Here is a 111,589-nt window from a genome sequence, read left to right on the forward strand (position 1 = left end):
TAATTTTTTTTTTTCTCATGACTGGGATTGCTTTGAAAAGGAGCATTTCTTGTTCAGTAATATTCTCCTAACAACGTGTGCTTCAGCACTGATTTACATCTCTGACTGGCTGTGTAAATTGCACTGCACACAGAGGCTCAGGTGCCCCTAACACCCTGTTTTCCATTATTCTGAGTAGCCAAGCAATAAATGTGTTTTAATTGGAACCAGAAGCACATATTTGATATGACCAGCAGTCCCTTTTGCAGTGGTGCTGGGTGCCCATGGTTTGCATTTAGATCCAGGCTTCCCTGGAAGGCAGAGGTGAGCATGTGAGCTGCAGCTAAAATTAATATTTCCTTCTTCTGAACACTGAGATATTGAAGCAGAAAAATAATCTTATTCCATGCCTCACCCCTCTGACCTGCATCCTCCCCAGCTAACAAGGATGGGGGAGAGACACTCTGCTACTCATTTATTGATGCTGCTCAGAGCTCCCAAACTTCATATTGTTGCAGAAGTTGCAAAGGCTGGTTTTGATTTAAAGAAATAAAACACATTTCTGGCCCTGACAACTTTGCCAGCCCATCTTTCGCTCCTGAAGGGTTTGTGGAAAAGCCTCATCAGCCTGGTGAGAGCCCTCAGTCTGACACACAGCTTCAATGACAGCCCAGCCAAAGATCCCCTTTTTTTTAAGGGTTAAGATCAAGCATCTCCTTGTTATTTTGCAGTTTTAAACATTTTTCATCTGTATTAAATATATTTTCTCCTAAATGCTGCCAGTCAGGTGCAAGTCATGGGATTCCAGGGTGAAATGCTCTGCAGTAACATCCCAACCAACCTTCCCAAAATCCACACCTGTGACATGTGGCAACTCCTTTCTGTGTAGTGAAGAATTACCCTATCTTCAAGGAATAGCATTTTCAAGATTTGGGGCTGCACAGTTCTCCAGACCAGCACAATGTCCTCACCCTGTCATTAAGTTAATAATAAAATATCTAAAAATTTAATCCTTTGGTATTAGTTATTTCTGCTGCACTAAAACAACATAATACAGAGGAGAATCACCTCCTCCATGTAGAGGACTCAGTGGTTTAATTCACATGCCAATAATCTTCCTCAGCTGACAGACTGTTGGGTTCATACAGACACATATTATTAGTGGCATATTGCCTGCTAATAATAAAAAAAATATGTGAGAAGTGGAGCTGTAAATCATATTCATGGCTCATTACTATCTACAGTCCTACTTAAGTGTTACATGTGGTTTTCTACTCCTACTCCAAACACTTTTGGACACCTGCTTGCAACTAGAATTAGATTGAAAACTCTGAAATTGGACATTGCAATGTCCAAAACTACAACTAAACCTGTAAAACTGTATCAGATGATAAATCAGTGAAAGTCTGAAAACCCACACTAAAGCAATGATGACCATAACCAAGGGGTAGGAACTTTCTTAACTTCTCCAGCTTTGCACACTGAGCAGCAAACAAACAAATGTGCAATTCAAAATTATCCTCCCATTCCTGAGCTGCTCCTTTATCCTGGATTGTTTTTATTTTATTTCAGGGACTTGTGTATCCCTAAAATAAGCTGGGTATTTTTTCCCTTTAAAAATGCTGGAGAACTGACACAGCCCCATTTTTTCCCCACACATTACAAACAGAAATCAGAAAAAAACGCAGTATATTCAGTACTGTAAATATAACCTGAAAAATTGGTGGTGGAACAAATTAGACAAATTTAATTTCATTTTTCACATTTGCTCATTTAGCCAACAAGCAGAAATGGAACTCAAATTAGCTTATTAGAATCACTAAGACAATACATTTCTGTCCTGGAAATAGGTCATGTGTCTCACTTATGAAGAGTTATTAAATAGAAACCTTTCTCAAAAAAAAATCTCTTAACAGATTCCCTTCCCAAACATAACAAATGAACTCATAAATAGGCACAATATTCATAATACCTAAAGAATTATTGCTGTTGTGGTCTCAATGCATTCTTTTAATGCATTCCAGCTCCATTAGCATTCAGACTGCCTTACAGCTGGCAGGACAGGGCAGGAAAAAAATCACCTAACAATGGAAAAACTATACAAAATGTCATTCAGAATGTGGCATTACATGAAAATGGGGTGGGAGAGTCCAAGACTACCTGACACAAAGTTTGGGGCATGGAATTTCATCCAACATCCATGTTGGAACAGGCCAAAATTCCTATGGGCTTTACCTATGTGCCCATTTTCAGCACCTTAAGGCCAACAGGAAAAAAGAAATCATTCTCATAAAGAAAATATAATTAAAGGATTCAGGGCGCAACTCAATTATTTTTTTTCACTAAATTTTTACTGCAATAATCATAATTTTTTTGCTTTTTTCTGCCACTTTATCCCCCAAAGCAAAACTAATTTGTCCTAAAGGATCACACAGTGCTGGTTTCCAACTCTGTGGTCTGGTCTAAAAATCAAAAACAAACCCCCTCCCTGAATTCTAGTGGTTTCGTGCCAAACAAATTCTTTACAACATTGCTGTTAGGGACAGGACAAAATATTTCAGAGATGAAAATAAAGGTGTAGCCAGTGATGAGACAAAAGACAAGCACATCCCACTCCCTTCAGGAGGCACAGCAGTAGAAACCACAGCTAAACTTATCAGTACCTGATTTCTTACCCCAGAATCAAGGCACTTTATTTTAAATACACTCACTACACCCACTCACACTGAAATGTTCAAGTTCCTGCAAATCAGAAGAGGCACTCACTTGTGCAAAGCAGCCAGGATTAATGTTAAATTTACCATCTGATGATGCTTAAGGAGCACTTAGAACATCATTCTCTCTGTGTGTTCATGAGAAAATGCTGGTTTCCTTATTAATTAGAATTTAATCTGAATGAAATTTGAAGCTGTAGGAACTTTTAGGCCTAGGCATGGGATGGAATGGTCTGAGTATGTGGGGAGTAACAATTTAGGTCACACAGATCTTACCAATAAAAACTCCAGATTAACAAGGGGCTTTAGTTCTGTTTTACACCATAGGTGGTGAGCACAAAATCGTAGAAAAGATTCCTTTTTTACCTTCACCATAAACAGAATGCTTAAAACATTGCTGTTGATACAAATCAAGATATAAATCAATATATAAAAAACACCTGCAAATTGTCAGGTCCCCAAAAAGCAATCACTGAAAAGAAGGAGAAACCCTTAGAATCACAGAATCATTAAGACTGGAGAAAATCTCCAAGGCCAACTTTTGACCAAACACCACCCTGGCAATTAAACCACAGCCCTGAATGTCACATCCAGTATTTTATTAAACATTTCCAGGAATGGTGACTCCACCACTGTGGTGTTGTGAGGTCCCCAGGACGAGGTGAGAGATGAGAATTTGACTCCATGTTCTCAGAAGGCTGATATATTATATTATATTATATTATATTATATTATATTATATTATATTATATTATATTATGATAAAGGAGACATCAGAAGGCTAGACAAGAATGAATGCTAAAAACCTGTGACAGACTCAGAAAGTCCAACACAGCTGGGCTGTGATTGGCCATTAATTAAAACCAATTCACATGTTTGGATAAACATTTCTCCAAATCACATTCCAGAGCAGCAAAACATGGAGAAGCTGAGGCTTCCCATCTTCCCAGGAGAAGAAATCCTGGCAAAGGGATTTTTCAGAAAATATCATGGTGACACCCCACCTCCCTGGGCAGCCCATTCCAATGCTTGACAACCCTCTCCATGAGGAAATATTCCCTGATGTTTAACCTGAACCTCCCCTGGTGCATCTTGAGGCTGCGTGCCCTTGTCCTGGTTGTCTGGAAGAAGAGGACAGCCCACACCTTCCTTCCATGGATTTGAGCCTCATTTTTTCCAGGATGAACACCCCCCAGCCTCTCCTCATGGGATTTACTCTCTAGATCCTTCACCAGCTTTCTTGTCCTTCTCTGGACATGCTCCAGTGTCTCAAAATCCTGTTAAAATAGCAGAAATCCAACTACAGTTTTGGGTTGGTGGGCTGCATTTCTGGAGTTGATATAAGCGCATGTCTGGGGGGGAAAACACAAATAAACAAACAAAAAAACCCCAACCTACTGCTAGAAGTGTTTAAATGTGAAATTCAAAGTACTGGCAGCCAAAGCAAGAAGCAAGGAATTTACCAGAAATAGTTTGTGAAACAAGTTAAGAACCATCTGTTGGAAGCAGTCTTGTAACTCCAAGGAGTCCCTAAGGTACCCAAGAAGGCTTAGGTTTCACTGCAAGATCAATGAAGAATTAAAAGAAAATACAAGTGTAAGCAGAACTGTCCAGAAATCACCTGAAGTGAAGTTCTCCTGATGCAGCATTTCTCCTCCTTCAGTTTTGCTTCCAGGAGCATCTCCTGCTGCCAGCTGGAGCTGCTGCAGGGGTTCTGGCATCACAGGCTCTTGTCAAACACTTCTAAATTCAAGGGCCAAATAAAAGGGGGAGGAAAAATGAAAATAATAATAACCCATGTCATTTTCCCCATTTTTTTGTCCAAACGTGTGCTTTATATAACACAAGGAGCATTATCAGCTGGGGATGGTTGAAGATTCCCCACTTCCCACATCATTTAAGCTCTCATGGACCAACTAGGAGAAATTAAAAAGGCAAAATCTTGCAGCTGAGGCAAGGGGTTATTCCCATCTGATAAGACTTCTAGACATTGCTTGTGAAGTCCCCAGGATGAGGTGAGAGATGAGAATTTGACTCCATGTTCTCAGAAGGCTGATTTATTATTCTATAAGAAAGAAAAGAAAAGAAAAGAAAAGAAAAGAAAAGAAAAGAAAAGAAAAGAAAAGAAAAGAAAAGAAAAGAAAAGAAAAGAAAAGAAAAGAAAAGAAAAGAAAGATCTCATGACTGACTCCTCAGAGTGCAACACAGCTGGCCATGATTGGCCATTAAGAAAAATCAATTCACATGGACCCAAACATTCACCTGTGGGTAAACAATGTCCAAGCCACATTCCAAAGCAGCAAACACAGGAGCAGCAATCCTTGAAAACAATGTTTATTAAATATGAAAACAATAATTGTTTTCATTCCTCTCTGAGGCTTCTCAGCTTCCCAGGAGAAAATCCTGGGCAAAGAGGACTTTTCAGAAAATATCATGGTGACACACTGCAGGCTTTCCCAGAGAAACCCATAAAGAGTTATCACATGGCCACATCATGAAATGGGATGCTGCAAACCTCAATGTGCCCTGCAGCCCTCAAGGAGATACGTTTGGGGTGAAGGAAGAAGTAAAACTGCTCCTGCAGGCTCTCTCTCTTCACTTATTGAGAAGCTTGTACAGCCAATTTACACCTAAAGGGCCTAAATATATTCTATATATTCCACTTTATTACTGAAAAGGCTGTTCAAGATTTCAGCAAACAGGGTTTTTATGGGTGAGAACACAGGTCTAGACAAAAATCTCATAAAATATTATTACACTGTGTTTTATTATACAGTAAATATTTTTATTCTTTTTGAGAATGGGATAAGATGAGGTGAACTGAAGCCAGTGGTGCCAAGAAATGAGCAGTTCCACTTGAGGAAAATACCCATGCCAAGCATCACATCACAGGAGACTCCAGCAAGGGCAGAAGTAAATTGTCTCTGAGTGAGGATTTTGACAATCAAATCAGTCTGGAAAAACAGAAGCACACACAATTTAGCACACCCTGTGAAGCAGAAACCTGCTGGGCCTGCTCATGTCTAAACTTTAAGGTAACTTCAAGGTTGATCTTAATAAGAAAATATTAAATATCCCTGGTTGGACATGACAGATTGTTGAGGGTAACCCAAAATGTTACTGTGTTCCATAGTTCTTTGTGTCCAAAATTGTTACTGTCTCTTCAAAACCCTGCTGGACACAGATGCATGTGTGTATATATATATATTTATTTTTTATATGTTAAATCTATATATTTATATATTTATGAATATATAGATATTATATATAATATATAGAATATATATTATATATGAATAAATATAAATATATATTTATATATTTATGAATATATATATATTTATATAGATGACATATGCATACATATCAATTTTAAAGTGGCACTTTTATAGTGCCACTTCACAAATTTTATTTAGTTTATATACATACATATATATATGTATATTATATATGTATATATTTTATATATTTATATATGTATATATGCATTTTCCAGCAAGATCTGGCTTGAAGGAGAAAAGCTGGCAAATCTCAAACCAATCAGAAGGACAAATGCTCTATGAAACCCTGTTGCTTTGAGGACACAAAACATCTACATTCAGTAATCCAAGCTGCTTTGACAAATTTCCTGAATGCAAAGAGCTGCTGTAGTTTCTCCAGCATCTCTGGATTTCCCCATCAGAATCATAATTTTCAGTTTATTTAAATTAATCCTCTGTCAACCCACACTCATTAACTAGACCTCGCTTCACCCAGATGCTGTTGATGTAAGAAAAGTGAATTAAGTGAATCTGATGACCACACTGGTGAGCTGGAGGTGAAAACCATCCTCATACAAAAAATGCCATGGCCCCAGAGGTCTTCCTCAGCATCTTCTGCACATTCTGAATGGGGGGCCAGGAGCGGAATCTGTCTGGGACTGTGTGGCACAAAGGTCAGGATGTTTGTGCTCTTCCTCTTTGCTCCTGTTTCCAGCCCCCCTGATTTTTGGCCTCTGTGCGAAACATCCTGTAGCAGAACTGTGGTGTGGTGTTAAACAGACTTAGCAGGAGCAGCAGAGAGAGGACAGTGGATGGACCTCCGAGCTCCCACATCCCACTTCAGAGATGTACAAATCCTGGAGATGGCCGGGAAATATTGTCCCACACCAATGGAACAGGCCAGAAAGATGCAAACAAGCAATGGCCCGAATTCCTGCATTTCTCTTCACAGAGAAAAGCAAGGCACGACTTCCCAAGAATATTTCTGGGTTTCACATTCTCTGAACCTCAGAGAAAGAAAAAACAATTCTTATCTCATTTACTGCTCCTGTGTTGTTCACAAGTGGAATGCAATGTGGAAGATTGTTGACCTGAAGGGAATTGGTGATTGGATTCTGGTGTGAGTGTTTTGATTCACTGACCAATTGAATCCAGGTGTGTGTTGGGACTGTTGGGTGACAGTCACGAGATTCTGTGCAGGGGAGTGCAATTGGGTGCTTGGCAGATTCAGTTTAGATATAATGTAATATAGTGTAATACAATATAAAATCATATAGTATAATAAAGTCATTAATTTGCTTTCTGATAAGATGGAGTCCTCCTCATCATTTCTCCCGCATGCCAGGCAGAAATATCACCAATAATATCACTGATGGTATCACAGATATCATCTACATTTAGAGATGAACAGATGATCAGCCTATGGGCTCGACTTAGAGCTCCACAGATTACACGTCAATGTATTTTGTATTTTATATTTTATTTACAACAGCATGGCAACACCATTCTGGTGCATTTCATTAATCTCCTATGGCATTTGCACTTGGTAATGCTGGGCATGCTGCCATCAGTGTAGAAACATCCAGTTCACACCTGAAGCATCTTTTACTTGGTTTACTCCAAGGAAAAAACCTCACAGATACCACTCGAGCTTCCAGCTGTTCCCCTTCTCCCTTATTTCCCATTTCCCCACTGGGACCTCAAAGGGATTTATGCCTGCACAGGCAAACAGGTTTTTTTTCCTTCTCAGCATCTTTTATTTTATTTTTACATCCTTCTAAACATTTCCAAAACCAAAACAAAGCCCACTTTGCCAGCTGTGCTGGAAATTGGGCTTATGGAGGAGCCCCAGGGGGATGGGTCCATTTTTCAGCATGGGGTTACAATGGAAAGAGGAGCAGGAGCTGATCAGCTTGATGTGAGGAAAGAAGGGATGCTGGAAGGCAAGATAAAATGTGCTCAAAAGCAGAGCATCTGGCACCTTCCTGAGGAGACACAAGGCAGAAACAGGAATTAAATGTATTCTGTGTTTATCTTTACAAACACATGTATTTCAGGTAGGAAATAACTGGGGGGGAAATGGTGATTGACCTGGCATTGATATGCAAAAACATTTCTGCCTTGTCTGGTGCAGATTGGAGCATCACCACCACCAGTGCCCACATCAGGAGCAGCACAGCTTCCGAGATCCTGCTCACCCTGGGAGATTCCTGGAGCTGGCACAGGGGAAATACAAGTGCAAACACATCAACGCAGAGCACAGTTCCAACCCCAAACACGATTTGAAATTAGGGGGTTGTAGTCAGAACTTCTGGGCTGTTTTGAAATCTTTTTTCCTAAAACATGTTGAATTTTTCCTAAAACACGTTGAATACAAATGAAACAGTTTCAGTTTTAATGTCAGCACTTTTATCCTTGCAGGAATACACTATGCTGCTCTTCAAGATGGTTTTCTTATCAGCATGTGGCTGCGTATGACTCCATGGACTTCTCAACAATATCTCCCATTAAAAAGAGATATTAGCCTGAATCTAAATACTCTGATCAATTTTCTTTATGGATTTTAATCCATAATACTTTATATTTCACTGTAATTATTTGCAGGGACATTCTGGCTAGCTCAGTATACTTTCACCACTGGAGCATAATGGAAAAAATAGAATTTGAAAATCAGAAATATCAGAAATCATATCAAAAAATCAGAAATATTTTTAGTCAGTTTTATAGAAGAACAACATGGATTTCCCCAGAACACAGGTAGGGAAATGGAAATTTGTTCATAAAATGTTTTGTTAGATGTGTTAAAAATATACATATGTTAAACTAATTGGAATAAAAGAGTTTTTCCCCTCCCTCTTCTCCCCTGAAACACAGAAGGAGTTTTGCAGCAGGCACACAACTTCATGGTTGCAGTGGATACTTCAACTTATGAAGTATTGGCTATATTCCAATAAATTTCCTAAAACTTAAAGTTTTCATTGTTATTCCTTTTAATCCATAAGAAACATCTGCATTGCTCCACCCTCCCTCCCATTTCATCAAGTCTTCACTATGATTAAGCATATCATAAACCATTCTAGCAGGTTCAGGGGGTTTGTTCAGGTTTCTTTTCCAGGGATGTTTATCAGCCTCTTGGAAATTTTCCACACTGGCCAGGAGTTCCTTGGCTGGGCACCACAAGCTTGTTGCCCAGGCTGTTCCTCTTCCTAAAGCACACCAGGGAATGCTGCCTGGCTGATTGCTCTTTGTGCCTGCTTCAGGGACAGCAAACTCAGCACTGTGAGACCCTGACACAACCATCAGCTCTCCATAGGGAGAAATATTCCAGCTGGCTGCCCTTTTGAAGCATCCCCCTGACACTACAGCTTTTGGAATGTGAATATTCCAGGACTGACAACAACTCTGTTTGCTCTTTGCATTCCTGTCTTGGGTCCCCCTAACCCCAAACTGTCATAAACAGGTTTTATGAAAAATCCTTTCCTTGGGATTTTTTCTCCTGAGAAGCTGAGAGGCCTCAGAGGAAAAGAAAAAACAATAATTATCTGCTGCTGTGGAATGCAACAGGTGCATCTTTGATTGGTGCGTGTTGGTTAATTTTAATTAATAGCCAATCACAGCCCAGCTGTCTCGGACTCTCTGAGAGTCACGAGCTTTTGTTACGATTCCACTTCCTTCCTTGCTTTCATCCTTCTGATGAAATCCTTTCTCCTATTCTTTCAGTATATAGTTTTAATATATCATTTTATTTTAATATAATATATATCATAAAATAATAAATCAGCCTTCTGAAACATGGAGTCAAGATTCTCATCTCTTCCCCCATCCTGGGACCCCTGTGAACACCACCACACCAAACAAACAAAGGGAAGCAATTAAAGAGAACTTCTTTGGAGCTATCATGAGATAGAAATAAAAATCCACAGTAAAACAAACAGTGTGTGACTTCTGAGGAGCAAGAACACCTCAAAGAAACAAACTCATGCCAGAATGAGAGACAGATTCATTCATACTTTTATCAAATACACTCTGAAGTAACAGCAGTGTCAATTATCATTGGAATGATAATTTTTCTTTAGGGAAGGAGGCGTTAATGAAAACCACCTTAATCCACTGGTAATGTTTTTCAATTTCTTAGGTTCTGCTGACACCAGGTGGCACAAAGGGAAATAGTCTCAAAGCAATAAACATCTCTGGTCCTGCTGCTGATCTCATCTCACCTTCTCTGAGTCAAGATATGCAATTTCTGTTACTACAAAACCAATACACTCAAAGTTCTGTCAGAGATGCCTTGGAAGGCTTTTACAGGGTAATAACATCTGCCCGATGAACTGTTCACCCCCAAGTGCTCCAAGCTTTTGCATACAGTTGTGTTAGTGCAGAAGGGTTAATAAAAAGACATATGTATGTTCTATACAGCCAGAGGCTTTTCAACCACCCAATTCTTAACAGGAAAAAATTGACCATCATATCTCATCTGGCATTGGTCAACATTACCCAGACAAGCTAAACACAAGAGGAAAAAACACTTTTGCATGAATAGCACTAAGTGTAATCTCCCCTCCTTAAGTCACGACTGAGGCCCATTCCCCACACACCTATGTGTTGGCAATATATTTATTAAATCAATAATAATTTTGGGCCTGGAAATACAAGGAGCAGCTCTAAAATATTGTGGGTATTAGGTTAAATTCACAAAGAACGAAAACATATTCAGATACTGCTGGCTGCAAATACTAAACTGTTTATTAAATCAGAGGAGCTCTCAGAAGGGCATTTCTGAGAACACTGTGGCACTGCTCAGGATGGACTGGCAGCCAGAGAAGAGCAGACACTTCACACCAGCTGAAAAGCTGCTTGAGGAGGTCTGTGTGTCCTTTGCTGGGCAGGTACTGAAAGGAAGAAACTCCACTAGTCAGAGTAGGGGTGCTGCATGAATGAGCATCTCTGTAAATAAGAACATTTTTAATTAATTGTCCACACTAGTTTCTACACTATAACCTCAGTCACTGGGTACTTACATCAACAGTCATGCTATTTTGACTTTGATTACTGCATTTACATCATAAATAAAATACTCTGATCATTTTTCCAAACAGCTTTGTAGAAACATCAGTTATTCTGACTGTTCCATTCTTAAAATCCTATTTTTCAAACTATCATAGCCCCTAGGGCCAGTGTCTGAATGGAGATGTTGGAAAAAAACACCTGCAAAAGTTTTTTGGTGTTACAATAATTGTATTTTCTGGTTTTAGGCAGTTCATGACAATTAGCACATTTCCATTGGAGGAGTCTTCCATTGAGAGAACCTTTTTTCCTAAGAAATTCCAAGCAGAGGAACAAGATGCAGGAATTCATGTGTCCTGGCTTTTGCTGGCAGCTCTCTACAAGCAGAAAAATCCATGGATAAATATCCAATTTCGAAGCCATATGACTGCACTTGCCCAAGTGCCTTGCCCAAGTTTGGCTGGCAGCAGAGTAAGGCAGTAACATTTGTTAAACAGTACTTTTAAATGAAGTGGGCTTGGCTGGTTGGTGTTTTTTTTGAAACTAATTGTGATGCTTAAAAATAATCTGGGCACAGGAGAACAGGAAGCATCTGTCCCAAACTTTAAGCTTTTCCTTATATCACATATAATGGAAGTGGCATTCACATTCTCTAAACAGAGGGAGACATCATTCTCTCTCATAGGATTTTCCTGGAGAAGCACAGGGAGAAAACAATTCTTATCTCTACTTGCTGCTCCTGTTGTTTTTGCACATGTGGAATGTGTTAGGAAGATTGTTTACCTGAAGCGATTTGTCCATTGGATTCTGCTGAGGATTGTTTTGTTTCCTTGACCAACTGGGTCAAAGCTGTGTCCTGGCTGTCTGGAGACAGTCACAGGTTATTCTTTAGTATCCTTTTAGTATAGTATAGCAACTCTTTAATATAGTATAATGTAATGTAATACAGTCTTAATAAAGCAATTATTCAGCATTCTGACTCAATGGAGTCAGATGCCAATCATTCCCTGCATTGGGGGCACCCTGGATTTGATAAATGGTCGGATGGGAAATTATGTCATTCTTAAAGGCAAGCAAGTGTAACACTTCCATCCACCCTGCCCACTCACCATTCCTCTTCAAATGCCAGCTGTGTAGCTTGCCAAATCTTTACTTGAGCTTCATGGCATTTAAAAAACCATGTCAGGGTGCAGCTCTAAATCTCCTGTCTTGGTTGACTGGTATTTTACAATACAAGCAGCCTACAAGTTAAACAATAAAAACCACAGTGGTTACATGACGTGCAGCATTGTAACTGTGATGTGCATTTGGATCAAAAGCTCTCAGCAGTGAGTAATCCCTACAATCAGGGAGAGAGCTCTGCATCCTAGCTCTGCTGGCAGTCACAGCAGGTGCCCAGGGCAGACTGGAAGGGCAAGGCAGACCTGGGGAACAGCAAATACAAAAAGGTGCCATCCCCTCTGAAAGAAGCCATTGTAACAACCTGCAGTCTTTCATTTCCCAAAAAGCTTCCTTGGTAATTTCACAGCTTCTCAGCTCTTGTTGTTTGTTGGCAGCTTCCAAATGCTCCCCTGGATGTGACAGAAGTCCATAAGCAGCCCTGGGTGCAGTAGGTGGAGCAGCTGTGTGGCATTTTGATAGCCACCACAAAATAAATGCTCAGTTGAGTTAGAAACAGCAGATTTCAGGTCAGCAGCCTGATTTCCAACAGAAAAGTGGGGAAGTTGAAGCAGTATGTGTTTCTTGGCGTACAACTTTGTGTCCCCCACTTTGTTAAATCCACTCAGGGAGTGCAATACACAAACACCAACAGGCACTCAGCTGGCATCATTTGTTTAATAAAGTTTTTTTCTGGTTTTAAAAAAGTTTACAAGACAGATGTGTTCCACATGATAAACAACTAGAGGCTGATCTTCTCTTGTAATAACTTAATCCATGCAGAAAGACTGGACTGCCTAACCTGATGCTAGGCAGCAGCTAACAATTTACCAAAATATGCACAGATCTGCACACACTGCAATGGAAACAGGTAGCACATGACACCACGGAGTGAGAATCAATACACAAGCCTGCTCAGAGAATTTTCAGAATTCAAGTGTAAGTTTAAGGAAAAACCCTGATTTATTCTTTAAATGGAGCTTATGTACTGAGAGTGAAATGCTCTGCTACAACCTGCCCACAGCCACCCTTTGCTCAGCAGTCGTGTGAGAACGCAAACACAGAAATGTCACAAGTCCTTTTCACTACTGACACTACACATTAACAACTGGATCTGATAGCATTGCTTTGGTTGGTTCAATACAGAATGAAAGGTTTCTAATGGCTCAGCTCTGCTTTCCCATTCTCCATCCTTCTCCAAAGTGGTTGAAGAGTGTTGCTGAGGCCAGTGTTGGGTCTTTCTTCAAGAATTCAGTGTAGCTTTTGTGTAAGAAATTCTGGAAGGCAAACAAACAGGAACATTACTGTAGGTAGAGCAGAAACACTGCAGGATTCCTTCAAATTCCACAGAGAAAAGAATCTTTACTTATTGTCATAGCATGAAAACTAATGCTAGGTTATCTGTATACCACATTTTAGAGATGTTCAGCTCCTTAGAAATCCAAATGTTATTGGAAAGATTAGACTCACCCAATCATTCCAATAACACTGCAAACCCTCTAAAATGTCCTTATTTCAACACACAACCCAGAAACAGTAGGGGGAAAACCCTGCAGAGAACAGAAATCATCACCCAATGTCTGACAACCTGGGAAATTCATGGATTTAAGAAAGAAATTAAAAAAATAAGGAACTTTGTGAGCAATGAACTATGCTGAATTGTATAAATTACAGGCAGACTAAACTCTGGGGACAGGAAAATGAGAGAAAGGTTAAACTTTAACTTTGCAAAGCTGTTAATAATTAAACTGCACAGCCAGCTCAGGGCTTCAGTGTGCAGATGAGGATAATAACACTTTCTTGAGAGCTTGGACACGTTTGAAAAGTCAAAATCAGCAATGTAACTTTTTGGGAGCAGGGAGGGGGAGGGAAGATAATGAAAGCTGTGTCCTGAAGGCTTAAAGCTGACTGGAAGGGTATGATAAACACATATCTACATAGGCAGATAATCCATGACAGAGGATTCAGGTCTGTATTCAGCCTAATTCCATTCACTGATGTCTAGGCATGTCCTGGAGGTTGAGTGCCTGAAGGGAGAGATCTCCTGCTGCTGAGGCAAGTTTGGCTCTCAATGCCTGCCCCAATGTCCTTATTAGATGGTGGAGGTCTATGAGACAGCCTGTGACTAATTCATCCTGGGAAAGAGCAAAACTGAGCAGGGGCAGGTAAGAACCATAAAGGAAGTTGCAGTTCTGCAGTTCTGGAGCTGTTTTCCACCTCCATTGCTGGGGACTGTGCTGTATTTGGGCTGTTCCAGAGTGAGCTCCCTGCCAGGTCAGGACAGACAGAAATACAGCCCTGTGTATCTGAAGAACACAAGGCAGGATTCTGAGTTAAGTCACTGCTGTATTATCAGATCAAACTTTCAGATTTCCTGAGTCAACATGGCAACAGCCACAACAGGGCCAGACCCACAACTCCTGTCAAGCTGGGAAGAGGCTTTCACCCACCCCACCACTCTGGTGTGCGACTGCAGATGGGAGCAGAGGTTGTAAAATTTATAAAACCAGCAAGATTATAAAATTTCACCTTCCAGCACTTCTAATGCCCCTCTCTGCATGTGCTGCTTCAGTAAAAGAGGCAGGGGGCCAAGCATTCCAGAGGAGAGGAGAAGCCAAACCTGAGGCCTGCCTTGGATGAGCTAAGGCTCCCTTTCCGAGGACACATCTCCTTCTGCTCCACTGCTGGCACTGGGGTCATCCTTGTTTCTGGGGACATTTCTTTCTCTACTTGACTCAGAGGGCACCTTGGTTCTGGTCTTCTCTTTCCTTTGTTGCTGTTTTTCAAGTTTTGTCAGCTATTCATAAAGTAAGGAAAAAATACATTATGTAATAAAACGATTTCAGAAGTCTATTTCTAAAAAATTGTAAATGTGAGCATTTGTATAGAACTTGCAACTTAGATTCACAACACCAATACATGTATCAACAAAACAAAAAAGAAAAAAACCCCTGAAGGCAGAGATTTTCAAAAGTTTAGAAAAGACAGTGAATTATCACCATAAGATAACATCATCACCCCAAGTATAAAAGAGAAATGATTTATTTATATCCCTCAGCACAAGTAATACAAAAAATACATTTGGATTGACTAATCCAAATGTATTTTTACTAATTACATTGCAAATGACTTACAAAGTTCTGATTACCAATTACAAACACAAGACAATTGCTCAGACAAAATGAGATATTTCACTGTCACATCCAATGACATAAAAGAGCTATTTATCAGCAATTATTTGTCTAATCTCTTCCTGCTAACATCACATTGAACACAGCAGGATGGTTCAGCTATCTCTTCTTGCTAAAGCTGCAAGCTCAAGTATAAAAACCACACCATTCCTAAGCCTTACTTCCCATGCTACAAACAAATCAAAAGATTTTTGTCAGCAAAAAAATGGGCAGGGAAGAGAAAAGAGAACAACAATTTAAATTGGCTCTCCCTCATCACCCTTTGCATGATGGATGTCTTGATCCCACCTTCTCTTGGAATTTCTATTAGCTGAACACTGCTGGGACCAGGAGTGGGAGCTATATTCATTCTTTTCTGTCTCTTTTTTCTCCTAATTCCCTCTCCTCTGAGTTTTGAGCAACTTAAAATGGACAGCTTTGGAGTTTGTGAAGCTGAATGAGTTAAGCCAATGCTTTGTGAAATGTTTTGTGTTAACTGGATGTTGCTCTAAATTTTTACCAAAGCTGTCTGATTTCCTGAAGGTTGCCAGTGAAGTTTTTGTTGTTTTGACTTCTTGATAATATCCTGTTGGAATTTCTCAGGAACATGAAAAAACACTAAGCCCTTTTAAGAGGCCCATCAAGGGAGTTTTGGGCCTTACACTGCCAGGGAAAGTTTAAAATCCTGCATCCTTCCCTGTCTTCAGCCCAAGTTGTGGCCACCAGGAAGGTGTTGTCAGATGGGTAAAGCAGGCAGCCTTGAACTGTGAAGGCAAAACCCTTAAACAAGTCAATATTCCCCAAGAAAGAAATGAAACCTTGCAGAATCCTGCACACCTCGGTAATTCCTTGGTTATTTTACACCTACACACTGGGCAGCAGTTCTCACTCCAAAAACAGAGCTGCTGCTGCTGCTGCTAATTATGCATGGTTTGGCCTGGGAACTCTAAAACTGTGACGGTACAGAAAGAAAGACTAGAGACAGAAGTAGATTTTTCAGGGGCTAAAACATGACACAAGAATCCAGAAACAGAATTTGAAGAAAATGAAACCAACTTCAAACCAAGCTTCTTAAGGCAACACAGGGCACTTGTATCCACTCATTCATAGTTGGAGGACTTGTTGAGAAGGATGATGTGAGGGACAGTGTCAAAAGCTTTACTAAAATCTAGAAAAACTAAATCCACCACCTCCCCTTCCTTTACTTCCTTATTGTAGAAGAGCATTAGAGTTAGACAGGACTTTCCCTTTTGTATCCATGTTGACTTAACCTCACCTTTAAATGGCTTTCAGGAGCAACCAGCATGATCTTCCCCACAATTTTTCAGGCACTGAGGTTAGATTAACAGGCCTGTAGTTTCCTGATTCTTCCCTCCTGCCCTTTTTATAAACTGCAGTAACAATTTCACCAAGGTTAAGTGAAGCATTATACAAATAAGGTTGGTGTGGCCTTGCTGAGGCACAACAATCCTTCCCCCTTTTCTCTCAGCCTGGAAAAGTTGGCCACTGTTGTGTTTAGAGGATGAGGAAGCCTCAACACTGAATTTGGTTTTCAGCACAGCTTGTGCTGTTCCTCAGCAGAGCTAGCTCACTCTTCTGTCCACTCCAGACTTAAATTTGGGATTGAAATTCACTATTCCCTTGTTTCTGACAGAGAGGCACCTCTTCACCTGCATCCAGTCACCCACATAGCAAGAAACTTCATTAAAGGCAGGGGGGGTGATCCAGACTAATTAAAAACATTGTTAATGAGTCATGATTAAACAACAGCTTTAATGAGGAGGAGGAATAAACTGTGAAAAGCTGTTCTGCATTACACACACACAACCTTTCAAAGGCCAGAGAACTGAAGAAAACAATGCACTTATTTGTCTGTTCAGAGGCTGCAGAGGAAGGACAAGGTCCTTGTACCCAATGAAGCTGTACTGCTTCACAGGAATGCTACAAATTTGCAGAGGATACACATCATCCTTCCAGACAGACCTTAGGAGTCACTTACTTGTTTAGGATCAACAGTGGCTGCTGGGGACTCCAGTTCTATTGTTACAGGACCATCATTCTGGATGTGGACCTGCATGTAGGCACCAAACTTGCCATCTGAAAAGGGAAAAGACAAGTGCTCAGAGCCCTTGGGAGGATAACACACACCAAAGTTTTTACCAAAAGTGATACCAAAAAGAAATAAAAAAATACATAAAAGGACAGCCTATTGAACTGCACAAAGCTACTAAGAAAAAAACCAGTGTATGTGCACCCTGGTATGTAGCTTGACATTCAGAGAGGATAAATACATGGCTAAGTAGAGAAACATGCACAAAACAAACCAAGTCTACAGGTAATCAGGGTGTCCACAGTTCAGGATGAGCAGGATGGTTCTCAGCGCCAGGAGATGACATTTTAAAGGCTCTAACAGCTCCAGTCCAACTGACCACTTGATGTTTTGAAGAAACTTTATATTTAGCCAAAAGGTAAGAAAACCAGGAGCCTACTCTGAAGCATTTGATAATTGAATACTGCAGAGCAGGGGACACTGGGGTGCAGCTCAGCTCCTGTGGCATTCACATTCTCTGAAAATTCCCTTCACCCAGGATTTTTCTCCTGGGAAGCTGAGAAGCCTCAGAGAAAAGGAAAACCATTCTTATCTGATTTGCTTCTCCTGTGTTTTGCTCCTTTGGAATGTGTTTGGAGATTGTTTACCCACAGGTGATTGTTCCATTGGATTCTGGTGTGAGTTGTTTTCACTTTTTGGCCAATCAGGGCCAAGCTGTGTCAAGGGCTCTGGAAAGAGTCATGAGTTTTCATTAATATCTTTTTAGCCTTCTGTAAGTATCCTTTCTGTATTGTTTAGTATAGTTTAGCATAGTATTCTTTAATATAATACAGTACCATAAAATAATAAATTAGCCTTCTGAGAACATGGAGTCAGATTCATCATTCCTTCCTTCATTGGGGTACCCTGCAAATACAGTAAGTCCCAATGTGCTACAGCCATTTTTACATTCCTGCTGGTAACCTAGGCTGGTCTCTGAGTTACACAGAGGTAACCTACAACCCTGTGACCACAAAACCCAGTCAGAATTAATGCATCTTTCTTTAACAAAATAATAAACAAAGAATATTATCTGAAACTTTATTAGTGGGAACACAACTTTGCAAATTGCTCTCTACAATCATCCCATCCCTCTGCTGTACTTCACTTACAAAAAGGGTTGGTCTTTTCCATTTCCCATTCATGTGTATGGACCTAAAAAAAAGGTAAACTCCACAAGCCCTTTTTTTCTCAGAGGCTGATAAAGTGGTCAATTAAACCCCCAACTTTAGCAGAACACTCAAAGTACTCCCATGTCATAAGCATTTTCTATCTTGTTCTGGCACCAGAACTACTGTCAAGGAACATCTTTCTGTAACAGTTCCCTCCATTCTCCTCAGAGATTTAAGTTCCTAGTTACTCTCTTCATCCTTCACCACTTTAAGACTTCTGGACTGATCAATTCATCTTGCAACATCTTCTGCAATAAAATAGGATCCTAGAAGTATTATTAAAGTGACAAGTTCATTCTGCTGGACACCCATCTCTCCAAATTCCTTGCCTCTAAAACCCAACACACATGCCTTCCTCAGATGGAATATCTGCACCTGACATGAGTCAGAGGAGCCACATCTGAGCCATACAGACTTGAAAAAGAGGCATCATTTACTTCCAGAATATTTTTGTACATATTTCAAGCCTTATGACCTAGAAATTTCACACTGGTTTTATACTTCTAAGCTTGTCTACTTGGAAAGTTATTCTTAATTAACCTCATGTGAATACTGTTGCTCCAGATAAGAGCACTTATTCTGAAATGACAGCACTCACAAAGGGAATTAATCAGGGAGAATAATTGTGCTTTCAACTTATACCAAACCTTAATCTGAGTTAAACTCTTCCTTGTGGAACAATCCTCTCATATTTACTTAGATATTACTACTAAGGGAGTAAGACATTTCACACTCCTTGCCATGTTAATCTTTACTACCTCAGAAGAATAAATCCACATTCAAGACAGAGAGCAAAGGCCCTGCAACAGAAGGAGGAGCCTTGGTAGGTCTGATATTTGGATATTAGCTTGCAACAAGAGTGCTCAGGCCTGCAGACACCAGCTCTGCTCCCCAGAGGGGAGAGGCACGTTGAAGAACACAAGAAAGCACTGAAGAACAACAGGCAAGGACTTCTGATGCAACCTTTTATTTCCTACATGTGGGTGCCCACGTGCTGACCTGGGAACCATGGCTGTGAAGCTTCTCCAAGATTTCAATTGCCAAGTGTCCCACTGCTCTTGGTGTGGAAGAATGGTTTGTGACTCTCTTTGGGAACACTTCCCACTCAGCTCCTGGCTGGCCAGCTCCAGGGAGCAGAGAGGAGCTGCCTGCCCAGCACCTACAACTCCCAACAGCCAAATTCTCTACAGGAACCAGAAAACACAAGGCTCTCAGGAGACAGGACAAGACCTTCATTGATCTGTCTTTGCCTCATCTACACAAATTCCACTTTTAGTGATTAAATTACTTCTCCAAAATGCATTAAGCAATTTGTAGTATCAAAAGGGAAGGGCACCTACAGCAATCCAGAAAATCAAACTCTAATCTCCCAATAACTACAACTGTTGTGTGTGTGCCTGTGTGTATGTAGGGGCAATGTGAGTACAGATTTTCCAGACAGCAAAGAAGCAAAAAAAAAAAAAAAAAAACACTGGCAAAGCAATTGGCACAGCAGAAACTTCAACCTAAGAGAATCTTAACAGACTTGGGTGCAACACACCATAACTGGCACAGCTTAATAAGAAAGCAAAATCACAAACTGACAGGTAGCTCCAGTGCTGCCAGCAGTTTTAAATTCATGTGTTATCTGACACAATAGCACTCTTGGGTGTCCAAATCTGTGCTTTTAACACTGAAAGAAAAATGCAGAAGAGAAAGCTCATTTTGCAGAAAGCACTGGCAAAAAAAAAGTGCCAAAATAAGGGCACTTAATATTCATTCCAGATACACAACTGCTATTCACTGAGAGAATGAATTCAAAAAGCTGCTTTCAAAATATGAAGTGATTGAAGGGGTATCAGAAATGCATTCCTTATCAGGAACATATGGTGGAAGAACACATCAAGCTAGAAAAGCTTGAAAAATTGACATTTTTGGACATGGGGACATGTGTGCATTTCACTGTGCCTCCTTGGAAAGCACTGGAATAATTATCCTAACCTAGAGTCAATATGAAAATTAGCCTCTGAATCTTTCCTCAGCATTTTTTATTTTTTTCCTCATTAGGAAAGTAAGGCCAACCACTACCTATTAGCAGACACCATTTAAAAAATAATCTTTTCTAGAAACTTGTCTTCTGTCAAGTGTAGCAAAAAATCAAATCTGAATATGAAAATGGACAAAAAGTACTCAGAAAACCAAACAGATTGAGTGTGGACAGAGCACAAATTAAGAGGAAAGCCAGGTATTTTCTGATAAAGAGAAAACTGTTCCACACATGACACAGAGTTGAGGAAAGAGAATCTAAATCAAAACCTGTTCTCAAGCAGCACATTACACCTCCCACTGTCACAATTCCATGTAACAGGATGTGGAAGTGACAGATGGAACTGTGCTGTCCATCACACACTGGTGACACCTTAGAGCCTCACTAAACACATCTCTCAGAAAAAAATGCTTCTCTTGGGTTTATCAATTTATACAGCACAAAACATCCAACCTTTGAGGGAGCCTGACCACAGAGCTTGTTCTCAAGGCTGCAGCCTCTCTGGGGTGCTCATGTTGTGCAGCCAAAAGGAATACAACATCTACATGCCATGGAACACAACATCTACATGCCATGGAACACAACATCTACATGCCGTGGAACACAGCATCTACATGTCATCCAGAGAAAGGCTTGAACAGAGAAAGACTGGAGCAATCATCCTGACAGGCTCTAGTGAAAATATTGTTAACATCCCTTCAGCTACAGAAAATCACAGAATAAAGAAAACAACAGTCAGGAAAGGACACACACAAGGAGCGTGCACTGGTCACAGCAAGGACCTTACCAACCTTCTGTCCTTACCTTTAATAAGCTCTGGTTTGTAGGCTTTTCTTAGCTGCTCTAGGAAGTTGTTATAAAAAGACTCTGCCTGCTCTGTGGGCATTGCCATGTGATAGTCAGGCTTGTTTCCCTTCAGGATGCACTGGAGAGTGAACTGGCTCACACACAACACTTCATACTGTTTATCCATCACACTTTTGGACCAGTGCTTCCCACTTTCATCTTCGAAGACTCGCAAGTTCAAGATCTTCCGAACCCTGGGAGGAGGAGAAGATAATTAATTCCTAAATTGTCCCCTGTAGGATCAACAGGTACCACACACAATAACAGATGCATATTCAGCCTGCCTCCACATAACAAGATATCCCTCTGCCCCTTGATTCCCAGCCCTGGGAATCTCATCACATTAGGCAGAGCCTTAACCCAACAGTGTCAGGTTAATCCACACCATCATTTCAGAGTGTGGCACCAGGACAGAGTAACTGCATGTTCCACAGCAACATAAAGATGGCACAGGAAGGAAGAGAGCTCACTCTTTACTATCTGCTTTGATGTGTCACAACATTATTGAATGTGTGAACAGCTTTGGGAATTTGAATCCTCCCACCAGACCAGGAAATCACACTCAGTAGGAAATGAGATCATCCTAAACTGTGTTTAAAACTGTGGGGTTTTGTTTCCAATCATGATTCCAATCATGATTCATTATATACTCCTCCTGCTTTGTCACTTCCTAGCACTATTTCCAGACCAGGCCCCATAAGCCAGATGATGACAACACTTTTTCATCAGGATGAGAGGAGGAATCCAAGGAACAGGGCAGAACTGCAGGTGGCAGCAAAGTGGTTTGAATTTTGGGCCGATTTTCTTGAGATAAGAGGACAGAACTGACTGGCTCAACACAACAAGGGGACTTTCACAAGTGGATCCTGAAAAGCAGCAGGAAACTGCAACCCAGTCCATGTCAGGACTGCATCCAAGCAACTCTCCTGTCTTTGGTTTCTTCTTCTGGCTTCTCCACACCTGCAGCATATCAAGTACAAAGGGTTTCAAGTGCAGCCATCAGCCAGGCATTTTGCACTGCACCAGAGGTGAGGCAGTGAGTGCAAGACAAAGCTGAGACTTTGCTGTGGTCCAGCTTCAGGGTTTTACCATCCCTAAGGCACAGAACAAGAACATCCTTGCCAACTTGTGTGTGTCAACAGCAAACAGAATTAACTCTTGAATGAAGTGGATAGTTGAAAGCATCCACTGGAAGACCCCAGCAGAAGGCTTAAACCATCACCACTCCTCTGTTTTCTTCACAGAGGTGTTTGTTGTTTCATTTAAAGGATTACTAAAGTTTCCTTTAATAGGACCTGAGAAGCCTGGTTAAGCTGCTTTCTCTCACTCCCTTTGCCCAGATGCTGGCTACCTGCCCTTCCTGTGCCAGCCATCCCAACAACCTGGTGCTGAGAGCATGGCAGCCACAGATCTCCTGCCTGCAAAATTCAGGAGCAGCTTCCACATCCACCCAGGCAGGGATGGGAAGTGATGGCAGAGCATGTGTTACCCACTGAGGGAACCAATGGAGAATGTGAAAACAAAACCCCCTTCTTTTTGACATCAGTCAGCTCCATTACCTGTTTCTTTTTTACCTTTGCAAGGACTGAAATCAGCCCTAGAGCAATAACCAGTCCAAAAGAGACAGAAGAAGCCCCTGGAGAGCTCTCCCTTGCATGTGTTTGCTGGCTGAATCCCAATATTCTGTGGCCATGGAGCAGATGGCCAGAGCCAGTCCTCCAGGCTGCCAAAACTGATTCCTGTTTGCAGACAAGCAGCTGACAAGACTATCCTGCCTTTAGGAAGAACAAAACTCCTGTGCAAGCTAAAAGGAGAGTCTGATGATACTCATAAATCCCATCATTGAAGCAGGGATTTCTTTTGGACTCAAAAAGGATTTAAAAGAGTCTGCTCTTGATAAAAAACACATAGCAGAAAATGGGACCAGATTTTTCTCAATGGAACATGAAAAGAAAACTTGTATTCAAGGTAAAATCTGAAGAGGAATTAACAGGCAAACCTGAGTTTCCCAACAGGAATAGCTGATTTGTTTGGCTACTGCACAGCTATCAGCAATGCACAAATACAAGAGTACAAGGCAAAAGGAAGGGAGTGACTTACATGTGCTCCAGCTCTCTTTGTGTGTCTTCCAAAGAAATGCCCAGCAGCACACAGAGGCCTCGTCCTATTGAACTGATCTGTTCACCACCCACTGGAGAAAGCAGAGAGGGAAAAGAAAAATAAGGCTAAATGCAGTGTCTTGTTTTATGGCACAAGTTAGGACTGGTTTCAGCAGTGCAACCACTAAAGAAAACAGCATTCTAAACCCTGTTTCCTCTGTCTTAAGTTTGTAGATTTGAAAGACCACACAGAAGCATTCTTTCAAAAGTTTTCCAATGCCAGCACTTCTTTATCAGACTGGGTTACTTACTCCAGCATTTAAAAACACTGTATGAAGATTTTGATACTGCAATTGCATCAGTTGCCCCAAACAGAAAGGTGGTAAAACACTCCCCAATCCCTGAAAAATTATCCACCTGGTTGATGCCACCAAGTGCACTCAATTTCTCTACTCCACCATTCCCTTCATACTTTGCCATTATTTTGAGCAGGTGATTTCTACCTGAGTCCTTATGGATTTTTTGAAACATGACTTCCAACAACCTGCAAATTAGACCCTCCTAATCGGGAAATTTACCCCTTTTATGACATTTACAATAAAACACAAAAATAGGTAGTGTTTTCCTAAGAAATGCCTTAAACTATCTTAATGTACTTATCTTAATGTGGTTCATCCTGAGATGACTGTGGTAAGAATAAATGTGGTCTTAAAACTGAGATAAGCACCAGTTACCCAGCTGCTAAAACTGCATCCAGGCTCATGACTGGGACAAAAAGCTGCAAACATCCCACAAAAAGAAAGGAGATCAGGCCTCCAGTGAAAGCTAAAAGTGTCCGTGCACCAGTGGCTGGACCAGGGTATGAGTCCTCCAGTCCAGAAATCTGTCCTCCTAAGTACAGCAGTGTCCACCAAACCCTTCAACAGCCAGGAACTCTCCCCAGTTTCAGCTCAACAGTAGAAATTCTCCCCAGAAAAGTCACAGGAGGTGCAAACCAGTGCAACAGCAGGGATATTCCATCAGGACACACCATTCCTGAAGGAACCCAGGCGAGCAGTGCCTGGCAGGGCAGCTGGGACAGCACCACTGATACACACACGGGCAGTGCAAAAAGATGATCCGGGCTGCACTGCCAACACGCCTGCCGTGCACGGAGGTGACTGTGACTGCAGTGCCAGGAGAGGGACAGCGGGATGGCACTGCCACCACAGAAACAGCAAAGCACGGCCGTGCCAGGGCAGCCCCGCTAACGCAGCGCCCAGGCGGAGTCACGGCACCCAGGCGGTGTCACGGCCCCCAAGCAGTGCCACAGCACCCAGGAGGTGTCACAGCCAGAGGCCAGGAAGCGTTCGGACAATGCTCCCGGCACACGGTGTGACTCTCGGGGATGTCCCGTGCAGGGCTAAGAGCAGGACTCCACGATCGCTGTGGGTCCCTTCCAACTCGGAATCCTGAGTGATTCCGTGAGCACAAGCGAAGCAAGACGACTGCGACTGTGCTGCCGACACAAAGGCGCTGGAGGAAGCGATGGCAGCTGTGTGCCAGCCCACGCCCGCCAGGCAAGGGGGCACACGGAGCTCCACACACGCCCCACACACACACACACACACACACACACACACACGCACCCGCGGGGCCGGGTCCCGGGAGAGCCGCGAGCGAGCGGAGCCACGGCAACCCCACGCGGGGGGACAGGGCGAGGGGAGCCCCGCGCACCCCCACAGGCAGCCCCGCACACAGACACCCGCCCGGCCGGCCCGGCCCCCGCAGCTCCGCGCTCGGGACACACTGACCTGTGACGCTGGCCTGGGCCACCCGCTGCACGATCGCCTTCATGGCGCAGCGCAGCGCAGCGCGGCCGGCGCCGAGCGGGGACAGCGGCGGCACCCGGCAGCGGCGGCGGCGGCCGCTCCCCGCGCACAGCGCCCCCCGGCGCACGGGAGGGGCCGCTGCAGCCCCGGCACCGCCGCGACGGGGGATTCCATGGGACAGGTGCTTGCCCTTCCTCTTATTCCCTTAGTCCCCTCTTCCTTTTATTCCTCTTAATCCCCTTCCTGTAGGGATTTGGGGGTGCCTTCCAAAAAAAGGAATATGCACGTAAGCAGACTGGCATCCGCTATAGGGACACAGCAGGGTGCCCATAAAGATAAGTGGCTGGGAAAAGGAGGTGGTTGGTGGCTGTAAGGAGCTGAGGTGGGTCCGTAGGTGCACGGGCTGGGTGGGGCTTGGGTTGTAAAAGTTCCTACAGAATCAAAGGTGTGGGCTGCAAGGGCAGGGACGCTTTGCACCAGGCCAGGTTGCTCAAGGTTATCCAAAACCTGGCCTCGAGCACTTTCACAGCTGGGGAATCCAAACCCTCTCCAGGCAGCCTGTTCCAGTGCCTCACCACTCTCACAGTCAAGAATTTCACCCCAGTATCAAACCTAAATTTCCCCTCTTTTTATTTGTACCACCTCCCCCTTTGTTGTATCACCACAGTTCCTGACGAAGACACCCTCTCCCTGCAGCATCCCTGCAGCAATTGGAAGGATCTGGAAGCTGAGGTGTGTGGGCAGAGGAGATGGAGTCAGCTTTCCAAACAGCAAGATGGGAAACCTCAGATCCCCTTCTGGCCAGGGCAAGATGTGTCCTAAAAGGGCTGTAGGAAGAAACAGTGAAGGTGATGTCCATAAGGACTGGGGAAAATCCTACAGAATGAAGATTAGTTCTGGCCACGGAGTTCAGGGACAGTACCCTGCAAGGGGACAGCATGTGCAAGGATCAGGAAAACCCCTAAAGAACAAGAGCCTGGAGCAGAACATTCAGTAAGTTTTTAGCTTACAGAAACATCTCCACACTTGTAACTCATCTCTCTGAGCTTTTATTTGAAGGACCATTAAGAACTCCAGTAACCAAGACATTAAACTATATTCCTTCCCATTTACTCATCATTCCTGAAGTATCCATTTCAGAGCTGCCCAGCTGAGGAGCCACCCCAGGTACAGCCTGGATCTACCTGGGTTTGTCCTGCTGGGAAAGCACCTTCACACCAGCAAGGGCAGAGCTGCTGTTCCAGCAAAGCAAGGGACAGTTTTCCAGCAGTGCTCTGGTGCCAGGCACTGGGATGATGTTCTCACAGGTCCAGCACAACGTTCTGAGCTTCTGAACAGCTCACTTCTCAGAAGGAGGGCCGTCATCAGGAACAAAGAACGACACCACACGCCTGAGCAGCCGAGTAAGGGGAGGCTGAACCTCTTTGTAAGTTATTTCTGTTGTCACTGTCAATCCAAAAGGATATTCCTTAGTGTGTACTTCCTTGCGGGGTTGGCTTGCCTCAGGATCATTTCTATTCTCTAAGGAATAAAAAAGATGGTTAGGGCAGGGAAGACAAAAAAGAGCACAACAATAAAAATGTTTTATCCCTTTATCATGGCAGCCATGTATTCTTTTTGCTTTTCTATTGGCATTCAGTATTCTTTTTACTTTTCCTTCCATTCTGAGGCTCAGATAGCAAAGATCTGTTAACCATAGCCAGAAAAACTGATTTAATGAGGTAGATCAGATACCTGCACTAGTACTGGACAATTCTCAGTACTACAGTAGCAGTAACAACAGGATTCCCAAGCTATCCACATCAAAACTAGCCCAAGCAGCCCAGTGCCAACACCCATTAATTCCACTGTGTGACCACCCTCTCAGTAAAGAAATGCTTCCAAGCTAATTCTCCGGCAGCACAGCTTCAAACCATTCCCACAGCGCAAATAAAAGCAACAGGGTGGGAAGAGTGTAGTGACTTGAGATATAGCACAAGCTTCTCCCATCATCACGGGATGTTATCTCCCCTCAGGAGGGACAGCCGGGGGAGGGCCGGGCGGACACCCGGCTCACTCACTCGGCACCCGCACAGCCCCAAGTGCCCCGAGGGGCGGGCGGGCAACACCCAGCGTTACTTTCCCCGGCCGGGAAGCGATGGGAGCGGCACTGGGGAATCCCAGGAGATCCCCCTCAGCCATGAGAGCCCAGGAGCCGCCCGCGGCCGAGCTCTCCCTCATGCAAGCCCCGCCCCGGACATGACGCGCGCCTGAGCGGGCTCTCCCTGAGCGAAACCTCCCCAGCCCCCGGAGGTGACCGCAGGCCCCGCTGCCGGTACCGGTACCGGTGCTGCCGTTCTCCATGCGGCCGTAGTAGATGAGGGCGCCCAGCGTGGTCCAGGCGCCCAGCGAATAGACCAGCGCGGCCCGGGCGTTCCACACGGCGGCGCGCGCCGGCTTCATGGCCGCCCGCGCGGAAGCCCCGCCCACAAAACAGGCACGCGCCGAGGGGCGGGGCATGCGCAGGGGGCGGGGCTAAAGGAGCCAAGAGCCGCCCATGGCAGCGACAGCGGGATTTGGGGACAACGCTATGGAGCAGAGCTCCTACCCCGTTTTGTTCTTCATTAATACAGCTTCCCACTTGCTGGGAGACCTCTTAAGAACTCTTAAAAGAGAATTCTTAAAAGTTAGGCTAAAGCTGTCAAAATCTCTGTTGGCTAAGACACCTTTCTACTCTAATTAGGATGTGTGCAAAATGCAGAGTGAACAGAATATAGACAAACGGCAATACAAATAAATTAGAAGGGAGAAGTAAAAAACTCTCCCTGAATGTTTATTTCGTGTAACAGTTAAAATCCTTAGTTTAAAAGAGAGGAAAGGAAATGTAAATGAATTGGTCCACTTTTGTCATCAACACGATCCATGTAAATCTGCTGCTGCTGCTCAGTGTGATCAGTCACGATGCACTGGAGACGGCCAGCTTTTTCAGGTGGTCCATGAACACCTGGAGACTCACATCATCTGTCAGGATTGGAGCTCCTGATTCCTGCAGAAAAAACAAATAACAAGCCTAAAATACTGCTGCTAACACAGGGGATGAACTAAAAGCAAATCAAATGTCAACAGTCTGACCTAATTGCCTGCTAAAACCTTTTTCTCCTGCAAAAGCCAGATGCCACTCTTTGGCAACAGCACTGACATTATCCTCTCATACAATCTGAACTGCTGCAGGGAAGTCTCTTCTTCCTAAAGCACTGGGAATTCTGCTGCCCAAAGGTAAGCAAACAGGATAAAAAAGCCTAATATTCTCAGCTAAATTAGATCTACATGTATCCATATGCTAGTTGCTTTTTCCAGAATACTAAAAATGCATGACATCCAGGCTTGAAAACTCCATTCTGATCATCCAGTGCTACCATGATAAAGAACCAAAGACAAATGTAATGATGTTTGTGGCCACTTTGTGAGACAGGATGGCCACTGCACACAGATACGTGTCCATGTGTATTTACAGCATTCCCAAACACAAGCACCTCCTACACTGCTTACCTGGCCCCAGGCATAGAGGTTATTGTGGGTCTGAGAAGGATTCACTTTAGACAGGAGGAACCGGGCCTATAAAGACAAAAGAGGAGGAGTTTGGTAAAATGAGAGCCCTGTCTGCTCCCTCAGGCTTCATCCCACTCTAGATGCATGACCAGCAACGTTCCTCTGCTTTTGCAAGGTACTAATTTAACTTAAGCAGGTTTCAAGCCCAGAAATCCTTGCTCCACAAAGGTTGTCTCCCAGGGGCACTGAGTGCCCTGCTCCAGCAGGCTGTGCCCAGCTGGCAGCTCTGATTCCATGGCACAGGAAACACCAGCACTGCTCTTCTCCCCTGCCACATCTGCTCTTCCAAAAAGGGCTCAGTGTAAAAGGGTCACATCAAAAATCAACACCAAATCTTTGGTTTGGAGCATCAGTTCCTGCCCCTTCACTGCTACAGGTACACTGTACACAAGTTACAGTATACTGCAATTCCAGGAAGAGTGAAAATAAGAACAGTTTCATATCCTCATTCAGTGTCTGAGAGTGAAGATACAGATGGTCAATCATTCAGCACTACTGTCCTAGCAAGCTAACTATAGACACACAGCCAAATCATTTATTTCCCACCTTTTTACTGGGGAATAAAAACATATTCAAGTTGACTTTCCCTTTTTTTTTCCACCCTCAGATTTCATAACCATATCCTGCAAGTGATCTGCCTATTAAAAGGCAGAGTTGTAGCAAAAGCTGATAAGAAAATATGTAAGCTCTGTACTTTGAAGAGCTAAACTGTGTTGGACCACCAGAACCATCCTTTCAGAAAAGCAGAATGAGCCATTTGCTCTAGGCAACAACAGAAAGAGTTCCTCCAGAAAGTTCCTCACCTGACTGCCCCCGTGCTCAGTGTGGATGTAACGTGGCATTGGGAATCTGGTTTGCAGGATTTCCTGGGCATCATCCAGTGGGGCTTGCAGGAGGTGCTTAAAGTTTTCATATTCAGGCATGTCTTGGTATCCAGCTTTCTGCCACTGGGCAATAGTCTATTGATGGGACAGGGAGGAAATGAAAATGGAGCAGAGATGTCTACAAGCCTCCCCTTTTTACCCTGAGAATGCTACATGTGCTTCTGCTTAGGGGCAAACACACCTTCACTACAGTACCTACAACATTACTTTCTGCCCCTGAATTTAAGCACAGGCACCCCACACAAAACCTGGCAGCAATTTGTGCAGTGCCAGAGCAGTTTGTTGAAAATCTTCAATATGCTTCAGCCTGTGCCCACACAGAAATGAAACATTTACAAATCACTGACTTTTTGAATCTGGCTTGGCTTTACAGTATTTTCATGGCATCCATTGCATGCACCATATATCTGCAGCAATTCCTCTGTACAGACACAGGTCAGACACTCAGCTCTTCCCTTCTCTGAATTTTACCCACCTGCTGAGTGTCTTGCTCTGCAATAGAAGATAGAAACTCCTTAAGGGAACTCCAGAAGATTTTTAGAAAGGGGCAGTATCTAAGCATTTCCCTCAGTCATGAGAGAAGGAACAGCAGCTTTCAAAAACATCCAGTATTTAAAACTGGAAAACTGCCTGATTTCTTGAAGAGTCTCAGTACTTAAGTATGAAAACCCTGCAAGAAAAAGTCTGTCACTCCTCTGAAAATACTTGCAACTCTGTTAAAGTATGTATCATCTTGTAACTCTGCCTTGCTGCATTTCCAGTGTCTCTGGCCTTTTCCAGGCATGGTAAGGGACCCCCTTCACGGCCAAGCCAACACAACAGCTGCTATAATATCTGGTCTCTTCCAGCCAGGTCTCATAAGCTCTTGGAGATTTATATCACACCAAGATAGCTCAGCTACCTTAGAAGGCATAAAATCAGCAGGATGGCTTCTGTGGTAGTGTTGGAAACAGAAAAGATTTTAAAAAGGCAAAATAACAAAATGCTTCACAGAGAAAAACTAAGCCAGGTTCTTACTCCTGGTAAAACACCTCACAAAAGTGATTGGTTCCTTTGTTGTCTTCTTCTAGTAAATTGCTTAGGTGGGACTTTTTGGCTCCCGTCCAGTTGGCTATCCTTAAGTTTGAGGTGAAGTCCCCCAAGTTCCATGAGGTGTCTTTTTCCCTAACTAAGGAAAGAAACTTCTGGGCTTTTTTCCTTTTTAAGGAGACAAAAGATAATTTTGCCACTCCATCAACAGAGAGCACATTGGCGCTGTACTGCTACTTGGTGCAGAACATATCTTAGTGGCTCCAGTATTATTTTTACTCTGATAGTGGTGGGATTTGTATTCCAACAAGCAGCATGTAGGTGACATGGTCATTATGCTGTGTGAGCTTTGCAAGAAGTTAGTTTGTTAATATTTCATACTAGCAGCAAAGCTGGCTGCATGCATGGCAGGAGGAAGGAGCACAGAAAAAGAGAATGTGTTTCACAATACCTCACCAAGGTAGATCACTATCTGGAAGAAAGTATCCATCAGGAGGATCCTGTCAGGAAGAATACTGCTGCTGTCCAAAAGCACTGGCTGGGGAAAATAAAGAACAAAATCAGGCACCCCTAAGCTCTCAGATCTCACGATGTCAGAGAGCAATTTCTATGCCCATCCAAGTGTCATTTGATATGATTTTGAATAAATTTTTTTTTTTTAAATCTAGAGGGGCCTTTTGGCTGAAATAGTGTTACTTCAACTGACCACTCATTATTTTGAGTTGATTGACCTCTTCCTGGAAAACACAGACTCACCTCAGGAGGCCCATGGAAAGAATAGGCATAAAGGATGGGCTGGATCATAATGAGGGACTGGGTCAGGTCCTGCCTGGCAAAGTGGTGCCGGTAATAGGAAGATTCATCGGGGCTGTTATTGAAGACCTGCAGGAACGGGGAGCGGCGCAGGTGGAAGATGAACTGCAGCAGGAAGGGGAGTGAGACAACAAATGTCAGCCAAAGTGCCAAAACATCTCAACCCAATTCCAGTATTTTTGAACAGCAAATTCTTTGTGGAAAAGTCTGCCCCTTAATAACTCCTCAGACTTCTTCTATTATTGGTCTCTTGCAGTGCTGAACTACAGGACCAGTCCATTAAAAAAGCACCTGTTCCTCCCCTCCTGAATCTGATAAACAGTAACAGATGTTTTATCCATTCACACTCACCCCTGCACACTTTTCCCATGGCTGTGGGAAGTGACATTCTTACCTGAGGATACAAAGAAAATGATTCTGACAGCCTAAAGGAGTTGGGATCATCTTTGTTGTACTGTCCAAATTTCTGACACTGTTGGAAGCAAAATGGGTACTTTGGTTATCTCTTTTTTCTATTTTTTCCTTTTTTTTTCAATAGAATTTACATCTCTTTTTCTACAGGGTGTTCTGCTAATTTTTAAACAATCAAGGCATTAACCTGACAAGAACAAGTACTACAGTATTTACAGGTTATTTTTCTTTAAGTCAGTGGTTTTTCTGTCTTACTGGAATGAGAATGAAGATTTAATCTATTTATATATATATATTATTTATATACATATATATATTCATAAAGTCTAGATTTGAAATTATCCAAGAATGAAAGAAATGGTGCCTCTACAGCACTACCTTTTTTTTTTTCCATTAATTCAAGGCTATTACACCTACACTGTTCTGCACCCTATGGAACACTTCTTGCAGAACAGCAAATAAGTATTTCACCATTTCATTGAAAATAAGTATCAGTGGTTTTAGAAATTAAACTCTGAATGATCCCACAGTCATTGCAGCAAACAGTTTGCCCCTGTTTGTGCTTGTGCTCCCGTCTCTATTTGACTGGCCCTGGTTTTTTAGGGTCTGCTGTGCCATATTGTGTTAGCACCAACCCCACATGGGTGTTTGGACAAGACCAGCACTGATTTAGACAATCTGGGCTTGTGAAATTCAAAGCAAGAGACAGTAGGAGGTTGCAGAATTAATTCAGATTACTATCCTGAACTTGCCCATATCTGAATGCTGTGTCCAGCTGTGGGCTCTCCAGTGCAAGACGAACATGGAAATGGTCTAGCATATACAAACAAACTGGCCTAGCAGAGGCCACCAAGTTAGTCAGGGGTTGGAACAGCTTATGAAGAAAATGAAGCTGAAGAAGCTGGGTTTGTTTAGCCAGTGTGAGATCAGGGAGTCAACTTGCTGTCTACCTGACTGGTAACTGGGGAAATGGAAATTCTGATTGAGAGATAGAGGCAGGGAAGAGGGGAAAAAATATAAAACCAGTGACTGTGACCAGACACTGGAACAGGCTGTCAAGAGAAGTGTAAGAAATCCTACCTTTGGAGATTTCAAAACACAACTGAACAAGACTTGGAGCAAACTGCTCTAACTTTAGAACTGGTCCTACTTTAAGTAGGAGGGTTGAACCAGTGACCATCCCACCTGCATTATTCCATGTTTCACTATCCCTTATTCAATCCCTTTCAGCATGATGGGATGTTCACTTATCCCATCCTGAATTTGCTGATCACACTGGGTTCTGAGTTATTCCACGCTACAGTGACGTCACCATGATCCGAGCACAAACAAAACTGAATCACAAAAATTTCACTGAAATCACTGAAATCAAGAATGCCCCCAAGCTCAGGGTGTTGGCCTTACCAGCCTGATGAGCTGCCTGTCCAGCCAACGCAGAACATCAGGTCCCTCCTCAGACTCAGCCCTGTACACTCCCAGCCGTGCCATCAGCACCGCAGCCGACTCCTGGTCAAACGCGGCCTCGATGTGCTGGAGCTGAGTCTGTGCATCTGCCCAGCTGCAGGGTGAGCAAAGGGTTAATGCCACGTGCATCCACATGTGCCAGTGCTGCAGCAAGATGCCAGGAGTCCCAGCACAGATGGGAGCTGAAGCTGCTGCCACTCTGCAGAGCACTGGCACGGGGTACTCACTTTCTGGCTATGGTGGTGACACGAATGCGCTTCTGCGTGCTGGAGTGTTGATAGTGGGTGACAAACTGCACTGCCCCCCTGCCTCCCTGAGGGATGGGTGCATTGTGCTGCAAATGAAACACAAGCACAGACTTCAAAACATGATTTCCAGAACTCTTCCCAGCTGTAACAAGCCCCCAGAGCACATAAAGGAAATAGACACACACAAAAAAAATCTGAAATTATTTCTTCATCACAGAACATTTGGCTGCTTTGCAACCATCCACCTGCTACACAGGGGATGCCATGGCATTATCTAGACCTGTAACAAGTAAAAAAGATGATTTGAAAAAAAAAGCCAGGACTTACCTGATTTACCACTTCAAAGTAGATGGCCAGAGTTGTACTGGGATCCAGACTACAGATTTTCCATTGAGATGTCCCTCCAATTCCAAGTTCCTGCACAGAATCAAAAAGAAAGCAGCAATTTTCCTCTAGCAGCAGGAAAGGCCAGTTTATGTTAAATTCTGATCAGATGTACAAGTAATGGCAGGCCTTCTAGATTCTGCATCTTTTGAGTGTGAATGAAGTTACTGAAGGCCATCCAGTTAAAAAAAAAAAAAGCCTTAGGAAGCAGGAATTTGGTCAAAGAAAGGCTGCAATTTCCTAGGGATGTTTCCTGGAAAACTCTGACATTCTGCTTCAACTGTAGGTCTAGACACAAACTTTCCATTGCATATTTATTTCTTTATTAAAGATTTTTCCATGTCAGAAACTTACATTTTCAGACACACACGGCCCTTTAGCATTCAGGGATATGCATGGTCCAATGGCTCCTGCAATTTTCAGCTCCCTGGAGGTCTTGAACAAGGTAAAAAAAAAAAAAAAAGTTTGGTTTTTTCATGAAGTCAATCAAATAGAATACACACAGTCTAAATGTGTTGCTCAGCTTTAATGAGATGGTATTTCCCAGACCACCCACTGCTACAATTAGTGAATCTGCAGAACCACATTTTAATAATGAAGACATATTTATAGAGATAAAACAGTATAAAATGTTCCTTGTTGAGTGATGAGAGGCTGCTTTAAATAAAACAAAACCACAAAACAAACAAAAACAAAAAACCCCACACAACAACAACAAAATTACTAAGCTTCCAAATAAATATCTTCTCCCAAAGAAGCACTACATCTGACCTCAAACATGTAGACATTCCTACATCCCAAACATCCCAGAAACTGCAATCAAACTCATCTCTCACCTTCACATCCAGATTTGCACCAAAAGCCATCCGAAATTCCCCATTGTAGCCCTTGCTAAATACCCTCTGGAAGGTCTGCTTGAAGAGAGAAGTGTTGAAGGAGTCTCCCATCACCATGTGTCCTCTGGGAAAGAAAAAACAAGGGAACTGAAGCAGTTGGGATCTAGAAGCACCAAGGATACATCCCTGAACCTCTGACACATGCAAACACATGCAGTTACTGCTTTAGAGCATGCCTTTGCATAGGCAGGATTCATACCAGGGAGTGCAGATTCATGGGTGCCTCCTACAAAGCCACACGGGTTAGTGCTCCACATTTCTCAGTTTCTTCTCTCAACTCTATTTCTTGCCATTGCTTCCTTCAAAACGTTTGTGTTTCAACCCTGGAAAGCTCTTTGCTCAGGCTGCTTTCCCTGAGCAGGGCTGGAGCCACCCACACCACACCAGGGGTGGCTGCAGGAAGGTGCTGGGCCTCCCCTAAGTGCCCTGGCAAACCCAGGCCTGACCAGATGCAGCTCAGTAACACATCCACAGGGTCAAACAGTCTCTCTTCTCCTTGCTGAGCACTGAGGGGTTATTTGCAAACACCTTGCACTTGCAGTACGACATGCCATGTCCCCAAAAGCCTGGGTTAGCACACAGCCTTCCTCACAGAAATAATTTCTAGCAGTATGGGACAGAGACATTTATCCCTTAAGACATGTCACTTAAAACTGGGCCCAGGGAAGTCAAGAATCTCTGGAGAAAGCATAAGCGAGCTGTTAAGCAGAGAAAATCTGGCCCACACAAGGAAAGCATCTACCCACCAGTGAGTTTTCTAACAGCAGTGCTAATTCACATGCTGCTTTGAGACTCCAGAAATGTGGACTGGGATCAGGTGAGGCTTGCCATATAATTCCTGGCAAATTCAAACCACAGTTTAGAACAGACCGATAAAAAAAACCTTCTGCCCTGCCAGCACACCTAATTGCTTCCTGAAGTATTCTCCCCCTCCAGAAAACCCCCAAAAAGCAGGTGCCAGCTGGGTGCTGCCCTGCTGTGAACATACCCAGTGAGGTTTGCACAGCACTTCATCTCCAGCAGCCCTGTCTGGTCCAGGGCACAGGCGTAGATGTCGATGCAGTGCCCGTTGGCCGCAGAGCGGTGGGCCAGAGTCTCGTAGTGCTGGGAACACACACTGGGGTTAGGAGGCTGCAAAGGGCAACTTCTGCTGTCCCCACCTCAGGCCAGCACAAGGGACACATGGGGCAACCACCAGGGCTGTGGTAGCTAAAGAGATGTTGGCTGCAGCACACTGCTCCCTTCCAGCATGAGGGATGCATTTGGATGAGTTTATTGTCTCAAATATAAACAGTGCATAAATGACAAGGGATCATCTAGTCTGTGATGACTTGCTGGGAACCCAAAGAGAGTTAAGAGAACAGGTGCTTTCTCTAAGCTGTCAGGCACATTTCACATTTTTTCTATTTTAATGAAAGAAGACAAAGGAAGCTTTCTGGAAATAACCAGTTATAGGGAGATTTGTTCCTCTCCAGGAGGAGATACCACGATGGGGATGAACAAACTCTCCACCCACCACCAGCTAAGAAACAACACTGAAATACTTTCTTCTCTGAGAAGGCACAAGACCATGATGGAGAACTAACTAGGAGGAAGTTTTTTTACCCTTCCCTTAACCATCCTCATAATTTAGTGTACACAAAGACTCAGATTATTTCAAGGACAACCATGCAACCCACATAATGTTCTGACCCAACACTCAGTTTCAGCTTTTAAACACACCCATCAAGCCCTAGTACCTACTTTGGTGGCCTTCTTCATGAACCTTGCATTGTCCTTCTCTATGTCATGCCAGGAACGGATGGGGGTTTTCAGTTCATCTCCCACCACCATGCCTGGCCCCTGTGTTGGTGGCCCACCTGTGAACAGCATTATTCTGGCCCCTGTGTTTGGAAATGTGCCCTAAAATAAAAGCAAAGACTTAGATCAGAGAGGGGGAGGAGGGGAAAAAAAAAGGGAAACTGATTAAATAGCAACAATGCTTTCTTTAGAGAAGGGTGTGCATGTGCTCCTGCAAGGTCAGTGGGGACCTGTCCCTGCTAGAGGCCACCTCAATAAACAGTGATGCACTTCCTGACAGGCACAGCACTCAGATAAAGTTTAAACTCAAACCATATCAAGCTTCATGCCTTCAAAACAGGAAACAGGCAGTTTCTGTTCTCTTTACTTATATCTTAGATAATACTTAGATAAATCCCGTGCTTAGTATCACCCCTTGTGTGGCAACACACATAAGAATCAGAAACCTTTAAATACCTGCAAATTTTACCATTTAGATGGAACCTTCCAGCTCACTCTGCATTAGCTGGTGCTGGCACAGCTCAAATATCACCAGAGACAAATTGCAGCTCTGCACCCCACTGTAACCCAGCTGCACTCATGTGCTTACTTTGGCCTGCTCATCTCAAACAGCAGATTAGAAGTACCTCCAACAAGCCAACTGCAATGGAAAGAGCCACTCCAGTAGAACGCAGGGGTCTCTTTCCCTGGGTCACTGGCCATGGGTCCCTCTGCAGCTCTCCAAGCAGATCTGTTAAATTCATGTCAATCTTATGCACAGGCTGTAGGAACCTGCAAAAATATAAATACAGTGTTTTCCTGCTTCTAAGTCTGCAGAAGAAAAAAACTGCCTCTGTTGTTTGCCAGACACATAAATTGCACTGAGACAATAATCAGAAATAAAGAGACATGAAGCAGGTTGTTTTCTTACATGCAAACTTTCTGAGATAAGCCTCTGCAAAATAAAAAATTTGATCAAAGCAAGACATCAAGAACTGACAAGGAGGCAAAATCACATAAAGAACAGGAAAGAAGCTCAAAGGTGAGTTTGCTGAAAAGCATGAGAGCTACCAATGAAAAAGAGAAAACTGTGTTCAATGGAGGTAAATAACTGTGACATGACAAAACCATTTAAATCTTCTTTCCCCTCCTGGGAAACCCAGAGTTAGAAGCAGGACCTACAGATATAAAGGGGCATAAAGCATCTGCCCTGCTGTGTGTTGTGAAGCTTACCTGCTGGAAATAACAGGCTGCTCTGGAGTTTGAAGAGGTCTTCCCTGTTGCATGGGGACAGCTGGCCTCGAAAGCCCAAGCATATCCTGAGAACAGTAAAGAGGAAGCAGAGATGAACTATTCAAACACTAAACATATCACTTGTATTATTATTTAATATACCCTGAGGCCTGCAATAATACTGCAGCATTAAATATACTTAAATCTGTAAAATTATTCATCTTTGCACTGCCATTAGGAATGGATCATGGGTCCATTATGTGAGATACACAAACTCAATTCTGAACAAGCTTCTAAGACACTTACAAAGGCAAAAAGACAGGAGAGATACTGGGAGGGCAACAGGCTCACAGCTGAGAGCACCAAGCCCTCCTTTCTCCCAGAGAGCCCAAGAGAGCTGAGAGGTACAAGCCCCTGGCCTGAGGGATGGCAGAGCACACCTGGATTTGCTTGGCTGTCAGGTCCTTGGTGCCCCGGAACACGTAGCTCTTGGAAATCCCTTCACAGCTCAGCTCGTGAACCTGGACCATCCTGCCAAAAGTGATGAGCCCCACCAGGGCATCAGGGGGCAGCAGGCTCAGGGACATCTGCAGGGACTCCTTCAGGGCCTGCAAATCCTCCTCCTCCAAGCACGTGTCCACAACATACAGGAAGATCAGCGGCGTCTGCGGACCTCGCTGACCGGGGAAGAAATGACATTTTGTAAAGCCTCCAGCCAAGGAATAAAATGAGCCCCTTCTTAAGCACCTTGCAGACATGGTATTTATTTGCATTATCCTAAGAGTATTTTACACACATATCATTTGTCACAAATAAGACAATTCTGGGAGCTCCAGACTTGCCTGTGGTTCATTTACCTGCACTATGTATTCAATTGTTGAAAACTGAGGCATAAGCTCTGCTGGCTGATTGACTTCAGAAATGCCAGCATAGGCTGGGGGGAACTGAAAAAGAGAACAAAAAATTAGGACAAGTAAGCTGCAGGGCAAAAATGTAGGGCTCTCTCCTGCAGCACAGAGCCTGCCCTGCTGCTGATGTGGTTATTTAACTTTTTATTTACTGCCACTGCACCAATCTGATTAATTCATTACAAGAAATCCACAGTTCTTTTCCTAAGCACAGACAAGTGGCCAGCAGGATGGACTCAATCCAGTGTAAATAAAAGGTAAGGCTACAACAGCAACAATGTAGTAGCTGAAATTCTTTTAGCCATAGTTTCTGATGGCAAAAGTCTACTCAAATCTAATGAATTCCATATCTGCAGGAATATTAAATATCAGATGCAAAAAACACACTGAGATACATGGAACAAAAATGCATTTTTATCTCCTTGCTGTGCTCTGCATGCCAGTAAAACCACTGACAGCATGTCAGACTGTACACTAGCCTGGGGGTTCAGCAAGAGAAGCAGGCCAAGGGAAGGGATTTAGAGAAGCAGAATTTATGTTTCATGTCCAGGGAAGGCCATCAATAAAGTGTTCACTGAAAAGGTGGAAGTGCTCTTTCCAACTCACCTGGTTTCTCTGAAAACAGAAGTTACAAGCCCAAAGCTTGGCCCGATAGTCAACTTGGCTGCAAGGGAAAAATGAGGCACTGGTGTCACTTCAGGAACAATTTTACAGCAATTAATTCATTAATCCATGCTGGTTCACAGCACTGAAGAAGAAACAGACACTCCAGCTTGAACAGCAAGTGTTTCAGGGACCAGACTCTTGTCTATTACTAGGAAGTTCATTAGATAATCCAGCCCTGCCATTTCCAGGCTTGTCAGCACGAGGGGCCACTGCCAGCTCTCTGAAGCTCAGCCCTTGGCAGACACAGACTTGGGTCTAATCATTCTTCCACTGCACTTAGGCTCCTCTCATGTCCTATTGTTTGTGCAGCTGTAGCACACAAGTGCTCCAGCCTCAGAGCAGCAGGAGCCATCCACCCAGATCTTGTGCAAACACAGAACAAACAGGCTGTTCCCTGGCCCACAGAGTTTACTCTCCTCAGCCCAGTACAACATCCTGCTAGTGCAGGATGCCACGTTCTCCTTCCATGGCTTTGATCTCATTTCACTTCCTCTTACTGGCATTCCCTGCTTTTTCTCAGCCCAACACCACGTTCTGAGCATGGTGATCATCACATGATCTTGGCACCGAGATATTCCTCTAAAATTACTTCATTATGCTCATACTGAAGCTGACCTACAAGCAGCAGGATGTGTAGGAAGCAGGAAAACAAGTGAACATCAGAGTCCAGAGGAAAACAAGTGAACATCAGAGTCCAGAGGAAAACAAGTGAACATCAGAGTCCAGAGCACTCAAATCATTAGATTTGAGTATACCAGTATAATGGACATCTTTGTCTGTTATGAGTTTCCTCATTCACCATTAAATTATCTGGGATGCTGACAGGACTCTCTGCCTTAACAGCCTCCCCAAAGATCCTCCTGTGCCCTCTGCTCCTGTCAGCTCTAGTAACAGGCATGTTGATGTATGGATTTTAGCAAGCCCACCACACCTAAATCAAAGAGGCTGCCAGGCACAGGGCAGAGACAAAGGGCAATAAGAAAGCAGCGAAGCCCAGATGAAAATCAGGTCCCCTTCCAACATCCCCATCCGAGCATCTCCTACCAGAGAGGGTTGAGCACAGCTTTGCAGGTGGGCCTGCTGCAGAGCACTGGCTCATACTGCACGGGGGGCAGGTCCAGGCGCTCCTTCAGTGGGGTCAGCAGACAGGCCAGGGGCACAACCATCCTGGTGGCCTCCAGCCTGCTGGAGGGCCACACGTTCCAGCTGAAGCGCACCCCGTCGCGCTCCTCGTTCTGCTGGATGAACTCCAGGTACGTCGCCATGGCCCCCAGAAGCTCCTGAAGGACAGAAAAATGCACATTCAGGCAGCAGAGCCTGCAAAGGAGCTCAGCACATCAACTACAGGTGAGGGCACAAGGCACTGCAGGACAAAGCCAACACAGCACAATGCATTAATCCCATTATCAAATAAACCACGTGACTCCGTTAATCTCTTCTGTCCAGCGCTCTCATCAACGTTACAGCCAATTAAACCACCAGCAAATCCAACAAAGAAACAAGGAAAGCTGACACTCAAAGGCAGAATGCAAGAGGTTGTTTTTTTTTTTTTCTTATGATTCACTTTTAACATCTCAAAATCAGCCTCAAGGCAATCCTGCCTGACTAGGTCAGTAAAGGAAAACAGGCCAGATTTGCAACACATCCTGGAGCCTTCAGCTGAAATGCTGCAGGGAGAAAAGGAGGCCAAGTGTGACACCAAACCAGTCACAAATGTCACCAAGCTGCCAGCCTGACCTGCTTACAAAGAGAAGCAAGAACATGACAAAATATAAAAAGACACCCACTGTGCATGGCATCATTGTCCCACTGGAAGGAAGGAACTGAGAGTCCAGAGGACTTCAGAAAACATCAAGGAGGAATATCCCCAGCACAACAGAGGAGTCCTTCCCTGTGTTGTCTTACTAAACTCTTCAAAATAAGGCACAAACAAGAGCTTCCAGGCCATCACTACTTTTGACTTCTCTGAGAAAGGCAAGGACAAGCTTACCAAAAAACTTACTTGTCAAATCCAGACCACAAAAACACTACACAGCACTAGCAGCAACTCAGAGAGCCAAAAGCAGCAGCTCCTCAACCTGCTTCAGACAAGGAAACTCAGAGGTTCACCTACAGCTGCAGATGCTTCAGGATTACTTTACTCCTGGTCCTCACTGCAGGTGGGATATTCAGGAGGGCTACACACATGAAAAATCAGAAGCAACGTGTCCCCTCAGAGGAGGGGAAGTTTTGGTGTAATATTGTCTTACAGAACTCCAAATTCACTGACATTTTCCTCTATGCTATTAAGGATGTAAATCAAGCTTAGGCAGAATTGCCCCATGTTTCCATCCCCTCATTCGATGGACAAACAGAAGGGTTCACAACACAAACAGGTCTGTCAAGGTGAAAGTCAGAGCTGAGTCTGCCTGTGAAAGACCCCGCACACCAGAACAGCAATACACACATTTGACATCTCGGGCATGCAGCACAGCCACAGAGCGAATTTATTCCATGTTTCTCCAGCTGCAGCCCAGCATCACTTCCCTGCCCCAGGCAGAGCCCTGACTGCCATGCTGGGTTTGACATGAGTTGTGGCCCTAGTTTGGGGTCAGGACAGGTGTAATGGCCCAGCTGGTGCGCTTGGCATGGCTATGGGGGACACCATAGACCCCAGTAGAGCCATAGGTGCCGCTTCCATCCCCCAGACCACTGATCCCCGGCACGGCCATAGGGGACCCTCCACAGAGGGCATGCCCGACCCTAGCCCTGCTCTGTGGGATACTGCTGACCCCATGAAAGCACCGGGCCAGGGGACACCACTGACCACGCTCCACATCCCTTCAAAGGACACCACTGACCACGCTCCACATCCCTTCAGGGGACACCACTGACCACGCTCCCTCCACACCCGCCCGCAGGGGACACCACTGGCTCCCCTCACAGGGGACGACCCCTTCCCCCTCACAGGGGCCGACACTGAGCGCCTGACACCGCCAGTGTCGCTCAGGGGGCACAGACCCTCCCATTCCCGTCCCCGTTCCCGTTCCCATCCCCTCGGAGCCCCGCCGCTCCCACCTGCCCGCGCCGCTCGCGCCGCTCCCTCCCGGCACGCCCCGCGCGCCCGGCAAGGCCAGCTCAGCGGTACGCGCTGCCCGCCGCCAACATGGCGGCGGCACGCCCGCTGAGGCTCCGCCGCCATCTTAGCTGAGGGCACGCCGCACCGCCCCTCACAAGGAGGGGAGAGGCGTGCCCCTACCAAACTTAGCGTGGCGGCGGCGGCAGGGAGCTCATCTTGGCTAAAGGCGGCAGGTTCCGCCTCGGAATGGCGATGGACGGGGTGACGCTCCCAAGTGTGGGATGCGGTGCCGCGTTGCTCCCCTGGCACGGCATGAGGGAAGCAGCTCTGCCCTCACGGGGCTCGGCTGGCTTGGCAGCGCGCTGTCGTGTGCAGCCCGGAGCACAGAACTTCCTGGTGTGAAAAATGCGTATTTTATGATTGGCTTTTCGCAAATATTGAAATGAATATTATATGTGTTGTGTTAGAAAGTTACGCTGTATTATTTTTCTTAAGTAGTGTGCTAAATACAGTTTTAGGTTATAATAAAATGTTAAAATAGAAACGATGCTATGTAAGATGCTTTTTCAGAAAAGGACTCTCAGCGAGATAGCAGCCACAGGACACCTAAATCTTTCAGAGAAAGAGAATTTATTGCTCTCTTATCAGAAAAAAATTATAATTCTAACGGCTTGAAGACGCCGTTAGGATTATGAGGAAGAAGTTGATGATGACCAGACAGAATCCTGTGTTTGAATGGAATTTATGCATCATGGATGAGGTGTATGAATGCGCAACAGCCTGTTGCTTTTAAGGGTTAATCCTCTGTTAACGTGGGTCCTTTTTCGGGCTTATTTTGCCCAGAAAGAGGTACCCAGACTGTCCATAACTATTTCTATTGTCTCATATTGTCCTAATTCAAATTGTCCAAATTACTATTACTCTAATTGTATTACAATTTTTATAACCATTTTATTCCTATTAGACTTTTAAAATTTTAAAAACAAGTGATTTCCTGTTTTCTTTCTTTTAAATGCAACAGAAATCTGTGTTTGGAATGTGCAGAGTACAGTTCCAGGTCCAAAACAAAGCAAAATGAAATGCTGTCTGAGGTGAACATTAGTTCATACTAATAGTAGCATACTACTGATGTGTGTATGCTAAAGTGTGTAAAATTCAAACTACTAGTATTGCTAACATTGTCAGGTGTAGGATGAACATTCTCAGCCCAGGACTGGCTCTCCAAGTAGGAGGCAAAGCAAATTTACTTTTCTGAAGTTGTCTGATTGTTTACAGCTTCCTCCCACTGCCACATCTCAACAGCAAAGAGTCTTACCAGGACCCAGGGCTTCAAGGCCACAGTGCACCCCCTGCAAACATTAGATTCACTAAAATGTTGAGCAACTATTTTGAGTTTGTGTCCTGCTTTCAACTTTCAGAATTAATTTTCCTCCCTCGGAGCTGGTTTAGTGCTGCATTTTTTTGATTTAGGATTAGGAAGATGTTGATAACACCCTGATAATTTAGTTCTTGCTGAGCAATTCTTATGCTAAGTCAAGGATTTTTCAGGTTCTTCCTGCCAGCCAGCAAGCTGGGGCTGCACAATAATTTGAAAGGGGACAAAGGCAGGACAACTGATCCCCAGTGGCTCAAGGGATATTCCTTATTCCTTATCATATGCTGAACAATAAAACTGGGGAGAGTTGGCTGCTGGTTTGCAGCCCACTGCTCTGGCACTCCTTGGGCAATGATCAGGAGGAGGAGCAACTGTATTGTTCATCACATGATTTATATAATCCCTTTCCATTATTTTCCCTTCCTTTTCTGCCCTGTTAAACAGTGTTCATCTGAACCTACAAGCTTTTTTTTTTTTTTTTTTTTTTTTACAATTGTCTCTCCCATCCCACTGGGGAGGAAGTTAGGGAACATCTGTGTGGTGTTTACCTGTCTGCTGGGTTGAACCAAATTATTTTGGAAGAGGAGCACAACCTTAAAGCTCTGTGTCTGTGGAACAAATAACCCAAATAAAAGCTTTCCCAAAAGCATTTCCTGAAAGAAGCACAAGCTTGCTCAAAAAGTGGGAGAAAGGAGAACACCACAGGCTGCCTATACAAGCCTAAACTTGGTTTGTATTTAACAGCTGAAAGAGAAGAGAGCTTTGAGCTCTGGTTCCTGTCCTCCCCATTCCCCAGAAGACCTCTTGAAGAGTGATCAAGTGAGCAAAGTCCAATGACCAAGTTTCTCACGGTGGAAGTGAATATTTTCAACGAGAACTTGGACACCACCTCTGGAGCTTTGAGTCTCCTCCAGGCTGCAAGCTAAGCTGGGCTCAAGTGTGTCTGAGGAGGGTCCAGCCATGCATTTCTCACAGGTGAAATGACAGAAAGTCCCAGCCAAGCAGAGCAAGCGCAGGGAAAGGTGGTCTGTGTGTGGCAGAGGACAGCTCTGTTTGAGGTGTCTGTACCCTCTTTCAAAGCATCAAGTGTTTAGCAGCAATAGGAGACCCTGTTGTCTTCACTCACTACAGTTTCTTCCCAAAATCTGCTCTGCATGTGGAGGCAAAAAAGAATCCGGTATGGCTTAAGACAGAGCTTTTTCCCTGTTGGAGCCATCCCAGGAAGAGACAGGAGATGGTGCTCTAGCAGCACCAGAGGAACAACAATTACCATCACACCTCCAGTGTGTCACTTACCATCTGAGTAAAAATACAAAACCCGCAGCCAAACAACCAAACTCGGGAAAAATCTAAACAGCCACTCAGCCACGGGGAAAATGTTTTCACTACCAAAGCCTCAAGTTTGCCATTCACCTTCATGTTTTAAACTTTGGAGTGTAAAGGCTGCACATGCCAGGCAATAGCTGCCAGCTGCACACTGTCAGTTCTCAGTGCAGCCGGCTACCGTGGCCAGTGTTTGTCTTGGAATTAAAGCACAATTTTGCCCTCGATCCCGTGTGGCATCTGGGTGTGCCCACCCTCCCGCTTGCCTTTGGACAGCTGGCTACTACTAGTGAGGAAACCACTCAAAAGAGAGTTGTCAGCAGGATCAGGGCTCATGAAAACAAGGATGAGCTCTCTCCAGCTCACGAGGGATCTCATGGTCCTGCAGCAGCTGAGCCCTGACCTCGTGCATGAGGCCTGTGCAAATAAATGAGTAGATCATGCTTCCTAGTTGTCATCCATGTTTTAAGGGATAATTCAGCTTTCTACACATGTGTTTTCATATTGAGTGCTAGAGCTACTGTAGTAGCTTCCTCAAAACATTGCATTTCATACCAGTTTGGAATAGGGACAGCTTTGCCCTAAGGAGAAGATTGACACAACTCAGGACACTATTAATACTACCTTTTAGCATTTACTCCCTTTTCAGATAAGAATGTCAGGCTGATAGATCAGCCAGGTTCATGAAGAACCAGAGTGACAGAAAGATCATTCCTCTGATTCATATAGAAATAGACAGATTGCTATCTGTAAGAAACTAAATTGAAATTGCTTTTCCCTTATAGGCACTTTTCCCCAAATCTGAGAAGTCTTGTTACAGCTTCAATGCTAAGAACTTTCAGATACCATAAAGGTCATCTAAGCCAGATAAACTCAATGCCAAAATATAAAGAGCTTTAATAAACCATTTATCTACTTCCTAAAGCTGTTCACTGAGGAGAAGCTTTCTCTCCTTTTTCTTATTGCCAATGAATGTGATTATAGAGCATAAAATGACATACCTGCATGATAAAGCCCTGCTGTTTCCCTGGAAGTTATCTCCTAGCTGCAGTGGAGCACAAACATGGTGTTATCTCTGCAGCAGCAGGCTCAGGACCCCATTGTGTCAGGTCCCCTTTGAAGACAGGAAGACAAAGACAACCCAACCCCACACCTCAATGAAATTACCTTGGGTGGAATAAAGGGTGTCTGATCCAAAGCTCCTTCCAGGGAAGAGAGCAGCGTTTTTCCCTTGGCTTCTCTGTGCTGAGTGGTTAAAGGGGGCAGAGGAAGAACAAAGCTCCAGTCATTTCACTCCCACATCTCTTTCCTCAGAGCCCTTCAGCCTCTGTAGATATACATCCCTTTCACCTGGAGACAACACTGCAGCAAAAGCAGAGCCTGCTGGCAGTGCTCACCTCACTGGGACAATCACAAGCCCCTCCATGGACTTTCCAGCAGCTTATCAGTATTCATTGTTTGCTCCAGTACACACCTAACTGCTCCCACACAAGGAGCCTTTCTCTCTGCATCCATACCCACACAAGGAGCCTTTCTCTCTGCATCCATACCCTCCCTGCATGGGACAGGAACCATGGGAGGTTTTTTATTCTTTGTACAGCACCCTCATTAGCCTCTGTCCTCCATCCGTGCTGTAAGAAGGGAAATGGAAATCAAGCAAGATTTGAACACTTTCATATGTGATCCAGACTGCTTTTAGAAAGTCCAGTCTCCTGGACAGTATTGAAAATGCAGATGTAAAAGCTCTCATTACCTTTATGAGGTAAACTGATCCAAAATCTACGTTAACCCTCTGTCAGGTTACCCAGGATGCTGCTAACAGCCACAGAGGTGCTTTCCCACCAACCTCCCAACACACTGCCCAGAGGGCTTATTTTGAGCCAGACACATTTGAAAATAGCCAGATGCAACAAGCCCTGTGTTGTGCTTGACCCCCTGATTGCTCCCCAGTGCTGGGAGACCATTGTGAAGATACTGAGTAATTGTGGTGAGATTCAGCCTGGCCAGAGGCAGCTGAAGGCACAGGCAGCAAGTGGTGCAAGGGGGGCAGCCTGTGCACAACCCCTGTGCACTCCACCCTGGCTCCTAGTGTGTCATTCCAGCCCTCTGCAACTCTGGATGCTGGAATCCATAAAAATTTTCTCTGTATCATCAGGCCAGAGCAACCCTTTCTCTTGTGGAGAACATATCTTCCCAGAACACCTCTACTCAAAATTTCAGTGGAGACATCCAGGTTTGTAACACAGCTGCAGAAAACACCACCAGGAATTGGATGATGAAGGAACAAATACAGCAGGCAGCAATACAGGAAATGAAGCACAGATGTACATAGGAAAAATCAGGGGTTTAATGATAAATAAGCAGGTAAGAAAGATAATAAAGAACCATATATATATAATAAAGAACCAGTAAGTGTTTGACATATTCAGATTCTGAATATGACATATTCAGAAACTTTCCCACCTCAGATTCATAGTCTTCAATTAGATGGAATCTATCATGGGAGAAAAGTGTCAGCTTTAGAACTAAAGGATCTATCACTAGCATTAATCTGAAAGCAAAATTTGGGATCTTGTTCTTGGTACCAGTTGTTAAAAGTTTTTCTGATCAGCTGTGAGGGACTGATAAATGTTAAGACTAAAATGTCTCAGCCTTGTTTGAACTTTATTTTGAACTGTTGCTTAGAAATCTGTTTTATTAACCACCTTCATTGCCATCTCCAGTTTTGACTGAAGAACGGATCTACATTTCCACTTCAGCCTTGATCTTCAGCACTGATTCCACTTCCAGTCCACTCCCAGGAGAGCTCACACAACTGCCACATGGCTGCTTTGTCACTCCATGTCCTGAAGTTGCTTACAAATTTACAAGTCCGCTTTTAAAAAAAGCAACGTGCTTTGTCACTTTGGCTGTGAAGGATGAATCCAGTTTACAGTTTCCTTTCACTTTAAAACTCCAACCATTCTGTCATATAAATGCAGTTTGATGGAGAAATCTCACCACCTTCATGACAATCATCAAAAACCTGCAAAAGAAAGCTCTGTGTCAGCAGAGTAATTACTGCCAGTTGGATGGGATGGTGCTTGTTGTGTGTAACATGCTCACATTTTTCTGCTTTTTCCCAGTAGATCAGCATTAGTCTAACAGAGACCAAAACCTAGGAAGTTTTATGGCAGTTCTGAAGGAGAAGAGAAAAACAGATCCCACCACAAAGGGACATGCTGGCAAGTTTTACCTACAGGGAGGTAAAGGAGACTTGGGAGGAGAGACCAAAAGCTAGACAGAAATCATTTCACTTGGTATCAACACAGATCAGAAACACAGTAACGTGATTTCGAACAGGCTACACTTGACAGCATCTTCATATAAAGTCCAGTAAAGAGACAGGCTGGGAGTGGGGAACACCTGGCAGAGCAGTTGTTCAGACCAAAACCAGAACCTGTTCCTCACAGGCAGCTTTGAAGCACAGCTGGCTCAGCCCTGAGCTTGCCCTGTGCCATGTGGGCACTGCAGGCCTGTGTTCAAGAGCTGCATGCACCACTAATGATACACAGAATTAATTACTCACAGGGCAGAGTCCACAGGGTGTCCTGACCAATCCAGTGGGCTGGATGAGAGGACTGACAGCTCTGTACAGCCTCATCTGCCCATCCACGCTGCCCACTGTCCCCTCCTTGGCAGCAATGATGGTCATCTCCACTTTGCCATCATAGATCAGAGTGTTCAGAATGGTCTCAATGTCTTCCATGGACAACTCTACCTAAGAAACAATTTGTGAAATAGATGTTAGGAAAGATGTGCCAGTGAGTCCTGCAAGGAGGAAAGGAGCAAACACCATGAGTAACAAACCCACAGAGTTCTAACCTAGTCCAGAAAAAGACACCAGTCTCACTGGGAACTTTATGGAGTTGTGCAGGTGCAAAAAGAAAAGGAATTCTAATACCTCCTGAGCATTTCTGATTTGCACTAGCCTTGGTCTTACCAAAAAGAACTTCCCTGTGCACCTGAGATGTCTCCATCAGCCTGGCACAATACAGTTCCAGTTTTGCAGGAAAACAATTGTGAAAGAAAAAAAAGACAAGACTGCTAAATACTTGTCGATATACCCAGTAATGGTGGGATATTTTTCCCCTTCTTTTTTCCCCTCCCCTAAAGTCCCTTGAAGTGCATATGTAAACTTAAGAGAAATGATGAAATCTAAACCAGCTGAGACAGTTCACGAGGATGTGAATGGTAATTCTTTTACACATTTCTGAAAACCCGTGTTTTCAAAAACACATTTTTGAAAACCCACAAGCTATCCTGGTGTGCCAGGCAGTACCAATGACCCTCCCCAAAAAGCAATAAAGCCACAAAGCTCACCCCCACTACACAAGCTGTGGGGTGCTGAAACACTTATGAGACCTGCAGCAAGTTTGCAGCGGCCAGCTCCTAGAGCTCAACATGCACTGACAATTTGAACAGCAGTGAGATGAATCTGTTCTGACCTTACTGATGCCCAGCTCACAGATGTATTTCCACACCTCGTGGGATGAGGCAAATGAGCTGTTCCTCTGTATCATGGGATTCTGCTTGCTGTCTCGAGCTGCCTCTGCCTGAGAAAGAGCAAAGGTTGGTTAGAGTCAGCACCCACTGCCATGAACCTCCTTTGTGGTTCAGTTTCAGGCAGACTCAAAAACAAAACTTGTTTTCCATTTCTGGGACATGTTTAGCATTTAAAACCACTTAAACTGGTGTATGTGAGACAATGCAGTGCACAATCAAATATAATTTTATAATAAATTACATAAAATTTACACTGTAGTTCAGATTAATATGAACAAACATTTGGCATTTTGTTGACAAAAAAAACCCAAGTTTCTGCTGTACCTAGAGCCAATTAAAAAATATATTATAATGGAACAGACAAATGCTAGAATCTGCAGACATATTTAATGAACCAGGGACTAGGTTCTAGGCAGAGCTACCTACTGCCAGCCGCCTTACACCCTCTCAGAAATGAGATGTTCTGCAGAAACCACAGTGACTTTTCCTAGATTTTTTGGTCCTGGGGTCTTTGCTGCCTGGTTTGTGTCTTAGTTTAAGACAATTATAAGGGGTGGAGACTCCAAAATGCATAATCTCCTTCCACCAATAAGAGACAAAATGGAAGAAGTCAGAAGTGAAAAAATATCAAATAAAAGATAACAGACTCCGTGGTTCCAGAGCTCCACAAACAACAATCAGAAGGGGACAGGGACAAAACAAAATCTGGACAAACAATTTTTGGCCAAAAGGCTCCAATACTGCCAAAAACACTGGAAAAAACTTCCTGACAAGTTGCAGGTCTGCCCCTTCCTCAACAAACAAACGGCAGGCGGCTGCAAAATCGTGGAGAGAGCCTCTGACTCCTACTCAGCTGGAAAAGGTATTGCAAAATTCCCTCTGGAGCAGGTCTGGAATGCAAAATGCAGCTTCTTGGGTGTGAAAAATGCATATTTTATGATTGGCTTTTTGCAAATATTAAAATAAATATTATATGTGTTATGTTAGAAAGTTATGCTGTATTAATTTTCTCAAGTAGTGTGTTAAATATAGTTTTAGGTTATAACAAAATGTTAAATAGAAACTATGCTATGCAAGATACTTTTTTTAAAGAGAGGACTTGCACCAAGATAGCAGCCACAGGACACCTAAATCTTTCAGAGAAAGAGAATTTATTGCTCCATTATCAGAAGAAATGAACTTCTTCCTGCCTTGCTCAGCCCTGAAGATGCTGTCAGGATTGAGAGGAAGAAGCTGACACTGACCAGACAGAATCCTGTGTTTGAATGGAATTTATGCATCATGTGTGAGGTGTGTAAATATGCAACAGGCTGTTGCTTTTAAGGGTTAATCCTCTGTTAACATTTGTCCTTTTCCAGGCTTATTTTGCCCAGAAAGAGGTACCCAGACTGTCCATAACTCTTTGTTTCTGTTGTCTCATGTTGTCCTAAATCCTAGTTATCCAAATTATTATTACTCTAATTATATCACTATTTTTATAACCATTTTATTACTATTAAACTTTGAAAATTTTAGAAACAAGTGATTGGCATTTTTCACATCGGGTATGACTTGAAGACCTGCCCCAGACAATCCCCTCAGGCATCCAGGGAGAACAAAGGTGTTCCTCTCATGTCCATTTCTGTTTTTAAAGGGATCCTGCACCCCTCCCTTCCAGGATAAAACACACAAATTCCCCTTTCCCGGGTTGCTGGGTCTTAGGAACACACAATTTTGGGTCACCTAGGACAATTTGTCATTGGACCTTGGGGATAAAAGTCTTCCCTCCTTGTTCAGGGTGTAAAAATATCCATCCTTAAATACAACACCATCACACCTACTGTGACAAAAATAATACTCCAGTATGGATTTGTGAATCTAGCTGCAGTAATGGCCAACACTTATGGAACACCTAAGCCTTGCCTGGCACCTGGCAGGTGACTTTGGCACTCACCTTGCTCTGCAGAAACTTAAAGCACTGTTGATTTAACACCTCCACAAACTCAGACTCAAAATCCTGGTCACTGTACCAGGCCCCTCCAGTGACGGAGCGGTCGGGCTGCAGGTTGTACAGCATGTAGACCTTCTTCTTGGATGCCTGGGGGAGGGAAAGGTTCAGCTCCCAACAACATATCCCTGCTTCACAAGGATGGCACATACAAGCAGATAATCTGCAAAGGAATCTTATTACTCTTATTGTTTGACTCTCAGAGATAAAAGAGAAGATGAACCCATTTTGATTCCTAATCACTTTATAACAGACCAGATGAAGCCAGCATCTGTCACATGAACACAAAAAAGCTACTGCTTTGCTGTGTCCAACTTCTCTACCCCCAGCTGCTTTAGCAGACCCAGTGAGAACCAGGTAACTGCAGACAGACAGCAGAAAGCTGACCTGTGGACACAGAATCTGTTGCACCTCAAACCTGCACACTAAAGGCAGAGAGTCAAACACTGGTGCACAAAGAGAAAATTCATTTTGCCTCCAGCTGTCTCTGCCCTAGACCCCTGTTAAAAACATTCAAACCATGCAGCAGATGTTTGAAATTGTTTAAAAACGTCACAAAATACTCACTGCCACAGATTTAACTGCTTTAATTAATTTCTTGCTTTCCAAGTTTTTCAGTATCTTGTTGATCTCTGTTAAAGGCAGATTGCTTTTGTACCTAATGTCCCTGCTCCAAATACCTGTTCAAAAACAGAGAAGTGAACAGAAATAAATAGAAGAAACCATTTGTTTCCATGCATACCAACCAAAAATCACACCAGAACACTGCTTGGATTGCTTGCCTGCCACTCCCAGCAAAAGGGACGGAGTGGACAGAAGGGATTGGGGGGAAGCAAGCAGGTATGGGGCATTAGATTTTATATTTTTTTTTGTCTGGGCAAGCATTTATGACTTTGGACAGAGTTAGTACCATTCACAATGATAATTTAAAGTACCTTTGTTGCCTGCATCCTCTATGATTTGATAAACCAGCTTCTCTTGATTGTCAGAACCTTTCATTTTACTGTCAAAACAAGACAGACAGCAGGATTTTTTTAAAAGGTTCAAAATTTGAAAGAAGTTGGATTTGTTTTAAACAAGAATTGAAGTTTGATTTGTTTTAAACAAGAACTGTGTTCCCAACACACCTCCCAAGCAGACACAGGCTTACCTTGCATTTTGGGAATCTTTGATCCTGTACAGGAGACCTGCACTGCTCCTCAGAAGGTCCAGCTGCCCCTAGGAGAGATGGACACATTTACTTTCCTTCAAACAGCTTGTTTCAGGTGTTTTAGAAGAATATTCTGAAATTCTAAAATAAAAACCTTGTTTAATGTCAACTAAATAAAGAAAAAAGGAAAAATAATGTTTCTAACCACTGGAAATAACAACAGCCTTGAGGATATTTTGTTTTCCCCTGACAAATTTCCCCTTATCATCAGCTGTCAGAAATAACAAACAGCTCCTGACCCTTCCCACAACACCCACACAATTCCTATTATTTCTCCTGACTGTGCCATGGCTGACAAGGGACATCCAGTTCTGGTACACTTTGCTCTCACTCTCCACCAAAGCACCCATTTGCACAGAAACCCAGAAATCACAGCGGAGCTCTGGAACAATTCCAAGTTCCAGCAACAAAATTCTGCTTTTTACTAAGTGGCAATCACTGGAAAGCTGCCAACTTTGATGGGCAGTGATTTTTAGAAGCAAATTACTGGCAAAGAGATTGTTCTGCTCTGCATGCTTGTGGCCAGGCAAAGTCCTTATTTCTTATTTTGAAGAGGAAAGCAACTGGGCAAGACTAATTAATTAACATTCACTCTCATTGCCAGCTGGTCCTTTCCTGCAGTTACAGCCTTGGTTCTTACAGGTTTGGCAGGTTCCTGAGTGCCTTCAGAGCAATCCACAAGCTTGGGATTTCATGGGGGGTTCAGAGAACACCCCCACCTAGGAGAGAAGGGCTCAAATCCCTCTTTTTCTCCACAGCTAATTAACTCCCCATCCCTAATGAGCCTTGTGGTTAGGAATGTGCTGAGGAGGATGAGGAAGGTGGGCTGTCCCTACCATGGAGAGCAGCCTGTTGATGGCCACAGCTCTCTGCTGGGCTTCCATGTGAGGCATGTCATTCTGGATCACCTGGTCCGTGATGCCATGGGGGAACTGGTGGCACAGCTCAAGGATCCTGCAGGAGGAGAGAAGCAACTTTAAAACTCGTGTTCTGCTTCATCCAAACAGCACTGGGATCAGGATGGAAGAGAGCGACAGGAGAAACTCGGGGGAAAAGGATCCATCAATGGCTTCTTCAGCTCGGCACCTGTGCACCATTTCCCTTTCCAAGACCAGAAAAACTCCGGGACAGCCGAAAGTGACCTGACCCATCACCCAGTGCCCTCTAAGCACGAAACTCTCCGTGTCCCCAACCACCCTCTCCTTCAGCATCTGTCTCCTCGTTAACACTGGGGCGTCGAACCACCCCCGTCAGACCTTGAACGACGCGGCCCCGCCACGCCTGCTGCCCCCGGCCCCAGAACCCTTCGTGGCCTCCACACAGCCACCCCATGCCCGCCTGCGGGCGCCCGCAGCACCTGCTCTCGATGTCCATGGGATCCGGCACCTCCGGCTTCACCTTCACCTCCGCCATGGCGCGGCCGGCCCCGGCGCGGAGAGATGACGTCAGAGACGCGCGACGGCGGGGACGGGCGGTGTCGGTTGCGTAGCAACGGCCAATGTGGGGCGGGAGCGGCGTCCTTGGAAACGGAGCGGGAGCGGCGGGACCGGAAGGGATCCAGAGGGATTGACCGGGATCCAGAGGGATCCAGCGGGTGAGCAGGGGCTGGAGAGCTGCGATGGAGCGGAGAGAGGTGTGGGGGCCGCGCCCTGGAGCGGACAGAGGTGCCGGTGGGGCCGTCCTCATTCCATTGATGCGATCCCAAAAGGCCAGAGGGAGCCCGTGGGGTGTTAGCTGTTGGGGTTTTTGGGTTTGGATTGAAGGCAATTGAGACAGCAATTGGTGTTCGGACTCAGGTGTTTATTATTTCTTATCAGTAAAAGTCTAATTACGGTGAGTTTGGCAGCTTTTTACAAGAAGGCACAAAATGGCCAATTATTGTAGGGGTGATCACAGGGGTCCCAGGATGAGAGAAGAGATGAGGATCTGACTCCGTGTTTAGAAGGCTGGTTTATTATTTTATTATATATATTACATTAAAACTATACTAAAGGATTTCATCAGAAGGCTAGCAAGGAAAGGGAAAGAATAGAATGAATAACAAAATCCTGTGACTGACCAGAGAGAGACACAGCTGGACTGATTGACCATTAATTAGAAACAACCACGTGAGCCAATCACAGATGCACCTGTTGCATTCCACAGCAGCAGGTAATCAATGTTTACATTTTGTTCCTGAGGCCTCTAAGCTTCTCAGGAGGAAAAATCCTAAGGAAAGTTTGTCACAGACATGTTTCATGAAAAATCCTATCTCTTGTTACAAGGTCTTTTAAGACTAAACTATCCAATTAAGAGCTGACACCTAGATTATTTTACTTGTTATAAATGAATACTCCAATTAATAATTAAGGAAATTTATTAAATAATCAAAGTATAAGTTCAGAAAAAGACACAAGTGAATCAACTCTGGCCCAGGTATCAGGGTTGAGGAGACTCAGGATTTGGTCCCTATTGCACCAAAGTCCTTGTGGGTCTCTGAAATGTCATTTCAAAGGGGTCTGTTTTATATAGTCCTTTGGGCTCTGGAAGGGGCTCTTTTTTAGCGTATTTTAGCATATTATTGTAGTTTTTCGTTTTGCTGCCATGTTTACTGGAAGCGGTGGATAATTCCTGGAATCCTGTCAGGTGAAAACTTCCTGGCATGAACTTCTGATGATGCCTATCAAATGCCTCCTGCTGGGGTCTTGTCAGATGAAAAAATCCCTTGAAATATAGATCTTTGAAATATCCCTGGAGACAGTGTCCTCCTGGTGTTTGAATCTCCATTCTTTATTTGTCCGAGACTGGCTTGGTGCCCAAGATGCTATGGTTTTAATTTCCTTTAGCACAAATTATTGTATAACATAAATCACATAACTGATCTTAAAGAGCCTGCAATGTGGACTTTTCTGCCCAATTACAAAATGCCACCCAAACCCATGGAGAAGAAGGATGAAGAAGCATGAAGAAGAAACCCAGGATGACACCCTGTGCCCTCCATCTTGCTTCCATCCACAACAGACTAAAAATCCCAAACCCTAAATTTCTCACCAAGTGATCGTACACCTATACTGCTCTCTATAATTTATTTCACACTTTTGTGGATTCTGGTCTATCTTGAAGTCTAGGAAACTTTCTCCATAAGTGAGGGTCAAAGTCAGAGCTCCCCTGAGGGTCAGGGCACCCCAGAGCAGACAGAGAAATATTCCCTGTGCCCTGGGTTTCCCCAGGAGCCCGCTGTAGCTTTGGGATGCCAAGAGCATCGGGGAAGGCTGAACGCCCCCTCAGGTCAGGGACAGAGCTGATCCGCCCATGGTTGGTGGGTGGGGTCAGAGGATGGACCGGGCTGGGCTCTGTGGTGCCCAAAAATGGGGCAGGAGGCAACAGAGAGAATCTGGGGCACGGGAAGTTCCAGGCTTCCAGGGGAAAGATTCACCCTCATCCTGTAAAGGAGCACTGGGACAGATTGCCCTGAGAGGGTCCCTGAAGCACTGGAGGGTTGGTGACAGAACCAAACCCTTGTAGCCCAGATGTGTTTCCTAGCCCTGAACATCAATTCCCAAGATCTGGAGTGTATATATCTTTGTTTTGTAAAATGTCATCATATCCAAATGCAATTTTGCATTCTTGAATTACATGATGTGATAATGACTGTGTACATCAGGATAAATCAGGTTTGGCCCCTGTTTCATGGATATATTCTGGATTCACATGATAACTGGCATAAGCTTAAGAAATTGCTGGTTTTCTTTAGTATTTTCCACTTATTCAGGTGTCCATAGTGGGATGAAGCTGGTTTCACATCTGACATGCTCAGGGTGGAGATTCTTGTCCCTTACTCCTTCCTTGTGTCGCTGACATGAGGTGCTGCAGCTGTTCTAGCTCAAACACACAGAGTCACAATCACAGAATGGTTTAAAGAATCCAGTGTTCTCTCTTCAAGAGAAACTAAGACAAAATGTCATGCTAAAAGACTGTATTTCTCAGTGCATTCTTCTTTTTAGGAAAATGATTGTCTGCCTTTTTACTTTTCTGTTTTAAAGATCATTGCTGGGAAAAATGACAGCTGGCTCTGTCTCAGCTCCTCAGATCTTCCCACTTCGAATCCCACCTCCTGGGAAAGCTCAACGGGAAATAGACACAAATACTCTCATAGAAATAAAATCAGGTATGAACAAGGCTTTAACCCCACCTCAAACCTGTACTTATATGTCCATTTGAAATATTTGGCCTTTATACTTTTTTCACATTTAATCATGATTTTTGAAGTGTGCATTTAAGGAACTTAAAAAATGACTAGCAAGTTTGATGCACCAAATATACTTGCATGTAATTTTATGTGTCCAAACAATATTATATATATATATATATATATATATATATGTGTGTGTGTGCTAGCAGTCTTAATTGTTTCCAAGGCCAAAATTTTAAGCTATTGCATTTGGCAATACAACTGCAAAAACAGTTCCTGAAAGAATCATGTACCAGGCTTACTGCCAACATTGTCATTACAATTTTTGAATTGCCACCTTTTGCTGTGGCAGAAAATACCCTTTCTGTCATTGGAATGCACAAGCTGCTGCAATGTTTGCATGCAAAATAATTTCACAGATACTTTGCTGTCAGAAATATTGCTTACAATGAAATTGCTTTTGTTGGGTAACTGATATTTCATGGGAGAAACAGTTTTGATCCCAAACATCCAGTCACTTATGGACCTGTTTATTTCCTTTATGTGAGAAAAATCAAGCACACTAGTGAATACTTTGTTTTCCCAAGGTTCCCACAGTATGAGGAAGTAATTTTTCTCTTTCTTTCAGATACACCTGAGGCCTCTATTTATTACACTTTAGATGGAAGTAAACCAGAACTCAGTAGGAAACCTGGCTATGGGCCTTATAACACCTTGGAGTATAAGGGTCCTATCATGTTACCAGAGGGGAGAGTAATGGTCAAGGCTCTGGCAGTTACAAAGTGAGTTACAAATCCTGGTTTGGTTTATTTTAGTCCTGTTTTGGCAAGGGACACTCATCCCTGTGCACTCCATACCCTGCAGGTGAGAGATGAGCCTTTCCCCAGGCAGTTTGCAATCTAAATTATCCTCATGAATAGAACTGACTTGGCTTTCTCAGGTTAATTTTTATCCATTAAAATGGATATCCATGTTTTGTGTGGCTGGATAACCTCTTGGGTACTATCTCCTGGACTCTGGGTGTCCACTGATCCCAGAGGTTGTGGGTGAGAGGCTGATGTACTGTCCTGAGAGCTCCTCCTTTGGAGTGTGACCATCAGAAACACCAGAGAAACCAGGCTGGTGTTTCTGGGGTCATCCAGTGGTTCTGTGGATTATTAGAAGCTGGTCTTCCCGGGAATTTGCTTCATTTCTCCCAAGGGATCACAGAATGCTGAACCTCACAGCTTAAGAACAATGTTGGGTGAAGCAAAAATACAATACATTGAAAGAAAACTAAATTTTGCTGCACAACCAGTGAGTTTGTCCAAACTAACTTCAGGCTTAGAGAGAGGACACCTCAATTCTCTGTCTGTACTGTGTTACATTATCTTTTATTTCCAAGGGAACAGGAACTTCCACTCCACTTGGAGATTTGTGTTTGCTGTTCCCTGTTAGCAGCACCTGCAGCCAGCCTGTGCTTGTGTCTGCACTGCAATACAACAACTTTATATAACACACAAAACCTAGGCCTAGGTTTATTTTCTTGCCATCACTGCCTGGATTAACATTTGTTTCCAGATTGTTTATACTAAGATATTTTCAGAGATTCACTTTAATGACAATAAACCATGCAAGAGTGGTTTGAACATTTACAGCAATTTCAATCCACTGCTGTAATTTAATAGGTATTAAAGAATGACAGTTGTTTTATCAAATAAATATTGCTCAAGATCCTACTGCAATGATGACTGGCAAGCTTGAAAGGGATGTTCCACCTAATAAACCACATCCATGAGAGATTTTCTTGTTGCAGCACACAGGTCTGTGGCAGGTTCTTAGCTTTGTGAATATTGATTTTCAGGGACTACAGGGAGAGTTCAATTGTGACAAAGGTGTTTGTGGTAGAGTACCAGCAACCAAACTTCCTTTTCCCTGTTGAAGATGATGACAAGAATTTCCTGAAAGATATGACCATACAGGTAAGTTTTGGAAATTGTAACCCTTTGTGTATAAAATACTGTATATATGATATTATTTAGATATTAAGCTTTAACTGCCAGTTTTATTCACACATTCTATTTTCTCTGTTTGCCCATCTTTGCTGCTTTGGTCCTTTTTGTAATATTAAAATTTCAAGGGGACACTTACCCCCCCACACTCAGTAGTATTTTATGACTAATTGAGGTCAAATATTTTAAAAATACATTTATCAGTTAAGCTTTCCAAATGCTTCCATTGAAAATAAATACTTAAGCATGTACTTTTAAAATTTTAACAAATAACTATAGCAAGAGAGGATTAGAGCAAAAGCAAAAGTTTTATTTGAAATTCAAATGGAATTACATTTTAGAATAAGGAAGGTGGAACATTTACTACAAAACCTAAGAAGAATAGACTGAATGTGGAAATCAAGCCTGCCTGGGATGAAACATCCCAAGACCTTCAAGGTACAGTATCACTTCATAAAACTGAGATAGTCTTCTGTTCTAGCAGAAAATAGCATAGGGTTTTCCTCTTGCATAACTTGTAAAATGTGGGTAATTTCAAAACCCCCTCAGAAGACAGAACATTCTCTGGAAATTCCAGTTTGGATTGCTCAACACTGCAAATAGAGAACAAAATTTACCTTCCGTACATTTCACATGACTTCTTAAAACATATTAAAATGTCATTCATTTCTCAGCAACACAACAAGGCCCTGTCTGTACTTCTCTTTTTGCCAGAAGATGCTGTTAAATTGATGAGATTGCAAGTCCTTTACAGAGTTTCTTTACTGATGTTTGCTTGCAGTAAGATTCCAAAATAAATACACTGAGCAGAAATGAAAGCTTCACCCAGATTTTCTCTGTAGATAAAGTCTCTTATTCCATGGCAACAACAATGGGACTGTTTTAGAGCAGGTAATTGTATTAATGTTGATTCATTAATTTACTCTTAGGAGCTGGGGTTTTTTTAGCATGCAGGAAGGAAGAAAACTGTAAATAAATTAAAACACATAAGTCAGCTCTGTCAGAGAGGTGTGGGGTTTCTTCTAGTTTCATTTCCTGTAATTCCATGCAGCTTATTTGAACCCAAAATGTGGAGGCCAAATATATTTTTAATTATGCTAAAGTAGAGTATGTAACATTCCAGTTCAGATATGTATTAACTGAAGCATGAAGTGGGTGACAGTGGAATAACAGGATTGTCATTTTAATCTTGGAATCAGACAGAAAACCTTCTCACAGATACCCTCAAGGAGCTCAGCTCCTTGCCAGTGGTTTGGGAGCCACAGAGCTCAGAGAGGAATCCACCTCAGCACAACCAATGGAGTCATTGCAGGTGAGCAGAGGGGTAAGCTGAAGAAAACTTTGCAAGATTGTCATCAGGTCTAAAAAAAGGAGGAGGTGAAGATTTGTGATCTCTCTCAGCTATTAATGCCTTTGCCTGGATTCTACAGTCCTGGTTTAAATGGAATGGTAATGATGCACTGGAACAGGAAAGCCCAAAGCAGGACACAGTTGTCAGCATGGACAAAAACAGGCAAAGGAAATCGACACTGACTGCATTCCTACTAATTCTTTTCTAATACATTCCTGAATCTGCAGTTAGCAAATACTTAACTGCTGTTTGTTGGCAAGTTAGTATTTAAAAATATTCAGTAATGCTGTGGTGGAATTACATAGCAAGGCACTGATTTATTTTTACTGGAAGGAGCCATGGGTCCTTAATTCAGCTAATGGGGGAATCAAGAATGGTAGATACTCTTCAAATCAGTGCACTTCAGTGCAGTTTATTTCAAATTGCATCAGTAGCTGACTTTTCTATCTTTCTATGCATTTTGCAAATATTTCCTTGCTAAAGCATAAAGAATTACCTCTATTTCAGTTTACAAGTTCCTCTACAGTGACTGTCCAGAAAAGCCTAGCAAGCACACACGTGTCAAGGATCCAGAGTGAAACAGATTTCCTTAAGTAAGTGGCTTCTCCTTTTAACATACTTGTCCTTTGGAAAATATCTAATCCTTCTGCAACCAAGCTGATAATACTGTGGGCTTCTATAAAAATAAGGAAGGCAAAGACAGACATTGGGTCTTAGCTGCAGAGTATCATCTAGATAGGACTTTAAACGTTCTGTTTGTTAAATGTAGTTTTCAACTGTCTGTTATCAGCTGTCTTATCATCCCTTAAAAAAAAACCTCCTAACACTCACAGGATCAGAGAATAAACTATCTTTTCAAATTGTAATACACCCTCAGTGCTGTAGGTGAGCACTGCTCACTGGAGTAGTCTCACAGAACATTAATGCTTATCAGGATTGAAAAAGTCCTGTGATCTACATCAGTGGCTCCCCATGGTGCAGCAGTGAGGGCTGACACAGACTGCTTGTCTGGAGACCTGTTCATCTCCCATCATGAGGAGGAAAGTATGAAACTCCATAGCAGCCAGACTGTCAGAACCCAGGACATCCCTCTGGCTGTTCTGGAGGGCTCAAGCCCCTGCCAGGGGCCTCAGAGTCCTTGGCACAGAGCCCAAGACCCCTGTGCCTTTGATTTTGACCCAGGGAAAAAATTACCAACTTTATATGAGGAATTACAAGCCACAGAATTTTAAGTAGAATGATAGTTAGTTTGTCACAGGGTGAAAAGTAGAATTTTGGGGGTTTTTAGAATGGGGGCTCAGGGTCCCAGGATGGAGGAATTTGGTTGTGCCTTGTCCTTTTTTCTCCTTCTTCTTGGCCTCCATCTTCTGGGTGATGGTGGCACTTTCGGATTGGTTTAGAGTAGGAACACACTGTCTAACACAGGTGATAGATATTGGGAAATTATTGTAAATAATGTACATGTAGTTCTTAGTATAAAAAGATAACACCACCCTGAAGATGGTCAGTGTGCCACAACCTGACCTGCCAGACAGACCTTGGTGGGTCAGAGAAAGAATATTATAGATAACAGCAAATAAACAACCTTGAGAACCAGAAGAATCCTGACTCCTTCTTCAGCTGCTGGGCTGGGAAAAGAGACTCTGACACATCTTGGGATCATCATGACCACAGAGACCTCTGAGACCAGACAGCTTTCTACCTTGCAAAGCTGTTTGGAGTTCAGAACTACATATCTGGATGTTGGGGCATGGTGTGGTGTTCCACCACAACTCAGAAATCAGCGGCCTAAGTCCTGTCACAGCCAATTGCAGATTATTCATTATTACGCAGCAGTGCAGTACTAAACCCAGCTCAGCCAGTTTGCTTTATTTTCAGATGTGCATATTGTTCTGCCCCTCGCCTGTCTGAGCCCTTGGCTCACTTCTGCCAGAAATGTGGATCTCCCATCCCCCCTGTGCCATTCCAGCGCTTCCCAGTCCCCGAAGGAACACAGGTCAGCAAAACATGACAGCAATGCACACATCATCCTTGCAAACATGACAGCAATGCACACATCATCCTTGCAAAGAACAGCAGCCTCTGCAAGCTACACAGTCAGTGCTGGCAAACCTGGTGCCTACTCACACTTTCATTTCAAAGTTCTGCTCTAATTGCTTTGTTCTACTCTATACCTTTAGCAGTGGATCCAATGAAATTGTCCAGCAATGAGTGAAATTGATTTTTTCAAGGGCCATGTATTCTAATATGGAAAACAAAGAAAAAGTAAATTATTTGCCTATGTCAGGAAACACTACCAGACCTGAAACTTTACATGGTGACATGTGTGGGCACCAAGTTTTTGGAGTGGTGTGTGTAACTGTCTTCTCTAAACTCTTCCCAAGACCTGATCTAACAAGTCAGTGGTGTGTTTCCCTTCCTGTATCATCAGAAAGTTTTCTGGTTTGGGAAATGCTGTAGTTTTAAGTAATGACTGAGATTCACCACCTCCTTAGATTAGGTTCATAATTAGGAGAATTTCAATTAGCTGTATGAAGTTGGTGACAGTTGAATAAAAGGATTGTAATTTCCTGGAAACAGAAAGAAAGCCTCTCACAGGTCCCCTCAAGGACCACAGCACCTTGCCAGTCCTGCTATATTTATAGTATCATTTTCATTTTATTGAAAATTACCTTAATACCTTTCTGACATTCTCTTTCCAGATATCTCAATATTTTCTCAGTATGATCCTTTGATCTTTAAGGTATCAGCATCAGTTTCTGTCAATTGCTATATTTCCAGTGACCTTGCTGCTGATGTAGACTCCAGCTAAGAAAATACTGAAATCTCATGATAACCTTAATGATCTCATTGTGGTCCTTAACATAACTGTGATATGGCTTTTCCTTCAGATGGCACCATGCCTTGAATGCAGACATCTTGTGCCAATGAATACACCCACTTGCATTATCTGTGAGGCACCAATAGCTCCACAGCTGCAGCCCCAAAACAACATCTGCATTAAGGTAATTGAGAATAAGAAAAAAATAGTTATTTAACTCCTGGCATGCATTTTTCTAGCAGATTACTTCATTACAAATACTTTGATCCAACCTGGCTTTGTATTATTACATTATGGACAGCTTTAAGAGTTAGTGGGATTTAAAACAGCTTGAATGGAAAAAGGGATTAAGGATTCCCCAGTACAACAAAGACATGGACAAACTTCCCTTGAGAAGGAAGGAGCAACAGAGGCAATGTGAGATGGGCTGATCTTAACTCCCATTTCCCTGTGCTGCTGAGGAGGGCAGGAGACAGAGAATCAGGAGGAAAATTAAGTCCAGGAAAGAAGGAGGAGTGGGGGAAGGTGTTTTTTGAGATTTGCTTTGATTCCTTATTTTCCTACTCTGATTTGACTGGTAATAAATTCAATAACTTGCCCAAGATGAGTCTGTTTTTCCCCTGACAGTGATCAGTGAGTGATCTCTCCCTGCTCTTAAACTCATGAGCCTTTCATTATATTTTCTCTTTTCTGTCCAACTGAGGGGAATAATAAAACAGCTTTGTTGGGCACCTTGTCTTCAGGCAGGGTCAGCAGACCACCAGAGGTCTTTTAAGGCACCTCACAGTACTATGGTATTATATTATTGTTAATAATTGTCTATGCACATTCTGGGCTGTCTGGTTTTTGTGAGGATAGTGACTCAGCAAACTGAAACCAGAGTATACAAAGACCTGGAGATACTGACACTGAATCTCCTGAAGAAACTAAAGCATAATTTTAAAAAAATAGTCCCCATGTGATGAGAGGCAACATGGCCTAACTAAAGTGTGAAACAGCCCAGACTTGAAGGATATCCTCTATCTGCAGGGCTGGATAACCACAGCATTTTGTAATATCAAGTCTTGGTATTTTTGTTTTCAAACACTCTGTGAAATGTGTTTTCTCTCTGTTTAAAAGGGCAAAGTCATTTGTCAGGTGTGTGGCACAGGAAATCCTCTTCACCATAAGCACTGTGCAACTTGTGAGAGCAAACTGCCTGAAGTACAACTGGTAAGGCTTCAATCACACTGGGTGAATCAAACCACAGCACAACATCCTTTATCTCTGGAAAACTGAAGTCATGTCCCTGTGTTACCAAAGCAGAGATTCTCTCCCCAGTGTCACATTTGAACCCAGTCCTCCCACAGAAGCTCCACCACAAATGTCCAATTAAACATGAGTGTCTCATGTACCTTCAAGTTTCTGACATGGAAGTCAGGATTGTGAATGCCCTTGGGAAAGCTCAGAATGCTCTTAGAAAATGGGTAGTCTTGACTCCAAGAGAGTCTTGTTTGTGTTCAGATTACTTTCAATTGCATTAGAAAAGTTGAGTATATACATCAGGAACAATATTCACACTGATTTCAGTTATTTTCTGAAAATAGAATAGGCTTTTGCATTATTTTTCATATCTCCACTTTTACATTATTTTTCTTATCTCTACTTGCTGCTTCTCCTATATGCATACAGCTAGCATGCTTGTGTTTGGCTGTGACTCTGCACAGAGGTGAGAAAAGCACTGAAATATTACCCCTGAAATTGGCCTGTTTCAACTCCCCATTTAGCTTGGCTCCTTAGCCTTAGAATTTTATTTTCAGTTCTGAAAAAAACCTGTATGAAAAACATCTGGTACATTTCACTTCTCCATGTTGTGATAAATACTAAAATGATAGAACAATAATGGTGTGCAAGTTAAAATCTTCTGATTATAATGATTAACATCCTGAGTTCTAAAACTGTCTATATCTAGAGGCAAAAGTCTCTTGTATAGCCACATGAGTGTCATTTCAAAGTGAATTTCAGTAGGATTCTGCACTTAGCTAAGATAAATGTATGTTTGGCTGCTTCACTGAATGCAGAAATGTGTGTAGATAATATGTAGCTGCATGTGTAGTTAGGCATGTGACTCGAATGTGAGACCTGTAGTAGCTGAGAAAGTTAAATGCTTACTAAGAATTATTAATAATTCTTAATCAGAAAATCTGCTAATAATAATGATGAATTAGTGATAACTAGTATTTTAATAATAGCAATAATGCTGATATTATTAATGGCTATTAAATAATTTATATTTAGAACGTATTTAGACATGTGCTTTTCTAAATTTTATTTTCCAACTGAACCCCCTAATTACATTGTTCAACTTGCAATGCAGGCCACAGATTAAAACAGGGCTAGTTTGTGTCTACACCATAACAGCAAGTAAGCAATCAAAATCATTTTCCTTGGCTTCTGTCCCCTATCCATATTCCTGACTTGTAGAGAAAATAAACTGCATAAGCCTTAAGGCAAAACCTAACAAAACATTTTAAGTGCTATTTGTCCTAACTGGGATCTGTACTTAAGCTCTGGAAGTTTCAGATGAAAAACCTGTTTTGCTTACTCATATAAGTTAATTGTAGAAAAGTTGGGTAATATATAATTTGCACAAGGCAAAAGAGTGCAAAAATATATTTATGCAGCAAATTCCAAACTGTGAGGAAACTCTTGGCCTGAACACATTCTCCCTCTCCCTGCTGTACTACTAAAAAGAGAGGTGCAAGGAAAATTGTGTGTTGGATTTGAAAATGCAAGTTTGTCAGTACAGAAGCCTCCATCTTAATTTCATATGTGCTCATACATAGGACTCTATTAATAAATACTCAGTTTAAAATCACACCATTGATAAGGTTATTTTTTAGTGCTAGTTCTGCTAAAAATATTTTCAAATTAATTAATGCTACATTTTACTGTGGTTTTGGTTTTGTGATGAAAATTATAATTTAGATCCAAGTCACTCTAAGCTGCAAGAATTCCTTTAGGCTGGATATTACTTTATGTTGCCAGAGCAGCTTGCTTTCCTCTTTCCCTTTATTAGGCTTGTGGACTTTCCTTCATGAGGAGGATTTTGTGCCTAATGCTTGTTTTGTTTAACCAGCCCACGTTTGGAGGAGACTGGTGTCCATCTCTGCAGGGCCAGCCCGGGCAGACGGCTCGGTGCTCCAAGTGCGGCGGTGTGAACCGGAGCGACGCCCGCTTCTGTGCCTGGTGTGGGGCCAAGGCAGGTGCTCCTGCTGCCTCTGGGACACACCTGGGGCTGCTCCTCTGCTGCAGTGCCACACTGCTCTGTGCTAAGCTCCTGCCAGTCACTAAACACTGTTAGCATCCAGATACTTGCTTAGAGCAGAGAGGATTGGGTATGGAAAAATGAACAGCTTAGGTGATGTCCTGAGCCCACATCAGTCTGTGACCCCAGGGTTTGGAGATGCAAACGAATTATCGTGGGTCAACAAGCACCAGGTGATTGCATCAGCTGAGATGCAACAGCCCTGTGCTCAGGCAAAGTAGCTTAACCATCAAAGGTTAAAGTACAGGCTGACCCAATGCAAGTTTTCCCATAACAGCTCTGGGCTATAATCACCTACACAGGCAATTACCAGATATGAGATGATGCATGCAATTGTTTTGACTGAAGGCCTCCTTAACTTCAGTGAGGACAAGTACTTAACTGCTGCTCAGTAGAGTTACAATCACTATAAACAATTTCCCCTTGTACAGTGCTTCTACCTAAGATCACACTAAAGCAGAATTTATTCTCTGTGAGCTGAATGCACATAAAATTTGAAACACTCCCCTATATGCATAAATAACCATTATTCCTGTACTGTACTAGGGCACTCAGGGTGGTGCTTTACATCCTTTAAATTCATTCCTCTGCCCTTATCATTCCTGAGTCATTCATCCTATGCTTCCCTAGTGACAAATGTTGCATTGAACTTTCCAGCCTGGACCTCCTCCATCCTACTTTGCTTGTTCCAAGTGTGGGACCAGCAACCAGCCCTATGCTCGCTTCTGTGTGTCCTGTGGTGTGTACATAGAGCCCCCATCCAGACAGAGCTCTCCTGGCACTCCCATGGACCGTGGGGACCCCCTGGCATCCTCCCAGGTAGGACATACAAAGCCAGGTTTGAACTCAGGGAGAGGCTGCTCTACTGGGGGAAGATGGATCAGCACAGCTCCATTCCTTGGGAATGGGAATTCCATTGCCTTGGGACAATGCTGAGGGGTGGGAGCACAAGGAGGGCAAAAATGTTTTTCTTTCTGCTGAAAAGCAGCCTCAGCCCAAGGCCTTGATCCAGCCTTTGTAAATGGCACAGTGAGAAACAGTCAGCCTTTCAAAAGTCTTAGCTCTTCAAGTAGTTTTATCTTATTGTCTGTGAATTATTTGTGCTCTGCTGATACAAGGTATTCTTTCACACAAATGTAGTAGTTGTTTTTAAACTGTTTTAAGACAGACTCCAATACTTAATAAAGCAGCTTTTGCCCTACAAAACCATACACATTCCCTGGCAATTGTGAAGAATTTGGATTTTGCTTGAATATTTGTGATAAGTTGCGTTGTTGTTACAGACTGGTAATCAAAATTTAAAAATTGTTAGTTATTCTTCCTGCTAGCTTTTTCATTCCCTTACAATTTGGTGTTCTGGTTAGTTATGCTTGTAAGCCATTGAATTATATCTATATTACTTATATTTTCTCTTCTCCTCAACCACCCACAGGCAAAACTATTACAGGCTCAAGTTGCCTGGCAAACTTGTCCTGTTTCCTTGCCCAAATCAAGGGCAGAACTAACAGAAAGAGAAGATAAAGGAACCCAAACCATTGGACTTTTTTACCCATCCAGCAAACTGTTGGAAAAGAAGGAGCTTGAGCTGATTTCACAAAAAGAAAAGGTGGAAAAGATGAGTGATCATAAGCCTCTCCTGACAGCCATTAGTCCTGGAAAAGGTTAGAAGTTCTGATTTTATGATTTCTAAACAATTTATGACTGTGCTTTTTTTTCTTGAAAAAATCATGATGCATGGAATGTGGCATCAGTCAGACACTTATTTACATCTTTACAAGTCTGTTTCCACCAGTCACTTGTAAATGCATTGCCTTAGAATTCAATCACTGATCTCTACCAATAGCTAAAATAAGCTATCAGCCATATCAAAATTGGGGTTACTGAGCCCTGTGCAGCCTTACTAAATTGGTAGCAGTTTGATCTCTTCAGATCCCACAAGACTGGAGGCAGGTGTCCTGTATGGGAATTGGAAACCACTGAACAGCTCCCAGTTCCCAGCAGCCTCCCCTGCCCCTGCCATGTGAGCTTCAGGCAGAGCTGTGATGGCACCTGCAGGGATATTGATAAACAAAACTCTGAGACACAGGGGATGAGAGCTCTTGAAAATACAATGAAGCTCATCTACATGAGCAACTTGTTTGGGGTGCTGCTGTGGAATAAATTATAGAAGCTTCAGAAGCAAAGAAAACCAAACTGGAAGAAAGGATTCTTAACAGGATTATAAAAACATCACTCATTGAAGAGTTTTTCCTCTCACAGATTACAGCAGGAGCAGTATCAATAGTGCAGACAACTTTCTTTCACAGTGAGTTTTGTGGTCACTTTGCGTTGTCATCTTATTGTAAATCTCCCATACCTTCTTGGTGATTTCTCATGAGCAACTCCTCATAGCACTGACTCCTTTTTCTTCACAGTACAGCCAACAAACTCCAGCTCTTTTCTCACCCAGCTAAGCCACTCTTTTGTAGCACTCATCATTATTGGACACAGCTGTGGTCTATTAAGGGCAGGGCTGTTCCTAATCTCTGGTGATTAGTACAGCTGCAACTCCTCAGGTGTGAGGTTACCTTCTGCACTGTTCTCTTATATTCTATCCCTCCACAACTTTGTTCTTTGTGGAATCACTTGACTGTTTGCTGTCATTAAATGGTTTGCCATTTTTAGAGGTTTTAGTTTTATGATCCTGAGAAATCTTCAGCTTTCTGGATCCCAAACCCTTGAAGACAGTCCATCAGTATTAATTAGGGATCTAATGGCTCAGTGGGCAAAATTGTCTTTAATCTCACTCCAGCTGGGCAATCCATAGGATGAATTAATTTTAAATCATTACAGCACCAAACCCTGGTTTAGAGGAGCAGTTACTCTTTTGGATCCACTTTCTCATCTAGCTCTCTTCAGCACTCAGATGATCAACTCCTTAGGCTGTTACCAGAATTAATTTGCTATTGGGTAGTAAAAGTTGTAATGGATGTTAGAAATTCCTCTTTTGACTCTGTGTGTCTGTATTCAGATGGACTCTGATTCTTGAAATAATCACGGGGGAAATCTGTTTTCCTCCTCCCTTCCTCTGAAATGTGACATGTTCTCTTAGGCATCACTGTAAGAAATACTTGACTCAACATGCCAGGGAGCTTAATTTAGTCAGATAAAACAGGACTGGCCCCGAATAGAGCCAAGAAAAAAGCAAAGTCCCACTGAATATTTGTATATCTCTGTCAGAAGTACAGCTCTTGACTTGTGAGTGAGAACTGCTGTCACTGGGAAAAGTTGGGCAGAAATTCTGAGCTGCTTTTGAATTCTTTTCACTTTTATCCACTTAGCAGAGGTGACTTTGTTGAAGTTGCACTGTGTAATGCATTGTCCTTTAGATCCTGCTAAGGACTGAGGAACTAATTTCATTCCATAAATCAATAAATGTCTCTTGCACTCAGTTCATGCTGTGTCATATACATGGCTTGAAACTATTTGTATCAACAAGACCATGCACTATCACCCAGGAAAATCTTGTTTATTTATGCCAAACATGGCTATTATTTCTTCGGTCAAAATAGGATCAGACATTTGATATTCAAGTTTTTAAATACAAGCAATTAAATAAAATGGTGGAGGTTATTATTTCTTGACCATATCAACTATTAACTAACCTTCTTTTCATGTGTGAAGATTGAAAAAAAATATTAAAGTTAAGAAAGGGGCAAACAACAGCAGTACCAAAACACTAATCCTCTGGTGTATACTGTATTTCTTTTATTGCTGTACTTTCAGTCTGTTTTGAACAGGAACCAAGACATTTACCAGGTAAAGTTTACAAAGAACTTCCCTTTTCTACTCTAACAAAGGTTAAATCAGTGTGATATAGGTATAATAAGATCTAATAGAACATCAACCATGCAAGAATATGTTCCTGACCGTCTGGATTTTTTCAAATAAAATCTGGGGATCTGGGCTAGTTATAAACCACTTTATTGCAAATAATACTGACTTCTTTGGAGAGATCACTCAGCAAGTAGTCTATTTTAGATGTTTTAAATAATGCTTTCAGCTTGTATGTTTTTGGGAACAATTTGTGTTGTTCTTTGGATCCTTCTTTTCTATTCATTTAAAGCTGCTTAACAAGTAAGATTTGTTGGTTTAGTTTGTCATAGCATCATTTGTCAACCTTGAGTCTTCCTTGTGCCCTTGCTTTGTCTTGTAAAAGCCAGAGCAGCACTTTCCTTCTGGCTTGGTCTCTTTGCACTGTTTTAAGCTCCACTTAACATGAGGAAAGGATAAGGTCAGAGCAGCTGCATTGTGTAAGTGAAGTGAGGTTACCAAGCCTACACAGTTTATTTACAACAAAATGAATCATGCTCTGTATTTACCATGAGGATGCTAAAAAAGAAAATCAGCCAGATCCTGAAAACAAACAGTTAAAAATGAGAACAAGTCCATTTGTTGGGTTTTTTTGTTGTTGTTTTTGGTTTTGTTTTTTTGTTTTGTTTTGTTTTTTGTTTTGGTTTTTTGTGTGTTTTTTTTTGTTTGTTTGTTTTTGTTTTTTTATGATGAAAACAAAATGTAGCTCTGGAGTTGCCTGGACAGGAGGTGCCAAAGCTCTAAATGGCTTAAGATGAGTTTTTAATCCAGGCACATTCATCCCCTCATGTTTTGTGCCCTCTATCAGGATAAAGGAATGCTGACTCTCTCCCAGCAATCCTGACAGGCAAAAGAGCAGGAATGCTTAATCTTTTAATATGCTCTTACATAGAGAATTTAAAGGAATTCATTTGGAGGATAATTTACACAGATCAAAATGTTGTGTATCCTGAGTTTTTGTGTTTGCAGTTTTCAGATTTGGATTATTGTTCCCTGTCAGTTATCCAAAATAAACTAAAAATCAGTTCAAAACCACATAATTGCTTAATTGTAATATTTATTTTTTTTCTTATGATCTGGAGAAGTGTGAGATTTTTCCCATCACACAGAACCAGTTTTGACTCCTAAGGATCATTCCAAGACATGGCTTTGTTGTGAATAGAGGGCTCTAAGGATGAATTATAACTACAGATAAAACAGTGTTCCACCTGGCTTTTTAGGGTATAACTTCCTTCTCATTTTCTTGATTAGATGAATTTTCTACAGAATTTTTTTTGACTCAATGAAATTGGGCTATCTTTTAAATCTTCCATCACTTGACTAGAAGGAATGTTAATCACATTTAAGGATTTTTCTCCCTGTGAACAGGTTATTGGAGAAAACAGCTGGATCATGTTTGTGCTCATTTAAGAAGCTATGCCCAGAACAACCCTGAATTCAGAACACTGATTGGAGAACCTCAAATGGGAAAGGTAGGAAGGAGCTTGTGAGTAATATCTTCCTATGGAGGGCCATGAAAAGATTATTGTGGCTGCTGCACTACCACTGGAAAAGTAAATGTCTCCCTTTTCTTTAGATATTGACCTGTGTGTCATGTGTCTTGTCTGGTTGTTCCATTTTTTGGTCAGTCTTTTTCTGAAGACTTTTTTCTGCTTTTTTTCCAATGGCAATTCCTATTCTAAGAGCTGTAAGGGGAGTGAAAAATCTTTTGCTCAGCTGCTTTTATATAGAAAGAAGGTGGGAACCTTCTAGGACTCCTTCCTAAGGAGTATATACTTCTGTAGATACTTGCTATCTAATTTCTGTATTCACTGAGATCTATTGTCCACCAGGATGTTCAGAAGCTGCTGTGCAACTATAAGAGAATATCTGCTTAATAGAGTTGAGATACAGTCCATTTCAACTTACTTCCTCTGCTAGAGGATTCAAAAGGATAGGCCTGAAGAGTATAAAATTGCCTGGGGAAGGCTATTCCTGCTGCTTCTTGGCTTTGTGTCAGTTAATTGTCTTAAAAGCAGCACCCCCAGAAGTAACAAATGGTTCAAAGCAGATGCCAACTATCTGGGTTTAATGCTACTTTTTCAGTTTTTCATGTGGATTAGAAATATAATCAACCTTACCTCAAAATTCTCAACCAGCTGCAATATAATCTTCATTCCACCTCTTTACAATCCCCTGTGCACTCATTTTTGTATGACTTCCATAGATTTGTTGCCAGCAGTACTGTCTCAAGGACTGATACACAAAGGTACCAAAGTTTTAGTACAGACTGGTGTCACTAAAGCAGCCGCCAGTTCTCCTGGATCTGGGAGTCCCAAGAACAACACAGCCTTTTATGCAGCTACAAAACCTCGGTGGAGAATGACTGAACTTCCATGAAATGCACCCTTAGTACAGTTTTGGATTTCAGTTGTTATGAAATTGCCAGTTTCTCAAAACACACCTGCCCCTTTCTCATTGACATGGGAAGTGTTGGTACAATATCACAGGGAGGCAAAGGCCACATCTGTGATTTTGTGCATTGGCTGCACAAGAAACACCATCAGCAAGAATTATTCTTTAAAGTACTTCTGTGGGGTTTTTTGCTAAGATCTACTAATGGCTGCTCTTTCCTTTTAGATCAATTATGCCACCATCTCTGAAGATGACTATGAAGTCACTATTACATTGAATTTTGCTGCTGTTAACAAGGTCAGTTCATGGGATGGGGCCTGTTGAGAGGCAGCTGGTCTAAAGCTGTCACTAGAGCAGTGTAATGCTGATAGATTTGAAATTCAGGTCTAAACAAGAAATGCTTTTGTTCAGAGGGTGTTAACTTACCTCTTCAGAGAAAAGAATCTTTTTGTTTCTCTGTTGGAGCTGGATGAACAGGTATCTTTATCTGATTAAGCCAGACTTCGTAGTTATGTTGCTATCATCTCACATTTTGTTAGTTTGCTATTAGTATTAACTTTCTTCTTTCAGCTGATGTTGTTTGATTATTCTAGCACCCCTTAGCTTTTGATCTCAGAACCTGCTTTTCTTAAGCCTGCAAAGTGTGCTCTTAAAAACAAAGCTTAGTAATTTTCAATAGTTTGGAGATAACTTCTGTCAGAGCTCCTGTTAGCTCTATTCAAAATCTGGATTCTCTATCTCAGGAATTACCATGTTCCAAAAATCACAACATACACATTTCCAGCTTTTCAAGATGAAAATCTACCATTTCAAAAATCAAAAATTCAGACTGCATCTCTTGTGTGGAATCTTGGAAAGCTTACCTTGCCATGTGAGGCCTGAAAAACCGTATCACATCATTTCAGAAGTGAAATTTCTCAAGTGGTAGAAACACTTTCTTTTGGATGAGAATCTTCATTTCATTAACTGAGGTTGTATCACTTTTTTTCTAAATCAAAAGAAATACCTAACACAAGGTTCAGAAAAAAAATACTACATAATTTTGCCTCAAAACAGAGTTCAATTACATATGATAATGTCTTGTGGTAATTTGACACTGCTATTCAAAGCCTGTGTATTTTTTCATAGGCAAGTGTTGTGCCACTAAGAGTATTTATTTATCATATTTTTTTGTTATCATTATTATTTATCATTACATGATAATCTTAGTAACTGCCTGCATTTGATGATTTTACAGAATATTCATCCTAACAGAGCAGTGAAGCTCAGCAATGATTATCTGAGTGCTGGAACAGAAGTCACAGATGGACAGGATGGCAGTCAGACTAATTTTGGTGAGATTTTTTTCCTCCCTGTCTTTACAGTAGACCATAAACAGAGCAATCAGGAATACAGAAGTAGTGCTTGGAAGCTTAGAGATCAAGGCAGGCAAACATTCTGTGCCTATTTAAGTTGGTCTTTTAAGTCTGAAAAGGTGTCCAAGTTGAGATTTAAGCAATGTACAGATGCCCTCAAAAACTCCTGGGAACTTCATCCCTGAAGAGCTGAGGAGATCAGTGAACTTCAGCCACAGGTCACAGCAGTGCTTTTATTATAGCACTAAAACTTTAGATGTTTCACATACTCACTTACAACAGGAACCATAAACATCAAGATTATCTCTGCATCTGAGCTCTGCCAGGGACTGCCAGTTCTGGCACATTTGGCAGAGATTAGAAATTATGAAATACATTCATGTAGGGATGTTGTTCAACTGCAATCTCCCACTGGTGTCAGTAACAGCTCAGCATTTTGAGCATCTCATTTTGGACTCAGGTTTTCATTAAATCAACCAGTTGTAAAGTCAGCATTACAACTCAGGAATTCCTATAGCATCATTTTACATAATTCACATGTAAGTTTCATCCACTTTGTGCTTCCAGTCTGAGGCTTGGCAAGAAGCAGTCACTGGACTGGGAGCTGTGCAAACCTTTTGTTAAAACCAGTTTGAGCTGCAACAAGTATTTCATCACTTTCTCATGTGGAAAACTGATAAATATTGCTTTGATTTTGGACAAATTATTTCCAGATCTCTGCCCCAAGTTCTAGTTAGGATACTGACTTTGCTTTGAATTAACACTTTTTTTCATTTCTGGTAGGCAGGGATGATCCCAATCTTTTCCATTCAAGAGGCAAAATAAGGAGAACCAAGTCAAGAACACTCATGGGAAAGGAATCTAGGCTCTCTGTAAGTATCCTCTGCAAATACAGGAAAAAAGATTCATGGAGCAGCATTAACATGAAGGAGGGCATCCAGGCATTAAAATAGAAAGATTTTAACCCTGACTGGAGGCAGGGGTTAAAAGTCCAACTTAATATAAAACCTGAACATTGGTAACTGACATTTAGTTCAGAACTGAAAATAACTAATTTATTTTTCTAAGAGTTTAATTAGATTTTTTTTCTCTCATTTTGAACCCATTCAATTTTGACACTGCATTAGGTCTGAGGACTGTTGCAGTGATTCTCTTATAGATATTTTTCAGAAGCAACATCAAATGGATGTATTCTCATCTTCCCTTGACTGTACAACATTTAACTCCATAGAGGCCTAGTTTAATTCAAGAACCAAGGATTTACTACCCCTGGAGACCAAATTTCCTGAAAGAACTGTCTACTAGAGGGATTGTCAGTAATGACATGGAAAAATTCGAAAGGGAAATGTATATTAATCTAAGCTTGGATCACTCAACCAACTCAACAGGTGGGAGAAGATACAGAGCTCTGTGATATGAGTCCAGAGATAAAAAAGTGACTGAGCTTTCAAAATGAGAAAAGGTTGAAAGCTGGGAAGAAATAAAAGGAAAATGTTTTAGGTTTTGTTGTTTGTTTGTTAAGATTTAGTGAACTCATTTCACTGAGGCAAAACATAGATATTTTTAAAATGAAATACTTCCACAAGTTTTGGAAACTTCAAACTTTACTCCTTAACAGGTACCCATGTTTAATTTTACTGTGCTGAGCAGATCTTTGTACAGCCCTGGGGAGCTGCATTGCCATAAAGTGAATAATTTGCAGACACCCATTGCTGAATGAAGACCTCAGTAGTGAGATATTAGCCAGGGTTACCCAGCATTTGCTCAGGTTCAGAAAAACATTCCCAAAGAAGTCAGGGATTAGTAACTGAGGCTCAGATATATCAAATTCATGCCACTGTGTGCATTTTGCACTTTCATTCCAAGGCAGAATCTGGCCCACCTACTTGTATTTTCCCCTGTGTGAAATGTTCCTGGCTGTTGTGTGTCTCCACAGCCAGAGTCCAGACTGCTGCTGGATGAACTGGGTCAGACTGGGAAAGGAAGAATCTCGTTCATAGAACAGTTGCTCAGTGATGTAAGTTACACTTGCTGAAGTTTCCTTTTTCAACTCTTTGCCTGTCTACTGCATGAATATTAGCCTGGAATGCAGCTTCAGCTTGATGATTAGGAGGCAACAGCCTTGCAATACCAGGCTTCAGACTGAAAAAGCATTTTAGAGAAGATAGGGCCTGTTTTACATTTATAGATGATCTCCCCAAATTTCTGTTTGGTCAGTGGATAAGGCACTCTTCTCTGGGTTTGTCAAAGCCAAACAAAAAAAGTATTAGTTTTATAATTAAGGATCAAGTCCTCTGTATAGCAAAAGCAAGCATAATCTCTATGTTTCTGCTCTGGGATCTCATTTGGCTACTGTTACACATATTAACTCTGGCTTTGAGCTAGGAGATGACAAACATTTTCAGAAGAAAGCAGAACAACACACTTTGAACCTCTGTCTGTCTTGAGCATGAAGCCCATTTGCCAACTTGAACTGCCATAACACATAAGTGAGGTGGAAGCTGAAGAATCTGTGTGGTTTTAGCAGCCCCCTTTGCCTGTGCTCTGTTCCAGGGAGCTGACCCCAACTCCCTGAGCCAGGAGGAGCGCCCTGCCCTCACAGTTGCTGTCCTGAACAAGCACACAGGAGCCATCTCCCCTCTGGTGCAGAAAGGGGCTGACATTGACCAGCAGTCAGGGCCGTAAGTGAGTTCCCATCCTCTGCCTCGGCTCTTGCCAAGTTTTACCAAAAGAAATCACATGTGCTCCAGGTTCAGAGAGAACTAAACCCCATCTCTCCTCCACAAATATGTTCCTTTCAAGGACACTATCCACACTCCCAGTTGCCAGCTTTGAAGATTTCCCATAACTTCTGTTATTAAAGCTGCTGTTCTATTCACTTCCTTCCCCCATCCATTTCAACTTAATAAGATAAACATCACCAAAGCCTACCACACTTCCTGTGTGTTCTGTACCCTCCTATTCACCTTCCTAAGTTTTATTTGCCAAGTTTCCTTAGGTAGTAAGGGCATTGCTCATTCCTCCTGTGCAGGCACAACAACACAGCTCTCCATGAGGCAGTTCTGCTGGGACTGGAAGGAGAGGAGAGCGTCCGGGCCCTGTTAGGGTAGGTACTGTGGCTGTCCCGTGTCCCTGTGGGAAGCAGCATCCAGAAATTCCAAAGTTACTCCACATAAATATTCACCTCCAAGCCACTTCATCACTAAGTGCACTGAATTGAAGCAGTTTAGCCAATGTGTTCTGTATTTACAGCTGCAATGCAAGCGTGCAAAAGAAGAATGCAGCAGGGCACTCAGCGCTGGATTTGGCTGTTGCAGCTGGAGATAATAAGGTTATTTCACTGTTCCAAGTAAGTGGGGATAGAGAGCACTGAACAGACTTATGTGACACAGGAACATGGTTCTCATCAATGTGTTATTACAGCAAACTTAATCCCCAAATAAAGTTGAAGGTTCTTTGACTTTGGGAGCACCTGACCACGTGTGTCCAGTTCTATCTGCAGAATCCACAACCCTGTCTGATCAGCTTGGGCCCTGTAACAGTCAAACATTTTCTCCAAGATTGCCCCATTCCTTTCCAGCAGTTCAGAGCACAATCCCCCTCTGACTGCACTCTATTCTGCAAATTTTCTTTTCCTTTCCAAGCAAAGGGACAAACCAAACCCTCCCAAGCACAAATACATGTCAATGTCTCTGAAATGTCTATAATGCCTGATGAACACTGACACTTGAGCAACAGCACTGCAAGCTGTAACTGATGAGCTTAATTTCCTTTTTGATGTGAAAACTGCAGTCAGTGCAGCCCACTGCAGTAAAGGTCAGAGTCTTGTCCTCCAGAAAATCGAGTAAAACAACTTTGTCGTTCTGCCTTCAGCTTTTATTTATAAATGCATCAACACAAGGCAGCAGCCAACTACAAACAGAAATTTACAAGAATATCAGGCACACTAAGGTGTGGTATAACTCCAAGTTATTAGCCACAATCCTAAAACCTCAAAGTATTTTTAAAACTCCTTCTCCTTTCTATGTCCCAAAGCATCAGAATATTCAGTACAAGCATGGAAATGCATGTCAGCTGCTACCAGAAATACAAGTTTTAGCACCAGAGCTACTACTATCTTTATGAGACAGCAGTATCTCCAAACAGGTGGATTTACAAAAAAATTAAAAAAAGAAAACAAGTAAACCCACAAATAATAATCCTTTAAAAAACAGCAGGAAAATTAGGAGAATCCTTGCAGAAAAATATTTTGTATGCAGTGCATCAAAACCCAGGTACCTCCCAGACAGAGTGGGAGGAGTGAAGCAGAATTCCCTCTGCTTCTCAGGGACAGCCAGTCTGGAAGCAGCCTCAGGAAACACGGCCATTCAGTCACAGGGCAGTGCCACAGCATGTGGACAAGACAGGTGTCACTGGCAACTATGAAGCTGCAGCAGCCTAGACCAGATTCTTTATACGACAGCGCTGGATCTTGGCTTTATCTTCAACCTTGGTCATCATCTGAGAGACCTCTTTTTTCTGCAAAGAGTAAAAATAATATGATGTTACTGTCTACCACTAAGTGGAGCATCATTCAGTTTCGAGGAGAAAGCAGGATACATCCTGCATAAAGCAGAGAACAAGGAAAGGGATCACCGGCTGATCCAGCCCGAGCCTGGATACAACAAAGCACTTTACACAAAGCCTTGTGGTAAGGTGTGGAGAGAGTCCCTGTAAGATCTATGTGTTGGATAAGTGGGTCCCAGCTATTCTAAATGAGCTACAGCTGCAAAGTCCTTAGTCGGGCAGCAGCTGTAGCTTGTGAAGGCAACTGGGATAAAAGGGGGTGGGTCGAGAGCCCAGGAGGAGCCTCTGTGAAGCCATGAGGAACTGCACAGCAGAGAAGAGCTACATGGTAGAAAACCAGCTAGAAGGTATGGACTTTAAGAATATCATAACGAGAGTATGGGACTCTAGAAATATGAAATACAATAAGATAACAACAACAGTAAGGAACGAGCCCGGCCGAACAATTCAAAGCCAAGATGCCATGTACGTACGAGTGCCTTTCTCGTTCGCATTTTTTCCAGCTTCAGGAACTCCTGCACCGTCAGGTTAGAAGGTTCTTTCTGAAGAGAAAGAAAACCACAGGCCGCAGAGTGTTTTTTGTGCTCCTCCCTGAAAAGAGGCGAAAAGAAAGAGAAAATATAAGAGGAGGCAGCAGCTCCCAAGGAGCCACACGCAGGCGCTCTCGGTCGCCGCCAGCGGCTGCCCCGGGCCGGGGCAGAGGCCGAGGGATCCCCCGGTACTCACAGGGGGTCATCGTCGGGCTCCCAGCCCTCGAGCTCCTTGAGGCAGTAGAAGCACTGCGCCACGTCGGGGCTGTTCTCGCTGGGGCAGTGCACGAAGCCCGCCGCCGCCATCTGCGGGCACACGGGAGGCCATCAGCGCCCGCCCGGCCCCGCTCCGCTCCCCTCCCCTCCCGCCGCCCCGGCCCCGCGCTCACCCGCTCGGGCGTGCAGGCGCAGCCCTCGGTGAAGGGCCAGTTGTGGAAGGTGGCGGCGCGGACGGAGTGGAAGTAAAGCCGCCACACCTCGGGCAGCAGCTCCGGGCCCGCCATGGCCCCGCTCAAACGGCTGCGCGCGCGGGGCACGGCGGGAGCGGGGCGGGCCCGCCGCCCTCACCGAGCCCTCAGGGCGCCCGCGCAGCCAGGAGAAAGGAAACCTCCTTGTGGCAGCGAATCGGAGCTCAGGGAAACACCCGGGATTTGCTGCCCCGTTAGGAAAGGGGATGTTCCACCTTTATTCCCGGGAAAGGCGGGCTTTGTTAAGCGGCGCTTGGCTCCTCGGGCCGCTGCCCGGTGTTGGCTCCTCAAGCGCAGCTCGGGTGAGCCAGCAGCCGGGCTCCCGAGGCACCAGAGGGAAGCAGAGGGCTGGGAACATCGTTTGTCCCTTGTTTCACTACATACCTTAGAACCTCATCACTTACAAAGCCACGGCTCCCACCCCGAGGATCACCTCACTGCCTTTGAGGATCTGGGGTTAAACGAGGGACCTGGATAACACAAACTGGCTGCAGCTCCGATGACACAGGGCTGTTATAAAAGCGTTGTCACTTGGCAGTCCCTGAGGGACAAAGCCACAGAACAAGATGGTCCTCGAGATCTTCATGGTCACCTTCGAGAACACAATGCTGAACCATGATCTTTTTCAGACTATTTTGTATTTCCTAATTCTGTCTGGAAAGGAGGAGCTTGCTAAGGCCTGCCTGTGTGCGCCCGTAGGGAAATTAGTTTCTTGCCTTGGTCAGCTGCCCACACACATCCTCTCAGGGCCATACTGGAGTTTGCTAGATTCCAATGAAATAAGATGATGGAGAGACACCTTAACAGACAGTATGACTACAGACAAGCTTTTCCAAGGGAAGGGCTTTAATTCCATTCATAAAGACATACATTTCTTTTCTTTCAAAGTCCAGCTAACTCAGAACATTAAGAACATTGAAAATTTTCACAGTCATGAAACAGACAGAAATGTGCATGGATGTCTGGGCACACAACCCTTGGCTGGGCTGGTTTTCCTTTCCACCACCACTGGGTTTTGTGTTGGTGATGAGGGACACTGGCTACATAAAAACATATTTTGTGTCCCTTTCTCTTCTGTTACCAAAATGAAGACTCCAGTAAGGCAATTACTGCTATAGTCAGGTAGCCAGCAGGTACACACAGAACATTAAGGACAGAGAAGTCACATTTGGTGCGTAGCTCTCTGTAGGCTGGATGTAAAAGGACCATCCCAATGGATGTGATCTGTAGTTAAAATGCCCAGCCTGGCCTTTGGTCTGTGCAGCTTTCTGTTCATCTGCACTGAAAGTCAGAGAGAGAAGCTGCTACATTGTGGAAAAGGACAAGAGCCACTACCAGAGAAAGTGTTTGGGGTTGTATTTTTTAATTCTTGGCTATTTCTATTTATTCTTTGCTAGGTGAGCTTAGGTGCTTCCAAGAACTAGATCTGGGCCACCTCTGCCCTCTCCTCCTCCCTCCCAGCTGCGAGCAGACTGCTTCTACAAATCAGCATTTCAAACATTCCCGCTGACTTTCACTCTGGGTTTCTGCCAGCAGGAGGAGGTGGGTGCTGGAGCCTATGAGGCTGCTCTGTGGCTAGAGGTGTGCCCAAAGGGCTGATCTGCAGCCCCACAACCACAGAGAGGTGGAAGGATTCCAAAGAGCTGATCTGGCAGTTGTGGTGCCCTGCCTTGCCTAGACACAAACCCACCTGACACTGTTCCTGAACACAAAACACTGCGCACTAGGAGAACCACACTGAGCACAGGGCAAGGAGGGGAAGGGAAGGGGCAAAACAAAGGTGTCTCCTCTGAGCCTTGCACTTGGGATAACAGGAATCCACAAACTCTTCAGTATTTCTGAAACATGGTTCCAGGACTACAGTTCTGGCATGGGCAGAACTCTCCTAACATTAACATCCAGCTACAGGCACCAATACCTTATTTCCCTTCACAGACTCAAGACAGTTCCTAATAAAGCAAACCACACAGAAACGCTGAATAGTTTCAGTTTAGGTGTTCATTTTTTGCTAATAAACAAAAACAGAGACAAAAAACCTGCAACATTTTTTGGACAGGTTTCAAAACTTGAAATCCATAGGGCCCCTCTGAAGTGAGAAACACTATGTTGTTTGGTATTTTTGTTTGCTAATGAGGCTCTCCAAAGTAACAGTGGCAGGAAAATTCCCAATTAGGAATTTCAATTTTCCAGTGGTTTCAGTGTACCCTAGTTGGCATTTCCAGGCCTCTCCCCTTGGAGCACAGGAATCAATCCTTTTGGATTGCATTTTTCCACACATTGCTGACATCCAAAGTCCTAGGGATAAACACACCAGTGTGTTGCAGCTCTCCTGTGGCAGCCAACATCCTCCACCAAAAGCTGTGGGAGTTTTTGGATGGATTGAGCTTTTCCCCAGAGCCCTGCCGCAGCTCAGCGCCGCAGCCTGAGGAAGAAGGCGTGCTTGCACTCCTTGCTGTCCAAGGGGTAATACTTGTCATAAAAATCCAAAATGTACTCCTCAGTCTTAAATCCAAACTTCTGGTAGAGCAGCATAGCAGGGTTGCTTGCAGAGACGTGAAGGGTGACGTCCTTGCCCATGCAGGTCTGCCAAGGGAGGGGGAGAGGAACAAAAAGGAGATTTCACTGCAAGGGAACGAGACAGCCTCTGGGGGAATGCGGAGGTGAGCACACTCATCAGCTCAGGGATCCAAGGTACTGAGGAAATGTGAGAAAAGTCACAGGAGTTACCACACATAGCAACAGCAAAGGGAGGGCTGCTGCTGCTCCTCCGAGCCTTTGTTTCTGGGAAATGTGGATTCTCTGACAATGAAAGGTTTGGGATTATAATTTGTCATCTGCCCATTGTAAATTACTAAAGTAATTGTTAATTAAAAATAATCTTGGTGTACAGCCCTGATCTCAAATACAATGGCCTGAAGAAAAGACAAAACATGCCAGAGGATCAGGCTCTGCAATCCTCCCTGTCAGCAAACAGAGCTGAGCTCTCTGGGACTGCCTGAGCACCTCTGTGCTGTCATGCTGGAATTCCTGCCTATCCCACCCAGCTCCTCTCCCATCCTTCAGGGCACAGCACTCTCCTCCTGAGAAGGCAGGAAATTCAGTTCAGACAGCAAATAATAGCATGGCTGAAGTTACCTTGAAGATCCTAAATTATTCTAACCAGCAACACTCTGATTAAGATGCTGAAATAATTTATTTTCTGCTTTCATCAAGTGATTTAATAGCATTCCATGTATATTGAGTGTATGGTAACTCTAAAGTGGGAACAGTAATACCCTCTAGGAAATCTCCAAGATAGTACATTCAAGGGGAAAACTCTCAGGAATTTAAGGAGGGAAGGGAAAAAAGAAATAATTGGAAGCTCATTTGGGGAAAAGAAAATTTGAATGAGATCATTAAGAAAATGCAGTTTATTCCTCTGGGACAGATGCATGAGAGGATAAATTTTGACACCAAAACCAGCCACTACTATTTGCATCAAACCATGTTCCTGTTAAGTTATGCTGTTCCCAAGAATTCAGCCCCAAACTCAGCACACTGATCCCAAAGTCAGTGACCTATCTTAATCCAAGCAGAGAATCAAAGTGTCTCAAGCTACAGAGAGGAGACCCCAAGCCCAAGCAGGCTGCAGAGCAGCACCTACAGCCTGGAGACTGAGGAACAGAAGGTCACAACCACCACTGTTCCACAGGACTAAACCCCTTCTGCCACTGGCAGAAAGTCAGCAATGGCAAAACAAACCTCATGTGAGCCAAACATGCAGTGCTGATCTCTCATTGCTAGTGTGCCTAATCAGAGTCAAATCTCTCAGATCTGCTTGGCTTCTCTCAACAGGGAATTTAATTTCATGCAAGCAGGATTAGGTTAATTGATGTGATACATCCTACAGAAAGGTGTGAGGATTTTCTGTGGCTGACTTGCCAACTCCAGCATCCCACCCTGCTGGAGAGGGATGTCTCTGAGAGTCCACCTGCTGGATCCCTGCAAACCTTGGCTCCTGCTCCCACTGGGTGTTGACATCTCACATCAACACACAGAGCTGAGGGCAATTTCCTTCAACACTTGACACAGAGCTGTCTGGGAGATGCAAGGGCTGAGTTTAAAGAATACTGATGAGAGGCCTGTGTCAGCACTGCAGAGAGCTGTGCAGGTAGCAGAGTTATCCTCAGGCAGCCCAGGAGCACAAAGTGCTTTTCCAAAGCAGGGATCACTTTCCACAAGGCTCTGCCAGCACTCCCTACCTTGCTTTAGCCAAGAAAGAAAGAGGATAAAACAGTTTCCAATGGTGAGTTTTTGTTAGGGAAGCTCATCTTGACTACAATGTTTCCCATCAGCAGCTCTGCCAAGAGAGTTCAGGGAGTGGTAAAACTGTGGAGTTGGGCTCTGTAAAGAACATGTATCTTACTCATCTTTACTCACAATTAAGCTGCCTTTCCTGCAATTTAATTCAAGAAAGTCAGTGGAATTAAGGCCACTTGAATAACAGTATTCATTCAGAGATTTAATGAAGTTTAACTCCTTTAGTATCACCCATTTAGTTAGCTGAGATTAATTTTCCCAAGTATTCCTGTGGAACAAGGCCCATTTTAAACAATGAGGTTGCAAACACTTCATCATAAACTCATCTGTATTTGAACCAGAGGATAAAAGTGCAAGTGAGTGATTGAGATCAGTAAGTGATTTAATGCATGGAATAAACCTCCAGGTGTAGTCAAGAAAGCTGCAATAATTCTAACTGACCCTGCCCACTGTTACCTCATTTCCTCCTTAAACCCCATTTACAGTATCTCTTGTACACAAACTACTGACCACTGAAGAACACAGAGCTAACCCCAGGACAGCTGAAGTGGGCAGCATCCCTCTAATTCTGAGGACATGACCAGGATGGTTGTTTTCCTAAACACATTTTGACTTCCAAAGCAGGAACTATTCCCTCCCATAAACACTCACAAAAAGGGTTCCCCAGTATCTCACTCTCCAATACCTGCAGGTGTGCACACAAGGAAGAAGTGAGAGCTGATTCTTTGGCAGATTCAAGGGATGATTTCATTTCATTACCTGGATAAGATGGTAAATCATGAAGGTTGCAATCCCAGCTCTTCTCCACTCAGGGTGCACCAAGAGAAAAGAGATGTAAGCCTCGTTGTACTTCACATCTGGCACCATAAAGCCAAAGGCAATGATAACTTTCTTGTAGAGGACAACAACACTGAAGTCAGGATACTGCAGGCACTCTGACAAATCAATTCCTACGGAGAAAGAGAGAAACAGCAGTTGGAAGCACTGCAAACCAAAATAAAAGTGTGGTTCAAATCCAGGAGTTTAAGGCTTTTTAGAAACACTCAATCCCTTCTTTTTACCTTTATTTCAAATTTGTGATAGCAAGAGATGACAGCATAATAGAATAGTCCAAAGTCCCGGCTAGAGCAGCCCGCTATTACTGTAAATTATGAGGCCAAATTTCCCACATTTTGGGAAATCCCAGGAGTCAGGACACCCAGAGTGCAGGGGATGAAACCAGCTGCCTGATCCTGGCGCCTCCCCTGCCAGGTGAGTATGCAAGGGAAAAGATGATACAACAAAACAGACAAAACAGTATCTGCCTAGCAGGGAAGCTTGCATGGAAACACTAACAAAGCTGATTTCCTTTCAAATGACTCAAGGATGAAACTGAAACTTAACTCTCTTCAGAAGCAGCATGCATGAAACGGAGCTTCAGCTTTGGTACCATTGCCTGCTGTGGTTTCTGTCTGTTTCCTCCACTCTGCAGCCCTTACTGCTGTCTCTTGTGCACTCTCAGCTGGTTGTGGAGCTGCACTGTGAGCCTGACCACAGCTTCCAACGCTATCCAAACATTTGCTTTTAGCATGCAAATTCTCTAATCTGGGCATGAAGCAGCCTCTCAGGCAGTGGTGCTTCTGTGAGTCAGAGGCTGGACTCAGAAACAGACTGGGAGTTTGTTACCTTGCCTAACACCCTGCTGCTCCAGTCCTTGAGCATCCACAAGGCCTGTCAGCACCCAGCAGTGCAGCTCCAGGCACTGAAGACTGACTGCTCGATAATTTGTGTGGACAGACCCTAAATGAGATGCAAGACACAGAGGACATGTGCCAGAAACATTTGCTTCAGCCTCAAGTTGGCAACTGCCATGTATTTGGAACACAGGGTAACAAAACAGCAGAGTGTGTTTTCCAGTAATCACTCTGATGAGAGGCAAGACTTCAGAAGCAGCAGGCACAGAGAAGGGGGTGAGTTATTCCTTGCTCCAGAGTGAGCTGGGTGGAGCGGGACGTGGGAGGGATCGATTGGCAATGGGGAGCTGTGTTAATTAAGGCAAGGCTGCCCTGCCTGTGGAGTGCCTTGCAGCGTGTCTGGACAGAACACTCCCTGCCCCAGGCACTGGTGTCTCTGCAGGGGTGCAGCTTTTCCTGTAGGGAGGGAGATGCTCAGCTCAGGATGGTTCACCACTGGAGACACTCCCTGCCAGGGAGAGGTTTCCCGTTAGGGCACCAAGGCACTGACACAAACAACACCTGGGAATGTCTCTACCTGGAAACCTGGTTCTGCCTTGGGAGAGGCAAGAACAGCTCTGAAAGGAAGGATTTGGAGGCATAGAACAACTAAGTGCTGGCTTAATGATGCTCACCCAGTTGCATATCTCTGCCTCCCACCCCCAAGTTGTAGCAGCTAAACCCTTTGCACCCAAGCTTTACATCCTTATCACTTCCCTCTCCTGCTAAACAGAACCAAGGTGCAACAATCATATCCCAGCATCAGAATTTTATCACCATGGAAAAGATTTGGATTCCTGTTTGGAGACTGACAGGGGTGTCAGCTTTCTGATTTAATGATGAACAGTTCACAGTTGGGTGGAACACACCCATGCTCCTTATGTTAAATAAAACAGGGTGAGTCCCGAAGAACTTAATGAAGATGCAAGCCAACTTGGCCAGAACTTCAAATGCATTATCAGGAGAGGGGAGACTATGACAAAGCGGTTCAGCCTCTGCTGGCATTGCAAGAGTCTCTCACAAACCCTCAAACAGCTCGTGAAAGGAAAGGTGTGCCAGGTTACTTGCCCCCACACTGTGCAATTTGCATAATGAGAAGCAAAAAGAGCTCCCATCCTGACTGGGGCACATGGGCACTGCTGAACTACAGCCCTGCTGAATCACCACCAGCAAATCAAAACACAAAGCCAGCAGTTACCTGGAATAAAGGTGTGTTCTGTTTGCACTGGCCTTTTCTAAATTAGCCTGCTGCCTTGTTTGCTGATCAGAAGCTGATGCATGCAGCAGATGAACATCCCTGTTATTATTGCAGAAGAACTAAAGAGTGCAGCCTTGTAACCACCCCCAGAAAGGGTGGACACTGTCCTCAAAGAACCTGCAGTTCCAGAAAGGACACAGAAAAACACAAACCTAACCTTCCCATTGAGGCTTGAAGAAATAAAGGACATCACAGCTGTAAAAGCAATTCACTGAATCACAGAATAAGCTGAATTGGAAGGGACCCTCAAGGATCATCCAGTCCAGTTCCTGGCCCTGCACAGGACAGCTGCAAGAATCACACCATGTGCCTGAGAGTGTTGTCCAGACTCCTCGGGGGCAGGCTTGGAGCTGTGACCACTGCCCTGGGAAGCCTGTTCCAGTGCCCAACCACCCTCTAGGAGAAGAACCTTTTCCTAATCCCCATCCAAAACCTCCCCTAACAGTTTCATAGCCATTCCATTGGGTCCTGTCATCACAGAGAAGAGGTTGGTGCCTGCCCCTCTGCTTCCCCTCCTCAGGGAGCTGCAGCCCACAGTGAGGTCTCCCCTCAGTCTCCTCCTCTCCAGGCTGAACAGATCGAGTCACCTCAGCCACTCCTCCTACGACCTCCCAACTTTCACTCTGACATATGCAGCTTATGGCTGCTAGGAAGAAACCTTCTCACAGACTTAATGAACAGTAATCTCTGGTACAAAACTGTTTATTTCAACCCCTGATTCTTGCAAAACATTTCACTGGATGCTTAAGTTTAGTTAACTACGAACCTACCTACTACTCCTATTAGCACCTATTTTTGTAAGTGCTGTGCTAATTAGGGCCTAATTGCCCAGTTTTATACAATCTCAAGAGACAAAGACACCAAAGCCACACCTCCACGTCAAATACATTCCTGTAACATCAGATAATGGGTTTCTAAGAACCAGCCAGACACCAAGTGAAATAAAATTTGGCCCAAGAACATATTTTTTCACTTCTTTCTTGGAAACCCAAGCACTGGAGGAATCTTACCAGGCCAGAAGAATTCGTGGCACATGGAGTTAATAGTGGGGATGTGATTAGGGCGAACGTAGCAGTAATCAATGGGTGCTTCTGGCTCAGCCTTCCAGTTGAGATCATTCCTGTGTGGATTGGCCCGGATTTCTGCCAGCAGCCTGAGTTTTGGAGGCTTTGTCTCATAATCACGTCTGCCAGGAACATGAAAAGGAAACACAAAAAGCAAGTGAGCAACAAGAACTGCCACTGCAGCTAAATGGGTACTGCCCATGAAATATCTTCTGACATGCTCAGCTTTAGGAAAATAAAGAACAGTCTTCTATTCACATGGGGAAGCAGCCCCAGGCTCAGCAAAAACACCCTTGTGCCAGAGGGCAGGACACTTTCCAGCCCCACAGCATGTCCAGCCAGTCTTTCCTTACAGCATGAGCAAGGAAATCACAGCTCTGACCCAAGGGCAGGTGCAACTTGCATTGAATGGCTACAGCAATGCCCTCTCTGCCCTTGCCCCCTCTTGGAGATTCCCCTTCCCAATGCAATCCATTTCACCACTCAGCTAAATCCAACACTATCCCTCCAGGGTTACCATGGTGCACTGGGATGTACTGTGAGGAGGAGTGAGGAGCACTGCCCAAGAAAGGCGTCCTCTCCGTGGGCTGGCGGTGCACAAGCCAAGAGCAAGCTCAGACCCTCTGTACCTGATGTAAGGCTTAAGGACACGGGAGGTGTAAGGGCTGACAATACTGTGGTCTGCCAGCAGCTCCTCCGAGCCTACCAGGCGGTACAGGAACCTGCTTGTCTGCTGGCGGTATCCCTTCGTGGCGGGCAGCATCGTCTGCGTGACAAAAAATGCACAACAATGGCAGGGAGGTCAGGCAGAGACTGAACACACGGAGGGAGAGCAAGGGCAGCATCGTCCGCATGCACACAAAATGCACAACAATTGCAGGGAGGTCAGGCAAAGATTGAACACATGGAGGGACAGTAATGGCCTCTCAGTGTGACAGGGTGGATGGAGCACGGTGGTGCCACCTCTGGGCTCTGCTGAGCGCTCCCAAATTTGGTGCCCAAATCTGAAAGTGCTGCAGGTCATCTCCCTCCTATACACATCCACCTGTCTGGGTACTTCCAGAGCTCCAGCATTTGGGCAGGGCTGTAGTACAAACACAGTGACTTCCAGGCCTCCGGCATTTGGGCAGGGCTGGAGTACAAACAGTGACATTTGTGGTGCTGACACTGACAGACAGCAGTGCTGAACCAGCATGTCCCAAGAAAAAAGGGATTTAGGAGAACATTGGTGGGGACACAGCCCCGAGCCAAAACGAGTCTTGTTCACATGATCCTTTTCACTTTAGGAGTCAGATAACTCAATGTGACACTGCTGGCTGCAGCAAAAGCTTTAAAATAAGCAGTGCCAAAAGCTAACTTAGATTTGGGAACACCCACCTGATATCTGTCCAAGATCCTGAAGTCCTGGCTAGTAGTTCTGTATGTTGCTTGCCCTACTGGGGACCTGGAGACAGCACCTTCTTTGGCTCCATAAATCCCATCAACCAGGAGCAGTGCAGCATTCACAACCTGGTCCAGGTCAAAGAGTGGGAGCCCTCTCTCCCTCTTGGCCTGCCTCACCAGCAGCTTGCGCCTCAGCCTGCGGGCCTCTGGGGTCATGCTCAGAGCATTGGGACAGGCTTCCAGTCTCTTCAGCAGCAGCTTCTCCTCATAGATGCTAACTGAGGTGTGCTTGGGAACTCTGGGCTTAGCATCCCTCTCCAGCTGTGACTTGCCCTTGTCTCGTCCTCTCACCTGCAAGGGTGTGTTTGACTCTTCGGGATCTTCACTGTCACCTTCCATCCGTTCTGTTTTTTCTTCTTCACTCTCCACCTCTTGCTTGATCTGCTCAGCTGTCTTCACTTTTTTCCTGCTTGCTATCATGGTGCCAGCACCAGCTGTCCCACTGGGAGGGGGCACATACTCTATTCCTGGGTCTATGACTCCGTCTCCTTCCAGCTCCTCATCATCTGTGGAACATATCAAAATAATCCAGGGGAAACAAAAAATAATCTAAACATCAAAGTCTCATTTCAAAAATGGTTATCAGAGCATTTTTCTGCTAAAGAACAATAATGCAGGTTTACCCAACAAATTTCAATTTCTGTGTACTGCCAGATCTCCTGATTTTGGATGGGAGATACTGAAAAGAGTCCAATTTCGGGACACAGCATCAATCCTGCTCCTAAAGTGTCTTGTAGTTTGGAGTTTGGAAACAGTGCCCCTCCTGAGCTGCAATCACATATTCTTTGAGGAACCTTAAGCTGCTGAAACTTTTCAAAGGCTGGGAAATCAAAAAGTGAAGCTGGTGAGCTGTATCTTCAGCCAGCACACCTTCACTATTCCTCCTGTCACCCAGAAGACTGGCTCCTTAAGGAACTAAGCAAATTCAGCCTGCATCAGTGCTCTGCAATCTGACTGAAATTTAGCATCCATTAATCAGCACAATCAAACCTATAAAATACTGGGATATTACCATGGGAATAAAATTTCTCCCATGGAAAACATTTGAGACAAAACTAGACTCGCTACATAACAGTGTTATCTGTGTTGCAGTGAAATGCTTATGCTGAGAGGTCCAGCAGTTACTGTGTGAAGTCTACCCACTGTTCATTCAGGAAACGATCATGGGGGTTTCTTCTGGCCTTAGAAGCTGGTGATAAAACTATGGAAAACTGATGCAGTTCATTGGGTGGGGGCTCCCTGAGCTATATGTTTGCTGGCAGCAGCAGCAGGCAGGCAAGGAGACTCCACATGGCTTCTGAGGGTGCTCATTAGATGAGGGTTTATTGGGGGTGCCACCCCCAGGAGCAGCATGGCTTCTGAGGGAGAAGGGGGAGGGAGAGAGGGAGAGCCTAGGGGGAAAAGGGGCCAAGAGAGAGCAAAGGGCTAAGAGGCTTCTCATCTCCCTCACACAGCTGAACAGGGAGATTCAAAGTGGGCACAGAATAAGACTTGGGCCATTGGGATTACAGATACATGGTACTTCAAGGGAGGATCATGGGCTTGGAATAAACCGTACATTTTCAAGGGGTGAGACAGAGCAAACCACTTAACTAAAATGTAACACCACAACTGGACTGTGCTAGCAGCTATCCAGGCTGCAACAGAAAACCAGTCAATTCTCACATGTCAGAACTCAGTGCCTCCCTCCAGATGACCAGAGCTGCCAAGGACCCCACCAGGGGGCTCGGAGACCCTGGCACACAGCCCAGAGCACCTGCAGGTTTGATTTTGATCCCTGGAGCAAGTTACCAGCTTTGTATGAGGACATGAAAGTCACAGAAGTTTAAATAATATAATAATAAAATTATCATAGGGTGAAAATGTAGATTTTAAGATTTCTGATATGGGGGTTATGGGGACAAGATAGAGGAACTTGGGCATGTCCAGCCTTTCCTCTTCTTCTTCTTCTTCTTGGTCTCCATTTTCTGCAGTGATGTTGGCACTTTGGGCTTGGTTTAGAGTAGAAGTGCACTGTCTAACATAGGTGATAGATATTAGGAATTAAGTGTAAATATGTTATATGTAGTTTGCAGTATAAAAGGACAACACCACCTCAGGGGTGGTAAGAGTGCCTGTGGCTGCTTTGCTGAGCAGATCTCCGCTGGGCAGAAAGAAAATTTTATAGATAAGAATAAACAACTTCTAGACCGAAAACTGAAGAGCTCTGACTCGTTCTTCAGATGCGCAGGGCGAAACAGAGACATCCTGCACATCTCAGGGCAGCAACTAACAGCCAACTACCTGAGACTCACACTCAACTAAGACAATAGAATACTGCCCCTTACTTCCCATCTCATCATGAAAGGATCCTGCACCTCATTGGGAACTTCCTTTTTAAAACATACTCCTAGAAAACCGCGCACGGTTCATCACTGAAGGAAACTCATGGTGGCCCTTACCATGGAAGAGCGCCTGTGGCGGCATGACGTCGGGGATGAGATCCGCCTCCGAGAGCAGGCTGGGAGTGGCCGAGTGCGAGGCGGGCGTGCCGGGGGCGGAGAAATCCAGGGACGGGGATGGAGAGGGGCTGGTCAGGGGCGTGCGGTCGGAGGAGCTCAGCGAGGAGAAGTCGATGACCTCTCCCTTCTCCAGCACGATGTCGGGCCGGCGGCAGCGGCTGCTGAACTTGACAGGAGTGGAGGAGGTGCTGCGGTCCAGGAAACCGGCTGCCTCCTTCTGGGCTCTGCGAATGTCCTTGGCCTCCTGAGTGCGGGACCTCTTCTCCTTCAGCTCCATGGCCGACTCCACGGGGTTGCGGCTCACACGCTTCCGGAGGCCTTCCACGGTAATGATGGGATCCAGCGGGGGCTTGGAAGCTGCTGCAGAAGGAGTTTGCTTATTCTGAGCTCCTGCAGTCACTGGATTCACACTGTGCAGTCAAAACCACGCTGACTACAGAGCTTAAAAGATGGGGTTTTCAAAGTGACCAAAATTCACTCTGGGACGTGCAGCATTAAGCCAGTGTATGACTAAAGCCTCATTAAAGCCCAAATTTTGTTCCTCGGCACAGAGGAGAATTTGCATCTAGTGACAAAAGATAAAAGATATTCCCCGGGGTAAAGAGAAGTGGGGAAATTGTGGATTTCAGCTAAAATAACCCACAGAAAACCACTCTGCACAAGCCTCAAAACCTCTAAGTCAGCACAATGGAAAAAGGTAATAAAATATAACAGGCCTCTCACTCTACAATATATACCCCATAGTTCAGTCAGCCATTACAGCAGAACACAACTAAGGAGCTGTCCATGCACACAAACTGGTTTCAACTGAACTTTTCTCACATTTCCCAGCTCTGGCCCAGCAAGCAATCTACACACTATTGGGGAGAGAGTTACCTTTTGCCTTCAGTGCAGATGCAGACAGCTTCTCTCCTTCAGGCTTCAGTGTTGGGGGCTTATTATGAACCAGCTTCCACCATCCCGGTTCTCCAAATTCCTGTGCCCCCGAGCGGAAAAACAAGGGGCTCCCCACAGAGAGACAGCCAGCAACTGTGCTCCACCATGTTGAGGTCTTTTTCCTGTGGTGGGAGAGAGGAAAACAAGGGTTAGGTCCCCACTCACCAGCTGTGCTTCCATCCTGGACAGAGTGTTTCTGCCAGAGGCACTGACACACAATCACTGAACTACTCCTGAAGCACTTTTTTGGCCCCTTGGAGGCAAGGAGCTGCAGTTAAGCCTTTCCCTCTGCTGGGCAGTGCACTCTTACTGGGCACCTCAGCATTTTTTGTTCCTTTAGGAACTGGGGACAGGGCTAACTAAAATGTCACTTAGGGAAGAGGTGAGAAGAAGTACTGAAGAATTGCCCTTGTAGCCAATAACTGAGGTACTCCCTTGAACCTGACTCTGGAGAGTCAGGTTCATGCAACAGAGTTGCCCAGAATCTCAGGATTTCTTCTTGCCTTTGCACACGCCCACATGCAGAAATTCTGTGCTTGCCAAGGCTTGGCTGAGCTGGTGTTCACTCAGGTGCTGCCCTTACACACCTTGAGGTACTGAACCCCAAAGGTGGGGGATCAAACCCAGCTGCTGCAGCTCCAAGTCTGGAGTGTTACAGTACATCTGGATAAACTGCACTTCAATATGCCAAGGAAGATCTTTGCACAGTTTGTGCTGCTGCACACACGATTCAACTGTCTGTGTTCCTTCAGTGGCTTGTCCAGGCAAGTGGGAAGGCTGTGTCTGAGGCCAGGAATCACTCTCTAAATTTTAATCAGAGCAAGGAGTGCCCAGTTCCCAGGGCAAGTCTCAAAAGGCAGCAGCAAACCCTGGGAGGCACTGGTTCCCTGATTGAGGGACAATGGGCCACCAGCTGCCCTCCTGTCAGGGTCCCTGTGGCTCCCAAAGAGGACAAATGCTAACAACATTTCTGAGAACAGAGCAAGGAGGCACAGACAAGCTCTGAAAGCAAAGCCAAGACCAAATCTGGTTAGGAAGAAAGGCCAGATCTTATGACAGAGGAAATCCCTGGGGAAGGAAAGAAGCTGTGAAGTCAATCAAATCTACAACTTCCAAGGATTGCTCAGTTCCTTCCCTGCCTCCACAGCACTCACTAACAGTGAGGCTTGGCTTTGACAGCTTCAGCACACTCAGAATAAATGTGCTGTTCACCTAGAAAATGAAGGCTGCCCTCTACAAGAGGGGCTCCTACTCTGACAGCGTGAAAAACTTTCCAATTGTTTAACACCTACTGTGTAAGAGCCATTTCATTATGATCTGAAACAATCTAGAAGGTGAGGCTCAGTTCTTGAAGAATTTGGTCTTTTGGCAAGCTTTGTAGCCAAGGAACTTTGCTGGATCACATTTCTGTCCCTAAAGTTTGGCAATACCAGGATCAGCCCACCCATTGTGACTGTTTAGAAAAACTCAGTTCTCTGCAAGTTCATATGCTACCTAAAGGAAGATAAGAAATAATCCAAAATACATGCATTTGTATTGCTTTTGTGTGACATTCCTGGGGGTGTTTCTCCCCAGTAAGAAATGCTAATTCTTTCTCAAGTGTACCCCCATGCCTGCATTCAGATTTTCCATATTAAATCCTCCCTTTTTATCACTTGTAAGGCTCAACAGAGATGTCACCAAATTAACCAGGATTCTTGTCCATCTGTATAACAGGCTTTAATTCCTTTGGCTCACCAATCAGACCCTCAGGAAAACACCATGTCTTTACCTGTTCCCCAGTAAGAAAGTCCAGTGTTTCTCAATAAAAGCACAAATGTCTTCTTTCCACCTGAAGTACCCCTGACGGCCCGTTCCTTCCAGAGACAAGTTGTACATTGCCAACATGACAACCTGCAACAGAAAGTGTTGGACACCAGTGAATCCCTTCTGCTTTTTCTGCTGAACAGACCCCCACAGCTGCCACACACACACACACAGATCTTTTCTCCCTCATAAATATCTTATTTTTGCAACACTTCATAGGCAACTTCTGCAATCCATCTTCTTCCTGGTTTTGTGCTGCCTGTTCTTGTCTTTCTATTGTTAGATGCACATTCTTCCAGAGATTTCTCCATCCCAGGGGAATAACAAGCTGCCTAGTTATGCAGGTTTGTGCTGAGACACACGAATTGTGCATAAATGAATTGTATAAATGTTGTATAAATGAATTACAGAACAGCTGGGGTCTGAATGTAATGTGGAGGTAGAGAAACAGACTTTCAAATAAATTTAAAAAAAACACTCACAAGTAATCCTGCAACCCAATACATCAGGAACACTGTGACAATGGTCTTTTACACACTTCACAACCAAATTCACTCTGACTTGTTACATACTCAAACTAAAGGGCAGCTTTGAAAAATATCTCCTTCAAGTAAATCCTAGGTGATCAACTGTTAATTACATTTACTTAATTAATTTCAATTAATTTATTAGAACAGAACTAAAGTCAGCTAGGTTGGGATCATCTTTTAACAATCACACAGCCTCAGTTTGGCACTACTTCCAATAATAACTTGTATTTCACCCTCAGAGAAGTCTGAAATCTGCTTTTCTCAGGGAGATGGGTCTCCTTACAGTGGACCTTGACTTTCTGGGATGCATTGTCAAAGATATCAAAATGAGGAAACATGGACAGCTTTAATGTCTCCTTCACCATATCTCTACCTCACAACCCCTCTCAGTTTGGTAACTAGGATTTTGTGGGTTTTGTCTCAGGATGTCAAAAATAATTCTCTTTTCAACTGGCTAAAGATATGGATCTGTTGAAGCCACATACTCTGAAAAAAATCCAGAAATCACTGTCCCCATTCTTCCTGCTTCAGGTAAGTTAGTTTGACCATTTCTCTCAATTCCACTTACCCAGAAGCAGCAGCAGCTCTGGCTGCTGGAAGCCCAGGGATGTGGTCACAGGTTTCCTCCTCACCCATTTTCATTTTGTCTGTCCCTGAAGAGACCTGGGCAATGCCAGCAGCCTTTGCTTTCCCAGTCTGGAATTGGTGAAACTCTTCCAGTCTGCCAGCACAGAGCCCTGCCTAAACCAACCTTTTTCCCTGCACTGGCCACCACAAGAAAGCAGTGCAGGAGTTACAATCAGTGTTTCAAATTACCTTACATGACAATAAGGCTGAGTGCCTAGGGGTAAGAATCAAGGAAAAGCCAACAAGGCTGATATTTTCAACAGTGTGACAGCTTGTCCTCAGGACAAGTGGCCTCCTGAGCTGGAAGATGGGGACAGGGAGCAGAATAATAATCCTGTTATTCAGTGGGAAGCAGTTGGTGACCTGCTGAGCCCTCTTAGATGCTCAAAAGTCTATGGGAGCAGGTGGGATCCATCCTAGGTGAGGAGGGAGCTGGCAGAAGAGCTCACCAAGCTGCTCTCCATCATTTACCACCAGTCCTGGCTCACCAAGAGGGCACCTGATGGCTGGAGGTTGGCCAGGGTGACAGCCATCCATAAGAAGGGCTGGAAGGAGGATCCAGGGAGCTCCAGATGAGCCAGCCTGACCTCAGTGCCTGGCAAGGTTATGGAACAGACCATCCTGAGTGCCATCACTTGGCCCCTACAGCATGGATTCAGGAGGGGCAGGTGCCCAGATGATCAGCTCAGGCTGGACATTAGGAAGAATTTCTTCACCAAAAGAGTGACTGAGCATTGAGATGGGCTTTCCAGGGAGCTGGTGGAGTCACCATCCCTGGAGGTGTTTAAGGAAACCCTGAATGCTGCACTCAGTGCCATGGTCTGGTTGACAAGGTGGTGTTAGGTCACAGGGTGGATTTGATGATCTCAAAGGTTTTTTCCATCCTAGCTGATCCTATGTGATATGTGTGATAGAATATGTGATATTCTATGAGACAGCACACCATTACAGGCCCAAAGAATGCAAACAGATGTTATTTTGATTGCTCAGGTGTGCAAATGACTGGAACAGTGAATTCCAGCAAGTGCACAGGCAGCCAGGTTGGAGCTTTGTACCCAGGGAGCTGGCAAGCTTTCTGTTTCTATGTTGCCACCTCACCAGTTTTACATTTTCTTAGACACAAAAAACTGTTCATGCCTAGAAGCCAAATTGCATTTATTTTGCTTTTCCAAACCTGCTTGAAGCCATGAATCCATGAGCAACATAAGGGGAAGGAAAAAAAAAAAAAAGAAAAGGAATGTGGTTTGCATGATTATCTTTCAATTTCCCTGCCAAATGCTGAAGTTCTCATGTGCAGGCAATCCTCAGCTAATTAATTTCTGCAGTTCATGCAAATGCTCCTTTGTTATCAATACCTGATCCTCCTTTTCCAGGTAGCATGTACACAACCACCAACAATTTCAGAAAGTCCCACGGCTGTTCTGTGGGCACAAACATTTCACTTACTTGTTGCCACGTTAATCTCAGACGTTCAAATTGCTCCTTCCCATCTTCTGAGCAATCAGAGCAAGTGAATCTGAAAAAGTTATCTCCTTTGAGGTAGCTGAGCTGTTCTCTCAGTTGACCTAAAATGAAAAGGGAAAAATCAATCTTTTTGCCCTTTTATAGGAAAAAGTGCTGCAAAGGAAATTTGGATTTCTTCCAAGATCAGGTTTGTCTGAACAAAAATGACAGAACCACCTGTAATGCATCCAAAGTTACAGGTTTTAATTCCGTGTTTCTACAGCAGAGAAAAAAGAAATCAGGGCTTCTAAACTCACCAGGAGTTAATTTACACAAACATGAACAATTGAAAAGTGACACCGGAGGACAGGGAAACAATGTTAAGACTAGAGTGTTTCTGTAAAGTCACACTCCTAAGATGTTTGTCTACAAGGATGTCGTCTCTTTTACTGTATAATTTTATAATTTTTAACATACGGATACCCTGCTACTATACTGAAATACAGAATTCAAGTTGCAACTGCATCTGAAAAAACCCTCACACTTGGTAAATGAAGAGAATTTCTAAGTGGCAATTCAATGAAATAAAGTGATTATTTGTCTGTTTTATTTTCACATGAGACAACTGAACTCCCTAGAACTGAACGATTAGGGAACAGCACAGTATCTCCCTTTGGCAGCTCGTTTACTCTGCACATTTGTATGTGGCTACCGTTGCTTTGCAACTGGCCTTGTCTGCTCCTTGGATTTGTTCCACAGCAACTGCAGAGAGGAGCATGTTTGTAAAATAAAACAAGTTGAGTGTTAAATGAGGTGCTCCATGTGAGATAGCTCATGCTGCCTGTAACTCTGCTTCATTTTTTTCTATTAATACATTTCAAGTTAATAGTTACCTTTAGTGCATAGTAATTAATTAGTCTGGTGCTGGTTTCATTACATTAACACCTAAACAATCACTAACACGCCTCGAGAGGAGATTTTTACACTATAAATTTTGGGAAATCCGAAGAGGGCAAAAAGGGCAGCTCTGACATATCTGCAAGGCAGGTGCCACCTAAACAGTCCCTTATTTTTGACCAGAAACAAATAAACAAACCCCACAAAACCCCCAAATTAAAAAAAAAAAAAAAAAATAAAACCACAAAGCCAAGGTGTTTATCAATATCTGGCTCTTAAATGTAATAACAGATCAGATAATCCAGAATTTAGAATGTAAAGCAGTCTGTTATACTGCTAACAGCATGTATCTGTGCCAAAGGAGAGGCACCAAATTCTGCAGCTTGCTCCTAACACCCCCACAGCTGGCTGCTGAAGGCTGGGCATGTTTCTAGGCCAACTTAAATTCACATTATTGGGAAAATATTAAGGTTGAGATATAGCCATATGCTCCACAGACTTGACAAATCGACAGGGAGAAAACAAAAGCAACACACAAAAGTCCTTTTCCTCCCCAGAGCTTTACAGCAAGGGTCACTAGCTGAGTGAGCAGAGAGGCCAGGTCGCTAAATAGCTGCAAGAATTGGGAGTGTGGGCACATTTCTGAACTTTGATGTTCTCTAGTAATTGAAGAAGACAGTTTGACTTCCTCAGGAGAGCCCCAGCTCCGGGACTGCAGTGTCTGACACAGCCCCTGCCAGCAGGCATCACCCACCAAGGTGTGAAACAGGAACACAGGGCAGCACAAACACCTCTCAAACACCACCACGGCCAGCACCACACAGCCTTACTTGCTGGGATCCACTTCTGGCACTTCTCACAGTAATAGGACATCTCCTCCATCCAGGACGTCTCCCCCTCGTCGCTGTTCAGGGAGTCCCCGCTCTGGTCGTGCGACAAATCCACGGAAGCCTGGTCCTCGGACTCCACGATGAGCAGAGTCTCCCCTTCCACCTCACCCTCCTCCAGCCCCTCGGAGGTGGAGGTCCTGGTGGCCTCATCGTCGTGGCGGCTGAGCAGCCCGCCCATGTGCACGCTGTTGGCCATGCTAGAGGGAGCCTGTCCCACACTGAGCTGTTCCTGCCCAGCCTGGGACGCGGCACAGCCAAGCCCCCACAGTGTGAGTGCCAATCACAGATGAAATGGGTTTGTGTCTGCCCTAAAACCGCCGGGGCTGGACTATAATTTATACAAAATAACCAGTCTTTCAGAGGTTACCTCTGTTTGTTACACCTGCAAAGAGTGAGATGCAAACGACCTTCAAACGTCTTTAATCAAACCTCTAAGGAGCCAGGCCCGTGCCTAGGGCTGCTGGGAATGCTTTTCCTTCAGCGCCTTGTCTCTCTCCTCAATGAGCCGCTTTGTCAGAGCGATCTGCTCTTCCAGCAGGCGAACGTTCTCCTTCTTCTGGTTCTGACGCTCCAGATCTCTGACCACGCCACTTCGCAGCCTCTGAAAACACAAAGGACACAAAGGGTTTATCACAGCCCGGGGACGCTGATGGGGACCAACCCCACCCCAGCTCCACCCTCCCTCTGCTCCCTCTGCAGGGTCTTCCCACAGCAATTTACCGTGGCTGGAATCTTCAGGACATCCAGAATCACTCCATCAATATCCAGAATCACTACACCAAAAACTGCTTTACTTGCACTCACTGAAGTGATGTTGGTTAGTGATGATGGCTGGGTTCACTAAGTGACAAAGCTATGGAGCAAACAAATGCTCAGAGCCGGGAATTCCCGTGCCATGCAGGATGGATGTGATCTAAAAAATCCCTCTCCTCTCTGACCTAAATCTTTACCACATCAGAAGGAGCTCCTCAAAACTTCTCTGCTCTGTTTGTCACACAATTTTGTGACAAACTGGAAACTATTTTCAGAAAAATTGGTATGTGTCTTCATTCGCTTCTTTCTGCTCATGTCCTAATCTTAAAAAAAATCCAGAATCTGCTTATGCCAAGCTTGAAACAGCAGAGCACTTGCTTCACAAATATCCCCTTTACCTAAAGTGTTCATTATAAATCATGTAAATATATAACACATAAATAAATAAATACATTGTGTGCAACACAACACCAGCAGCTTTCAACCTGGGGTGCCACCCCTCAATGGGTGGGAAAAGCCCTAAGAAAATCCCTGCTGCTTCTCTCTCTCTTACCTGGACATTTTTACTCACATAGATACTTTGATATTTACGGAAAATATCAATAATTTTTTGAGCCATTTGAATGATGCCAAAATGCACCTGGAAATCATTTATTTGAAAGCTGACCCCAAAGTCATTTGAGAGGATGTCTGTGACTATTATTCAACAGAGTTTAATTCCTCACCTAGCATGCCAATGACTGCACCTTCAAATGCAATCATTTCTCCTGTCTAAATCAAAACAGAAAGGTTTTGTTTAAGAAATAATTTTATCTTGTTAAGAAAATGCACAGCCACATGTGTTTGCCAATAATCAAAACTCTCCAGAAATTAATCTAATAAAACCAGTTCCTTCTCACCAGCTTCCATCAACTGAACTCAGGCTACAAATTACTGTAATTACTGATTACTACAAATCAGTAATTTGAAACTGAATACAAAGTTCATAAACTTATAATTACATTGCTATCAGTTAATAACAATAAAGATGTGAGGAGATACAAGGTAACTGATCAACTGCACCAAGAATGTAAATCCTTTTTCCTTCACAAAACACTGCAATCTTTCAGGTGGTGGATGCATTTACTTTGAAAATGCACATTTTGCAGAGGACACCTTTAGAATTTGAGACAAAGACCTGAAATAAAAACCTTAATCTTCTCATCTTCCTCCATTCTTAGAAGTTAGCCCTGCTTGTCTTCTGCAGGCGTGAAAAGCATGTGCAAGCTCAAAGCACTCTGGGCCTGGCACATCAATTTATAAGAGTCAAACCCTTATTAATCTGCATAAAGATAAACTTGAAATAATCCCTACACCAGGACTGTAAAATATTTATTTCCATTATGTTATCTAAATAGCTGGATCTGTGGAACATGAAGCCACTACTGCTTGGCTTGGCCATGAAGAATTATAAAAAGAAAATCTCAGATTAAATTTACAAAACATAAGCTTTGAGCCTTGAAGCTTCTGAATAGGTATTAACCTACAATGGGATTTGGGTCAAAAAGATCCATGAGGTTCAGGTGTCCCATGAAACACCCAAGGGTGATGTTTATTCTGCACACGTTCAAAGTACAGCTGCCATTTATTGCAGCTGCAATTTAGGAGCATTTAGCAGCTATTCCTGCCAGATCCTCAGTGCCCCAAGGCAGGCACACTGAATCAGAGAGCAGCCAGCTACAAAAATGTGATGTGATCTACACAAAATATGTTAGGTGATCTACCCAGCACATCCATCAGCTCTGGAAGTGGAGCTGCCACTCCAGGATCCCAACCATCCTGTCCTTGCTCCTGCCTGTGCCCTCACACAAACCTGCCTCTTTCCTTCCCCATACCAGCCTCATCCTCCAGATTCCCTCCCTCTCAAGCACTGACAGACAATCTCTGGAGGGGAACACAATATAATCCTCTAATTACAGAATGTATCACAAAGCCCAAGCAACAGCCAGCTGGGCTATGGATTGGGAAGTTGAACTCTGGTGTTCTGTAACTTCTGACTGCCTCAGTGTCATTTAGCACAGACTGTTTCTGTGTGCATTTTCTAAATTTTTTGTATGTAAGTGGGGAAGGATCAGCTGTGTGCCCTCATATAACCCTGGGCTCATCAGCAGGGTCCAAACCAGCACATCACTGCCCACACAGCACAGCTTCACACAACCACACAGCTTCCAGTCCCAGGCAGGGCTGCTCTGCTCTAGGACTCACCATGGTCGCAGCTGACACCTTTTGGCTGTGGGCTCCCTGGCACACAGGCTGCCTGCCAGGAATTCCCTGATTTTTGTAAATACAGCACAGAGAACCGCCCTGTTCCATCACCACGTGGTGCTTCTGACAGGTTGCACTGGCAGAACAAGAGGGGAGCAGGGGCACGGCACAGCACAGGGCTGTCTGTCCTCCAGCACAGGGCTGTCTGTCCTTCAGCAGGCTGCATTTGTGGGGCTGAGGAAAAACAGTGGGCACACAAGTGGGACAGCACAGCCAGACAGGGGAGAGCCCCGGGAACACTGCCAGAGAAGGAAGGAATGGAAGGAAGGACGGATAGATGGAGGGAAGGAAGGATGGATAGATGGAGGGAAGGAGGGATGGAAGGAAGGATGGAAGGATGGACGGAAGGATGGATGGAGCAGGGACACGCGGGCTCAGGTGCGCGCAGGGGGCGGGGCTTGGCGGTGGGCGTGGCTTTTGTCAATGGGCGTGGCTCCGCGCTGAGCCCGCAGGTGGGGGCGGGGCCTGCCGGGCCGCCAGGTGAGGGGGCGTGGTCTGCGGAAAGGGGCGTGGCTTGCCCGGCCGGTGGGCGGAGCCGCATTGAGGGCCGGCGCAGGGCCCCGCTCGCCGCCTTCCCCCCCGCGGCCCGCGGCGCGCACTCACCTCCAGCTCCCGGCGCTGCTGGATGTGCACGGCCGCCACGATGGCGGCGGAGAGCAGCGCGGAGACGGCCAGCGCCAGGCGGGAGCCCCGCGACATGGCCGGCGGGGCGGCGCGGGGCCGCGGCGGGGAAAGCGCCGGGCGGGCGGGCGGGGGAGCGGGACAGCGTGAGGCGGCGCGCCCCGCCCCTGCCGAGCGCCGAGCGCAGCGAGCCAGGCGCGAGCAGCCGAACGCCGATGCGGGGCGGGGCTGGGAGAGCGGCTCCCAGAGATGCCGGTCCGAGACCGGGCAGAAACTCTGCCGTGGGTGCTAAACTCGCACCCTGCCGGCCAGAAACTCTGCCGTGGGTGCTAAACTCGCACCCTGCCGGCCAGAAACCCCAAAAACCGAGCCTTTGTTCCCTCAGCGCCGCTGGGGATTGGGTGCCCAGCTGTGCCCGTGTCCCCTGGGGCTGCTCCCTGGAGCTTCCCGCCGGCCAACGCGACAAAAAGGAATTTTCTTGTGCATGCAAGAAACATTTCTGGTTTTGTCGAGTGAAGACCACCAGTCCTGCGCTGTCCTCGCCCAGAAATGCCGAATTGCGTGGGAGAAGCAGCTGGAGAAAGCTGCTCTTCAATTGTTTGGTGTATTCTCATTGTTCAGTGTGTGGCCTTAAGGCCTCGTGTTTGCCAGGTTTCCGTGCTCTGAAGAGAGAATGATTCCATCCCCAGCCCGGTCTGCAGTGGAAGAGGGAAATCAAACACATGTCAGGCTGATCCCTCCTCATTATAATATTTTTAATCTCTCTGCTGAATGAACATGATTAAAGTGAAAGGTGAAATTAGTGGGGATGATAACATCCAATGGAGTCTCATGGCTGTGCTGTATTTACTCTCTTTAGGGTTTGTGCTTGTGAGGGGTCCAAGGCCACTGGAGTGCCAGGAATGGGGTCAAACCTGGTGGATGGGAGCCAGCACAGAACCCCTGGCACTGGGGAAAGGTGCAGCTCCCTCTACTCAATCCCATCATTAATCCCTGGAGGGGCTAAAATCCCCAGGGAGCATTCAGGCTGTGCTTTCACAATCTGTTTCTGCCCTGGTGGTTCAGGTGTTCCTGTCCCTCCCGTTCTCCCAAGGGCTCAGCTTCTCTGCCCTGACCCTGCTCTTCTCCTTTCCCCCTTTCCATGCTCTGGGGTGAGAGGAGACCTTTCCCAAACCCAGATTAGCAGTTGGTCTGGTTTAAATCCCATTTTCCTTTCTTGGAGCCGGGCTGCAGGGGCAGGGAAGTGATGTGATGAAGGCGGGAGGGCAGGAGCGCCCAGAGGGGATGGATGTGCACCAATGGAAGATCTTTTCCTGCTGGGAAAAACCTTCCCAGCTGCCGGTGGGCAGGAGGACACGAGAGAGGAATTCAGCCCCACAAACACAAGCCTGGTGTTAGACTCCCAAACGGAGAGGCCGAGCCTGGGCTCAGACTGAGAGAGAAGTGGATCAGGAGGGTTTCTCTGCCGGGGAAAGCTGTGCAATGCCCAGAGCTTTGGTGCCCTCTCTCCTGTGCCTGGTTCCTCCTTATCTGGGAATAGCGGCGCTCACGGAGGTGGGGCCAAGCCGGAAAAGGGTTGGGTCACACCTGAAGGAGACTGGAAAGCTCAAGGCCATTTTTCCCCTGGGCAAAACAGCTCAGATCTGAATAATGATCTCGGATAACATCTGCAGTCCATCCTTAGGGGGCATTTCTGTCCTGGATTTCAAAGAAAATACATCTTGTGCGAGCCCCGTGTGCCTCATCCGCCCTCCACGCTCTTTCACAGGCATTTGGCACCCTCTTTGATAGGGCTGCGTTGATTGCAGCCCTGTCTCAGCAAGATTTCCGTGTCTGTTTCCCTGTTCCAGCCGTTCTGGGGGATGAGGAGGAGTTCTGGCCAGGCTTTGGGTCACTCTGAGAGGAGAAGGGGTGGCAGTGTCAGCTCAAGCCTGTGTGAGCCCCCAGAGAATCCAGAAAACAGGCTGCTCACTTGTGGCAAAAGAAAAAGGACTGAAGCCTAAGGAAACCCAGCAAGATGTGGAAGGGGAGGGAGAAAAATGTGAGCACAGCCCATATTTCCAGGTTTGGTCCTGAACCACAGCCCCTTCCTGCTCCCTTTGTCCTGTGTAATGTGAGGAGACAACCTCTCTTATTAAACTGTAAACTAACAAAAAATAATAATAAAAAATTCAAAAACAATCCTCAAGGCACGTTTTCACAAAGCTTCCTGGGTTTCCCCCAGTGTGTGTCTGTGTGTCTGTGTATGTGCTCACACGGAGGATTTTGCACACACCCAGAGCTCTCCACTGGGACACGGGCTCGCCTGCCTCAGTGGCAAAGAAGACAAAAACCCCCCAAAACCTGAATTCAGCAAATTCTGTTTTCCCTGTGAAGAAAACGTGGCTGGGTGTGGGTGTGGGTGTCTGCACGGCTCTGGGGTAGAGGCAGAGCTGTGCCTGCTGCTGTGAGCATTGATTTTCTCCTTATGGCACTGCTAATTATAGCAGCAAAAGAGCTAATTGCTGTGTTGTAGGCGCTTTTATCTCACCGTGATACCTTTTCCCCTCCCAGAAACAGAATTATTCCATCCCTCCGCAGCAGGGGTGGACCTGCCTGTGGTGGTGCAGGCACTGATGGCCCAGGTGCAGCCACCCTGGCCCTGCAGGAAATGTTTCTGTAGGATTTTCTGGCAGGGTCGTGTTGTTTGTAATTAAAAGTGCATTATGCAGAGGAAAAAATTGTAATGTGTAACTTTTTGTGTCCCTCCTCTGTAATTCAGAGGCTTCTCTGTGCATGGAAACCCCAAAAGTAGTTTTAATTCATTAAATGTATGTGTTAAAAATGCTTTATTTTGACCCGGTCAGCCTCCTTTCCGGGCAGGTGGAGGTGTGCCTGGCTTGGGTGAGTTTTATTTTTTGATGGGTATGAATAGAGTGAAAGCCCTTGGAACTCATCCCCTCAGCACTTGCACACAGAGAAGCTCTGTGAACCTGCTCTCACCAGCAATTTGGATGGATTTTGTTGCTCCTCCCATTCAGACAAGCCCCAGGGCCCTCTGATAGTTCTTCCCAGAGGGCTGGAGGGAAGCAAATCTGATTGTCCTGAGATTTGAGTGATGGAGTAAAGATAAATCAGGGGGGAAAGATGACAGAATCCTTTACGAGCAAGGGGAGCGCTGAAACTTTCTTTCCATTTGCAGGGCAGCCTGTGAAACAGTTTGAAACAGTTTGAAACAGTTACTTGGGATTTTAAATTCCCCCCGCACTTCCTCCTTCCAGCCCAGAGGGAGGCATGGAGAAGGTGCCGTGCTGCTTTTACAGCCGGGCTGGTGTGACTGCAGCGGGGCAGCCAGCCCGGGGTCACCTCCAGCTAAACCAGCCGAGCTGTGGGGCTGCCACCGGCACCTACACCTCCTATTGCCCTGCCAGAGGGGGGAAAGGGGCTCCCAGACACCCCAAACTCCGTCCCGGGCATCACCAGCGTGAGGGAGTGAGGAGGAGGGTCTGGATGTGCCTCCCCACCATATCCCTCCCAGTGGGTCCCTGCCATGGGGAAATCAGGGACGGATATGGTGGGAAGGGATATCCAGACCCTCTTTTTGGGGTGCTGCAGAGGGCACCCGACCCAGGGAGTGCAGCCCGGCTCCCTCCTGCAATGCTTCCCCCGGGAGGGGGATGAAAACCCGGCAGAGGCCAAAGTCTGCCTGCTCGGGAGCAGGGAGAGGATGTAACCCCGGCAGTAATCATTATATTGGTGCTAATTGCACAGACCCTTGCCCACGGGAGGGGGCTGGGGACGGCGGCAGCGCTGCTGGGAACTCAGGGCAGGGGTGTTGCTGGCTTAGGGCAGGGCTTGTTCTCTCCTGGAAATCATTGCCAAAGGCGCTGGGAGATCAAAACCGCTGTGCACAGAAGCCAAAGTGGTGGCAGGGTAAAGCTGCAGCAAGAGAGGAGGTGTGGGGGGTCCTGGCCCCCAAAGCAGGGGGAGCTGCACCCCCAGCTCACACCCTGCCAGGGCTCTCCCAGGGGCAGGAGAGGCTCTGGGGCTGCAGCCATGAGAGCAGCAGGGAGAGGAGAGCTCATCTGGGTGTGTGTGGAGGGGCCAGGGGCACCCATGGGTGCTGCAGCCAGCTCTGAGCCCCCTCGGTGGTCAAACCAGAGCTGTAAGGAAAGGGGCCCAGCTGGGAGCAGCTCCACTGTGCTCCTGTGGCCATTCCCAGCAGAGTGTCTGTGTGTCTGTGCTCCTCCTGGGCATGTTGGAGCACATGCTCTGCCGTAGCACAGGCAGGACAGGCAGGGACTCTCCAGCAGCAGCTCTGGATCCCCGTTGGAAGCAGCCCTGCCCTGGCAGCGGGACACGGAGCAGGAAAGGTGCATCTCTAACCAGGCAGTGCCCGACGCAGGGCTGGGGACATCCTGTCGTGTCCCCTGGCCCTGCCTGGGGCTGGTTTGTGCCCGGGCTGGCATCACCGATGCCAATGGCCAAGGCTGTCCTGGTGCTCTTCCTCATCGAGGAGGAGCTGGGAGGAATGCAGCAGGACCAAAAAACCCCAGGGAGCTGCAGTGCCAAGGTGCTCGGGCAGGGGTGGCAGCAATGGGACTGTCCCCAAGCACCCAGCTGGGGACACTTACTCCTTCCTCTCTGCCCTTATCACTTCTTTCTCACTTCAATAATCCCGCAGAAGGAGAGCGATGGCAGGGACAGCGCCGAGCGCCTCCTGGAGATTTTTGAAATGGTAAAGAAATGCTCGAGCTCGCTCCGCATACAATGGGATTTATGGCAGCCGTCATCCGGCAGGAATGAGGAAGCCTTGGGGGGCCCCAGAGGTGCCATTTGTCCTTGGGGAGGGGACAGGGGATTTTCTACGCTCGAGGTTTGAGCTCGGCGGGGGATGGCAGGGATGGCAGGGCCCGTGGGAGGGGGGAAGCACGGCTTATCACGCCGTGCCAGCTGCGGGAAGCGCGGGGTTCAAAGGCACGCTCATTATTTTCAGGAACCTGGAAGGAGACTGACTGAGTCAGCCTCCAGTTGTGGCTCATCCAGCTTTTTTTAACGGAGAGCTTTCCCCTTGTCTTCCAAAACTCCCGACAAATGCTTGTCATCCCAGTCAGGTAATGGGCTTTGCATTCCTTCCTGGAGCTCTCAGCCTCCATGAGTGCATCCCAACAGCAGTGCATCCTGGTGGCACTGCATCCCCATGCATCCCAGAGCCAGGGAAAATGTGCCTTTTCCAGGCCAATACCTCCCATCTGCATGGGAAGCAGACTCAGGCCGGGCAGCAAAGTGGGAATAGGGAGATGTGGTGATGATGACGATGATAATGCAAGGAGGGAAAATGCCTCTCACAAGGATAGAGCCAGGGAGTGGGGTGTCAGCAGACCACCTGTGATGTGCTTTCCACTGCATTCCATCAGCCCCCTCCAGAGACTGAATTGGGAAGCTGCTCAAGTGGCCAAACCCACCTGGCTAAGCTCCCTGTGACCTGCCAGAGAGAATCCAAAATCCAAACAACCGGGCAAGAAGGGGAAAGGCTTCTGCCACATCCCTGTTCACACAGCTGTTGGCTTTGGTCTGTTGTGAAAGCACCAGGGAAACACAGGACACTGGGGCCCACCACCAGCACTGACTGGGTACTGGAAGAGGCTGGAGGAGCTCTGACTTATGTGGAAGTTTTTGGAAGTTAGAGCCCATCTGGATTTGCTGGTGTCTAAAAAGGTGATGTATTTTGAAGCACAGCAGAAACATTCAGAGGGAGTAGCTTTCTGTCTATCATTTAACTACTCTGCAGGATACTCCTGGGCTTTCACTGCCTTTGGAACTTCTGCTGCTGGATCAGGCTGGTAGGAACACACTGAAGTTCCCAGGAAAGAAACACTGGGCACAGGATTGCAGGAAACCGAGCAACAAAAAACCCAAAGCTGGCAAGGAGCTTCAGAGACCTCCAGACACAGATGCTCACACAGTCACCTTTCCATGCCAGTCTGAGAGCTCAGGGCTCTGCTGACCAGTTTGTGAGGGTGGACATCTCTCCAAGAGGCAGAGATGCTCCCAGACTGCTGCTGGACTGTGGTGTAGGGCATGTGGAGCACAGAATCCCCTTCCTCCAAGCACAGGGCCGTGGATACCAGTGTGGAGGATGCTCAGGGGCTGCTGCAGTCCAACACCCACCACAGACCTCACAGGGGGGACATTTCCACAGGGAGTGGGACTTGTAGGCTGGGTGGGAACCTGTGGAGATGCTGGGTGCCCCGAGGGAGCGGAGCCACAGTGAATGGGCGGCCAGAGGGACAGGTTGAGTGGGAAGGAAGCGGAGCCATAGGTGGGGAAAGACAGGGAGACGCCGGGAGTGGCGGGGCCGTGGGAGGCAGGGAGACAGGAGCGAGGTGACTCAGCCTGCTGGGGCTCTTTGAAACCCGGCAGCAGCGAGGCACAGGCAGGGCAGGTTCTGCCGCAGCCCGGGGAGGCATCTCCCCCCGGCTGGCACCTTCTGCATCGCTCCCTGCTCGGTCAAGGAAAGCAGCTCGCCCTCCCAACTGGGGCAGCCTGCAGAGCCGCTGCTCCCTCCCCTCCTGCCGAGATAATGCTGGCACGGAGCCACCCTGGCTCCTGCCGCTGCGGTGAAGCGTTTCCTCATCCAAGCAGGAGAGCGGCCAAAACCTGCCTTGGCAGCCGGGCTTTCCAGTGGTCAGGCCCCAGGGTGACAGGGGCAGTAGCTTTGCTGTGCCCAGAAGTGAAAACATCCCTCTGCCCTCCTGCGGGCTGGTGTTCACCCAAAGGCCGTGTTTTAGGTGGGAAGGAGCCCTGGGAGGCAGGAGCAGCCATGTTCAGGTGGGAAGGAGCCCTGGGAGGCAGAGCAGCCGTGTTCAGGTGGGAAGGTGCTCTGGAGGCAGGAGCAGCCGTGTTTTAGGTGGGAAGGAGCCCTGGGAGGCAGGAGCAGCCATGTTCAGGTGGGAAGGTGCTCTGGAGGCAGGAGCAGCCGTGTTTCGGGCAGGAAGGTGCTCTGGAGGCAGGAGCAGCCCTGGGGCGAGGCGAGGCGCGGTGCGTGGGGCGGGCGCTGCCCAAGCCCGGCTGAGTCAGCCCCGCCGCCGCGGGCAGCGCCGCAGCATCCCCGGCAGCGCCTCGGCTCCTCACAGACACAGAGCCGCGGCGCAGGGCTCGGGTTTGTGCTGCTGAAGTGGCTCTCAAGGTATTAAAGTGTCTTTTTTACCCAGCACGGTTTTTGAGGTTGTTTATTTTCTTTTATCTAACACATTCTTTTTCGGACCCACTGAGGTCTGTCTAGCAGGTCATCGGGTTTGAGACACACTGACTGCCCTTGGGGTGGTGTTAGTTTCTTATACTAGAAACTACGTGTACTGTATTTACAATAATTTTCTAATACCTATTATTTGTGTTAGACAGTCTGTCTCTACCTTAAACCAATCTAGAAGTGCCACCATCACAGCAGAAGATAAAGGACAACAAGAAGAAGATGATGAAGAATAAGATGATGAAGAAGAAGAAGATGATGAAGAAGAAAGACAGGACACACCTAGATGCCTTCATCTTGCCTCTTGCTTCTTGAACCCCCATTCTAAATCCTCAAAATTCTACTTTTTCACCCTGTGATAAATTCACTATCATTCTACTCAAACTTTGTGGTTTGTACATCCTCACACAAAGCTGGTAATTTTTTCCAAGGGCTAAATCAAAGGCACGGGTGTCTTTGACTCCGTGCCAAGGTCTCTGAGCCTTTTGCCAGGGCTTTGACACTCAGACTCTTCCCCATCTCTCCCAAAGTGCATCTTGAGTGCAGTGTGAGGGCTCACCAGCCAAGGGGGTGTCCGCTGGGTTTTTGGGTGACTTGCAGCAGCCCTCGTGTCAAGAACACTACAGACCCTGAAGGTGAAGGTTCTGTTTCCCAAGGGTATGAAGCTGTGGCCTCTCCTGCATGGTCAGTAAACTTGTATAAATCTCCTCACCCAAGCTCTGCTGGGAGCCAGAAACCAAAGGCTGCCTGGCCAAGCTGCTGTACCAGCCAGGTTCTCATCTCTGGTCTGGCCTGGATGGGTTCAAAATAATGAGAAATAGGCAGAAAAGGGGTCCTGAGTGACTGCAGGGCAGAGCAGCCCCAGCCAGACCTGCTTGGCTCCCTCCATTCCCATGCCAGAGGAGGGATGGCTGGGGACAGGACCCCACTGGGGGCTGAGCAGGGAAGTCTCTTTGCTGGATTCCATGCTGAAGGCATTGCCCTGGCACTGCTGGGGGACTGTGCATTTCAGCAACCCTCAGCTCTGATGGGCTGGGCAATCAAACCTTCATCCCTGCCAGGCTATGTCCCTGTGCAGCCTCATGTGCTGATGGTGGTGAAAAGTAGCCCAGGCAAGAAGAAAACAGACAGGGCTCTCTGGGATCACAGCTGAAATATTCCCTGTTCACAGACCAAGCTGAGCTGCTGTTCCCTGAGCAGGGCCTTCCTTTCTGAGCTCCTCTCAAGCCCATCCTTCAGCAGGGTGATGCTGGCAGGGACATGGGGTGCTCCAGGATGGGGGGATGAATCCCCTGCCCCTTGCACATACCCCCAGTCCAACCCCACCCAGGATTCATTTG

At 44.9% G+C, this 111,589-nt stretch overlaps 8 protein-coding genes across 12 annotated transcripts; 1 reads left to right on the forward strand and 7 right to left on the reverse strand.

Moving 5' to 3' along the window:
* Window positions 1-12,779: 12,779 nt before the first annotated feature.
* Window positions 12,780-25,401, reverse strand: DTD1 (D-aminoacyl-tRNA deacylase 1). Of its 2 annotated transcripts, none has more exons than XM_063152507.1 (6): window positions 25,311-25,401; window positions 23,519-23,609; window positions 21,377-21,612; window positions 17,285-17,382; window positions 14,747-14,912; window positions 12,780-13,392 (listed from the first exon to the last, which is right to left on the reverse strand). In XM_063152507.1, exons 1-5 carry the CDS (start codon window positions 25,351-25,353, stop codon window positions 14,757-14,759), a joined length of 624 nt encoding a protein of 207 aa, XP_063008577.1. In that variant the 5' UTR covers window positions 25,354-25,401; the 3' UTR covers window positions 12,780-13,392; window positions 14,747-14,756. The 2 variants fall into 2 exon arrangements, with proteins under 2 accessions (XP_063008577.1, XP_063008576.1); XM_063152506.1 differs by having other exon boundaries at window positions 14,736-14,912.
* A 960-nt stretch (window positions 25,402-26,361) lies between these two features.
* Window positions 26,362-27,800, reverse strand: SMIM26 (small integral membrane protein 26). Of its 2 annotated transcripts, none has more exons than XM_063153503.1 (2): window positions 27,653-27,800; window positions 26,362-26,849 (listed from the first exon to the last, which is right to left on the reverse strand). In XM_063153503.1, the coding sequence occupies exons 1-2, from the start codon at window positions 27,768-27,770 to the stop codon at window positions 26,668-26,670; spliced, it is 300 nt and encodes a 99-aa protein (XP_063009573.1). In that variant the 5' UTR covers window positions 27,771-27,800; the 3' UTR covers window positions 26,362-26,667. The 2 variants fall into 2 exon arrangements, with proteins under 2 accessions (XP_063009573.1, XP_063009571.1); XM_063153501.1 differs by having other exon boundaries at window positions 27,647-27,800.
* A 301-nt stretch (window positions 27,801-28,101) lies between these two features.
* On the reverse strand, window positions 28,102-42,732 carry SEC23B (SEC23 homolog B, COPII coat complex component). The gene is made up of 20 exons (XM_063152508.1): window positions 42,689-42,732; window positions 40,676-40,911; window positions 39,572-39,629; window positions 38,915-39,001; window positions 38,498-38,734; window positions 38,058-38,143; window positions 37,472-37,616; window positions 36,789-36,947; window positions 36,034-36,149; window positions 34,986-35,109; window positions 34,504-34,584; window positions 34,093-34,182; window positions 33,745-33,851; window positions 33,458-33,611; window positions 32,037-32,114; window positions 31,586-31,747; window positions 31,281-31,367; window positions 29,720-29,875; window positions 28,857-28,922; window positions 28,102-28,353 (listed from the first exon to the last, which is right to left on the reverse strand). The coding sequence occupies exons 2-20, from the start codon at window positions 40,894-40,896 to the stop codon at window positions 28,264-28,266; spliced, it is 2,304 nt and encodes a 767-aa protein (XP_063008578.1). The 5' UTR covers window positions 40,897-40,911; window positions 42,689-42,732; the 3' UTR covers window positions 28,102-28,263.
* Window positions 42,733-48,032: 5,300 nt separating this feature from the next.
* Window positions 48,033-54,567, reverse strand: POLR3F (RNA polymerase III subunit F). The gene is made up of 9 exons (XM_063152509.1): window positions 54,487-54,567; window positions 53,966-54,083; window positions 53,070-53,137; window positions 52,855-52,922; window positions 52,487-52,599; window positions 51,866-52,009; window positions 49,875-49,982; window positions 48,956-49,147; window positions 48,033-48,412 (listed from the first exon to the last, which is right to left on the reverse strand). Exons 1-9 carry the CDS (start codon window positions 54,540-54,542, stop codon window positions 48,335-48,337), a joined length of 945 nt encoding a protein of 314 aa, XP_063008579.1. The 5' UTR covers window positions 54,543-54,567; the 3' UTR covers window positions 48,033-48,334.
* Window positions 54,568-54,643: 76 nt separating this feature from the next.
* Window positions 54,644-77,847, forward strand: DZANK1 (double zinc ribbon and ankyrin repeat domains 1). Of its 2 annotated transcripts, none has more exons than XR_010027191.1 (20): window positions 54,644-54,723; window positions 57,152-57,276; window positions 57,929-58,082; window positions 59,144-59,261; window positions 59,633-59,729; window positions 60,491-60,603; window positions 61,150-61,235; window positions 62,521-62,638; window positions 63,534-63,647; window positions 64,583-64,675; window positions 67,428-67,589; window positions 68,203-68,431; window positions 71,991-72,094; window positions 73,242-73,313; window positions 74,254-74,350; window positions 75,155-75,243; window positions 76,308-76,388; window positions 76,925-77,056; window positions 77,403-77,477; window positions 77,624-77,688. XR_010027191.1 is itself a non-coding variant. In XM_063152510.1 (20 exons), exons 2-20 carry the CDS (start codon window positions 57,168-57,170, stop codon window positions 77,742-77,744), a joined length of 2,160 nt encoding a protein of 719 aa, XP_063008580.1. In that variant the 5' UTR covers window positions 54,644-54,723; window positions 57,152-57,167; the 3' UTR covers window positions 77,745-77,847. The 2 variants fall into 2 exon arrangements, 1 of the variants encoding a protein (XP_063008580.1); XM_063152510.1 differs by having other exon boundaries at window positions 76,925-77,052; window positions 77,624-77,847.
* A 378-nt stretch (window positions 77,848-78,225) lies between these two features.
* Window positions 78,226-79,992, reverse strand: LOC134416811 (baculoviral IAP repeat-containing protein 5-like). The gene is made up of 4 exons (XM_063153504.1): window positions 79,857-79,992; window positions 79,664-79,773; window positions 79,411-79,528; window positions 78,226-78,889 (listed from the first exon to the last, which is right to left on the reverse strand). The coding sequence occupies exons 1-4, from the start codon at window positions 79,968-79,970 to the stop codon at window positions 78,809-78,811; spliced, it is 423 nt and encodes a 140-aa protein (XP_063009574.1). The 5' UTR covers window positions 79,971-79,992; the 3' UTR covers window positions 78,226-78,808.
* Window positions 79,993-81,917: 1,925 nt separating this feature from the next.
* On the reverse strand, window positions 81,918-99,549 carry KAT14 (lysine acetyltransferase 14). 2 transcript variants are annotated; one of them, XM_063152512.1, is made up of 10 exons: window positions 99,281-99,549; window positions 97,557-97,675; window positions 94,919-95,040; window positions 93,088-93,269; window positions 92,152-92,568; window positions 89,645-90,216; window positions 88,897-89,033; window positions 88,214-88,389; window positions 84,993-85,183; window positions 81,918-82,517 (listed from the first exon to the last, which is right to left on the reverse strand). In XM_063152512.1, exons 1-10 carry the CDS (start codon window positions 99,534-99,536, stop codon window positions 82,344-82,346), a joined length of 2,346 nt encoding a protein of 781 aa, XP_063008582.1. In that variant the 5' UTR covers window positions 99,537-99,549; the 3' UTR covers window positions 81,918-82,343. The 2 variants fall into 2 exon arrangements, with proteins under 2 accessions (XP_063008582.1, XP_063008581.1); XM_063152511.1 differs by having other exon boundaries at window positions 92,152-92,571.
* Window positions 99,550-99,791: 242 nt separating this feature from the next.
* LOC134416171 (protein PET117 homolog, mitochondrial) lies at window positions 99,792-103,114 on the reverse strand. The gene is made up of 2 exons (XM_063152513.1): window positions 103,001-103,114; window positions 99,792-99,941 (listed from the first exon to the last, which is right to left on the reverse strand). The coding sequence occupies exons 1-2, from the start codon at window positions 103,094-103,096 to the stop codon at window positions 99,792-99,794; spliced, it is 246 nt and encodes an 81-aa protein (XP_063008583.1). The 5' UTR covers window positions 103,097-103,114.
* Between the last annotated feature and the right edge of the window lie 8,475 nt (window positions 103,115-111,589).

Source organism: Melospiza melodia, chromosome 3 (genome assembly GCF_035770615.1).
Source record: "Melospiza melodia melodia isolate bMelMel2 chromosome 3, bMelMel2.pri, whole genome shotgun sequence".
Classification (NCBI taxonomy): Eukaryota; Metazoa; Chordata; class Aves; order Passeriformes; family Passerellidae; genus Melospiza; species Melospiza melodia.

Excerpts from the sequence above, each read along its gene's own strand:
- DTD1 (XM_063152507.1), bottom strand. The coding sequence starts at position 25,353 with ATGAAGGCGATCGTGCAGCGGGTGGCCCAGGCCAGCGTCACAG. Across the intron at positions 23,610-25,310 it reads GGCCCAGGCCAGCGTCACAG|TGGGTGGTGAACAGATCAGT; the intron begins GTCAGTGTGTCC and ends TGCTTTCTCCAG. Across the intron at positions 21,613-23,518 it reads CAAAGAGAGCTGGAGCACAT|GGTTCGGAAGATCTTGAACT; the intron begins GTAAGTCACTCC and ends TCCTCCTCCCAG.
- SMIM26 (XM_063153501.1), bottom strand. The coding sequence starts at position 27,770 with ATGAAGCCGGCGCGCGCCGCCGTGTGGAACGCCCGGGCCGCGCTGGTC. Across the intron at positions 26,850-27,646 it reads GAACGGCAGCACCGGTACCG|AGAATAGAAATGATCCTGAG; the intron begins GTACCGGCAGCG and ends TTTATTCCTTAG.
- SEC23B (XM_063152508.1), bottom strand. The coding sequence starts at position 40,896 with ATGGCGACGTACCTGGAGTTCATCCAGCAGAACGAGGAGCGCGACGGG. Across the intron at positions 36,150-36,788 it reads TCATGAAGAAGGCCACCAAA|CACTACGAGACTCTGGCCCA; the intron begins GTAGGTACTAGG and ends GTGTGTTCCCAG. Across the intron at positions 34,585-34,985 it reads GTGCAAATCTGGATGTGAAG|ACCTCCAGGGAGCTGAAAAT; the intron begins GTGAGAGATGAG and ends ACCTTGTTCAAG.
- POLR3F (XM_063152509.1), bottom strand. The coding sequence starts at position 54,542 with ATGGCGGAGGTGAAGGTGAAGCCGGAGGTGCCGGATCCCATGGACATC. Across the intron at positions 49,983-51,865 it reads TTAAGTTTCTGCAGAGCAAG|GCAGAGGCAGCTCGAGACAG; the intron begins GTGAGTGCCAAA and ends GCTCTTTCTCAG. Across the intron at positions 49,148-49,874 it reads GTGAGCTGGGCATCAGTAAG|GTAGAGTTGTCCATGGAAGA; the intron begins GTCAGAACAGAT and ends ATTGTTTCTTAG.
- DZANK1 (XM_063152510.1), top strand. The coding sequence starts at position 57,168 with ATGACAGCTGGCTCTGTCTCAGCTCCTCAGATCTTCCCACTTCGAATC. Across the intron at positions 59,730-60,490 it reads AACATCCCAAGACCTTCAAG|ACAGAAAACCTTCTCACAGA; the intron begins GTACAGTATCAC and ends TCTTGGAATCAG. Across the intron at positions 67,590-68,202 it reads ACCCCCTGGCATCCTCCCAG|GCAAAACTATTACAGGCTCA; the intron begins GTAGGACATACA and ends AACCACCCACAG.
- LOC134416811 (XM_063153504.1), bottom strand. The coding sequence starts at position 79,970 with ATGGCGGGCCCGGAGCTGCTGCCCGAGGTGTGGCGGCTTTACTTCCAC. Across the intron at positions 79,774-79,856 it reads GCGCCTGCACGCCCGAGCGG|ATGGCGGCGGCGGGCTTCGT; the intron begins GTGAGCGCGGGG and ends GTGTGCCCGCAG. Across the intron at positions 79,529-79,663 it reads GAGCCCGACGATGACCCCCT|GGAGGAGCACAAAAAACACT; the intron begins GTGAGTACCGGG and ends GCCTCTTTTCAG.
- KAT14 (XM_063152511.1), bottom strand. The coding sequence starts at position 99,536 with ATGGCCAACAGCGTGCACATGGGCGGGCTGCTCAGCCGCCACGACGAT. Across the intron at positions 92,572-93,087 it reads ATCTGCACTGAAGGCAAAAG|CAGCTTCCAAGCCCCCGCTG; the intron begins GTAACTCTCTCC and ends CTCCTTCTGCAG. Across the intron at positions 85,184-88,213 it reads CCACGAATTCTTCTGGCCTG|GAATTGATTTGTCAGAGTGC; the intron begins GTAAGATTCCTC and ends CTTTCTCCGTAG.
- LOC134416171 (XM_063152513.1), bottom strand. The coding sequence starts at position 103,096 with ATGTCGCGGGGCTCCCGCCTGGCGCTGGCCGTCTCCGCGCTGCTCTCC. Across the intron at positions 99,942-103,000 it reads AGCAGCGCCGGGAGCTGGAG|AGGCTGCGAAGTGGCGTGGT; the intron begins GTGAGTGCGCGC and ends TTGTGTTTTCAG.